We start from the raw sequence: 125,175 nt of genomic DNA on the forward strand, positions 1-125,175 counted from the left end.
TGAGGATTAGGCTCTATTAGTGCCCCTATAAGAAGAAACCAGAGAATTTTTTGTCTCTCTCCAACATGTGAGGACACAGTGAAAAGACAGTTGTCTGCAAGCCAGCAAGAGAGCCCTCACCAGGCACTGAATTGGCCAGCACCGTGATCTTAGACTTCCAAGCCTCTAGAACTGTGAGTTGTTAAAGTCACTAAGCCTATAGTATTATGTTATGGCAGCTTGAGCTATAAGAGTACTAAATGGAAGAGACATGGAGGAACCCTAAACGCATATTGCTAAATGAAAGATGCCAAACTGAAATGGATACATGCTGTATGATTTCAGCTATAGGACATCCTGGAAAACGGAGGGCACTTAAGCTATTCTGTATGACACTGTAATGGTCAATGCTTGTCATACATTCGTCAAAACCCATAGGATATACAACAGAGTAAACTGTAATGTAAACTATGGATATTAGTTAATAATAATGTATGAACATTGGCTCATCAATTGTAAAAAAATGCCCCACACTAATGCAAGACGTTAATAATAGGGGAAAGTGTGGTTTGGGGAATAGATGTGAGGGGGTGTATGGGAACTCAATACTCTGCTCAAAAATTCTCTTTAAACTTAAAACTACTGTAAATATAGTCTACCAATTTATTTAAACAAAATAAATCTAAGTTGCCTCATCATATTGTGAGGTTAGTAACCATCTTATAGTTTTTCTATATTCTATTTCTATTTCTAAAGACCTACTTCCTTAATGTTCATTTCTATCTTCTTTTATCCTTATAAAAAATATATCAAATGTTTTGTATTATTTCACCTCCCAGCCTATTATCTTTTTAGTTATATGTCTTTCACAAACATTCATTAGAAACTACATTAGATATCCTTGACTTATTACACTCTATGCCCATTACTATTTTCACCACCTCCCTCGTAATGCTTGAACCTTGGCTATGACCCATTGTCACCTCTGGACAAATAGTTTCTGCTCTATTTCCTGTCTTCTGTCCTTCTGGGCCACTTCTATCTACCATCATTACCCAAAGAACTAACTTTACAGATTCTATATGCCAGTGTGTAAGACTTGCAGTGTTTTAAGAAGTATCCCAACTTCATGATGGTGATTTGGGGTCATTACTAAAGCACTCGGGATCATACATATTCTTTTAAGGTAGTTTTACAGGACAACGCACATTGGTATTTTTCTCCTATTAACAGAGTAGGAAATTGTGGGTTGATGTGCAGTTATTTCGATTAAGAAAGCAAGATATGAACACTGCTTCTTTGCTGGGGTACTTGGCACTGCTCTTTCTCGTGCTGGGACATATTTTGCGCCTTTACAGCCTTGCATCTAGGCGTACTGATCAGACTAATGTTTGGCTTTATTGGATACGTTGACCAGTCTGATTGATATTCTGGTACATACAGGGTACTTGGTCATGGTTGCTCACCTCTGAACCTCAGCTTCATCACCTGCAAAGTTCAACTAATAGCATATCCGCTTTGTGGGGTTTTTAGGGATTTGGCAAGCGTCATAGTGCCTGGTACATGCTAGAGACTCAGGTGATGCAGTAATTACTCAAATGTGCATTTTCAGTGGATCCTTCCCACCTGGACAGGGTGACTTAGCCTTGGGAGAGTAAGAGCAGGACAAACAGCAAGGACAGCATGGGCCAAGGGAAGGAGGTGAAAACTGACATGCAGGGAGCCCTCTTGCTGGTATCACCAGAGGGCCCATAGTGAGCCAGGATGTGGGGAGAGACTGGCCGCTCAGTAAGACCAGGCCAAGAAAGGCCGTGTGAGGGGGCTTAGCTTTTACCTTGTGGTAGAGGCCATCCAAAGGAGAAAGTGGAAGATGGGTAGGTATAGACTTCTCCCTTAGGAATTGTCCTCAGGGTCTGTTTATCTCCTGGCAGGGTGCGTTCAACGAGTTGGCCACTCCAGCACATTCTAGAGAGGACTGGCCAGGTCTGACCTTCTGGAGATACAGCCCTGACCTCCTGGCCACCTCACTGAGGAGAGGGCTCATGGGGGAATCAGCTTCACTCTGCATCTGTCCACCAGTCCTGCACCCTGGACTCCAGGACCACTCACTTGCAAGAGGCACATCCAGCTGCCAGAGGAAGTGACATTTCCTGACTCATCTGGCTAAGAATGAGCAGAGTATCGCTGACCACTCCAGGAGAGTAGATGCCACAGAAGATCAGGATGCGGACAAGCCATAGAAGATCAGAAGGAACAAAGGTCAGTCCACGTGGGAGTTCACATGGGTGCCTCACAGTCCCCAACAGGCCCTCGAGTTTCCCTTCCAGCCCAACACACACTCCACCTGCCCACAGTCACCTGTGCCACCATCACAGAGCCCCACAGAGCTCCAAACATCCTCAAACACACAAACTCCTTACTTATAAGCAAATGCCTGACTGTGTGCCCAGAACCCTCCTGCTCCAATATACATGCACTACAAACCCCAATAAAACCACAGCCACAGTCTTGAATACAAAATCACACCCCCAACAGCCCCTGATAATCAAACACCTAAATCCTCATACCCCACAAAAATCCACCCAACCCCATATAACCCCTCAATACAAACACACAAACCCTTCAACAATAGCCAAATATATTCAAACCAAACTCACAGACTTCTTAATAGAAGACACAACCCCCCAAATCCAAGTAGAACACATACAGTCCGCACACAGCTGTCAACATCCACGTATGTACAATGCCTCAGAAGCTGAGACAAACACAAAATACCATCAGAGAGACACAATGTTTCCAACCTTCTCCTAAATACTCCCCCCGGAACACATCATGACCTCACACCCCCAATACAAACACACACCCATCTCCCTCTTGAGACACTATAAACCGCCTGTCACACCCCCTGATGATACACACACAGCTGGCGGCCCCAGTCTACACTGACAACCCCAATCTCTGCAAATTCCTCCACATCAAAAATACACTCCCTGGACTCTTACCCTACAGGATGAGCATGTGTATAACCCCTGCACTCTGAATACACACGGATCCAACACACAGAGCATTAAAATGCACACCCCTACCTCTTCTCAAATGCCTGCACACGTAGCCTCAAAACACCCAGAAGCAGCCCACCACCCAGCCACACCATGCTACACCAACCGTACACTCACAAAGGCACTCATGCCCCTCATCTCTCCCCAGATCACACATACACAGTCTCTACACAGCTTTACTATTACCCCAAACCATCCTATGCCCTAAACATACATCCAAGAGTTCCCCACACAGCCCTAACCGATGATAGAGGCAGCTGTACCAGGGGCATCACGGTACCCTGAACGGGCAAATGCCGCTGAGGTAAGTGCCTCCTATGTTGCTGCATTTCTTGCTGCTGTTGCAAGTCATCCCTTGACCCCACCCAGGCTGACTGGGACACCCTAAACAGGAAGTGGCAGCGTATGAGTCAGGAAGAGGAAACTCCATTCCAGGTGTTCCCTGTCACCATCCATTGCACCAAAACATCAGATGACCAGCATGAACAAGAAACAGAGACATGTAACTATACCATGGTTGAAAGGCAAATTTTTCTAGAAAACATTTGTCCAAGGGAAGGGGGAGAAGGGTGCTCCCCCTAATTGTAGAGCCACGCTGTTACGATTCAAAGAAACGTCAGATACAGTCCAACAGGCGTGGGACTGCATCCATGTTGTAGCTGGATACGAAAAAGATAAGTTTTCGGAAGCCCCAAATCTCGCTTGCCAGTAAAGGCACATGGGCCCCGCTGCCCCATTGGCCAGGAACCCAGCAGAGGACCCTTAAGGGATATAGGGACTTCTGGGACCCTTACTGAGCTCCACCAAGGGGTGGTGCCATCACACAGCTCCATCCTTCATGAGATGACTAACAGACCTCCCTGTATTGGCAGCTCTGGAGATGGGGGTCCCTAATGATGTCAACTTGAGACCGCCCAAGCACAAGTTAGAAATTTTTGCTCAGGCGCTGCAGACTCTTCCGGAGACTGGAGTGATGGGTAGCCGTCACCTCTCCGAATACTGTACCCTGACCTCTGCCAACGCCTCTGCCTTAGGGACCTGGCAGATCCCTGGAGCGTGGCCTTCCTCTGGGACACTTGCCCATATACTTCTCTAATTTTCCTTGGGACACACATAAACAAATTTTCTTATGGCTCTCATTGACAACGGGAGCTCAAATTACAGTGCCTCCTGGGAACCCCTCCAATTATAAGCAAGGGCCACACTTTAGATTACAAGGCATAGTAGTCAGGGGAGTAGAAAGCATTCAACTTCCATTGAATGTCACTATTGAAACAATCTTTATTAAAAATCTTTTAGTGGTGGTAGCCCCTTTGGCCCTACCCTTTCCCGTTACAGCTATGGATGCCTTGATGTACTGCAACGCCATTTGGAACAAACCCAAATTCCTGGCCTTCCTGGTGGAAGCTGAAACTGGGAGCCCATAAGACTGCCACCTAAGACAGTAAATATCCCCCAATAACATGTATGACAGGGGGCTGTGGGATTGCAGCCCATAATTCAGAATTTATGAAAAGAAGAAGTCATTAAACACACCATTTCTCCTTTTCAATTTCCCCATTTGGCTGCTATTAAAGCCTGCTATTAATGAGTGGTGACTTATAATCAACTACTGAAATAGAAGTGCTGCTCCCCACTATTAAGGCTCCCATTTCCAACATTGTCCAGTTCATTAAGGATATCCAAAGGGCTCCAGGGAATTACTTTGCTGTGACAATCTAGCTGTTATGTTCTATTCAGTACCAGTTATTAAGGAGTCCCAGCTGCAGTCTACTTTTACTTCAGAAGGCACCCAGTATGTTTTAACCTGTCTGCCTACTGGCTATCTTAACAGCCCAGTTATTGCCCACAGTCTTTGCTGGCAAGACCTGGGGTCCCCTTGCACCGTCTGGCACTATACTGAGGTTCTAATCCAGAGCCCCTCAGGAGACTGGTGCACAAGGCCCTAACATGGTTGGTGACCCATCTATAACATACAGGTGGGCTATTTATTGCCCCACATAAAATTCAAGGGCTGTCCACAACTATTAAATTTCTGGGCATTAACTGATCCTCTAAAAGCCAGAAAATTCCTTTTGCAGCTAAACCTCAGCTGTTAACTATTCAGCCCCCCAACACACTATAGCAAGCCCAACACATCTTACTTAGGTCTCTCCACACTTTGGAGGCAACGAATACCACACTTGTCTATCATTCTTAGACCCATTTATGCAGCCACGTACAAACCCTCCATAGTTTACTGGCCAAGAGCTAAACAATAAGCTTTATAGCAGGCACAAAGCTCAATTAGTCAAGCCCTCCCACTGGTTCCCCCTGGCTGCTCCTTCTGGGCTGAGAATGGACTATGTGTCCCGGACCCTTTGGACTAACACAGTTCCTCCTAGCTGCCTGTGGGCTTCTGCACCAGACGGCTGCTCTCTACACCACTACACCCCCTCAGAACCGATTTGGGAACTGGTTCCTTGGTTTTGGTCTTGGTTTTGTGTGCACTGATGCCAGAATTTGTTTGCGTCTTTTGCGTTTGGGTGTACAAAATGGGAAATACTCCATCAACCCTGAAGGAGAGCCCTTTGGGGCCTATAGTAGATAAATGGGTGTAACATAGCCCTGAGCCTATGACTAAGAAAGACATGTATACTATTGTAATAGGGTGTGGACCCAAAATATAGGATCACAAGGGCGGTAGCCCCTAAATGGCTCACTCAATTTTTATAGGATCTCGCAGTTAGAAGTGTTTTGCAAAACAGCAAGCTGCACCGGCAGTTGTTCCACCTGCCCACCCTCCCCCCATGCCGCCATCATATTCACCACCTCCTGTTTCCCCTACCCACGGGGATCAAATAGAAGTTTCTGTGTTAACCCCCAGAGGACAGGAGCCTGATTTAGTATCACCATCTAAGACTCCACAAGCCACCCAATTTGGACTGGGAGCCACATCCACAGCAGGGCAAGTTCCCTTGTGCGGACATCCTATAAGAGGCCAGGGGACTCCCTTGGCCTTGAGGCGTCCGATTCTAATTTCCCCACAGGAGCCCCAGGGAACTTTGACAGTGGGGAACGAGTTGATTGACTCTCCAATAGATACCACTCCCCAAACCCTCCCTGTTTATCTTAAGAGGCTTGTAAATATTAAACAAAGGGGAAACAAAGTCATCCTAGGAAAAACTTGCCTGTATCTTTGAGATGCAAATGTCCTTTCTGGTCTTCTCAGGAACTCTCATCTCTGCCATCTTTCTAAAATGCACCTTTTTGAAAGAGGGTAAAGTAATTTAGAAACTGACTTATCAAGGATAAATAAAAAACCTAAGTGTCTTTTCTGTAAAAATTCAGCCATATAGACAAGTGAGTTGGATTTGTTCCATCTGCCAGAAACCTAATTTGAATCCAACCTCTTTTTCTAAACTGATGGGCTTCACATGGCTGTACCTGACTCAGTGCTGAAATTCTGAAATGACAACCATGACGTCTCTGTATGTTTGTGTCCTTGTATGTGTCTTTGTCTTTGGATAACATTGCTGAGGTTGATTTGTGGATGAGCTCTATTTAATTGGCTTAAAGAAAAGTAAGCACTTACACACCAAACTATTCTAAATACAAGAGAAACTGAGCTAAATGAGCTTCAGGTTCATGTGAACTGGGAAATAGTCAGTATTAATTAAGACCTGGTATTAACGTTCGTTTGTTGATCTAATTAATATAGACATGCTGTTAGAGTCATCAACATTAAGTATAATACTTTTATTGTGCCTACGTTTAATATAAGCTAAATAAAATCTTGTTATATCTGTTGCAAATTTGTCAGCAAGGAAATAACTTGATGTGAAGAAACTTTTAAGGAAAGAAAAGGCAAATGAGGTAAGAGCTTTAGGTGAACTTTTTAAAATACTTATCTTTTTTTTTTTTTTTTTTTTTTAATTTTTTGCTTTATAACAAATTTAATCAGTTATACATATACATATGTTTCCATATCCCCTCCCTTTTGCGTCTCCCTCCCACCCTCCCTATCCCACCCCTCCAGGCGGTCACAAAGCACCGAGCTGATCTCCCTGTGCTATGCGGCTGCTTCCCACTAGCTATCTACCTTACGTTTGGTAGTGTATATATGTCCATGCCGCTCTTTCACTTTGTCACAGCTTACCCTTCCCCCTCCCCATATCCTCAAGTCCATTCTCTAGTAGGTCTGTGTCTTTACTCCTGTCTTACCCCTATGTTCTTCATGACATTTTTTTTCTTAAATTCCATATATATGTGTTAGCATACAGTATTTGTCTTTCTCTTGCTGACTTACTTCACTCTGTATGACAGACTCTAGGTCTATCCACCTCATTACAAATAGCTCAATTTCATTTCTTTTTATGGCTGAGTAATATTCCATTGTATATATGTGCCACATCTTCTTTATCCATTCATCCGATGATGGACACTTCGGTTGTTTCCAGCTCCGGGCTATTGTAAATAGGGCTGCTATGAACATTTTGGTACATGTCTCTTTTTGAATTATGGTTTTCTCAGGGTATATGCCCAGTAGTGGGATTGCTGGGTCATATGGTAGTTCTATTTGTAGTTTTTTAAGGAACCTCCATACCGTTCTCCATAGCGTCTGTACCAATTCACATTCCCACCAGCAGTGCAAGAGGGTTCCCTTTTTTCCACACCCTCTCCAGCATTTATTGTTTCTAGATTTTTTGATGATGGCCATTCTGACTGGTGTGAGATGATATCTCATTGTAGTTTTGATTTGCATTTCTCTAATGAGTAAAGATGTTGAGCATCCTTTCATGTGTTTGTTGGCAGTCTGTATATCTTCTGTGGAGAAATGTCTATGTAGGTCTTCTGCCCATTTTTGGATTGGGTTGTTTGGTTTTTTGTTATTGAGCTGCATGAGCTGCTTATAAATTTTGGAGATTAATCCTTTGTCAGTTGCTTCATTTGCAAATATTTTCTCCCATTCTGAGGGTTGTCTTTTGGTCTTGTTTATGGTTTCCTTTGCTGTGCAAAAGCTTTTAAGTCTCATTAGGTCCCATGTGTTTATTTTTGTCTTTATTTCCATTTCTCTAGGAGGTGGGTCAAAAAGGATCTTGCTGTGATTTATGTCATAGAGTGTTCTGCCTATGTTTTCCTCTAAGAGTTTGATAGTGTCTGGACTTACATTTAGGTCTTTAATCCATTTTGAGCTTATTTTTGTGTATGGTGTTAGGGAGTGATCTAATCTCATACTTTTACATGTCCCTATCCAGTTTTCCCAGCACCACTTATTGAAGAGACTGTCCTTTCTCCACTGTACATTCCTGCCTCCTTTATCAAAGATAAGGTGACCATATGTCCGTGGGTTTAACTCTGGGCTTTCTATCCTGTTCCATTGATCTATCTTTCTGTTTTTGTGCCAGTACCATACTGTCTTGATTACTGTAGCTTTGTAGTATAGTCTGAAGTCAGGGAGCCTGATTCCTCCAGCTCCGTTTTTCGTTCTCAAGATTGCTTTGGCTATTCGGGGTCTTTTGTGTTTCCATACAAATTGTGAAATTTTTTGTTCTAGTTCTGTGAAAAATGCCAGTGGTAGTTTGATAGGGATTGCATTGAATCTGTAGATTGCTTTGGGTAGTAGAGTCATTTTCACAATGTTGATTCTTCCAATCCAAGAACATGGTACATCTCTCCATCTATTTGTATCATCTTTAATTTCTTTCATCAGGGTCTTATAATTTTCTGCATACAGGTCTTTTGTCTCCTTAGGTAGGTTTATTCCTAGATATTTTATTCTTTTTGTTGCAATGGTAAATGGGAGTGTTTCCTTGATTTCACTTTCAGATTTTTCATCATTAGTATATAGGAATGCCAGAGATTTCTGTGCATTAATTTTGTATCCTGCAACTTTACCAAATTCATTGATTAGCTCTAGTAGTTTTCTGGTAGCGTCTTTAGGATTCTCTATGTATAGTATCATGTCATCTGCAAACAGTGACAGCTTTACTTCTTCTTTTCCAATTTGGATTCCTTTTATTTCCTTTTCTTCTCTGATTGCTGTGGCTAAAACTTCCAAAACTAGGTTGAATAAGAGTGGTGAGAGTGGGCAACCTTGTCTTGTTCCTGATCTTAGTGGAAATGGTTTCAGTTTTTCACCATTGAGGACGATGCTGGCTGTGGGTTTGTCATATATGGCCTTTATTATGTTGAGGAAAGTTCCCTCTATGCCTACTTTCTGCAGGGTTTTTATCATAAATGGGTGTTGAATTTTGTCGAAAGCTTTCTCTGCATCTATTGAGATGATCATATGGTTTTTCTCCTTCAATTTGTTAATATGGTGTATCACGTTGATTGATTTGCGTATATTGAAGAATCCTTGCATTCCTGGAATAAACCCCACTTGATCATGGTGTATGATCCTTTTAATGTGCTGTTGGATTCTGTTTGCTAGTATTTTGTTGAGGATTTTTGCATCTATGTTCATCAGTGATATTGGCCTGTAGTTTTCTTTCTTTGTGACATCCTTGTCTGGTTTTGGTATCAAGGTGATGGTGGCCTCGTAGAATGAGTTTGGGAGTGTTCCTCCCTGTGCTATACTTTGGAAGAGTTTCAGAAGGATAGGTGTTAGCTCTTCTCTAAATGCTTGATAGAATTTGCCTGTGAAGCCATCTGGTCCTGGGCTTTTGTTTGTTGGAAGATTTTTTATCACAGTTTCAATTTCAGTGCTTGTGATTGGTCTGTTCATATTTTCTATTTCTTCCTGGTTCAGTCTCGGCAGGTTGTGCATTTCTAAGAATTTGTCCATTTCTTCCAGGTTGTCCATTTTATTGGCATAGAGTTGCTTATAGTAATCTCTCATGATCTTTTGTATTTCTGCAGTGTCAGTTGTTACTTCTCCTTTTTCATTTCTAATTCTATTGATTTGAGTCTTCTCCCTTTTTTTCTTGATGAGTCTGGCTAATGGTTTATCAATTTTGTTTATCTTCTCAAAGAACCAGCTTTTAGTTTTATTGATCTTTGCTATCGTTTCCTTCATTTCTTTTTCATTTATTTCTGATCTGATTTTTATGATTTCTTTCCTTCTGCTAACTTTGGGATGTTTTTGTTCTTCTTTCTCTAATTGCTTTAGGTGCAAGGTTAGGTTGTTTATTCGAGATGTTTCCTGTTTCTTAAGGTGGGATTGTATTGCTATAAACTTCCCTCTTAGAACTGCTTTTGCTGCATCCCATAGGTTTTGGGTCGTCGTGTCTCCATTGTCATTTGTTTCTAGGTATTTTTTAATTTCCTCTTTGATTTCTTCAGTGATCACTTCGTTATTAAGTAGTGTATTGTTTAGCCTCCATGTGTTTGTATTTTTTACAGCTCTTTTCCTGTAATTGATATCTAGTCTCATAGCATTGTGGTCGGAAAAGATACTTGATACAATTTCAATTTTCTTAAATTTACCAAGGCTTGATTTGTGACCCAAGATATGATCTATCCTGGAGAATGTTCCATGAGCACTTGAGAAAAATGTGTATTCTGTTGTTTTTGGATGGAATGTCCTATAAATATCAATTAAGTCCATCTTGTTTAATGTATCATTTAAAGCTTGTGTTTCCTTATTTATTTTCATTTTGGATGATCTGTCCATTGGTGAAAGTGGGGTGTTAAAGTCCCCTACTATGATTGTGTTACTGTCGATTTCTCCTCTTATGGCTGTTAGTATTTGCCTTATGTATTGAGGTGCTCCTATGTTTGGTGCATAAATATTTATAATTGTTATATCTTCTTCTTGGATCGATCCCTTGATCATTAGGTAGTGTCCTTCTTTGTCTCTTCTAGTAGTCTTTATTTTAAAGTCTATTTTGTCTGATATGAGAATTGCTACTCCAGCTTTCTTTTGGTTTCCATTTGCATGGAATATCTTTTTCCATCCCCTTACTTTCAGTCTGTATGTGTCTCTAGGTCTGAAGTGGGTCTCTTGTAGACAGCATATATATGGGTCTTGTTTTTGTATCCATTCAGCCAATCTGTATCTTTTGGTGGGAGCATTTAGTCCATTTACATTTAAGGTCATTATCGATATGTATGTTCCTATTGCCATTTTCTTAATTGTTTTGGGTTCGTTATTGTAGGTCTTTTCCTTCTGTTGTGTTTCTTGCCTAGAGAAGTTCCTTTAGCATTTGTTGTAAAGCTGGTTTGGTGGTGCTGAACTCTCTCAGCTTTTGCTTGTCTGTAAACGTTTTAATTTCTCCATCAAATCTGAATGAGATCCTTGCTGGGTAGAGTAATCTTGGTTGCAGGTTTTTCTCCTTCATCACTTTAATTATGTCCTGCCACTCCCTTCTGGCTTGTAGAGTTTCTGCTGAGAGATCAGCTGTTATCCTGATGGGGATTCCCTTGTGTGTTATTTGTTGTTTTTCCCTTGCTGCTTTTAATATGATTTCTTTGTGTTTAATTTTTGACAGTTTGATTAATATGTGTCTTGGCGTATTTCTCCTTGGATTTATTCTGTATGGGACTCTCTGTGCCTCCTGGACTTGATTCACTATTTCCTTTCCCATATTAGGGAAGTTTTCAACTATAATCTCTTCAAATATTTTCTCAGTCCCTTTCTTTTTCTCTTCTTCTTCTGGAACCCCTATAATTCGAATGTTGGTGCGTTTAATGTTGTCCCAGAGGTCTCTGAGACTGTCCTCTGTTCTTTTCATTCTTTTTTCTTTATTTTGCTCTGCAGCAGTTATTTCCACTATTTTATCTTCCACCTCACTTATCCGTTCTTCTGCCTCAGTTATTCTGCTATTGATCCCATCTAGAGTATTTTTTATTTCATGTATTGTGTTTTTAATCGATGCTTGATTCATCTTTAGTTCTTCTAGATCCTTGTTAACTGTTTCTTGCATTTTGTCTATTTCCAAGATTTTGGATCTGGGAAATAGAATCTTGGATCATCTTTACCATCATTATTCTGAATTCTTTTTCAGGTAGACTGCCTATTACCTCTTCATTTGTTAGATCTGGTGGGTTTTTATCTTGCTCCTTCTCCTGCTGTGTGTTTTTCTGTCTTCTCATTTTGCTTATGTTACTGTGTTTGGGGTCTCCTTTTTGCAGGCTGCAGGTTCGTAGTTCCCGTTGTTTTTGGTGTCTGTCCCCAGTGGCTAAGGTTGGTTTAGTGGGTTGTGTAAGCTTCCTGGTGGAGGGGACTAGTGCCTGTGTTCTGGTGGATGAGGCTGGATCTTGTCTTTCTGGTGGGCAGGTCCACGTCTGGTGGTGTGTTTTGGGGTGTCTGCAGACTTTTTATGATTTTAGGCCACCTCTCTGCTAATGGGTGGCGTTGTGTTCCTGTCTTGCTAGTTGTTTGGCTTAGGGTGTCCAGCACTGTAGCTTGCTGGTCGTTGAGTGAAGCTGGGTGCTGGTGTTGAGATGGAGATCTCTGGAAGATTTTTGCCGTTTGATATTATGTGGAGCTGGGAGGTCTCTTGTGGACCAGTGTCCTGAAGTTGGCTCTCCCACCTCAGAGGCACAGCACTGACTCGGGGCTCCTCAATTTGGGATGATGTGTTGTCTATTCATGTATTCCACAGATGCAGGGTACATCAAGTTGATTGTGGAGCTTTAATCCGCTGCTTCTGAGGCTGCTGGGAGAGGTTTCCCTTTCTCTTCTTTGTTCTCACAGCTCCTGGGTCTCAGCTTTGGATTTGGCCCCGCCTCTGCGTGTAGGTCGCCGGAGGGCGTCTGTTCTTCGCTCAGACAGGACAAGGTTAAAGGAGCAGCCTCTTCGGGGACTATGGCTCACTCAGTCCGGGCGGGAGGAAGGGGCACGGAGTGCGGGGCGAGCCTGCAGTGGCAGAGGTCGGCGTGACGTTGCACCAGCCCGAGGCGCGCCGTGCGTTCTCCCAGGGAAGCCGCCCCTGGATCCCGGGACCCCGGCAGTGGTGGGCTGCACAGGCTCCTGGAAGGGCGGTGTGGACAGTGACCTGCGCTCGCACACAGGCTTCTTGGCGGCGGCAGCAGCAGCCCCAGCGTCCCACGCCCGTCACTGGGCTCCGCGCTTTCAGTCGCGACTCGCGCCCGTCTGTGGAGCCCCTTTAAGCAGCGCTCTTAATCCCCTCTCCTCGCGCACCAGGAAACCAAGAGGGAAGAAAAAGTCTCTTGCCTCTTCGGCAGCTCCAGAGTTTTCCCGGACTCCCTCCCGTCTAGCTGTGGCACATTAGCCCCCTTCAGGCTGAGTTCTCGCCGCCAGCCCCAGTCCTCTCCCTGCGCTCTGACCGAAGCCCGAGCCTCAGCTTCCAGTGCTGCGCGCCCCGGCAGGCGAGCAGACAAGCCTCTCGGGCTGGTGAGTGCCGCTCGGCACCGATCCTCTGTGTGGGGATCTCTCCGCTTTGCCCTACCCAGGTATGTGGGGGGTTTCTTGCCTTTTGGGAGGTCTGGGGTCTTCTGCCAGCGTTCAGTAGGTGTTCTGTAGGAGTTGTTCCACGTGTAGCTGTATAAAATACTTATCTTTTAGGAAGGTCTATCTAAAATTAATCTCTCCAGATATTTGACCACTTGAAAGTCAGAATTGTGCTAAAGTAAGTGACAGAAGGTTTATGGAAAGTGGACCCTGAAAAAAAGAGTTCTGTACGTGGTCAGGACTAAGTTTAAAATAAGTTTAATTGAGTAAATACGTTTTAAAAGTAAGCTGGTGCACAACTTGAATTTCGCTTTTCTCTCTGTTAAGAAGACAAGGTTTCTTAAGATTTTGGACTGCCTTTGATACCAGATTTTAAGTTTTTCTACCTTTTAAGAGATCTGTTCTGTACTTGCCTTTGAAATCTTTTATTGTTACTTTGGCTAAGTGAATAACTATTGTTTCACAGTGACATGGCATCCTATCTGTTTTAAACCCTTTTCTTATTTTTTTGACAAAACTTCCCAAATCAAATTATAATGAAGTTCCTTTGACCTCTAGCTAACTTTGGGGTGCTTCAAAGGGCCCCTGAAACACCCCAAAGAGAGATATTAACTAATTAGGTTGAATGACACAGGAAGTGTTGTCAAATAAGCAATAAATCTTCTTAGGTTCTATTGTATGCCAAATGACACAGGTATTCTACAGATTATAAGGAGTTCCTAAAATCTGGTATGTCCTGGTAAAATGTTACCAGTCAGAATTCTCTTTATTGTCTGAAAGTGTTGCATGTCACCGCAGTAACCACGTTACTTTCTCAATTGCACTGTAATCAGATTGAAACGTGCCTTCTTAAGTCTTTCACCATTGTACACAGTCATGGTTTCACTCTGATGCCTTTGCAAAAATGCTTCCTCTTCAAGAAGATTTATAGAAAGGACCTTTGCATAAATACAAGTTTCTGATTTTCAAACCATAAAGGTGAACTGGGTAAGAACTTGAAGAATTCTAATGGGAAACCTGATGGCTTCATAAAGCTGTTAACAAAAACGATTAGTTGCACATGCCTGGGTAAAAGGGTTATACTTATGGTTATAATTTTGGTTATAATTATGGTTATAATTTTTATGGTTTCTATCTGAAAAATGACTGTTTTAACTCTGTGTTTTCCAGGTGTAAGCAAAACGCTCCCCTTCAACTCATTATGATTTACAGTCATTTGTTAAATTATACCCTTGTAAGCAGAATTGAAACACTTATCTTTTTCTCTCTACCTGGGTGATCCTGCCAGTAGCATATGCTTGTCCCAAAGATTAAGCCATGCACGTCTAAGTACGCACTGCTGGTACACTGAAACAGCGGATGGCTCACTAAATCAGTTATGGTACCTCTGGTCGCTCACTATTGCAATTGGATTACAAGTAGTTATACTGATCATTGTTCTTTGTTTCCAGATTGTTTGCTCTTTGTGTCTCCCTGCTGTACTGTGTCTTTGTTAACGTTACTAGCTGCATTACTTATATCCTGTCTACTTTATAAGACTGGCGTCTCTTACAGTACCCAGTATGGAACCAGGCCTCCAACAATACTTCAATGGCTAAACATCTTGAGAAAATAGACCACATCTATAACATGAAATAATTGTAATAGTGTGATTCTAGGTACAGGAGGAAGCAACAAGGGAAAATGTCTCCTGGATCATAATTAGATAGAGGATCCAGAAGATCTTTAATTAGCAATAGGGCCTAATCCAAAAACTAGCACCTGGAGTGGCATATCAAGAATTCTCCCCTGACCTGGGATGAGCCTCCCAGCGCCGTGGGACAAAATTTGATCCTGAAACGTCTCCCAAATATGGGTCAAAATCCTGACCAAGAGGAGAGGATCTGAGAAATGGAATATTTCCTGACACATCAGTCATTAGCGACTGCAGCCTCCCAACGTGAGCCGGTGAGCCCTGACGAAACTCAGGATATGAGAATATAGGATACAGGCCCCGGATAGCTGAGGCACATATCAAATGACTGACTTCAGTGAGCCCAGACTCTGGCATCTTCCCGTCCATAGAAAAGTGCTGAATTCCTTAACTTGAGATGCTGCTTCCCAGGCTTGAAGCCCTCAAAATTCCCATCAAAGAGGTCGTAACTCTCAACTTTTAGGCTGAGAATATTTTTTTAAGGCTACAGGTGTAAAGGACACACTTTCCAGAGAGGAACAAAAAAAACAAAAACCCAACGTTTGGAACACTGGCACCAATAGTGGACACTCCCGGAAAGATCCATCTGATGAAGCAATTAGAAGGGCCGTCACCCCCTTTTATCCACAAGACTGTGGAATGGACATTGACAGTAGGGAATTGTAACAGGGAAGAGCCAAATCGGACTCCACATGGGATCTGTTCCTTTTACTTTAACCTTTGCTTTCTGCTGCTTTTGTTCACTAAAAGGATACTGTCTGTTCCTGTACATAATGGCCTGCCTCGGGGAACCCTGTCCCTCTGTCTGAATGTTAAGCCAAAGTGCCTTTGTTCAGGGAAACATATGGACTCCTTCCACCTGTGGAAGGCTACAATTAAGAAGAAATTAACACATCTCCTCCCCGAGGCTGGCCATTCCAGGGCTATTCGCACAACTTATGGCCTTCTTACTTTACCTCCTCATCTCCTCCCCATCTCTGTATTATAAAAGAAACTGGCACCCAAACCCCGATAAGATGGTTATTTTGAGACTTTACTCTGCCATCTTCTCGCTCTGCTGGCTTTCTGAATAAAGTCATATTCCTTGCCTCAACACCTCATCTCCGATTTATGGCCTGTCGTGCGGCAAGCAGAGCAAGCTTGGACTTGGTAACATCTTTACTCAGGACACGGTGACACAAAGTGGGACACTGTTTTCTGTTTGTTTTGTTTTTGTTTTGGGCCGCGCCATGTGGCTCGTGGGATCGTAGTTCCTCGACCAGAGATCCAACCCGCGCTCCCTGCAGTGGAAGCTCGGAGTCCTAACCAATGGACTCCCAGGGAATTCCCATGGGACACTGTTACCTGGCAGTCACGGCCCTCACCTTTGTGAGGCAGAGGTAGTAGTGTAGCAGGATTGAGAACGGTGTGACGTTTAAAGATTAGGTGGTGAAAGCAGGATTTCACAGGAAGTTAATCCAGTGATACTTGCGGAGAAATGTTGTCAATTCAGCGTTAAGAAGACTGGACAAGGTGTGGAGTTTGCAAATAAACTTCATTTTCTAGAGTCAAATCTGCCAAGGCTTCCACTAAATTTGCAGTTGTGGCTATAACCTTAAGACACCTGAGACAGGCAAAAGCAACTGAATCAAGTTGTATGCTGTAACAGGCAATAGGCCTGTGTTTACTACCATGCTCACAGAGTTCTGCGCGGCCTGATTATGCCTTTCATGCACAAATAAAGTAAAAGGTTTTGAATAACCTAAAGTTAATCTATTAAGTAGAGATCTCTTTTCGAACTTAAAAGGGCTAATATACTTTGCCTCCAGTGGAGATCTCACCTTAAAGTATCCGGATCGGGCTTCCCTGGTGGCGCAGTGGTTGACAGTTCACCTGCCGATGCAGGGGAAACGGGTTTGTGCCCCGATCCGGGAAGATCCCACATGCCGCAGAGCGGCTGGGCCCGTGAGCCATGGCCGCTGAGCCTGCGTGTCCGGAGCCTGTGCTCCGCAACGGGAGAGGCCACAACAGTGAGAGGCCCGCGTACCGCAAAAAAAAAAAAAAAAAAAAAGTTTACGGATCAACCTGAACCTGATCATTTGGGTAACCCTAAGGCAGGCAGCTCTTGCAGTGCTTGTTTTAGCCTTATAAAAACCTGCTTGTGTTTATCTTCCCAAGCAAAGGATTCAGGAACTAAATCTTTAATAAGTTCACAGAGTGGAAGAGGTAACAGAAAAATTTGGAACCTAGAGCTTGCAATAACCAGCTAAACCTAGAAATCCACAATGCTAGCACTTAGTTGTGAGTCTAGGAAGTTCCTGTATCAGCCTAATTCTCTCTGGAGATAGCTGAATTCCTTCAGTGCTTAGATTACGTCCTAGGTAATGAACAGCGTCTACGGATAATTATAATTTTTCCTTTGTTCTTTCTCAGCTAACTGTTGCAGCAAATAAATGGAATCTTTTATGAATGCCTTATGGAACCTTTACAGTAGCTGAGTACAGCAGGAGGTTATCTCCATATGGTAAAAAGACTGATTTCTCAGGGAACTAGAGGGTAGTTAAATCTTGGTGAAGTACTTGGGAGGAAAAAAGAAGGAGTCCCAGTGAACCCTTGAGGCATAAAAGTGCAGGTATATTGTTGATTGTTCCAAGTAAAGGCATGTAGATATTGGCTGTTGGGTCTCCGGGATGCTGAAGAAAGGTGAACAAAGGTCTCCAACTGTAAACCATTTCAAGTCAGTTCAAGCTTGTGACACAAGGGTGGCTAGGTTTGGAACAACAGGAAAACAGGGAAAAACTATTTTTATTAACAGCTCCCAAGTCCTGGACAAATCGCCATCCTGCCAGGTTTCCAACCAGGCAAGATTGGCATGCTGCAGGGACGAGTACACGAATGATTACCTCCTGGGCAATTAGGTCTTCTACAATAGCTATGGGACCTTGTATGACCGCAGGCTTTAATAGCTGTTGAGGAAACCTAGGGAGAGGTTTAGCTACATCTATCTGAATCTTTATAGGTTTGCATTTTTTTATTCTTCTGATGTTAACACTGTCAGAAGTAGCCCCCAAATTTGCAGGCATCCTGTCAGAAGTAGCCCCCAAATTTGCAGGCATCTCCATCCAATTAGGGAACTTTTGTTGAACTTCCGCTTTTAGGTCCAGGACAGATTGTAAGGAACATAACTGATCAGGTTCACGTTGATCAGGAAATTTTAAGGTGAGATCTCCACTGGAGGCAAAATGTACTGGCCCTTTGAAGTTAGAAAAGAGATCTCTACTGAATAGATGAACTGGGGCTATACTGCATAGCAGAAAGGAATCTTGGTTGAGATAAAAATTCTCTCTGAACTGTATTAGGTACTCCCACTATGGAAACATCCTCTTTACTCAGAGGGACCTGTTGTTCTTTGAGGGTGGGATTTAGAGTAGAAAGCACAGCTCTGGTTAGGGCTAGGGGTAGGGTGTTAAAGGGTTAGGTAATTATGTTTACAGTTAGGGTTAGAGTTTAATGTAGATTTCAAAGTAAAATATGAGAGTGGGGTTTCAAGTAGAAAGCATAGCTCCAGTATCAACTAAAATTTGGCCGTTTTTCATTATATTTTCCTCTGGGCTGTTTAAGGTCATTGCTGCTAATAGTTTACCAGAGAACCTCTGGAGTTCTGCCAACTAGGGGAGAGGGTCACGGGGGGCCATCCCTTTGAGACAGATACGAGAGCATTTGTGAAGAGTTTGCATAGGACTTTTGAGGACACCTCTTTTTCCAGTGTCCTCACTGATTACAAATGAAACATCAACTTTGGGTCATCAAATTGATCATGGACCCCTAGGAGGTTGTAATGGGGGAGGCCCAGGTGTCATTTTGTGTTCCTTGCCTTAGAGCTGTTGTAACTGTAAGGCTATGAGCTTGGTGGATTTCTGTTTGTGATCTTGCTCCAAGGTCCTTTCAAAATGTTCAGCTATAGTCACGAGTTCAGTCAGGCCTATAGCCTCCCACCCTCTTTTCTGCCCTTTTATCAATCCACTCATCTCAGAAGATAATCCACTTACAAAGAGGGCAGTTAAAGCAGGCTGAGTGGCCTTTTTATTCCTTGGAACACCAACTGCTGTAAAAAGAGAGCTTCCAAACTGGCTCTAAAGTCTTCCACAGATTCACCCCTCTTTTGTTTGTATGAGTGAATAATAGAGCAATCATTAGGCCAATTAATAATAGACCAAGTGTGAGCAGGGAAGATTTTAGGAATAGCTTATAAAAGGTTAGTTGTTATTCTGCAAGCCTTTTTAGGTTGAGGATCTTGAATATCATCCTAGGGATTATGTCATTTTGCTTCCCACATCCATTCTGGGGCTTCCCCCAGTCCTACCAACATGTGTACAAGTGGATAAAGATCTAGCAGTTTGGGGACATACGCCCTGACAGTGACTCTAAGTTCTTTAAAAAATGTTGGGGGTTCCTCCAAGGTTTAGAGAATTCTTTGACTACAGCTCTCAGTTCAGTCTTTGACCAAGGGGTAAAGGACACCTGAGGGGGCTCACCTGCAACCTCAGGTAGTTTTACTTTAAATGGCAATTGTTAAATATTCTCTTTGGAATAGAGAAGTATTTCAGACAGGAAATGAGTAACACAAGAGTCCTCGGGTGACAACGGAAAGGGGGGGACAGTAGGAGGTACGTCTGCAGTCACATCCGTCCTACGGTCTTTTGTCTCAGGTACCTTTTGTCTCTTTAATGTTTCATTAGCTTTTTGTTCTAAGTCTCTAAACGAAGCTATTTTGGAATCTTGAAACCGTCTGTAAACTTTTACATACCAAGTAAAGCAGGCATCTCATTCTCCCTGTGCAATCTGTGAACCCTTGCTCTCTAGTGTTTTCCTTAAATGTACAATCTTGTCTCACTGGAACATGCCCCACAATGACCACTGTAATTCTAGATCAATATTAGTATAATTTTTCCATCTTTCTAAATATCTACAACCTCCAGGACCATAGTTCTTAAATATAAAATAAGCAGGTGTGCCAGAAGCTGGCATTCTCAACTCTTGGGCGATAAAGGATCTCATTTCCTTAGCTAGCCTTTGTCAACCCAAAAGAACACACAAAAAACCTGCGCCTTAATATATCAGCAGTAACAAAGAGATGTTACTATGTCCTGGACAAAAGAAGGCCTGGTATGCACCACCACCGATTCCCAGGGATCCTTGGACTGAGGAAAAAGATCCAAACGGCAAATCCCAAGGAAGGGGGACTGCAAACTGATTCCAAACAAAATGGAGAACTATAGCCACCACCAACAGCTCCAAGCATGGAAACTGGGGGCTGATTCCAAACAGATGGGCAAGTGCAGACTACACTGTCAGCAGTGCCCAGTGTGGAATCCAGGGAACAAAATTAGGGGCTATGGTTTACCACTCAAAAAATATACTGGCAATAACCAAGAGATGTTACTGTGTCCTGGGAATTTCCATCTGAAAGGCTAGGGGTTTGGCCTCAAGGAGAATCCTCTACCAGCCAAACTGACCTGCCCTGTAAAGGAAAGCCAGTTAGATTGGGAGCACAAACGCAAAGAGAATGGAGCTCAAACCAAGAGGAGCTTACCAACAACCTTCAGGAATGGCAAGAAAGACAGTGAACTCAAAGGAGTTGTGGGCACCACACCTGTTCCTCCTTGTCCCAAATCTTATCAGAAATTTGCTTCAGATCCCATCACTGCCACCAATATATTTACCTTTTTCTTTTTAAAAAGATAAGCATTTAATCATAAAATCATCTTGTTAGCAGTAGCAATCATAAGAGTGGATTTTAGAAAAGTGCACATACATATTTTTATACAGAACATTTCTGGACGGATACATATTAAACTGTTAGTGGCCACCTCTGCATGCCCCCAATGTATTAAAAAACAAAATTTAACTGAGTAAATTGGAAGATTTACTTTGAATTTTGAATAAATTGGCCTTATTAAACGATTCATGAATCAGGCAGCATCTCATCTGATAGAAAGGGAGATACTCCAACGGGTTACACAACATGGAAGGCTTTCTTTTTTTTTGGCCATGCCACATGGCATGTGGAAATCTTAGTTCCCCGACCAGGGATCGAACCCATGCCCCGTGCATTGGAAGCGCGGAGTCTTGGCTGCTGGACCACCAGGGAAGTCCCAGAAGACTTGTATAGTAAGGAGGGTGGGACAAGGAAAGAAAGTCATCATCAAGGGAAAAAATGGAAGTTCACTGGAGGAAAGTAAAACTTCAGGTGACAACGGCGTCTCATTGGCTAAACTGCGGAATTTTCTATTAGCTATTTCTATTTTCTATTTCTTGTTGCTGGCCAGGAAGGAAGTCTTCCCTCCTCCAGCTGGGGTAGTAAAGTGGTTGCACTTCCTCTTTGGGGTCAGTAAATGACCTCTTCCTGTTGGGGTAATTGATGATGAGTGGCACGGCATGAGAGCTCCCTCTACGGGCCTTCCAGACTCCAATTCTAGTGCAGGTTTCCTTTTGTTAACATTCACAGCATGTTTTATTGGCAGGAGGAGTCACAATGAGGGAGAAAAGGCCACAAGACTCACCATAAAGAAGGCTCAGAAATGCTTGGGTGGGTCCAAGGCAGGCACAAGGTGGCTGTGGGGTCAGCTGGTGGCTACAACGATCACATGGTTCCCTCTGATGGGTTTGCAGCTCGATGTGGAAGAGTGAATAAAAGGGTCAGTTCATCCTATCAGAGAAACATGAAACTGAGATAAGCTTCCCACTGCTAGAAGCATCTTGAGCCTTCAGAAAAGAACAGAGAACATGTCTAAAGGGTTTGGGAACATCAGAGCCACATCTCCTCAGAGTGGGACTCCCCAGGCTCTCCAGGTCTCAGTCCCCAACTCTCCCTCAGTGACAAAGCCTCCCTACCTCTGCCCTTGTCAGCTCAGTGATCCCTAGAGGTCCTGCCTATCCGTGAGGACTTAGGTTTCCATGAGACAGGTTGGTTGAGACCTAGTGATACAGTTGACCAGCCTGATATGCAACAGTTCCCACCACCCTGGGGAAGTTGGGCTCAGGGACACATGGCTCTGGACCCCATGTGGAGGGTGTCCTTGCACGTCCGCTGTGCCACAGAAGAGCCAGGAACGCCTGTAGCTGTCCAACTGATTCTCAGGGGGTTTTCCTGGGAGAGCCCTTGGTCATCTGACCTCCTATCCAGGAAGCCCCATGACTTTCTGATTGCTGCCTGTCATGCCAACAACACACCTGTGAAGGTTCTGCTCTGCATGGCCATCTGTCCGCCAGGCGCCCCCTTCTAGGGACCCAGATGCTAGGACCACACAAATGCTGAAGAAGTGTCCACCTGCCTAAGGTACAGACACCCCTGTATCCATCTGCATGATTTCTACTGGGAATCAACAACATTTGTGGGGATTCTCTGGCCCTAAAGAACAGACCAACCTGATAGGAGCAATGCAATGATTCACAATTACCAGGGTCAATGCACATATACAAGGGCCCATAGCCCCAGATGCCCCACTCACAATTCACATGAGGGTCCCATACGTACCCACCGATGCCCAAATATTCTTGCTTCATACATACACAATCCAAACACGCACATCAGTGGTACGCTGCTAAGTGCTTGATAAAAAGCTCTCCGAGAAAGGCGGGAAAGACTTCACTTATGGTATCTACATGGTATAAATATTCCCAGCAGGACCAATTTCAAGCTACCCACCTGACATCACTAAACACACAGCTGGGAAGAGATATGCACCATTGACTCTCCCAAGACAGTATGAACCAGTTCCAGCACATCCCATAACTTTTCCTGTGAATATGTGCACAGAATCCACTTACACCCCAAGGAGAACTCTCAACTCCCACCACAGATATATAACCAAAAGGACACCACATACACATTTGTGTTTGTACATATATATATATGTATATATCTCCTGAACACACACCCTCACCCTGAATAAATACACAAACAGACCACCTCTTACTACCTAAATTTTTACAGATGAAACCTTACTCACCCTGAATATTCACATTCCACTCTCACAACTATATATACACACACAACATGGGCCTGAAAACAAACATGTGCAACCAATATGCCATCCAGATGTACACACTGAGTACCTAAGCACACAGGGTCACCAAGTACACAACTGTCTCATGTGCAACCCAAAAAAAGACCCATATGCAATCCCACGGCCCTAAAATACATAGACTGCAGGACTCCTGCACACACACAGAACCCACACAGCCTACTGGTTTCCAAACACACAAACTAAACTCCCACATCCCACAGAATACATACCCCAGAAGCCCCAGGAGCTCAAAAACACACACAGACACAAATAATCTATACTTATCAAATACAGCTGACCCTTGAACAGCTTGGGGGTTAGGGCGCCAACCCTCCATGCAGTGGCTCTGCATCCATGGATCCTGTAGTAGTCCTGTAGTAGTTACTGAAAAAGAAATCCACTATAAGTGGACCCGTGTGGCTCAAACCCATGTTGTTCAAGGGTCAACTGTCCATATAAGTCCACCTCACTAATACTGAGAACACACATACAAGCAACACCACTAAATTCTTCAGGCATTACATTTTGAAATAGACACATAGAGGACTCGAAGCCTCCTGCTACACTCACAAATCACAAATACACACATCCACAAACTACTCATGAGTATACACCCCAAATGCTCAGACACACTCAAAACAGAAAAACACTGACAACCTCTGCAGTCTTACTAATATACATACACAATTCTCACACACCTATGGACACACACATGCAAATATTCCTAACCCCTGAACATATGGATCCCCTCCCAAACACTATACATTATGCTACCTCTCCAGAATACAAGCTCCCCACCACTACTCCAACATACAAACTGTATATGTGTGTGTGTGTGTATATATACATTTCTACCCTCACCCTGAACATATAGACAGACCACCTCTTACTCCTACCAAACACATGTATAAACACCCTAGCGTTCTCCAAAGAAATACACTTTGAATACTCCTAACAACTCCATACCTTATGAACAAACTCTGATAATGCATGCACCTGATGATGGACACGCACACGGATTAGAATACACAAGTAAGATACATGGAAATATCTCCAGCAAACCATTTATGAAACAACTTCCATATATCAAATTATCCCTAGCTATCAGGAGCCAGCTCACACATATGCAAGTACTAACAAATACCCGTATCACATATTTCTAATACATACAAATGCAATTGTCCATCTTCCCTGTAGAAACATAGAACCCCACCTCTCTATCAGATACACATATACTCACTTCCCAAAATACAAAAGCCTAAGAGGCTCCTACTGAAAATTACAAATGCACAGCCTCAGCAAATATTCCTCCAAGTGGCCATGCCCCTTGAATACACACACAAACTCATTTAACACACAACTCTCCACAAGTCCCAAATAGAACCACGATTACCCAGTACACTACAAATAGACAATAATGTCACCCTATACGCCCTTTGTTCCAAATACACATACAGTACCACACTACTGGCGTATACATAACCCCATATTCCCAACCTCTCACACAGAATGAACTCTGCCATCTTGCAGAATACAGGATCATACAAACACAACATACCTACACATTCAACATCCACCAGCCCCATAAAATAGTCACAGACTTGCCCTCTACACATCCAAATATACATACACAGCTCCTGAAAATGCACACCCACAAACACCCCATAACCATATAACATGCCCTGAATACACAAATGATCAGCCTACATTCCCCAAATATACAAAATTAACAGACTGGACACCCAAAGTAATATACACCACTACTTTTCCTGACATTGCCCTTACGCATATGCAGATAATCCTTCCAAATCCACCATTACACACACACAAATCCCCAAATTCAGGGGTGAAAAAAACACATGTAAACATATTCCCCAAACACCAAATTACAAACACCTAACCACCAACTCCTTGAGTATGCCTGCGTCACATCTCAACACCCTCCAAATACAACGCTCACTCTTACACACTCTCACAAAAACACAGGCATGACCTCCCTTCAAACACAAATATCCACGGACAAAACCAACCCACACATTTGACTACCTATCAGATTCCCACCAACCAATTAAGTATGTACAGACCCCATCTATGCTTGCAAATCAATCATGATTTGACGCCAGACTACAAATACATGTTTATTACCACATTCAGCAAAGTTGCTCGCATCACCGACAAAAGAATGCAGTTTGAACCTAAGTGTTGACTGATGTTTTTATGATAAGAAGGAAGACACTAGTGAAACGATGAGTGTGTTCCTTCCATCTTCACTCATTTTCCAATCACCTGAGCTACACCTTCCGAACCAGATGAGGGTTTTCAACTCGCAAGAACTTCCCTCTAGCTTTTGTACTCTTCACAACGCGCAGACTAGAACGGCACCTGTTTAATAGCTCGCACACACTATTTAGCCCCCACTGTAGGCCCCGCAATCACTGAACCCTTCATGCAGCCGGCTCCCCAGTGGTGCCGATAATCCTGGGGTAAACATCTCAAGGGAATCGAGCTCTATGGGGGCGTGAATCCACATTGTGGGGAGTCTCCTTACATGGACAAGGGCACAAATAACCCACAGGGTGAACAACAGTGCAGAGCGGTGACACCTGAGGGGTGAAAAGTCCCCGTACCCCTTACCTCAGGGTTCCTAGAATTGACTCTACAGGCCGCCATGACAGGCCCCTCCCCCGCCGGACAGCCATTGGGGCCCCACCCTCCGCGCTCCCGCATGCGCTCCTGTCTTCCGGAGCAAACTGCCCCAGCAGACGCCGGGAGCTGTTGGAGGACGGCGGTCCGCCGTGCCCGAGAGACCCGCCCCAGTGGGCGTGCACAGGCGTGCGCGGGCGTGCAGGCGCGGGGTGCGCGGGCCTAGGAGGTCTCTGCAGGAGAGGACAGAAATGGAGGGTCGGGCAAGCTGCGGAACTTCTCTGGCGACGCTCCTCGCTGGGAACCTTCGTGACGGTCTCTTCTTAAAACCAGCTCTTGGGAAATGTGCACTCGTGAGTTTTATATTGCACTCGTGAAACCCATGCACTTAGCTACAAAGAGTTCTGGAGAGCTCCGCTGTAAGCACAGTAGCCTCAAATTGGGGCAAGTACTTTCATGCCCTTTGGACTGCCGTTCCTTGGTTCTTGTTAATGCCTTTCAAAAAACAGTAGGTCCTTTTTCCTAGCACACCTGAAGTTTCCGTTAAAGAACAATGCTAGCAAAGAATTTCAGACCTGGGAAACACTCTTAAGATACTGTCTCCTGACTCCGTTCCTAGAGTTTTTCCAACGCATTTACTCTACTAGAATATTTTTTCTCCGTGTTCACAGGTGTTTCCTTTGTACGGTTTTGGGGTTTTTTTTTTTTAATAATTTTGAGAAAGAGTTGACAATCTGGGCCAATTTCAACAGGTAGTATGGGAACAATTTTATTTTCCCTCCCTCCTTTTTTATAATATCTTGCAGAATTTCAGTTGACAATAAAACAACAACAACAAAAATAGTAGCGGCATCAACTTACTGACCTGACTTTGTAATACTTCCCAAAGAAACTTCAATCATCAGATCCGCTTTCTGGTCAAATGCAAGATTAGAGCATTTCTCACTCAACAGGATGCCTCTGAAGACCCCTCACATGTAACAGCACTAAGCGCCTCCAAGTGCAGACTTGAAAACTCCACAAGACACAAACATGGTATCTCTTCGTTTCTTTAATGTTTCGTGATTGAGTGGAAGATGAACTGTCTTCTGAGGCTTGTGATGCATGTCCAGAGATGTTTTTTCTCAGTAGTCAATGCCCGCCCCCACCTTCTGTGCAGGAATAGTCAGAGATCATGATCCAAAGGACTTTTAGATACTCCCTTCTGTGACTGTTCTTCCCAAGTTACATTTGGGCTAATTTGATTATCTCTGTCTGTGGGGTGTAGGATTTTGAAGTATTACAAAAGTGATTGCAGTATTGGGACTGGCTAATTTTTGCACAGTGCAATTTTTGTATCAGTGGCCTTGAGAAGAGTCCTTCAAATACTGTATCAGAATTATGAGTGAGAATCTTGTAAATAATTGGTTGAATGACTGAACAAAGGGAGGAAGCAACAAGGAAGCCTGCCTTTCTCGAGTGCCTGGGTACAATATTTTGCCTCACCATTCCTCTAGTATGAAGTTATTGGTTGCAAATCATATAAGTTTTCCTTCATTATAAAAGCTCCAGGGCTTCCCTGGTGGCGCAGTGGTTGAGAGTCCGCCTGCCGATGCAGGGGACACGGGTTCGTGCCCCGGTCTGGGAAGATCCCCCATGCCGCGGAGCAGCTGGGACCGTGAGCCATGGCCGCTGAGCCTGCGCGCCCGGAGCCTGTGCTCCGCAACGGGAGAGGACACAACAGTGAGAGGCCCGCGTACCGCAAAAAAAAAAAAAAAAAAAACAACCTAGGTTGATGGATAAAGACGTGAAAGGAAGGGACTGTCATGCTCAACCTCGGTGCCGTGAATCAAAACAACAGTTTATAAACTGCCTAAAGAGGCACACGCCAATTGTGTTGCCACTGTGGGAGGTGGAAGGAACTTCCGGTTCTTGCCTACCTGCCAGAGCCCTCGTGGAATGTCCCCCCAGCGCACGCCACCCCACCCACGTGCCCTCTGCCCCTCCCCCACCGCAGAACGGTTCAGCCCGCATTTTCCTGTTTACTTTCAAACGTGTCCCTCGTTGACTTGGATCCCGAGCGTTTGCTGAAGCAGGTCGCTCTCTGGCTCCTGGTCTTGACTTTTCTCATTGAGGCTACCAGGCAGCAGTAGTCCGTGCCCAAGCCTGAAGGATGGCTTCAATAGGAGGTAAGCCTATAGGCTGGGGGTGTGTTCTCAGAGACCCTGCCATCCTCACATCCTTCAGGTTCACATGTTACACTTAACTGTGGGCACCTAGTTGGACTGAAGTAGAGGGAGAAGAGAGCACTGGACGCACAAGGACATTTCACCTGGGGAGACTGGGGAGCCTGAAGAAACCCGAGACTGCCCTGGGGAGGAGGGGTCGTTGGAGGTGGATCCAGAGGAATTGCCCTGGCTATGGAGAAAGGATGGCAGCAGACAGTCTGATTCTTTCTAGAAGGGAGACAAGCCACTTTGAAACGTGTGTGTAAGGATGTGTGTGATGTCCTGGTGGTGACACAGGGAGGGTCATGAGGAAAGCCTAGAGCTGTATTGTGTTCCTCAGGCACCTGAAGCTTGCCTCACCACATCTTGCAAAGGGGTTTGAACAGGAGCATACTGTATCTCAGGGGGCCGTGGGGAGAGATGGTCTTGGTGAGAAAACTATTCAATGGGGCTGTGTGTGGCCACACCTGCAGTGAAGTGTCCTCTCCGAGAGCTAGGCAGGGGGTTACTCTAACTGCCGCAGCCCACACCTCATCCACTCCTCCCAGCCCAGAGCTCACTTGTCAGTTCAGGTAACTGTTGCCTTGGATTCAACAGGGGATGGGCAACCATTACGAGTAACTTCAGCCAAGAGAGGGCTCAGGTTCCTGAGTTGCTCTGAATTGTTCTTCCTTTTGTGGAATGGCAGTACTTCAGACCTACTTCATCTTGTCCAGTATCTCATGGTGGACCCTCAGGCTGCCTTGAGAGGAAGAGTTTGTTCCTATTTCAGGTCACTCCTTCATGGACAGGGAACAGATGTGGAGTGGGGTTGTTTCGGGTGGAATGTCTATGAAGCCTGCTTCCTCTTTTAAAGGGGGAAGGAGTGTAGCCCAGGATCAGGAAGATGATCTTCTGTGTTACTATTAAACGTCCTATGACATCTGTTCTGGTGAGTTAGGTGCACCGTGGTGTGTACCTTGTTCTCCTGAACAGGGATGTGTTTCAGACAACTTGATCGCCATGGCATCTGGCTTATGCCTGCATCTCAGATTGTCTCTCCGTTATTGGGAGCTGGAAGGGGAAGGACCACAGGCAGTCTATACTCCCACGACCAATGTAACATGACAATTCCCTGGCCCTTGTTTAATCCTCTGCAGCCATCACTGGCTGTGAAATGACAGAATCTAAGGGACACGCGCCTACTTCTCAGACCACCCCAAGCCCCTAGGAACAGAACTCCTGACTGATGACAGTGACTCTGGGCACTGGGGAAGGGGTGGCAGGACCTGGCCCATGTTACGTATCTGCTGTGGGTTGTTCGGAGATGCAGGTGCTTTCTGGGCCAGTGTCATGGGTTTGTATCAGGATTCCATTAGAGATATTTTCCAGCATTTTGTTTTGTTTTGTGAGGCTAGGAAACAAAGAGGGGATTTATACTGAGCATCAGGAAAAGGAGGACTGAGGAGGAGGTGGGGCCCTAATATTTTACACAGTGCCTGTCCACAAAGGGCCTTTGGGGGCCTAGAACTTACCTTGCAGAAGGCCCCACCTGCTAGTACGCCGGCTGAGGGGCATTTCTCACAGAGCAGATGTCCACACAGCTCCAGGTCTTGGGAGACAGCCTGTGAGGCTTAGGTGCCAGGGTGTGCCTTAGGGAGGCTCTCCAAGTGAGTGCTTGCTGAGGCAATTTCTTCTCGGCAGGCAGGGGTCAGGGAGCTTGGTGGATGGGCGTGGGGTCACCAGTGGAATAATTCTCAACTGGAGGTCAGGGCATGAAAATCACTTGAAGACATTTGCACGCTGCAGTTTCCCTTGTCCAAGAGTCTCTCATCTGTGGAGATTTACACTCTGATGCCGCAGAAAGCCTCAGTCCCACTTGCCCATTCTCCTCCTCCATTCACTCCTTTCCTTTGCCTCAACAGCATCTGCAGTGCTGGGAACGGATGTCACCATGAACCCCGGTGCCTCCTTGTCTACTTTCATGGCAGTGTCCTTTCCTCCACCCATTCCTGGCGCCCAGCACTGGCCACCCTGGGAGCAGCACCTGCCACCTCTCATCACCCCCGCATTCCCTCCTGGCAGCAGCCTGCGGCTGCCAGCTTTCCCCAGGATGCCTTTGGTGGCTAATGGTGGCTGTGGCCCCAGTGCCCCTGGGGCTTGCAACTTCACTGTACAAGTCAGGTCACAAGGGAGGCCAGTGCAGGCCCCCCAGACTCAGACCTTTATCGTTCCTCAGGGCCCCCTCAACTGGAGCGCTCCAGGGGCCCTCAGCGGGAGTGCTGCATGTCCTGCACCCATATTCTTAGCAACCCCTGCGATGGAGACCATTGTGACTGCTCCAGCTGTTGGAGTTACTCAGGCTGGCAAGGGAGGCTGGACCCCAGGCTATCCTCCTCAAGCTCCACCACCAGCTGCCCAGATGGCCCCTAACATTCGCCCAGTGAACTCTGGGCCATGGCCACGTGGCACTTCCAGGGAGGGCAGCCTGGACACCAACCAGCCCTATGCCTCGCAGGAGGACTGCTCTAACCACCAGAGCGTGTACAGTAACTTCCGACGGTGGCAGCGCCTCAAGCCACTGGCCCGGAGACACCTTCCCCAGAGTCCTGATGCAGAAGCTCTTTCCTGCTTTCTCATGTGAGTGAACGCTCAGGGCGTCATGAGCTTATCGGAGCTCTTAGATAAAGAGGAACTGGGGATGGACTCGCAGGTTAGGTTTCTAGGGATACTGGAAGCAAGGTGTGAAGGCGATGTCCACGCCACGAGAAGGCACACTGTCAGTCATACGGGCGAGCCTGCTAGTCCATGACATCATGACTGAAATGTGCCTTATCTCAACTGACCCCACCCCCCTGTGAGTCTAGCCAGCTTGCTCTTCCATGATTCTCCTGGTAATACGGCCTGAAGACTTGCAGTCAGAGAGGGTCGTGGTGTAAGTTGAGGAGCCAAGGAGTGGATGCCACACTCTCCTGTGCTGACGTCTCCTTTCATACAGCACTTGAGTGTACGTGGCCGGGGGAGGTCACTTCGGAGAAGGGGGAGGAGCGCGGGGCCCAGGAGAGCGCTTCATGCACGCCTCGACTTTGTTGATGTGGAGAATTCCACTAGGAACAGGGTGATGGTAGAGCTCTCCTAAGGGCATGGGCTCTCTCCCACTAGAGTTGTGAGCCTGGCAGGCATTTCCATCCTAAACCTGCGGTCCCTCGTAAAAAGGGACAATCACACTTCACCTTCAGAGGACCGTGCAGAAGACTCCTTGGGCTAATCTATGAAGTGTGAGCAGATTGCCTGGCACATGCCACGCCTCATTGATGATGGTGATTTTTATTATGAAAAGGCAGCCTTGAAGAGGAAAAGAGCTCCCCAAGGCACAGTGTCCCAGCTCTAGCCTGGGAGTGGATGGTCATCCTCGAGTGAGTGTGAGGCGGTGACAGCCGTAGCCGGGAAGGCTTGTCTCTGCTCTCCCAGACACCTGCCTCTCACTCTCCTGTTGCTCAGTCATGCTGTGTTGAGTGATGTGTGGTCCACATTGGTGGGTGGGGTCAGGCAGGTGGGGGCTGGGCTGGGCACAGAGACTGTCCCCGAGTGCTTACAGCCCAGCGCTTCGATCCCTGGCCCGCCTGAAGCCCACCATGACACTGGAGGAGGGACTGTGCAGGGCCGTGCAGGAATGGCAGCACATTAGCAACTCTGACCGGATGATCTACTACGAGATGGCGCAAAAGTGAGTCAGCGTCCTGGGCCCAGGGGCTGCGTGGAGGGTGAGGCGAGTGGGTGAGGGCAGGGTCTGGCCATGGGGGTGCTCATCAGAGAGGACAAAGGAGAAGGGCTGTCGCTCGGAACGGGGGGCCCGCAGCCCAGAGGCCCTACAGTCCTCCAGAAACCCCTCCCTCACCTTGAGAGTTTGGGTCTTCTGTCCTTCCTCCACCACGAGCTCTGCCCTCCCCTGAGTTTGACCTACCCTTGCCCTCACATGAAGGTCTCAGGACGGGGCAGGGTGAAGCTGTGAGTCCAGTAGGGGTCCAACTCCGGCCATATGGGCTGGGCTGGGGAAAGAGCTCCACCCGCCAGCCTGCTGCTTCCTTAGTGGTGGCTGGCTGGCGGCCACTGACATAGATTTGGGACCCCCTCTCCTCACGAAAAGTGGCCTGAGTGGGTACCCTGGCATCCCTCAAGAGGCTGGGGAAGCCAGCTGTCATCAGCGCAAGGGTCTCTGGCCCTTCCAGTGTTTGCTCCACGGTAATCCCCTTGGTTTAAGAAACAAAACCAAACAAACAAGCACCTCTCAGAGGAAAGGAAGGCCTGTCCTCTAAGCTCAGCATCCACATCGTCCAGCCTCTTCTGAGCCCTGTCTCCAGGTCTACGTTCCAGAACTCTCAGTCCCAACCCAGGGTCCTGGATTTGGGCAAGGACCCCTGTGGTGAACACATGCCTGTTCCAGCCTCTGGCTGTCAGCCCTTCATGTGGCTCTGGATGGGGGGCATGGGGAGGGTGCCCCCTGGGTCAGCCACGTGTCCCGTTGACCTGGTTCAATGCAGCGACCTGGCTCTATGCTGTTGAATGCTCTCCAGTGCTGGTGAGGCAGGAAGGGTCCCAGATCTTGTATCAGTTCCAGGAGCAGCTCTCTGCTGTGGACAGCACCTCACAGGGCCTTGACAGCCCCAAGGCACATCCTCTCCCAATCCCTCATTCTTGGCTGCCTTTGTTGGGCTCCAGAACCCAGGCCATTTTCTCAGGATGGCCTGTGCCTCCGTCACACCCCAGGTTCATGCAATTTGAGGCAGAGGAGGAGATGCAGATCCAGCAGTTGCGGTGGATGCAGTGCGCGCAGGGCCTGCCTCCTCCAGCCCCACCGAAGCTGGATCCTCGGGGGCCCCCAGCCCCGAAAGTGGGCCTTCAGCCGGCCACCCAGGTTCCCACTGGAGTTGAACGCACAGGTAACAGGGGCCCAGGGTTGGCCACTCTTCCCATGTGGATCATTTTCCTTCAAGACAGGGGCATTGGTCTTTCAAGCAAAACAGCCACCGAGGCGGGGGGTGGGGGGTGGGGTCTCAGATGCCCTTTGTTACTACGGGGTATTGACTTGGTCAATCTTGTAACTTCTCTCACGCCTCCCTGTCAAAGGACTGCACACAAAGTCTGCCTAAGAAGTGGGCTTGATGGGGACACCCCTGGAAAATTGGAGGTTCCCCACTTCCTTATATGTGACTCTCTTAGATGCCCCCTTACCTCCCCCCTCCAACTGTGCATGAAGCTCCAGGTGGTCCTGACCCCCCCACACCCACATCAATGTCCCCCAACAGTGCCCTCACCAGCGTGCGCTCAGTGGTCAGGAGGTAGACCGGGAGCCCCTCACCTTCCTTCCCTTCCTCCTGCTCTGCCGCAGCCTGTGCTCCCAGGATGTCTGGCCCCAGGGCCCAGCCCTCCCGCCCGAAGCCACACGGGTCCCAGCGACCCCCGGAGCCCAAGGCACCCGAGGACATTCCACCTGAGGCTGTGAGGGAGTATATGGACATCATGGAGGCGCTGGTGGGGCCCGTCCACTCAGCCACAGGCGACTCAGATGCAGAATGGGGAGAGGACGGAAATGAGCTGCAGCAGGAAGAGGACGGCACCTACTCGGACCCGGATCTCTTAAGCTATATCGACAAGCTGTGTTCCCAGGAGGACTTTGTCACCAAAGTAGGCTAGGCCTGGAGACTGGGGTCTGCAAGATGCCAGGGCATGGAACTCTCAGCACCCAAGATCTGGGTTCTGCTCAGGCCGTTGGGACTTAAGCTCAGCTCCTTGTTCCTGAGCCTGGTGTTAGGGGAGGTTTACGCAGATGTTTGTGTGTACATGTTTGTGTCTATCTGTGTGTATGCCTTTGTGTCTGTGTTTGTGCCTCTGTATATGTGCTCTTTTGTGTGTGACTGTGTATGTGCATGTTTGCGTGTGTGTGTGTGTGTGCGCGCTGACCATCCCCGCCTTGTGGAGGAGAGTGGGGTGGGTCTCTGCTTTTCACTTTCCCTCCTGGCCTTCTTGTCTCACAGGCCACTCCTGGCCAAGGATGCTCACAGCCTCTTCTTTCTGTTCTAGGTGGAGGCAGTCATTCACCCTGGATTCCTGGCAGATTTGCTTTCCCCAGACCCACAGCTGGATCTCTTGGCCCTAGAGAAGGAGCTGGAGCAGGAGGAAGGGCTCACCCCCGAAGAAGTGAGACAGGGGAGGGAGAGGGACACTCAGGGAGCCAGGGGACCCCACGGGAGGGGGACCCCAGGTGATCCAGGGGACAGGGGAACCCAGATGACCCAGGGGAGCCAGAGGAGGGAGGGATCCCCGGTAGAACAGGGGACACAAGGGACACTCAGGAAGACCAGGGCACAGAGGGACCCCAGTGAACAGGGGAGAGGTAGGGCCCCAGAACAGGAGGGCCACATAGCGCTGTCCATCCCTCCCCTGCCTGGGACTCCTGGCATGGGGAAGGGCCCGTTCTGGGGTGGGTGCAGTGCAGGGTGAAAGGAAGGAGAGGATGGGGAGCCGGGAGGGGAGGGAAGGTCACAAAGCTCGGAATCAGTTGCAGGAGGATGGCCGGACTGCCACAGTGTCTGTATTTGGATTCGAGTCCTGGGGTCGCCCGTCCCCTCCTCCCCCCCAGGGCCATTGTCCCACTGCCCAGTGCTCCTCCTCTCACACGTGTGTGTGGAGCCGTCACTGTCCTCCTCCCTCCTACCAGCTGGTGCAGAAACGACTCCTGGCCTTGAAAGAGGACGACAGTGTGCGGGCAGCCCCGAGTCACAGTGCACCGGAATGGCCTCAAGTCCTTCTGAGTCCGACGCCGGCCAAGGTGCCCAGAGGCACGACCAAGACCCCCATCTAGGGGTCAGTGATGAAGCCTGCCCACCAGAGATTGATTCTCAGGCTCTTCATAGGCTCATCCAAACAGACACTGCCCTGTGCAGGCCCAAAGTCTTTGTTCCCTCTGGAGGACGTCAGGAGTTCTCTATATTCCGGCCCGTACGGCTCTCCCCTCCCCAGGGTCAAAGGCGCACCGGCCCTCTACTGAGATCCAGGGATGCGTCTGTTCTCAGAAAGGCCTCTCCTCTTCGGGAGGCCCGAGTGCCCAGGGACAGGTCCAGTGAGAACGAGGAGGTGCTCCAAAGCGTCTTCATCGTAGACTCTCAGCATATACTGGTGCCTTTCGGGATGTCCCTCAGTCCTGCACATGTCTCAGCCCTGGCTTCCTCTGGAGATTGGGGGGCCCAGAGTGTTCCCCAGTCCCCCTCCTCTCAGAGAAGAGGCCTCAGCCCAGCTCCACCAGCCGCTCCCAAGTCGAGGAAGCGGGCTCTGTGTAGACGCCCAGCCGCTGCTGAGAAGCTGCCCATCCCCGGGGCTGGCCTCGGCGTCTCTGGGAGGCCAGCCTTGGCTCTGGGGCTGGCTCGCCCCTCACAGCTGAGAAAGAGAAAGCGTGACCCGTTTGACACAAAGAAGCGTGGGAAGAGGAGGAAGAAGCACTGCAGCCAGTAGGGAACAGCTGGGCCGGCCCTCCAGGGCGAGGCCCCAGGGCAGCCCCCTGGGGAGCCTAGGGGCTCCTCCTCCTCCCAGTGCTGATCCTGGATGATGTGGGGGGAAGGGAGGGGGGCAGGACCACCAGGGTTGGGAGGGGGAGCGGGATTGTGGGGGGGGGGTTAGGGAGGTTGGGGAGGTGGGTGTGGGAGGAGGACCTTTGGAGTGATGTATGTAAATTGTGAACAAAGATCGTTTTCGTGGGAAATGCTCTCAGGCCACTGTCATCTTGTTGGTGTTGAGCTGCTCCACAGAGAGCGATCCTGAGAGGAAGGAAGGATGAGGGAGGTCACAGGAGCTCTGGGTCTACAGGTGGCCACACCTTTCCTCCACATAGACAAGGACTCCTCAGGCTGCCCCTGGGAACGCACAGCTCTCACTTTCCCCAGGGACCCCCTCATCAGCCCCTTCTCTAACGCCTGCTCGGCTAGGGCCCTTCTGGGGCATCTGTACCGTCTTCTGCATCCCTGAACCTTCTGGGGAGGCAGAGCTGCTCTTGTGCTTTTCAGCCCTCTGGACACTCACCAGTTTCTAGGATGGAGCCTGGAGACGGCCCTTGTCATTATGGAGCTTCTCTCTGCTTTCCTCATGCGGCCAGACGACGGCGCTGGGATGACCCTCCGCTCATCCAGGGTTTCCTGTGTGGGTGGCCTGACCAGAGACGAAAAGTCTTGGCCATGGGGACGGGACTGTCTGCCTCATCGTAGCGGGAGCATCCTCTAGTTCCACTGGGATTATTGCAATGTGGAGAGTGGTGGAGGCAGCTACCTCTTCATCCCAATGAGGAGGCAACAAGGGGAATGGGTGTGGGGAGATTCATGGGGCCCCCGTTAAAGGTGTGTATAAGGGAAAGGACAGTCGGGCCCCTTTGTGGAACTTGTGGGATCTCTGTGCAGCAGCATCTCGTTCAACTGAGGGAGGAGGACCCATGTGGCTGTGGCCGTGGGGACTGGCGTCCGGGGCCTCCGGGTCTGCAAAGACACCCCAGAGCTACTGTCCCTTCCCTTTGCACCCATGGCTGGACGTGTGTGTGTACTGGTATCAACACTGGTTTGTATCCCCATAGGAAACAGGTCCTCCTAACAAACTATGACCACGTTTCACAAGAACAGCTTGCTCACAGGGGCGGCAGGGGGTGGGAGAGGTGTCTGTGGCCCCAGATCTGAGTGGGAGCTGGGATCCATGCTGAGGAGTGTGGAGGCCTCAGTCACCGTCCTGTGGGTGTCGGCAGAGGCTTCGAATCATCAGAGCAGGGGAAATGACCCCCTCATTAGAGTGAGATGAGCAAACAATGAGGGGCAGGGAGTAGACCCCCGCTGTCTCCCAGAAGTGCCTCCCCTCCCAGTCCGCTTAGCCTCTGTCACAGCCTGTGCTGGCCCACCTCTGAAGCCCCTTCCTCCTAAAGCACTGAGATGCTCTGATCTTTTATGGACCTGCCCTGGGCCTCACCCCCCCTTCCCTGCTGGCCAAAGGCTCTTCTCCTGCTTCTGACTTCTGATTCCTTCCCCAGGACCCAGGCAGGTGTTAGGACAACAGAGATTCCCTGAACATGACCCCTACACCACCAGCATGCAAAACTGGGGCCGCAGGCTTCCACAGGTGGCATGACTCTCTGCTGGACCCTGCAAAGAGCTTGGAGAAGAAAGGGGCTCATGTCTCTCCACCTCCACAGAATCTGTAGGTCAGCCTCACAGGTCCCCCTCTGTCCAGGTGGGCAGCACATATGTGCTCCCAGCCCTCCTTGACCCTTTGTGAAAGAAAGTTTTTGCAGCTTAGTAGTCTGATATTAGTCAAGGTGTCTCAGGGCTTGTTCCTTTTGAAGCCCTACAGGAGAATCTGTTTCCTTTCCCCTTCTGTCTTCTACAGGCTGCCTGCATTCCTTGGAATTAGTCCCTTCTTCCATCTTCAAAGTGCATCACTTTAATCTCTGCTTCCCTCATCACATGGTCTCTCCAACTCTGACTCTTCCTGTGTCCCTCCTACACAGCTCTTTGTGTTTATATATAGCCCACCCAGAAAATTTAGGATAATCTCTTCATCTCAAGATTTTTTACTTAGTCACAGCTGCAAAGTCCATTTTTCCATACAAGGTAACGTGCACATCTTGTCATAGGAGGGGTTAAACACGGGCGTTTTGGGGGAACCAGAATTTACCCTACTAGAAGGAATCCACAAGAATACCTACCATCAGCATCCACATGAATAACAGACTATGACCAAGTGGCGTTTATTCCAGGGATGCAAGCCTTGTTCAATGGTAAACACTCACCAGTGTAATCTACCAGATTGAGTCTAAAGAGGAAACACGTACTGTTACACCAGTTAACACAGAACAGGCACTGAACGAGAGTCAACGCCCCTTCATATTAAAAGTGCTCAGGAAACGAGGAATAGAAGGGCACTACCTCAACCGAATAAAGAACCTCTACAGAAAACCTACTTCTAACATCACATGAAATGGTGAAAGAATGAATGCTTTTCCCTGAGTTCAAAACAAGGTTAGAAGGTCCACTCTTATCTTAGTTTTCAACTTAGTACTTTAGATTCTAGTTAGTGTAGTACAGCAAGAAAAGGAAAAAAGAGGCATACATATTAGAAAAGAAGAAATATAACTGTCATTCTTTACAGATGACATAACTGTCTACATAGAAAATTCCAAGGAAGGTATAAGTAGACTCATAATAAATTATAATAGCTTGCTTTAGCAGGATCTCAGAATATAAAATCAATACATAAACATTAATACACAACATTGATCAGATTTCCATATACTAGTAACAAACTGAACGATTGAAAACCAAAATTTAAAACACATTAAATAGGTTCCAGTTCAAGATGGCAACATAGGAAGATCCTGAACCCACCTCCTCCCACAAACACACCAAAGCTACAGCTACATATGGAAAAATTTCCTCTGAAGAAAACTAAAAGATGGTGGAGCAACCCCTTCACATCAGGAAAACCAGAGGGAAACCACATCAAAACAGGTAGGAAAGGCTGAGACACAATTTTGCCATAAACCCCATCCTTGGTGTGGAGACACACAATTAGGAAGGAACTCAAAACCTGGAGCTTCTTCCTGAGAGGTGAACGGTATGGACCCCACATTGGGCACTCCAAATTTTAAGGCTGGCACCTGAGAGATAGACCCTCAAAACATCTGACTTTGAAGACCAACAAGGCACATCCCATGAGACCCACAGGGCTGTGGTGAACTGAAGAACAGCTCTTAAAGGGCCTGTGCACAGACTCACCTGTCCGAGGGCCAAGTGTAGAAGCAGCCCTTTGAAAAGCACTCTGACTTTTTGGGAAAGAGACTCACTTCCCAATTTTAAAGCATTAATCTGAGGAACAGGGGCCTGCTGGAATACTCCCCAGGGACAGAGGCTGGCGGGTGCCATCTTCCTGCTCTCTCTCTACCTTGATAAAACTGAAAGGTGCCATCCTTTTTCCCCTTTTTCCTTTCCTGCAGGTGACACCTTTGTGCTCCAGCCAGCTGGCTCCTTCTTCCCTGCTCTTCCTCTGTCTTGCTATATATATATATATATTTTTTTTTCTTCTTTTCTTTTTTTCTTTTCCCTCTTTCCCTTTATTCAAATGGTGTCATCTTTGCACTCTTCCCACCGCCTCACTCAGCCAGTAAGCATCATCTTCACACTTTCCTTCTGATGTGCTCCAGAGAGCCAGAATCTCCAAGACAGGAGATCCCATTTTTGTGGCCTCCACTCAGGGGATGCTCCTTGATCACCTGGCTCTGGAGGCCAGGAGGGATTTCTTTTCTGGGTCCCATGGGACTGTAACAATTGGAGAGACAGTTCTTGGCAGGATACCACCCCCAGGATGTACCACTACACATCAGACTGAGACACAGCCCCAGCCTTTACATGAAAAAGGCCTATTTGCTAGTAGGGACAAGACTTAAGAGCAGGCTTCAGGTTCAGCACACATCTAGAGGCTACGGATGTGCTCTCGGGGAAGGTAGGCTGGGGGTGCCATCTCTCCACCCTCACTCTGCCTTACTACAGTCCACTGGTATCTCCCAGAATGGAGCTTGTACACTTATCTGAAGCACTGTTTTCTTGTGACTGCTCCCCAGGGAACACCTTCAGATTGCTTGCTTCTGGGGCGCAGCAGGGCTTCCACTTGCAATCTCACAAGACTAAGTACATTTGCATTCTTTAAAAGCTGTTACCAAGTTTTCTGGCTTCCTATCAACCTGAATCTCGGTGCTGCCTGAGATCCTCCACTTTGGGTTGCTCATTTGTCTTGGCACACCCTCAACCGCTGGGATGGTGTGCCAGGTCTATTAAAAATAAACTGCTTAGACAATCACAAAGGTTTGAGAGGCGACCAAGAGTAGACAGGGTTAAATGACAAGGTTCATCTGTCACACAGCTCTTCAAGACTGGGAGATGTGGCTATTTCACTTAATGCATAGAAACCAACACAGAGAGTCAAGCAAAATGAAGAAAGGGAGGACTATACTCCAAAAAAAGAACAAAATAAAACCTCAGGAAAAAATCTTAATGAAATGAACGTAAGTAATTTACTTGATAAAGAGTTCAAAGTTATGGTCATAAAAATGCTCACTGAACTCAGAAGGAAAATGGATGAAAACAGTGAGAACTTCAACGAAGAAATAGAAGATATAAGAAAGTTCCAAATAGAAGTCACGGAACTGGAGAATGCAATAACTGAACTTAGAAATACAGTAGATGAAGCACAAGAAAGAATAGGTGAACTCAAAGACAGGTCAGAGGAACTCATCCAATCAGAGAATAAGGAAGAAAAAAGAATGAAAATAATGAATATAGCTTAAGGGATTTATGGCACATCAAATGGAATAATATTCACCTTATAGGAACTCCAGAAGGAGAAGAGAAAAGGGGGCAGAAAACATTTGTAGAAATAATATCTGAAAACTTTTCCTAACCTGGGGAAAGAAACAGACATCCAGATACAGGAAGCCCAGAGAGCTCCAAAGCAGATCAACCTAAAGAGATCCATACCAAGAAATATTAAAATTAAAATGTCAACGTTAAAGATAACAAGGGAATCTTAAAATCACCAAGAGAAATACAACTTGTTATATAACTTGTTATATACAACTTGTTATACAACTTGTTATATAACATCAACCTAAAAAGCTTCTACACAGAAAAATAAACAATCAACAAAATGAAAGGGCAAGCTACAGAATGGGAGAAAATATTTGCAAATCATGTACGTGATAAGGTGTTAATATCCAAAATATATAAGGAACTCATACAATGGCTATATCTATATCTATATCTATATATAGATATAGATAGATATAGATTTTCAAACAATTCAATTAAAATTTGGGCAGAAGAACTGAATAAAAAATTTCCCAATGAAGACATCCAGATCACCAACAGGTTCATGAAAAGATGCTCTACATCACTAACCACCAGGGAAATGCAAATCAAAACTACAACGAGATATCACCTCAAAGAGACTAAGAGGTAACAAATGTTGACAAGGATGCAGAAAAGGAAACCCTTGTGCACTGTTGGTGGGAATGTAAATTAGTACAGCCGCTATGGTAAACAATATGGAGTCTCCTCAAAAAATTAAAACTACCATACATTAGCAATCCTGCTTTGGGTATATATATATCCAAAGAAAATGAAATCACTATTTCAAAGAGATATCTGCACTCGCACGTTCATTGCAGCATTATTCACAATTGCCGAGAGATGGAAACAACCAAAGTGTCCATACATGGATAAATGGATATAGAAGATGTGGTAGGTAAATAGATGGAATATTATTCAGCCATGAAAAAGAAGAAAATCCTGCCACTTGCAACAACATTTATGGATCCTTGGGGCATTATGATGAGTGAAATAAGTCAGAGAAAAATAAATACTGTATGATGTAACTAAATTGTAGACTCTAAAACAGCCAAACCCAGAGAAACAGAGAATAGAATGGTTGTTGCTAGGGGTTGGGGTTGGGGGAAATGGGGAGATGTTGACCAAAGGGTAAAATATCCAGTTAGCACATGAATTTCTGGGAATCTAATCTACAGCATGGTGATTGCAGTTAACAGAACTGTATTATATACTTGAAAGTTGCTAAGAGAGATCTTAAATGTTCTCACCAAAAAAAATGCTATTTATGCGAGGTAACGGAGGTGTGTTAACTAGCTCCGCTGTGGTAATCATTTCACAACATGTAACATACCAACAGGTTGTACACCTTAAACTTACACAATGCTATATGTCAATTACATCTCAATAAAGTTAGAAAAAATACAGAAAACAGACTGTTGCATAACATTCAAGCAAAAATACTAGTTTGGGGCTGCTTTTTCTTGAATTTAGTCATTGTTCCTTCCTGAATCTGTTTTGTATCACATGATAGCAGACTCATACAGGCAGCTTACTTCTGATCAGGCGCAGCCAAAAAGAAGCAACTGATGGTATATGGAAGTTTAGGGATAAGCTATGAGATTTCTCCCTTTCTTCCTCTACTTTGTGAAGATTCTCCAGCAGCAACTGTGTAACTTCCACGGCTCCAACTCCAATGAGACAGAACTGGTATGGTCTGACATTGATGATCATTTAACCTGGCCCTGGACGCCTTTACAACCCTCTCCTTAACTTTGCCTTTCCAGCATAGGGGTACAAGTAAATTCCTATTCCTACTAATCACTCCATTATCTAGGTGGCCCTTCTTTACTTCTCAGAAGTTTCATCACTGGTGTTCTTAATACCCTGTATTAAATTTATTTGCAAAGACTTGAAACAATTTCTATTTTATTTGTTATGGGCAAATACAGTCTAATAAAATTTCCAAATATTAAAAAAATTAGAAGACACATGAAATCTCAAAATGGGGAAATGTTAGCCACGTTTAGGAAGAAAATGTACTAATATTATTGGAGGAGAGAATTCAGGAATTGGAAGATAACACTAATGAGTTTGGAAGGTATAAGACTGTGGAGAAGTTTGAATGGTGGGCTTCATGCCACAGGAAATAGGGAGTGATTCAAAGTTCTATAAAGATTGTGCTCACTTCAGCAGCATATATACAAAGTTTTATAAGATTAATCTGAAAGTGGTAGGCAGTTTGGAGTATGTGATGGAGTGATGTCAAAGAAAAATTGCACCAGATGGTTAAACAGGCAAGGAGTACTTTACTCAAGATGATTCTGTAATAGGGGAGAGACACTGAACTCCGTTCTGCTGAAACAAAAGGCATGGAAGTTTTTAGATGCCAGGATGAGCTGTAGGAAAAATAGTAGAGGATGCTGGGGAAGAGGTTGGTCAATATAATTAGACCATCTCTGTTTGCTTTGGCTCTTATCAAAGTTAGGCTCCTATACTCCCCACAGAGACTGGGAACTAGGGGCAATACCTTTCTTGAAGGTTATATTTCAAAGAGCTGACTCCCAGGTCCTTGAGAAAGACATTTCTGGGTTGGAAAATTATCAAGTGACTAGGAGAAAATTTACATCTCAAAGGGGCAGGGAAAGAATTTATAATTTCAAGCTTCTTAAAGTAAATGTTTTCAGAAAAGGGAGGTTAGGGGCCTATGGTAAAGAAAAATCCTGTCTGAAGTTTAGCCAAACTGAGGGACACATTAAGGCCATCTTGATCAGTAGTTAAAATTAGCATTACCTTCAGGAAGGTTATTTTATAAAGAAAAGCAATGCTTTAGGAACTTTCTCAGAAGAATCAAAAGTAACTGTCTGCTAGTTAGATACAGGTCAGGAATAATGAGAAAGGGCAGTTACAAAGTAAACTCAACTAATGTTCTCTGTGTTGTAGCTTTAATAAAGATGAAATAAGTAGAAAAAAAATAATCCATTGGTACACGGTGAGAGCCAATTGGATGGACTGCCCAATTAGAAATACTTCTTTATTTTCTAGTCATTATCAGTCAAGGATTAACAAACCTACTTTTATTAGATATACTTCTGTCTAGGGATTGAGAAATATCAATTATTTAAACTTAATCACTACTTTATTTCTGTGAGATTTTTAAAAATATACTTTGGGGAAAAGTAATGGAAGAGTGATATAGCACTAAAACATTGAAGTGAATGACATAATAAGATCCTATCTTTCTCAATTTAAGGAGAAAAAAAGGGAGGGCAAAAGAAATGGGCAGAAAGTAAGTTTACCAACCAGTCATAGTGTCAAGTGTTTTCATATATTTATCTAATTTAATACTCACAAAACAATGAGACATAAGGAAGATATTTATCCCATTCCATAGATGAAACTCTGTTTACAAAGTAATATATCAACCATTTGTAGAGCTGACCCTTGAATTTAAGGCCTTACGTCTGTGGAAATGCAAGAGCCAAACCCTGCTAATACAAGGTGCTTAGAAGAGGTAGACTTCAGTGAGCAGGAAAATCAGAGCATGCGTGAACTGATGACAAGTTTTGCTGATCTAGCAGCTTTGTGAGATTTGTCTAGATTCAAAGGCCCTTGCTCTACTAAACCATCAAATTAGAGGTGGTCTCCTTCTGAAACAACCAATATTTGCAGAGCTATTCAGACTTTGCGTCATGGTATTTTTTCAAGGATTAACTATTATCACTGGCTTTTCAAATTTTAACTTTAGAAAGTCCTTGCTTTTGTTGGAAGCAATGTTACATTTTGATGCAGTTGTTTGCAGGGATGAAACTTGGTCGCCCTCTGGAGGCTATTCTCAGGTCCGACTAGCATACCTTAATTGTGAGAAAGAAGTCAGGTCTTAACAATTTAACAAGTCATTTTAAATGTGTGGAAATTATGTATATACATTATACTTTTTTAGAAGTTACAAAACATTGAGTTCAAAATGCTCAAAATATTTTAAAATGCTGAATTAAACGATTTATGGCATAGCATGTTTTGAATTCCTGTTCTCCCTTTGGAAATGGAGATGGTCATCATTCTCCTTTTATCACGCAATATCTATACTGGGACTAAAACCGTTATTTTTTCCTCCCCTATTATAGGAACACATGGGCAATTAGTTCTATAAAATGAATAATAAAACATATGACACAATACTATACACTCAATTACTACCAAGATCTTCCATTTTAAGTTTAAAAAAAAAAATCTCTAAATTTCCAATTAAAAAAATTTTTTTTCTTTCTCTCAGAGACAAAACATCAGAGCTTACAAGAACCCTTAAAAACAGAATGGCTCAAAGGATAAAAATGTTTTGCTCCCTAGTTCATTCTTGTTCAGTTTTCTTGTAGAAGGTGTATTATACCAGTTAGTGTAAATTATACAAGCAAACTTCTTGCCATATATTGGTGACAGCTTTTCTACATAAAGTAAGCAGTTAAGGGGCTTCCCTGGTGGCGCAGTGGTTAAGAATCCACCTGCCAATGCAGGGGACACGGGTTCCAGCCCTGGTTCCCGAAGATCCCACATGCCGCGGAGCAGCTAAGCCCATGTGCTGCTACTGAGCCTGCGCTCTAGAGTCCGTGTGCCACAACTATTGAGCCTGCGCTCCAGAGCCCATGCGCCACCACTACTGAAGCCCGCACACCTAGAGCCCATGCTCCGCAACGAGAAGCCACCGTGATGAGAAGCCCGCACACTGCAACAAAGAGTAGCCCCCACTCTCCGCAACTAGAGAAAGCTCGCGTGCAGCAACGAAGACCCAACACAGAGCCAAAAATAATAAATAAATAAATTTTTTTAAAAAAAGTAAGCAGTTATGAGCTGCTATAAACCTACTGTTTCTTTACTTGATTTAAATGAATTTAATTCTTCAAATAACTGAGCAAGTAGAGAATTTAGACTCAGCCATTATTAGAGGTACCTTATACAACCAAAGTGGTATAAAAACCCTGTAACATGAAAGTGTTGTGGAGGTCCTTCTGGTCTTCTGAGACCGGGACACCTGTACCTTTATGTCCCATTTATAAATGCTCCTCTATAATGTTTGGGATGCTGAAATATTTGATGAGATAGATACCTCATGCCTATTACATGCCTTCCCTATATCTCTCTCAACTACATCCCTCTAATGAGTTGGTGCAGCTCCAAGGCTCTATCCAGTAACAAGGTAGTGCCAGCCAGTGCTTGTTGTACTCACTGGCTTTTAATCCTCCAACTGCCTTGTAATCTCCTCCTTCACACCTTGAGGCTTAGAAATGGCATATTTCCTGAGGAAGAGGTTTCTAGGGAGTCCTGTATACTTGCTTGAAATGGGGACAGAAGGATGGAGGAACAGAAGGGAAGATATACGGAAGATGAACGGATTTTTTTTAATATAAATTTTTCTGCCATAAAAACTATAGGTACCAAGCAAAGCAATCAGGGAAATATATATTCATGCATTAATTTACCACTTACAACGATGAGTAGATAGAGGACATTAGATAGATTAAGGAAGTATCTAGGAGGTAAAATGGATAAGACTGATAATGGATAGGATATAGTGGCTGATGCAAGAGGTTGAACTCAAGGATTATTGTTAGGTGCCTGGTTTATACAACTGGGTGAATGGTGTCACTACACACTAAGACAAATGAAAATGAAGGAGGAGAGATTCGGCAGTTTAGGGAGACCATGAGTATTTAGCTTTATGTATATTTTAAATGAACAGATTTAGATGTTAATTAGGCAACTGGATTTACAGAATTCAGATTAGAGGTCTCAGGTACACAAATGTCCAAACTTGATGGAGTTGGTAACTGAAGCTGTGTGTTTCTGTGAAATCATATTATGAGTTCCAGAGTGAGAGGACATAATGGCCTAAAACTGAATTTTGAAGAATTTCAACATTTAATGTCTGAGGAGAAGGATACGTACCTGCAAAGAAGATAGAGAATGAACTGCCGCAGAGATGAGAAGAAAACCAGAGGAGTTTTGGGGTCAAGGAAAATCAAGTCTCAAAGACAGAAGCAAATCCTACTTACAGGTCAAGTAACTAGGAGATAAAATTTTCACATCGCATCCATGGATTTGGAAATAGTTTATGAAGTACCTTTTTATTGGAGTAATAAAAGATGGATTCTATTGGGAGTGGGTTGAAGCATGAGAAGGAAGTCATAAAGTGAAGATATCAAATATAGATAAACATTTTTAAACAGCTTTATGGAGGTATAACTGATGCACAAAAAATGGCACATGCTTAATGTATACTATTTGATGACTTTGGACATATGCATAAACCCATGAGACAATTAACACAATCAAGGTAATAGACATATCTGTCCCCTCCAAAAGCTTCCTTGTGTCCCATTTTTTCTGTGTGTGGTAAGAACACTTCACATGAAATTGACCCTCTTAACTAATTTTAAGTGCTTAACACTATTGTTAACTATAGACACTATTTGTACAGCAGATTTCTCAAATTTATTCATCTTGTATAACAGAAAATTCATACCTGTTGAACAACAGCTCCCCATTTCTCCCTTTCCCCAGCCCCTGGCAACCAACATTCTATTCTCTGCTTCCATGAGTCTGATTATTTTAGATACCTCATATAAATGGAATTATGCAGTATTTGTCCTTCTGTGACTGGCTTATTTACTTAGCGTATTGTCCTCCAGGTTCATCCCTGTTGCCACAATGGTAGAACCCCCTTCTTCTTTTAAAGTTGAAAATATTCCATTGTAAATATATACTACATGCTTTGAACCATTCATCTGTTGATGAACATTTTGGGAAAAGCTTCTTGACACTGATCTTGGCAATGATTTATTGGCTATGACACCAAAAGCACAGACCACAGAAGCAAAAATAGACAAGTAGAACTACATCAAAATAAAAAGCTCCTGCACAGCAAAGGAAACAACCAACAGAATGGAAAGGTAACCAATGGAATGGGAGAAAATATTTGCAAATCATATATCTGGTAAGGGGTAAATATCCAAAATTTATAAGGAATTCCCACAACTAAGTAGCAAATAAACCAAATAACTCCATCAAGAAATGGGCAAAGAACTTGAATATACATTTTCCAAAGGACACATATGAACGGCCAAAATGTATATGAAAAGGTACTCAGCATCGCTAATCATCAGGGCAATGCAAATCAAAATCACAAAGAGATATCACCTCACACCTGTTAGGATGCTTAGTTTCAAAAATATAAAGGTAACAAGTACTGGGGAGAATATGGAGAAATTGGATCTCTTGTACACTGTTGGTGGGAATACAAAATGGTATATAGTCACTATGGAAAACGGTATGGAGGCTTCTCGAAAAATTAAAAATAGAACTATCATATGATTTAGCAATCCCACTTCTGAATGGATATATGTATATATATATATGTATATATATATGTGTGTGTGTGTGTATATATATGTATAAGAGAACTGAAATCAGGATCTCAAAAAGATTGCACTCTCATGTTCATTGAAGCATTATTCACAATTGCCAAGATATAGAAAAACATTTTCAAGAATTATTTTAAAAACTGTGCCTTTGAAGAAGAGATAGTGTGGTAATTAGTAACAGAAGTCAGGTGGAGAAAGGTGAGTTTGGTTTTGCTTTTCTTTTTTGCTTTACTCTTCTTTATTATTTTTCCCAATTTGGAAGATTTTAGAATGTTTAAAAAAGATAGTGGAAAAGATCCAGATTAGAGAAGGTATTGAACAAAATAAGGATCCTTAGAGAGTGCAAGGTGATGCAATCCAAATCAGGAGTAAGGGAATTGGGTTTAGTAGGAATAGAGCTTCTGTTCTGTTAAATTACCAAAGGAGATAAAGATGGCAGCAGATGTAGTAACTCTATTATGTTAATTAACAGGAAAGTTCTAATGTTTTTTCTTTTCTTTTCTGTGAATTAAGAGATTATCTCCTGATATTATAGCAAATGGTGGGGACATGCCATTTAAGAATAGTGCAATAGCTGAATCACTTTGTTATACAGCAGAAACTAACACAACATTGTAACGCAATTATACTCCAATAAAGATTTAAAAAAAAAAAGAATAGTGCAGAAAGAGAGAACAAAGTGTAAAGAGTGGGAAATGATGGGTCCAGATTAATGTAGCAGAATTAAAGGGCAATATTAAAGGACCTTTTAGGTTAGTGATCATGAGTTTATAAAGGAAACAATCTAAACTATTATACACTTTACTTGGGAAGACTTTGAAAGCTGGAGATCAAGAAAAGAGAAAGCAATGGTTTGGGTTGATCCAGCATAATTAAAAGACACTGGAACAGGGGTAGGGACAAACACACTAGTAGATAATGGACATTGGAATGTAAGAGAGTAAGGGGAGATACAAAGGCAGTATCAGGAGAAAGCAAGGGAGTAAACAGACTTGCGTCAAAGTACTATCATAGTGGTGGGGTATTTGAACAAGTGAACTGGAATGTGAGAAGTTATTGTAAAGGGATGGCATATTTGTGTGAATAATTTTTAAAGACTATTTCTCTTTTTCCAGCTCTGATTTTTATTTTAGAGGACTGACTCCTGAAAACTCGGTTTCCCAGGATTCACTGACAACTAGCTTCCAATTAATTTTGAGTAAAGGAAGGACTGGTGAGAGTTTGGAGGAAGGGGATAGGGGAGAACCCAGAATGCCCTCTTTCTTTGAGTTGTACATACAACTGAGGCTTCGTCTCCCTCATGCGTCCAATTCCTGCTCAAGGGCTTCTCCCTCCATGTTCCCAGCACCCACCAGCAGTCTCTACATTCATTCCAGTTCTGCTTAGGGGATTCAGTCTTTCCAAACTCTAGGTTGCCTTCCTATTTCATTTGACTCCAGCTTTTATAACTTTTGAAACAAGCTCCTTTTATTAAAATCTACTTTCTAAACTTCCTGAAGCAGATTTCCTGTCCTGCATGAGTAATCCCAGGAAAAAGATGCTCAAGATGGGACTCTGGAATAAGGTTTTGAGCTTGAATGCAGTAGTGACTCCATTGCCAATGCAAAGACAAGTGCTTCTTCCGAGTAGTGGAAGCAATAAATAAATTACCAGCAATATTTGCTTTGAACATATTGCCAGTTGAAGACAATACTTTTACATCTCAAGCGGCAGCGGATTTTGTCTATTACAGCAGTAATACCTACAAGCACCATGGGGACCATTAGCTGCTTCTTATAGCACCAGAGAGCTTACAAAATGAAAATGTTTACACTTAATGTTAAAAGGTGTTAGGTGTTTAAGCTCTCAGATCGAGGCACGGGAAGACACAGAGAGCCACACTGAGGGCCTTAAAATTTTCTCATGTCTTAGAGCCACACAGCAGACATGGCTGAGGATCAAGTTTCAAATCTAAAAGTGTGGGTTGCAGAATTAAAATGCAAGTTCAACGTACATCTGTGCTAAGCCTCACAGATTAATATCAGGACATTGATCAGGAAGAGTTGGGTATTAAGATAAGGATATATTCAGTATTTAGGATAAGTGCAGGTAGGCAGACTCAGATTCATATGAAATTTTTTTTTTTTTTTTTTTTGCGGTACACGGGCCTCTCACTGTTGTGGCCTCTCCCGTTGCGGAGCACAGGCTCCGGACGCGCAGGCTCAGCGGCCATGGCCCACGGGCCCAGCCGCTCCGCGGCATGTGGGACCCTCCCAGACCAGGGCACGAACCCATGTCCCCCGCATTGGCAGGCGGACTCTCAACCACTGCACCACCAGGGAAGCCCAATATGAAAATTTTTAACCCAAATCTTCCTGTGGTTTCCTCGCCAAAGGAAGCCACCCTTCTTCCTCCCCATTTGAGGAAACTAACTTTCCCTTACTTACTTAACATATCTCTAAAGACCTCATCTAAATAGGTTAGTTTTCAAGGAAATTTCTACTTTTCTCAAGACCCACCCACATCAGCACTTATTGCATCCTAATAACTACAGTCAGATTCTACCAGGCCCCAGTAGGCAAGTATAATGTCCACCCTGGTAGGAGTTAGCATATACATCAAAAGAAATGCTATATCCTGCTAATGTGTATCAGCAGAAACCTGTAGAATGTGTGTGTGGCATATGTTTTTTTGGGGGTTTTTTTTTGTTTGTTTTTTTGCGGTACGCGGGCCTCTCACTGTTGTGGCCTCTCCCGTTGTGGAGCACAGGCTCCGGACGCGCAGGCTCAGTGGCCATGGCTCACGGGCCCAGCCGCTCCGCGGCATGTGGGATCCTCCTGGACGGGGGCACGAATCCGTGTCCCCTGCATTGGCAGGTGGACTCTCAACCACTGTGCCACCAGGGAAGCCCTGGCATATATTTTATAAGTGTTAGACTGAGAAAGATCGAATATAAAGTTGCAAGGGGTTGAATTTATTATAAAGACGTTACCTGAGATTCAAAGTGTTAGCTCTAGCTGATAGAATTGGCTCTAATCGTTGGCTTGTTTGGCTGACTGAAACATAGATTCAATAGTCAGCAACATTCAAAGAGGGCAAGATGCCATAATTTATCTGACAGAATGTAGACAAAGGAATCCATGTACTTAAAATGAGAATGTTGGAGTGGATTAATTATGTAAAACCCACTCAACTATCCCATAGTTATGCCCCCTCAGAGGTCACCAATAACATTCTTCTTCAAGACATTAAGACATTCTTTGATGAGAGAAATACAAGCATCCTTTTAAACCTCTGTGGCATCTGTCTTCTGTGGGCTAAAGATGACAATGCGGGATAGCACCAATGAAATGGCCCCCGTGCTTTTTAACAGGAACATTGGGTTACAAAGTAGCAGAGGTTAAGTGGTAGAATTTAACATGAGAAACAAGGTGAGTGCAATTATCATAAAGGTCAGCAGGGCAGAGTGGCAGTATTTTGACCCAAAGTGACTTCCAGCAGTAACAGATTAATCACATTTACACTGGGAATTACATTGATGAGCAGGCTTGAACTGTATAAATGAAAATAAAATTCAAGCACAATGAGCAGAAACCTGCATTGATTTTCCAGGAATGAAAATTACAGCCTCGCCCAGACCTAAACCAGAGATCAGGTGGCTACAATAGCTTCAGGAACTTTGCTGCAACACTGTCAAAAGTATAGAGTGTGATTATTTTCTTCCTCCAGGTCTACCTCAAAGGGGTTTACAATTTTCCAGGGGGAATGTTTAGAAAGAAAAGTGGAAAACTCAGAATTTTTCAGAGATTATTAAGATAAATTTACACACCTGAGGTTCCAAAACATCACTGTGGTCTTCAGGTCATAATAGGGCTTATGGAAGCCATGTGATAATTGGAATTTTGACACAAGTTCACCTCACTAGAAATCTTGTGCAGTGACCTACACTATATTTCCCCATATCTGAATGTATTTTTGCAGTACACATACTTGGAAAATGACAGAACTCTCAACCAAGGTCAGTGCTATTAAGAACGGCTACTGCCTGACATCCATTAGGATAGCTATTATTAAAAACAATAATAAAGAACAAGTATTCGCATGGATGTGTAGAAATCTGAACCCTTCTACATTGCAGTTCCTCAAAAAATTAAACAGAACTACCATACGATCTAGCTATTCTACTTCAGAGTATATATCCAAAGGAATTAAAAGCAGGGACTTGAACAGATGTTTGTAATTTCACCTTCTTAGCAGCATTATTCACAACAGCCAAAAGATGGAAACAACCTAAATGTCCATCAACAGAGGAATGGATAAACAAAATGTGGTATATACATACAATGGAATATTAATGACCCTAAAAAGGTAAAAAATTCTGACACACACTACGATACAGATGAACTTTGAAGACATTATGCTAAATGAAATAAGCCAGAACCGAAAACACAAATACTGTGATTCCAGTCATATGAGGTACTAGAGTAGTCAAATTTATATAGACAGATAATAGAATGGTGATTGCCAGGGTCTGGGTGCAGTGATGAATGGAGAGGTGTTGTTTCATGGGTACAGAGTTTCAGTTTGGGAAGATGAAAAAAGTCCTGGAGATGAATGGTAATGATGGTTGCACAACAACATGAATGTACTTAATGCCACTAAGTGGTACACCTAAACATGGTTAAGATGGTCACTTTTATGTCATGCATATTTTGCCACAACTGGAAAAAAATACATAGGAAGGGCCAAGTGGAAGCTCCTGGAACTGTCCCTACATGAAAACGATACCCAAAAATAGCAATAGCACATATCTGGGGAATTGGCAGAGACTAAAATAACCATGCAGATGGGACTCTCCATCACCTGCCCCATTTAAATAATCTCTTTGGCCTGTAAAAAAGGCAAATAAGTCATGGACAATGATTGTTGATTATCATAAGATAATGAGGTACTAATTCTAATCAAAGCTGCTGGATTTTATGGGCCTTTTTTTCCTGGAACAAATCAAAACATCTCTAACTCCTGATACACAGCTATTGATCTGGCGAACAGCTGTCTCCACATCAAACAGCAAAGGTAATGGAGCAGTTCACTTCTATCTGACAGAGACAGAAGTACACTCAAACTTTGTCTTACTTGAGTGCTATGCCAAGTCTCCCGATGTCTATAATATTATAGTCCATAGGGAGATTAGTCATCTGGATATCACAAAAGCATTATGATAGTCCACTGTATTGATGAGTTTATGGTGATTGGACATGAGAAAAAGTAGGGAGTACTCAAGTTGTGTCAGTAAGATACATAGATGTCAAAGAGTGGGAAATAAACTCCATGAAAATTTAGGATGTCAAATACATCACAGCCTAAGTATGATAATGCACACAAACAGAAACCAACCTCCAGAAAGCACTGAAGGTCATGTTGATTTGTTTTAAAGATGCAGGCAGCACACAGCTAGGATTCCGAAAGATTTGTTACACACTCCCTTTCCTAAATCCCATTCCTGATAGTGACTGCTCTTTCCTACCTCTTCTCTCCTGTCCTCACCCTTCCTTTATTGTTCCCTATCCTTCTTACCCCTCTGCCCTCTTTCATTCTTCCTCATAGAGAATAGCCTGGGCTATTATTTGTATTCTTTACATTCTTTATATCTCTCTCCCGTCCACCCCCCACCTCAACAAAGGCCTTGTACCAATTAAGAAAGTAAACATTTCAAGTCTTCAGAGTATTGACAGGAGAAAGGTTATGGGGAAATAGCAAATCCTGATAATTTAAATATTCTCTATGTATCACATAAGTATATTTATTGTAAATAAATTCATACATGCAATAATAGTACAAATAGAAAATATTCACAAGCTACCAGACTGCCAAATTCTGCATGAGATACAAAATCACATACCTATACTATCTGCTTTTCAATTTATAATTAAAACCATGTTACCTCAGAATTTTAAAAATAGCATTTGGATAATTATAAAAAAATTATAACTACATTAAAATTTTAAATTTCTGCACTTTTAAAGACACCATTAGAAAATGAAAGGGCAAGCCACACAGACTGGAGAAAATATTCATGAGATATAGATATAGATATAGATATATACATAACATAGACTGGCATCCAGGATATGTAAGATGATCTTACAACTCCATAGTGAAGTAGTATTTGGGGGAAATACTACTTCAGAATTATAAGAAACAAATATTTGTGTTTAAGCCACCCAGCCTATAGTATTTTTTATTGAGATATAGTTGAAATGTAACATTATGTAAGTGCAAGGTGTACACTTGTCGGTTTGATACATTTGTATATTGCAGTATGATTACCACCAGTAGCATTAGCTAACACCTCTATCATGTCACACAATTATCATTTCTTTTTTTGTGGTGAGAATAATTATGATCTAGTCTCTTAGCAACTTTGAAGTTTATAGTACAGTATTGTTGACTGTAATCACTATGTTGTGCATTAAATCTCCACGGCTTATTTATCTATCAATACCAGTTGCAAGTTTATATCATTTGACCAACATTTTTCCAATTTCCCCACCCCCAGACCCTGGAAACCACCATTCTACTCTTTGCTTTTATGACTTTGGCTTTTTTAGATTCCATATATAAGTGATATAAGACAGAAAAAGACCGTCTATGGTATTTTTGTCATAGCAGACCAAACAAAGGAGTATTTGGGAGATGCCATATCATGTAAGCTTTTTAGTCAATGGTGAGAAATATTGATTTTATTCAATTACAATAGGATAGTGCAATGCAGAGTTGGGTTTGGAGGCTTAAACATGGGAGAAAAATGATCTAATTTAATTTTTAAAGATTATCTATGGGGGGAGGGCTTCCCTGGTGGCACAGTGGTTGAGAGTCCACCTGCCGATGCAGGGGACATGGGTTCGTGTCCCGGTCCGGGAAGATCCCACATGCCGCGGAGCGGCTGGGCCCGCGAGCCATGGCCGCTGAGCCTGCGCGTCCGGAGCCTGTGCTCCGCAATGGGAGAGGCCACAGCAGTGAGAGGCCCATGTACCACAAAAAAAAAAAAAAAAAAAAAAAAATTATCTATGGGGAGTTTCCTATAGACAAGTAAACAAGGATTCAAGAAGAAACTTTAGAAGGCCCTTTTTAAGAGTCCAGGTAACGGACAGCAGATTAAGGTGGTAAAAATAGAAAAACATTAACTAGCAATTAACTGAGAAATAGATTTTCAGGAACTAACCCCCACACATTTAGATAATTCATCTGAAATATGCTATTTGAAAATATAGCTTCTTAGGATGCATCATATCTCTGAAGGAAATGCTAAAATACCAATGGATTGATAGTCCAAGCAATGAAGATTTACTGAGTGTGTGTGTGTGTGTGTGTGTGTGTTCCTCAACTGTCCTAGGTTCAAGGAAAGGCAAATAGAAATAAAACCTTCATGTTGGAATACTGTCCCACAGTGAGTAAAGGTATCATGTACTTTTAAAATTATATTTATTTAAACAAAGCCTAATATAATGGGAAAAATAAACTAGACCTGGAATCAAAAGACCTGAGTTTGAATCGCAGCTTGATTAATTACCAGAATATTAAGTTCAGGCAAGTTGTCCACATTTGATCAATTTCAGGTTCCTTATTTACAAAATGGTAGGCTGGATGGAGTGATCACTAGGCTCCCTTCTTGCATGAGATTTTGTTATTCTACAACACCATATTGGTATTCTCATTAAAGTGAATTTCAAGTGTTTCGTCAAGAAGAGGCTCGGGCTTCCCTGGTGGTGCAATGGTTGAGAATCTGCCTACTAATGCAGGGGACACGGGTTTGAGCCCTGGTCTGGGAGGATCCCACATGCCGCGGAGCAACTAGGCCCGTGAGCCACAACTACTGAGCCTGCGCATCTGGAGCCTGTGCTCCGCAACGAGAGGCCGCGATAGTGAGAGGCCCGCGCACCGCGATGAAGAGTGGCCCCCGCTTGCCACAACTAGAGAAAGCCCTTGCACAGAAACGAAGACCTAACACAGCAAAAATAAATAAATAAATTACTAAACTCCTACCCCCAACATCTTAAAAAAAAGAAAAAAAAAAAAGAAGAGGCTCATTTACTTCTTTTATGTCAAATTTAATAATAATGTAAGCCCTCATCCCATCAGGCAAAGAAGAAACTCTACCATTTCTCATCATTCAAGAATCCATTTCTTTCGTTAGGTCACATGAACATTCTAGAGGCTTAAAATAACCCTAGAAAGTGTGGTAGAGGCTCTGTATTTGGGCCTTAAACAAAAGATACATCTTGTTGAACTTTCATGGTGGCTTTAAATCTGCTGACTCTACTGCTTCACTGATAAACTGGAATAACAGGAAAGTTGGTGCCTGAACCCATATTACTTGCATGAAGTGCATAACCACTGTTTCTGAAATCTTTCTGTATCTCTGGAGACATGCCCTATTTTCACATTGCCATAGTGAATGTTTAAGTTTTCTGCTACATGAAGATATGTCCCTCTCTCCAGCCTCGGGGACATCTATCCCTCTTCCTTTGGAGTCTCAATGGCTCTCCTCTGTTTCCTCTCTCTCTCTCTCACCTAACATTATTCTTTCAAAGTATTTGTGCTTTTCAAAGAACAAAGGAAAATCGGTCAATTCCAGGAAACACCAGCTTTTCACCCTAACACAAATCTCCCCTGAAGTAATTAACAGCAAATGTTGACTACCATCTTGAAGTGGTGGTAATAGTTATTGGGGAAAACAAACACAAATTAAAGCTTCAATAAATTATACTGCCATAACTACAAATAATTAGCTCTTCAAGAAAACAGATTTATATATCGACAAAATCCTTGTTTTGGAGCCTCCTCACCAAATAGCCTTAGTCTTTAGGGGAACAATCAATGATCTGAAATCTATCCCTCACCAAGCATACTTTGAAAACTTCATTCTACTATACAGCTCATTAGATCGAACTTGCAATAAATCTTAACAGACTCAGAGAAGAAAATGTTTACTTAAAGTGGTAAATTTTTCAAAACTTCACGTGGAGCCTGACGGGTATTTCCAAAGATCTGATTCCTGCATTTCGCTTCAGATCATCCCCAATCATTAGAGAGATCTCTATCCAAAAGGTATGTGAATCTTCTATGTTCATGTTGCCATATCTGACTACATATATGTTCTTATTTAACACACACACAAACTCATGCACACACTGTCTCTCGCTCTCTCTCTCTCACATACACAAACACACACACACCCATCCCTTCAGTTCATATATTTGTAAACCTACATACTCTTTTTGTAACTGCAATTTATTTTTTAAATTCACATTATGTTATTACGATCCACCCATGTTAATACACACAAAAACATTTCATTCAATTTACCTATTGTATAATATTACTTCTGAGAACAAACCATAATTTATTTATCAATTACCTTTAAGAAGGGAATTTAGGTAACATCCACCTTATTTTTTTTTTTTTTTTTTCTTTCTTTTTGCGGTATGCGGGCCTCTCACTGTTGTGGCCTCTCCCATTGCGGAGCACAGGCTCCGGATGCGCAGGCCCAGCGGCCATGGCTCACGGGCCCAGCCGCTCCGCGGCATATGGGATCCTCCCAGACCGGGGCACGAACCCGCATCCCCTGCATCGGCAGGCGGACTCTCAACCACTGCGCCACCAGGGAGGCCCAACATCCACCTTATTATAAACAGCACTACATTAAGATTCCAATGCACATAGCTTCTAATGTAGATAAATAAGAATTTCCTTAATGATAGAGAGGCTGACCTTTCTTTTATAAGTTTCGTGGCCACCCAGATTTATTCTTTTCTGTTTTTATTTGTCCATTTGTCTATACTGCTGTGGAAATGTTTCAATATGAATGTCATATAATCTGTTCAGCTTTTCTTCATACTTTGTGATTCTTTAAATGTTGTGTTTAAGAAACCTTTCCCTAACCTGATTTCATAAAGCTATATCCATATTTTGCTCCTAAAGTATTCATGTTTTTTCTTTCATATTTAATTTTTGATTTGAACTGGAATTTATTTTCTCATTTCTTTAAGATAGGGGTCTAATCCTTTGTCCATATGAATTTCCAATCATCTCAACACCATTTATTAAAAGGTTCATCCTTTCTCCACAAATCTGTAATGTTACCACATTAGTCTCTTTTTTAATCTATCTATGTTCCTGGGCCCTATATTCTGTTCAATTTTGTTTGTCTATACCTTTGCTGTGCCAGTACCACACTGTTTTAATTAATATGACTTTAAATGTTTATATCAGGTAGCACAGGTTGCCCTTTCTTCATGTTTCTTAATGTTTTCATATCTTCTTCAAAATTTTTGGGCTACTTTCAACTCCCTACTTATACGTAATGGTCACCTTGGCTAAGACACGGTAACCAGACATTTGGTCAAACATTATTCATGATATTTGTGTGAAGAATTTTTTTAGATGAGATTAACATTTCACCCAATCAGTTGAAAGTCTTAATAGAAAAAAGACTGACGTCCCCTCAAAAAGAGGGAATTCTGCCAGCAGACTGCCTTTGGACTCACACTGCAATATCAGCTCTTCCCTGGGTCTCCAGCCTGTTGCCCTGCCCTGCAGATTTTTTGCACATACACATCTCCTATTGGCTCTGCTTCTGGTTCTCTGGAGAACTCTGCCTAATACACTTCTCTCCCATATAAACTTTAGATTTAGCTTGTCATGGCTTATGAAAATATCTATTGCAATTTTCATTGTGATAGCAATGCATACACAAGTTAGTGGCATGGTCAATTATAAGATATTGATTCATTTTTACAAAGAATATTATAAAGTGTTCCATTTAATTTTTTAAATCCTTTAAGAAAGCATCATTTTCTCCAGGAATATTTGACTCACGTTATGATATTTATTCTCAAATACCTGATATTTATTATTTTATTGTGAATGATATTTTTACTTAATAGTAAAAGTATTAATGGAATAGTATTTACTAATAGTAGTACATTTTCTTACTGGTTGTTGCTAATATTTTAAATTCTTATTGGTTTTTGTATGTCAGTCTTGTATCCAGCAAGTTCAGAGATTACAGATTTTCTTGTATTTTGTATGCAGACATTTTCCACCTCTTTTTTTGTTTTCAAATATATTTTCCACTGGCTTTTGCATCTGTACATATAAATTAATCTTGTGTTAATATTTTATTTGGAATAGTTTTATTGATCTCTATAAATGGATGTGTTGTATATTTTATTTATTTATTTATTTTGGTTTGGCTATTGTATATTGAAAAAGTGAGTATACCCTCTTGTTTCACTCTCTGAAAAATTTTATATAAGATAAAAGTTAATTTGATCCCTGAAGGATTTGCAAAGCACTTTTAAAATGTCTGGTCCTGGTGTTTTTGTTTGCTGATTTCTAGACATTTGACCAGACTAGCCTATTCATGTAAAAGTTGTTAGTATACTATGTTTCTCTATTTCCTCTTAAGACAATTTTGCTAATTTTATTTTTTAATTCAAGTTTTTATAAATTTTCATATTAATGGCATGATACTCTTTACTTTATTCCTATAATTAGTAAAACTCCAAATATATGTAAGTAAAACCCCTATTCTTTCATAGTTTTGTTTGTGCCTTCCTCTTCTATGAACATAAAAAAATACCATTCTTTATATTTTCAAAGAAACAAAATTGAAGTTTACTGATCCTCTCTATTGTCAATTTAGATCCCATTTTTTACTGACATATAATTCACATACCATAGAATTCACCTATTTATATATTTCAGTGATTTTGAGTATATTCACATATAAGTGCAACCATCATTACAGTCAATTTCAAACATTTTTATCACTTCAAAAAACAAATCTAATATTCTTTAGGCATCACCTCCCTATATTCCCACCCTACTTCCCACAAGCTCTAAGCAACCACTAATCTAATCTATCTTCTGTCCCTGTAGATTTCACTATTCTGGACATTCATAGAAAGAGAATCATACAATATAAGGTCTTTTGTGACTGACTTTTTTACTTAGCATAATATTTTGAAGGTTCATCTAGGTGATAGCATGCATCAGTATTTCATTCCTTTTTATAACCAAGTAATATTTCATTGTATGGACATACCAATTCTGTTCATCCATTTATCAGCTGATGGACATTTTGGCGGTTTCCACTTGTTTGCTACTATGAAAAATGTTGCTATAAACAATCTTGTTCAATTGGTGTGAACATATGTTTTCATTTCTCTTGGGTATACATCTAGGAGTAGAATTGCTGGGTCATATGTAATTTCATGTTTAATTGTTGGAGGAACTGCTTAGATGGTTTTCAATTGAGTGACGCCATTTTACTGTCCTACCACTATTGTTTTAAATAGTGTGAAGTGTGAGTCCTCCTACAAGTTGGAGATTATTGATACCCTCTATAGTTTGTTTTCTGTTTCTCCTACTTGTTTCATTAATTATCTCTTCTTCTATGGCACAATCTATTTAATTCTTATGTTGCAAACTTAGCTAATTAATTTCTAATAAGTTTCCTATCAAATGTGTGTGTGTGTGTGTGTGACACAGATTACAAGTATTGATTTACAGGTTCCCAGCAAGGGTTTTTTTTTTCAGCTCTAAATATTTAGTAAATTCTGACAGAAATTGTCATTAAATAATAAAATAGAGCTTACAGTTTCAAACTTAATAGAGTCAAAGTAGACTGCTATAAATATTTCACGATTCCAGAAAGAAAAGAAAAATATGAAAGAATTTAGACAAGTAGGAAAAAAAGGAAGATTTAAACCAAATTAGTAACTACATTTAATGCAAATGGATTGGCTGCTCCAAATGAAAAGAAAATAAGTGTCAGATTGTATAAAATTACATGTAACTATGTGCTATCTTCAAGAGACATACCCAAAGAAAGTGGAAGAAGTAAATAATAAATGCAAGAGCAGAAATTAATGACATAGAAAATAAACAATACAAATTCAAAAGCTAACATTTGGCTCTTTGAAAATACTAATAAAAATGGCTATCTACTTGAGAGTCTTCTCAAGACCAAAAAAGAAAAAAAAAGATAGAAAGGACAAGAAGCCAGTATCAGAAAGGTAAAAGGGTCATATATCACATACATGTTACAGACTTTACAAAGGAAAAAATGAACAAAGTGTTTTCAAATAAATTTTAAATTTTATAAAAATCACAGTCCTCTAGAAAAATATAATATCAAAATAGATTCAAACAGAAATAGAAATTTATACATACATTTATACATTACAGACACTGAATCAGCACTCACTATTCTCACCATGAAGAAAGCTGAAATCCAAGATTTTTCACTAGTGTGTTCTAAAGAAAGGAAGAATTCCAGTAGTACACAAACTCTTTGAGAATAGAAAGAGGGAACACTATTCAACTACTTTTTAATATTTTCTTCATTTCAAGACAGGAAAGGACAGTATAAGAAAGGATAATTAGAGGTGACCTTACCCAGGAAAACAGATGGTAAATATAATATAAGCAAACTGAGTCCAACATAAAAAGCTAATTTCATGACAGACAACCAAAATTATTTTACATAACAAAATTAATAAAATTAAAGATACAAAAAATTAAATCCAAAGTTTCTTATAATTTCAGCAGTCATGTATGATTTTACAAAAACCTGCAGCTAATCTTATCAAACTAGAAACAGAAACTTTCTTAAATGAAAATTAGCTATCTACCATAGAGTAACATTATAGATACAGGTGAGATGATTAAAGATTTAAAGATCAGGAAGAAGACAAGGATGCCCCCTGTCACCACTCTATTCAGTATTGTACTTGAGAGTTTAGCCAGTGGAGAAAGTCAAGAAAAAGAACTAAAATGTCTAAGGATTAGAAAAGAAAACACACAACTTGTTCTATTTAGATATGATATTGTTGTGTACAGAGAAAATACAAAATAATGTACAGGAAATTGCTAGGATTTGTAAGAGAGCTTCTTAAGATTTCTAGATAAAAATCAATAAAAATAAATTGTGTTTTTATATAATAGCATCAAACAGAAAGTGATAGTAAAAAGAAAGAAATCCTTTTAGATAGCACCAAAAAGCTGAAGTAGCAATAAATCCAATAAGATATACAAAGCCTTTACAGACAACATTATAATAGTTTTTCAAAGACCTTGAGGAAATCAGAAATGAAGAGATATATTTTGTGTTTATAAGTTGGATATCTTAATAGTGAAAAGATGTTAAGTCTCTAAAAATTAAGTTATAGGGTAAGAAAAATCTAAGTGAAAATGCCAAAGATTTTGTTTTGGACCTGAAAAACTTCTTTAAAAATTTATACGGATTACAAAAGCCCACCACACACTTGAAGAATAATATAAATGTGGGAAAACTTGTTCTACTGAATATTTAGTGTTCTTATAAAGCTCTAGTAACAAAGAGGGTGCAGAGTTTTGATATAGAGACAAACAAATGAACCAAAAGAAGACTTAATAGAGACACAGAAAAACAAACCAAAACATATATTGTTAAAACAAAATCATATGTATATATATGTACACACACACACACACACATACATATGGCACCTCTGTATAACAGAGGTATCACAGCACCTCAACAAAGACATAACAAACTTTTCGATTAAAAAATGCTGAGCACTAGGGTATCCATAAAGAAAAAATAATTAAAATTGTATCATATTGTAAACAAAATTATTTCCAGATGGATTAATGACCTACATGTGAAATGGTACCAAATATATTTTAAAAGACAATATAGGAGGCTATCTTTAAGCCACAAAGTAGAAAGATGGAAAAAAGTATAAGCTTTAAAGGAAAAGATTGATGTATTTACCCACATTAAATTAAGAAATATTTTCCAACAAAAGAAAACACAAAGATAGTTAAAAGAGAGCTCATGCCACAGACCTGAAAAGATCATTGCAACATATAAAACCAATAGAGAGACTACTATTCAAAATATGAAAAGAACTTAAAAAGAATAAAGCTGGAGGTATCTCACGCCCTGACTTCAGACTATAGTACAGACCTACAGTAAACAAAACAGTATGGTACTGACACCAAAACAGCCGTATGGAACAGAATAGAGAGACCAGAAATAAACCTATATACACTTATGGTCAATTAATCTAAGACAAAGGAGGCAAGAATGTTCAATAGGAAAAAGGTCTCTTCAATAAGTGGTGCTGGGAAAACTGGACAGCTACTTGTGAAACAATTAAATTAGAACACTTTCTCACATCATATACAAAAATAAATTCAAAATGGATTAAACACCTAAATACAAGATCAGAAACCATAAAACTCCTTGAAGAAAACATAGGCAAAACACTCTGACATAAATAATAGCAATATTATTTTGGATCTGTCTCCTAAGACAAAGGAAACCAAAGAAAAAATAAACAAATGGGACCTAAATCAACTTTAAAGCTTTTGCACTGAAAAGGAAACCACTGACAACATGAAAAGACAACCTACTAAATGGCAGAAAATATTTGCAAATGATATGACCTATAAGAGGTTAATATCTAAAATACATGAACATCGCATAAAACTCAATATTAAAAAAACAATTAAAAATGGGCAGAAGACCTGAATAGACATGTTTCCAAAGAATACATACAGGTGGCCAATAGGCACATGAAAAGATGCACATCACTAATCAACAAAAAAATACAAATCAAAACCACAATGAGGTATCACTTCATACCTGTCAGAATGGCTATCATCAAAAAGACTACAAACAACAAATGTTGGCAAGGATGTGGAGAAAAGGGAACCCTAGTACACTGTTGGTAGGAATATGAATTGGTGCAGCCACTATGGAAAACAGTATGAAGGTTTCTCAAAAACTAAAATCAGAACTACCACAAGATCCAGCAATTCCACTCCTGGGTATATATCCAAAGAAAACAAAAATACTAATCCAAAAAGATGAATGCACCCAATGTTCACAGCAGCATTATGTACGTTATTTACAATAGCCAAGATATGGAAGAAACCTAAGTGCCTGCTAACAGCCAAATGAATAAATAACATGTGGTATGATACACACACACGCACGCACACACACACACACACAGAGAGAGAAATATTACTCAGCCATGAAAAAGAAAGAAATCCTGCCATTTGCAACAACATGGATGGACATGGAGGGTATTATGATTAGTGAAATAAGTCAGACAGAGAAAGACAAATACTGTATGTTATCATTTATATGTGGAATCTAAAAAATAAAATGAATGACTATAACAAAACTGAAATAGACTCACAGTTATAGAGAACAGACTAGTGGTTACCAGTGGGGAAAGAGAAGGAGGAAGGGGCAAGATAGGGGTAGGGGATAAAGAGGTATAAAATGTGTAAAATAAATCAGCTACAAAGATATATTTACAGTTCAGGAAATATGGCCAATATTTTATAATAACTTTAAATGGAGTATAATCTATAAAAATATTGAATCACTATGTTCTACATCTGAAAGTAATATAATATTGTAAATCAACTATACTTCAACTAAAAAATGAAATAAACTCTTAAAAGCAAGAATAAAAAGGCAAATAACCCAATAGAAAAGTAGGCCAAAAATTCAATAGACCCTTCAAAAAACAGCAAATCCCAAAAGCCAATAACTATATTTAAAACTGTAAAATATTTATATTTTCAATAGTAATCATGAAAACTAAAATTCACACCATAATGAGGTACCACTACACACAGATTAGATAGGAAATATTAAAATAAATGATAACAACTAATGTCAAGGAATTTAAATGAGTCACCACCACTGTTGGAAGTGTAAGTTGATTGGACCACTTGTCATTATCTTGTGGTTTAAGGACATATTTTCTCTGTGACTCAGCATCTCATTCCTGAAACTTCCCTGTAACCCAGTAGTTCACTCCCTAGAGAAACGTGTTCTCCTGTCTACTAGGATACATATATAAACATGTATCTTGTTCAGCATTGTTCATGACAGCCATAAATAGAAAACAACACAAATATCTATCAACAGTATTACAGGAATGTGCACATAAGTAATAAATCTACAAAGAAAAACAATGAATGGGTTAACATAAAAGTTAGGTAAGTGGTTATTGTTTGTGCTATGGGAGGGTTTTGTGATGATGCAAGGCATGGAGGGGATTCTTGGTTGTTGCCAATGTTCCATTTCTTGACCCGTGTGATTGTAACAATTGTTACTGTTTCATAATTTTCATTAAATGTACATAGAGTCTATAGATTTTCCATCTAAACTCACAAAGAGAAACAGCTATTGTGCTTACTACCTAGGGAGTTAAGTACACAGGAATGATGCTACAGGTGAATACTTATGTCTCCACAGCGATGCTTGCTGGCCACAAAAGCTAAAGCACCAGGATAACTGCCTTTCCTTATTTTCAAATTCCAAGTCTCACATAAATGCACTGAGTTTGTGGAATTTCTTTTACATAAAGATCCCAAGCTGAAAGAGGGTTTGGGATTTTTTTTTCTTAACTTCTAACCTCTGCCTTAGGAAGGTATACTAGAAAATGCAGTAGCCCCCTTATCCTCAGGGTATACATTCCAAGACGCCAGTGGTTGCATGAAACAGCAGATAGCACCGAATCCTATATATACTGTGTTTTTTTCCTATACTTACATACCTATGATAAAATTTATAAGATAGGCACAGTAAGAGGTTAACAATAACTAATAATAAAATGTAAAAATTATAGCAATATACTATAATAAAAGTTATCTGAATGTGGTCCCTTCCTCTCTCAAAATATCTTATTGTACAAATTTCATGCCTTTTCCATCTTAACTAAGCACTTATCATGCACTGTGGCCATAAATTTTGCAATTTGAGGTGTGACCGCAAAACTAGCATGAATTTATTTTTCCTTCTTCACAATTTCACATACAGAAGATTCATTCTTACCATAGATCTTAGCAACCTCAGCAAATGATTTTTTCTTTCCTTATTAAACCAAGAACTTTCACCTTTTCACCTAAAGACACTACTTTACAGCTTCTCTTCGGCATATCCAAATTGCCAGCATCACTCCTCTTTTGCTTTGGGGCCATTATTAAGTAAAATAAGGGTGACTTGGACACAAGCACTGTGATACTGAGAGTCAGTTCTATAACCAAGATGGCTACTAAGTAACTAAGGGGTGAGATATGCCAGACAAAGGGATGGGCCATATCCCGGTGGGTGGATGGATGATACAAGATTTCATCACGCTACTCAGAAATTTATGAATTGTTTATTTCTGGAAGTTTCTACTTAATATTTTTGGACTTCGGTTGACCGTGGGTAACTGAAACAGTAGAAAATGAAACCTCGAATAAAGGGAAATGACTATAGATCAAATAGATGCTGAATGCCAATCCACTTATTTCACTCTAGGAGTAATCTTGGATGAATCAATTATAATACCATCTGAACTCTCCAAATATCTTTAGTTCTTTCAGATTGGTAAGAAGTGGTCTTGTTAATGACATAGTAATTCTTTTTCCCCTTGTCAATGAACAACATGGTGCACATATTCACTGAAGTGTGTCAAAACTCACACCTGTTAAATGACATTTTCAAATTAACTTCCTTAAGGTGATCCTGCCCTTAGAGAAGTAACTTTTCTTGCTTTTTCAGAGTCCTTAACTCCAAGAATCAAGTTTATTATTTAACTAGACCTACACTTCCAAATACTCTCACCAATAGCCACTGTCCCCAAAGAGTTTAGACTCTAGTGTTACCCTGAAGCATTTTTTCAAAGGAAAAAAAATCTCCCTAGAAAAAAGTATTTATATTCTCTTTAGGTTTAGTCTTCCTATGGGTATCAAACAATATTCACTCCTTCCTTAAATCTAACACAGACAAAAAAATTCCTGAATCTATACCATGCCAACTTCTGAATTCTGAATTTGGGATACAGTAAATTAATGATTAATAGTTTCTTCTTCAACTTCCTTTAGTACAAACACACACACATCCTAATTTTCTTAGTCTTTTAAAATACCATCACAATTGAATAAGATCACTAACTTCGATACTACGATATCATAATATAGGATTTCCTACTATGGTACCATAAAACATTGATCTCTGATGGCTCAATCACACTGAAAAGCTCTACAAACTCTAGGGTTCTACAGCTGTAGTTCTCCTTTTGCACTGCTTATTGAGAGGAAAAATTTGTATTCATACCTTATAACTTCTCTTTAAACTTGCCTTCCATTCTTAGGTTACTTAAGATTTTGTATATTCAAATCTGTCCATAAATTGGAGTCAAATATTACTCTGATATTTGATTAGGTGCTAAAATCAGTGGAAAATATTGTTTAAGGGAGTAAAGTCAAAATTACCCTTGAAAATCTCTTAAATCAACCATAACATACACTGTCCACTAAATAATTTTTATCAGTTTCTCTAAAGCTTAATCAATTTCCCTTACCCATCCTCTCAATTAATTATTCAATGAATTATTTGAGAATGGCAGAGAATCATGAATTCCTAAATAATGCATTCTTCTTCTCACGTACCTACTGGCTGTCTTTTCACTAGTTTCAAGCCCTCTTTCAAATGTAGCTGGAGCCAAATACTGTATCAACTGCATTGCCCCCATCAATATTGCCATATCATTCAGGGACTTTTCCTCCGCCTTCATAAACAATCTAATTTCCCTTCTATCAGCCATTTTGGATGATGCAGACACACATATGACCTTCCCCAGACTTCTTCCCTCTCTTCATAGCCTGATAACAGCTTGTGAAATTTTCCTATGGGAAACTAATAAACTCACAAGAAAGCATTAACCTAGGCATTCATGTTAAACCATGCATTCTCTCGGCCAGTGCTTCCAGGCCAAGATTACTACTTTTCTCAAGTTACTCCCCTGCTGAAAGAGTATTCATTACATCAATTTACAAAAGCTGTGAGCACTCCCCTTCCTCAGCAACAATCTGGTAGTTTAGATAAACGGTGGAGTATTTCTTGGCTCATTTCTATGGTAGTCTTAGATGGAGGCACAGCCATATGTTATGTCACAGTACAGTAATCTCAGACAAGACCACAAGTATATAAATCCTTATTTATGTAGACTTGAATATCTGGAAGAGCATGAAAGTGGGTCTGTTACTAGAAGAAAAGCCTACTTTACAATACAAAACACATAGAGAACAGTGGAGAGCACGGATAGTGTTTTCCTCTTTTCCATTTAAAGTCTATACCGGTTTCAGCTTAAAGCTGCATCTCTGTAGGTTCTCCCTAACTTTTCTCCTCTTCACCATGACCTTGGTTTTTTCAGCTTTCTTCTTACTCTGCAAGGCTTGATTAGCAGTCAATAGGCTCCTTTCATCTTCTCAGCAAGATACGCTGTGGGAGAGGTCAGGTACCTTGAAGGTCCTACGGAAATATGTTTTAATCTTTCAGTTAAACATCTACAATCAAAATTTCCCTTGCAAATGTTGATAGCCTTTATTTGGTGTTATGATAATAGAAACTTTCTTTTCTCATCTAAGCTAAGGCTCTCTTCTAGGAGGGGGAAATGACCAAAAAAAGGGAGGGGGGACTTGGAGAAAACAAATCTTGTCTTACTGCAGAACACTGAAGACAGAGAACAGAATTATATGGCACTTTTTCTTGAGGAGATGATGACATTGCACTGTGGTATTCTTTTTTCTTCTTTAATTAATTAATTTTTATTTATTTTTGGCTGCGTTGGGTCTTCATTGCTGCGCGTGGGCTTTCTCTAGTGGCGGCGAGTGGGGGTTACTCTTCATTGCGGTGTCTTCGCTTGTTGTGGAGCACGGGCTCTAGACACGTGGGCTTCAGTAGTTGTGCCATGCAGGCTCAGTAGTTATGGCACACTGGCTTAGTTGCTCTGGGCATGTGGGATCTTCCTGGACCAGGGCTCGCACCCATGTCCCCTGCCTTGGCAGGCGGATTCTTAACCACTGCGCCACCACGGAAGTTCTGCACTGTGGTATTCTAATGAGAGAAGTGGAATTTTTTTAAATTGTTTTGCATAGAGGGAATTTACCACCATAGTGGTGATATCTGACTTCTCTTGTGTCTTAACTTCTGAGACCTAAAGCCATTCAGCAGTGTTTTCTTGGTAGCTCTTGAAATACCAGACTGTAGTAGAAGAAATTACAGACCTTTGTCCAATGTCTAAAGCCAGTTTATTAACCAGAAGCACAATTTAAGGACTCTGTACTTCAAATAAATCAAATCCTTATAGTCTCTAATTTATACATAATCTTTCAGTTCCATTATTTTTCATTTCCAAAGATAATTTTTTTTAAATCCACTAGGCTATATTTTCTACCTAAACTATATGTTCCATTAAAATAAAAGTATGGGGGTTGCTAAATGGGCCAAGATCCTCTCATGTTCTATCATGTATGTCATTAAAAATAATTTAGAAAGCAATGCCATGTTTATTATCAGATTATGTGTCTGTTATAAAAGATACATTGGAAAACCAGGTTAATCATATGTGGTTTGATTGAGAAATTCAATCTTGATGAAGTAAAGAAATTTAAATGTTTAATTTTTTTTCAGTAACTGCTACAAGGGAAATTTAATGCTTTTGCAGTCTAGACCAAAAACTACATCTAATTTTAAAGAATTCATTTAAGTAAATATATGGACATTTCATGTACTACTATTATTATGTTATTATTTTTATTGGGGGGATATTTGTTCAAAGCAACAACTCCAAATAGCCAAAAAGCTTCCCACATGCTCTTCTCTAAATTCCTGTTTTGTTTAATTATAACCCTGAGTTTAGAATTAAAAAGAAAAAGGGGAAAAGAGGGAGACCCTCCTCTGACTACAAGCACAATTAGCTGCCCATTAGCAGTTATGATCCTGGTCTTCTGCCTCTGCTATCAGTGGCCTCTAATAACATGGGATGGGTTCACTCTGTGGCTTCAGCATGGGAAGAGTTTATGGTTCATCCTCATTCTTGCCTCTTTTACAACAGAAGACACCCCAAAGTGGAAGCCGTGTCTTACTTTTGTCACTTCCAGCAATAACCCCCTCCAACTTATTCTCTGGGCTACTGTTCGACCACACTGAGTTCTCTTTTAAGCTCTCTGAGAGTGACAGTGAACTAACTGGAGGACTGGTATTTTTATCATCTCTTACCCAGAAACACTGTTTCTTCTACCAGGTCTAACTGGTAGAACAAATGAAACAAATTTTCAAACAACAAAGTTTCAAACACACAAAACCTATCAAATGATTTGTTTGCTTTGTTTTGATCTCAATAACTGTAGCTTTCATCTCTAGAAGTTAAATTGGGTTCTTTTTTATATCTTCTATATTTCGACATAACTTTTTTTAACATGGGTGGTACAATTATAAAAGCTTTTTTTTTTTTTTTTTTGCGGTACGCGGGCCTCTCACTGTTGTGCCCTCTCCCGTTGCGGAGCGCAGGCTCCGGATGCGCAGGCTCAGCAGCCATGGCTCACGGGCCCAGCCGCTCCGTGGCATGTGGGATCTTCCCAGACCGGGGCACGAACCCGTATCCCCTGCATCGGCAGGTGGACTCTCAACCACTGCGCCACCAGGGAAGCCCTTATAAAAGCTATTTTGACTTCCTTATCTTCTCATTCTAACATCTGTGCCAGTTTTGGGTCACTCTCAAGTGATTATTCTTATTATAGTTCATCTTTCCCTGACCCTTTGTATGCCTGGTAATCTTTGGTTGGATGCCATAACTTATTAATTTTGCCTTGTAGTAGTGATGAATATTTTTGTATTTCTATAAATATTATTGAGTTTTGCTCTGGAACATAGTCAAGTTACTTGGAAAGGTTTTCACCTTTTTGTGTCTTGCCTTGAAGATTTGTTCTGCTCTCAAAAACTTCATTAGTTAAATGTTTTATATCTATTGTTTAGATGATGAAAATGAAATTCCTAGAGAAAATGTAAAAGCCATGTACCTGGCTGTGGTAGGATCTCAAAAATTATCATTGAATAATTGGAATTCATACCCCTCTGATTCTAAAAACACCATGGTGTCACTCTTCACAACGTTCCTCTGTTTTTAATTAACTCACTTACTAGCTAGATGAAAAGTCCCTCAAAAGTTTCTTAAATATAAAATTTAAATACTGTGCTAAAAATATATATAATAATTTTCTTACCACTGGCTCTAACAATTTACTCATCTAATTCAGGCTTTTCACTTAACAGTAATTACATATGGTTCTAATATGTGAGAATGTGCAACGAGAACTTACGTTGGAAAAATATCTGTTCTTACATTTCATATTATAAAAATGTTTTCACTGTACAGGAAAAGCCAGACATATTCTAAAATATTTATTTGCAGTAATGTCTTGGATATATATTTTCCTTTAATAATTAATAAAACTAAGAACTGACAATAACATTGATTGAGAAGGAGTATAATTTTGAGGTTCCTGCCTCAGAGACGATGTTAATCTTCATGTTCACACTTCATGTAGTTTAGTTCAGAAAAAAGTTTTCATTTTCCTCTTTGTAACTAAAAGAATCCCCATTCTGCATTCAGAACAGTCACAGTAAAAAACAAAGGCCTACTTTATATAAAGTCAGAATTTATAAACACACACACCCATATATACATATATGTGTATGTGTGTGTGTGTGTGTGTATATGTGTGTGTGTATATATATATATATATATATAAAACTTCCTTATTCTTGTTTCCAAAATATTATTGTAAAGAAAATTATGACTTATGTTGTATTTATTCATGAATAAACCCTAATGGAGAGTTCTACTCTTCGTTTTTGTCCAGTGTATGAACCCATATATAAGTTATGGAAATCCCCATCTTATGAGGAAGAATCTGTCTCTCGTTATTGAGATTGAAAATGCCAGCTACTTAATCTCTGAGTAACCTTTAAAGCCATAGGCTAGCATATGACCTTAGCTCTGACAATCAGTTATATCCATTCTGGAGACTGGACTAGAAGCTACTGACAAGAAGAAAAGACTGCTTAGAATATATTCTGGAAGTGGAAAGCACACACAGTTTTCAGTATCCAGAACAAATGTATCAGTGATTCATATTACTGTATTTAGCATCCCCTATCATTGATATTTGTAGTTCTAGCTGAAGTGTCTCTGCCCAGTGACTCTTGCACTAGGTTGTTCCCTGGACCAATTCTACAGCATGATTCCTAGGCATAAGTTTAAACTTCCAAACACCAATGCTGGTTCTTGAATCTTTTATTTAGAGATTCCATAAACTGTCCAATATCTTTTTAGTAGTTTATTTTCTACTTAATTAACCCAGAGTAAGTCATCTATTGCTCTAACATAAAAATTGATACCAGGAGAGATCAGAGACAACAGATCATTGAGGATATAGGGGAAACTGCCATCAGTTATCTAGCCTGGTTGGCACTGAAGACAGTAAATCCCTAGTTGGCAATAAGAAACAAATTGAGAAAAATTAACCTTCGAGTCTCCTGGAACTTAAAGCCTACTAGTGACCTGACTAGGGAAAACCAAGTAGTAACTCACATGTAAAAGGATGAAGGTCCTGGGACTTCCCTGGTGGTGCAGTGGTTAGGAATCCACCTGACAGTGCAAGGCACACGGGTTCGAGCCCTGGTCCGGGAAGCAACTAAGCCCACGAGCCACAACTACTGAGCCTGTGTGCCACAACTACTGAAGCCTATGAGCCTAGAGCCTGTGCTCTGCAACAAGAGAAGCCACCGCAATGAGAAGCCCGCACACTGCAATGAAGAGTAGCCCTCACTCACCACAACTAGAGAAAGCCCGTGCACAGCAACGAAGACACCATGGAGCCAAAAATAAATAAATAAATTTATCTTTTAAAAAAGTATGGAGGCCCTGAATATTCCAAATCTGTAGGGTGTCATGGTTACTTCTAAGGGCACTGGGAGAGCATCCTTTCCCAATTGTATTCTTAGCTCCTTTGTCAAAGATCAGTTGGCTGTATATGCATATGTTTATTTCTAGTCTCTCTATTCTGTTCCATTCATCTGTCTTTTTGCCAGTACCATGCTGTTTTGAGTACTGTAGGTTTGTAATATATTTTTTGAAATCAGAAACTCTTATGCCTCCAACTTTGTTCTTTCTCAGAACTGACAAATGGTGTTGGTGAAATTGGATATCCACATGCAAAAGAATGAAACTGGACTCTTGTATCATACACAAAAATCAACTCTAAATGGATTAAAGACTTAAACATAAGATCTGAAACTGTAAAACTCCTAGAAGAAAACATAGGGGAAAAGATCCTTGACACTAATTTTGGCAATGATGTCCTAACTATATGACACCAAAAGCACAGGCAACAAAGCAAAAATGGGCAAGTAGAACTACATCAAACTAAAAACCTTCTGAACAGCAAAGGAAACAATCAACAAAATGAAAAGGCAGCCTATGGAAGAGAAGAAAATACTTGCAAACCCTGTATCAGATAAGGGCTTAATATTCAAAATTTATAAGAAACTCCTATGACTTAATAGCAAAAAACCCCCCAAATAACCCAATTTAAAAATGGGCAATGATGGGCTTGAAGAGACATTTTTCCAAAGAAGATATATAAATGGTCAACAGATATATGAAAAGGTGCTCAACATCACTAACCATCAGGAAAATGTAAATCAAAACCACAATGAGGGAATTCCCTGGTGGTCCAGTGGTTAAGACTCTGTGCTTTCACTGCTGAGGGTGCAGGTTCAATCCCTGGTCAGGGAACTAAGATCCCACATGCCGCACAGCACAGACCAAAACAACCCCCAAAAAACAACAAAAGAAAACACACAATGAGGTATCATCCTGAACCTGTTAGGATGGCTATTATAAAAATAAATAAAGTAAAGTATTGGTAAGGATGTGGAGAAATTGGAACTACTGGGTACTGTTGGTAAGAATGTAAAATGGTACAGTTGCTATGAAATAGTATGGAGGGTCTTAAAAACCTTAAAAATAGAATTATCACGTGACCCAGCAATGCCACTTCTCTGTAGATAGTCTAAAGATTTGAAATCAAGATCTAAAAGATATTTCTGCACTACCATGCTCACTGTAGCATTATTCATGATAGCCAAGATATGGACAAAACGTACATATCCATTGATGGATGAATACATTTTTAAAATGTGATATATACATACAATAGAATATTGTCCAGCCTTAAAAAAGAAGGAAAATCTGCCATGTGCAGTAACATAGATATATCTGAAGATGTTATGCTAAGTGAAATATGCCAGTCACAGAAGAACAAATACTGCATGATTCCACTTACATGAGATATCTAAAATAGTCAAACTCGCAGAAACAAAGAATAGAATGATAGTTGCCAGGGGCTGTATTATACACTTAAAATGTGAGAGTAGATCACATATTGTTTTCTTACCACAATAAAATTTCTTTTCATAAATTAATAAAATAAATTAAAAATAAAGACAACAGGATAAACCAATGTAATAAGAATGTAATATTCCAGTCTTAAATTCCCAGCTCAAGATAAGGCCAAATATCATTAACTTTCTGTGAATGTGATAAAAGTCTTACTTCTTGCATCCACAGGTTGAGATAGAATAACACTAAACATTTAATTCTGATGACTGCTTTATTATGAGAGTTTAATTGGCATCTTGGAATGGGGCACTGACTGAAAAAGAACTGGACTTCTTTGTAGTGGGATGAGGATATAATGGTAGATTCCAATAAAGAAAGGACTCTCCAACCCTCACTTGCCATCTTTCTAAAGAGAAGTCAATTTTACGATATATAGTAACATTTTTTTCGCCATGATTGGAGACTTAGCCAAGAAGAGTTACCTAGAAAATGGAAGTCAATTTTTCCCATCCCAACCTCTTTACCCTTCCCTGTATTGATTCTTGGTACCTTCGATACCACTATTCTCCACTAGTCAGGGTGGAGACATGAAGATGAAATGATAAATGGCAGTTTGACTTAAGTCTGCCTCCCAGTAGGACTACTAGGATGCCCCAAAATTCCATAAATATTTCACTAGTTTCTTAGTATATCATTAAAGTAGTACACTCAGCCACAAGCAGAATCACCATCTTGGCTGCATGTCTCAGGGAATAATATTTTTATTAGGAAGAGCTCAATAAAAGCCCCAAGAGCTTCCTCTATTTATTATAATAATATGTCAAAAGCATGATTAAATCCCTAAGAGAATCACAGTGATTAGTTTCACTACTGAAGATTTTACAAATTCAGGGTTGGTGATTTCTATCATATTCCCTTTTAAAATTTCAATTTGTCTAGTGTAGAAGTCAGAGTATTCAGGAGTAAAACAGAAGATTGTTATAAATTTGATCAGCTAGAGACAGCAAATTGAGGCCGTTGTTCTATATGTGGTCTCTTCACTAGAACAAATCAGTAAGGTTCTAAGGGACCTGCTTTGCTTTCTAAGTAATCAATAGTTATTGATTAGGCACATGCTTTTATTCCTTTACTCTAAAAAGCTGAGAACATCAGAACAATTTGCTTGCAAATCACAAGGCAGCAATATTAATTTCACTGTATTGTCTCAACTTTTTCATTCTACATCACAGCTTAGTTCATAGAGACCTTGACCTTCTGACATCACACTTATCCTCTATTTTAATGACATCATGCTCAGAGAACCTACAGATCAGTAAATAGACTATCCAAAGTGTCTTGGCAAGACCCATGTCTGCCTGAAAGTCATAGATAAATTGCATGAACCTTGTCCATTCCCTATGATTTAGGAATCTCCCCCTTTATGAGGCAAATCCACCTTTCACCATAGAAGCTAAACATCTCAAGTACTTGTTTTCTCAGCCTCCTTTGAAACTAGGGCATTAGCACAAAAACGGAATTCTATCAGTTGGATGCATATGCCCCAGATTTGCAATTAAAAGCTGCCAGTGAGTGAGTGGAAAACAGTAATTGTAGAGTCTATACTGGTCACACAAAAGAACCCTAGTGGAAGCAATACCCTCTTTCCAGCAGCATCTAAATTCTGTGTTTGTGAGCTCAGCATTACAATCTGCAGAGTAATCAAGTAATCCAGCAGTAGCGGCAATCTCGTCTTCACCACATCAGACCATGAAATAAGTTTAGACATTTCTCCTGGCTGATAGTTTAGACCCACGGTTCTCTGACTCTCCAAACCATTCTGTGAGCTACTCTGTATCACTGTAATAAATTCATTTTCTTAAAGTTATCTAAGTCATATCATGTTGCTTAAAACCAAGAGTTCTGCCGATACACCCAATTAGCATTTAGTAAGCATCTTCAACTGGCCTTATCAGACCCTAAAGGAAACTAGATAGATAGGATACAAACTCTGTTAGTGCATATGCTTGTGGGGGAAACTGTGATGGTGTTAGAGTACACACATATGTAATAAACCATGGGAGTATAGCTAAAATTTTGCTTTTCTTATGCTAATTGTGATTTCTTCTTTGTGGATTATTAAAGTAAAATGCTTAATTCCTGAACATTTGGATCTATTTTAAAATAATTTTTGTTACTGATTTCTAACTCAACATCTCAATGGTCAGAAAGCATATTTTATTGTATTTCAGTCTTTGAAATATGCTGAGACTTGCTTTATGTACAACCATATAAGTAATTTTGTAATATAGTCTATATATACTTGTGAAAAGTGTGATTTCCATCATTGTTGCATAGAGCGTTTTATATATTTCAAATTGATCAAGTTTGATATTTGTGTTAAAAATCTTCCATGGACTTTTGGCTGGTTGTTCTACCTACTACTGAGGGAGTTGTGTTAAAATCTCCCACGATGATTGTGGATTTACATATTTATTCTTCTTTTCCTGTCAAGTTTTGCTGTATGAATTTTTAAAAACATTACTGTTTGTAGGAAATCTTAGATTTATTACATTGTTTTAGAGAATTGATCTTTTAATCCTTATGGTATTTGAAACAAATTCTACAGGTAAGCCATTTGAATAAGATAATTTAACAAGGTTGCTGAATCCAAGGTCAATATTTTAAAAAATCAATTGTATTTGTACAGACCAACAGCAAATAGGATATTCAGAAAACGATGCTCTTGATGGTAATATCTAAAAAGTGAAACACATAAAAATAAATCTAATGAGAGATATGAAGACTTCTATATGCAAAATTATGAAGCAGTACTGAGATAAATTAAAGAATACCTAGATAAAGGGATATACCATGTTCATGGACTGAGGGACTCAACTTATTAGAGAAATCAATACTCCATATATTAATCTCAGTTTCAACATAGTCAAGTCCCATTAATTTGGAGTTTTTTATTTTTGTTTTTGTGTTTGGCTGTTATATTTGTTGCATATTTGTTTGTCTGTTTGGTTTTTATTTCTTTGGGGAGATTAACAATGGTTTTAAAATCACTGGGAAGTGTGTCCTCCTACAATTTAAAACTGCTATTCTCTTCCTCATTGATGCTTAAAATTTCATATTTAGATATACATTCTATAACTTTACCTTTCTTTGCCCCTCTTAAATCTCACTCCTCACACTTCCCTGGGAGAGGCAGCACCTTAAGGCTTGTAAGCCATTTACATTTCAGTACAAGTTTGATACAAGTTTCCTGGAAGTTTTGGTAGGAGAAGGAGAGAACAGAGATAAGAGGCACCAAAAAGGGCAAGGAAAAAAGAAAATGAGTTCAATAAAGACAACCACAGATTGGAGAAAGACCAGCCTTTTGCTATTTCTCAATCCTTCTTAGAACAACTCTGTTGATTGACATTCAGAAAAACAGATGACTGCAGTATTTCTGCTTATTGATTTACTTTATATTCCAGTATAAGCCACTACCAATCAAGCAGTCATCATCTGCTTAATCCAAAGTTTTACTTTACAATTGTTTTTTATGTTGCTTTTTAAGTTGATATGACATCTGGATTCTAAAACATGACATTCTGTTCTCTTTTGGATACAGGAAAAAATATTTTGATGTTTGAGACTGTATGATTAATTTTCCAAATGGTGGAAAGAGTACTGGATTGAGAACAGAGATTTTAATACTTCTTAATATTTAATATGCAATCATCTATCTTTGGTAAATTCCTTAGCTAAGCAGGCTCATATTTTTCTCATTTGTAAAATGAAGGGACTCAAATATCTCATGAACCTGTTCTCAACCCCTTTAAGAGTACATGACTCTTAGTCAGATGTTCATTGGATCACTCAGCAAATTCTTGCTAAAAATAAGACAGTATAATTTTAGATGACACCTTTCTTTTAATAACATCAATTAATTTTTTCTCAAAAATTTCCAGTTAAGCAGTAGAGATAAATATCTTTTAGATATGGGGATATCAATAAAGACTGAAGTTTTACTAAGCTTACAGAGTTGAAAGTAAAAGGATAAGTATTGTTAATATCAATAGTATCATTTAGAAAATGCTTTTTACATCTTTTAGGTTTAGTTCAGAAACAAATAATGTTTTAAGTCATCTCCAAATGCTCAAAGGGCAAATAATTTATTCTATATATGACAATTATAATAACACAACACTTTGATTCCTTAAGTATGATTTGTAATTCAAACTTACCCCTCATTTATTATAAAAAAAAGTTTATTCCTTTGAGCTAAATTTACTAAAATAGATATAAATTGTCTGTGTTACATAATATTTTCAAATGTAACTTCCTTGTCTTACAATACCCTCACTTGAGACAGGCAATATAATAGATGTATTATTAAAATGCCTGCTCTTTCTACAATCTAATGGTTTTCAACATGACTTAGTCAATCAGTAAATACTTACATCAAAAGTTGCTGAGACCAGGGACTTCTCTGGTGGTCCAGTGGGTAAGACCCTGTGCTCCCAATGCAGGGGGCCCGGGTTTGGTCCCTGGTCAGGGAACTAGATCCCGCATGCATGCTGCAACTAAGAGTCCACATTCTGCAACTAAGATTCCGCATGCCACAACTAAGAAGTCTGCATGCCACAACTAAGACCCAGTGCAGCCAAAAAAATAAATATTAAAAAAAAAGAAAACAAGTTACTGAGACCAGGGGTTTTTAAATTGTAGTTCTTGGAGTTTGGGGATTTTGTCAAGGACATTTATGAGTTTATGAAAGAGCGGAGGGTACAAATAATCAAAGCCACACTTATTTTGTATTTCATAAAGTTATTGGGATTACATGTAAAATTTTGTTTGAAAGATGGGATATGTTCTATTAAACATCTGGATATCACTGACTGTACAGACGCTTTTCAAATGTAGAGGTTTATAATAATAATAATAATAATAATGCATATTGAGCATTCATTAAATACCAGGCACTGTTTGAGTGCTTAAGACACACTAACTTATTTCATCCTAACATCAATCCAGTGATCATTATCTCAATTTTAAAGACGTAGAAACCGAGGCACAGAAAAATTAAATACCTGTCCCAGTTAGTAAATGAAAGAACAATAATCAAACTCAGGCTGTTTAACTCCAGTACGTTCACTCTTACCCACAACATTAATTCACTTTCTTAGGACCTCCTTAGAATAGAAAAATGGACAATCTTAAAAGTCAGAAAAAAAGAGACAAAATAGACTCAATGAAGTTTCTGATCAGAAAAGCAGCAATACAAAAGTGGTATTAAAAATATTCATCTGGTAATTAATGTAAAATAAATAATAGGAGAACCTAACTTTGGGTATTTGGGCTCATTCATTTATTAATGAATATTAATTGAGCTAGTTATCATCCTTTGTGATTAGGCTACATTAATGAACAAAGCATAAAGAAAATTCTGCCCCTTTGGACTTTCTAATGGATCCAGAGACTAGTTACCTTGGCCCAAAGACCTGGCCTAGGAGGATAGCAAGGAGCCTACAGAGTGTTAGTCGAAAAAACAGTCAAATTTTTTTCTATCTAAAGGCTATGGCAGAGATAGAAGAATGAGAAAATCAGAAAGAGGGACTAGGTTTGGAGAGAAAAATGATTTTGAATAGCTATCCTTCAAGGAACAGCAAGACATCCATTTGTGAATATTTAGAAGGCAATTAGCAATACAAAGTTGGGGCTTTAGTGAGAGTACATTACATGGATACCATAGCCATTTCCCACTGAGGTAATAGCCAATCCAATGGCAGGTTTTAGCTGGAAACATAAAATTCAATCAATAGTCTGATAGAGGAGAACCAGCACACAAAATACAGAAGTATGGTGAATTCCCAAAATAATGGAATGGGAAAAATCAAAAAGAAGCACTCAAAGTAACAAACTGATTGGCTAAATATGTGAAAAGAGTAACAGGTAGTACATAGTCAACACAATTACAGCAAAAAGATAAGAGTCATCTGTGAGGAGCAAAAAATCAAAGGCAATTGAGATTTTAAGGTAAATGAGACAGAAGAAAAACCTTTGAATTTGGAAATTATAAAGCCATTACTGATGTGGAAAATGAAATCTTGGTGCAATGTGGAATGAAAGCAGGGTGAAAAGAGAACATAAAGAGTTCGTATATGTCATTTGTTTTGCACATATAGTACAAGGAAGGGGAGGAGTAGACCATTAGGAAGAAGGGCATGCTTCATTTTGGTGGTAACTGCATCAAGAACACTACAGGATTTTGAAACCACAAATTAGCTGATGATTAGAGAAAACTTTACTTAGCTTTGGAAAAGCTGTGCTTCAAATAGCTTACGGATAGCCCAACTAATTCCTTAGTCTTTCCACTACTATATGCTCCTTCCAATAGAGTAATACAAACCTGTCACTTGTTTTTAATAATGCTTGCTCATTTCCCCAGCAGTTTTCTCTTAATCTACTATCTTTGACTTCCTTGCCTTAGCTTACAGTAACATTTTAATCCAGGGACTATAACAATAATGCTGGACTCATTTATAATTCTATCTCTTCAAACACACTTTCTCACATGAAATGTTGTCAGGATTAATTAAAAAGAAAGTAAAGTGACAAATAAGAAAACCCTCTTTCAAAAAGATTTTTTAAAAGACCTTTGCTCTGAAAGGCAGATATGAATCACTGACAGCACACAGGTGGGTATTAGCTGGGTGTAATCAAGTTCTCACACTCTTTCACGCAAGCTTTGTTTCAGTCCAACTGTGCCCTCTACAGTCTTATCAAGTGAATGAAGGTGACTTTAGCTTGAAAGGAATCTGATAAGTCTCTGATACTCAGTCCACACTTTTCAGACAGGAAAGCAATATTTGATTCTTTATAAAAATTTCCGACCTATTTAATTTGGGGGAACTCTCTAAGATAAAAGGTAATTAAATTTAACAAGTGGATACATTTGCTTGGCTGTGTGATGACCACTGGAAAAGAAAATAAAGTTTTATATAGTCTAATTGTGTCCTTCGATACTGAAAACTATTATTAGTGACAATGTGGAATTTTACCTGAGCCCTCGAATCCTGGAAAACAGCAAAAGTTAAGATATCCCTCTGCCCTTTGTGTTGTGGAAAACAGCTTATTCCTAAGAACCACCACAGATGCCTCCTCTTGTTTACCTATGGCAATGCCAGACAAAGATATTCCAAATTGCCATTTTTTTGTCTCATAAATTATCATCTGAAGTGTTTATTCCTACTAATCAATTGGAACAAACTGCTTATTAATCAAACTGTAAAGTTTCACTCCTTCCTCCAGGCTCCAGAACTCGGACTCACTGTCAGACTGAGTCAACAGATAATCTCTCCTAAGAACAGGCTGACCTCAGGGTAAAATATTCTCTGATCTACCATCCACTCAAGCTACTCTTTTATCCCATTTGCCCACACCCTACCCTTAATACCCTTGTTACTTCCTCTCAAGAGAAGAAAAACCCCTTTTGATTAACCACTGAGAGGCTTGCAGATCTTAGGGTCACAGCATTCTCCCTAATGCGATAGTTCTCCTCCCCCAATTGCAATAGGCCCCTCCTCGCACTTACCCTTTTGAGTAAAGTTTCTCCTTACTATGCTGCTATTGTTTGGGTTTTTTTAGTTGACATTGGCAACTGATAGAAGAAGTAAATATCGCTGCATCTGGATATATGTGATAATGGGAGATTGAAAACTCTAAAATTTTTATTTGATTTTTATTGGAGTATAGTTCTTTTACAATGTTGTGTTAGTTTCTTGCTGTACAGCAAAGTGAATCAGTCATACATATACATATATCTGCTCTTTTTTAGATTTCCTTCCCATTTAGGTCACCACAGAGCACTGAGTAGAGTTCCCTGTGATATACAGTAGGTTCTCATTAGTTACCTATTTTATACATAGTAGTTATATATGTCAGTCCCAATCTCCCAATTCATCCCACCCACCCCTTCCCCCCTTGGTAACTGTAAGGTTGTTCTCTACATCTGTGACTCTATTTCTGCTTTGCAAATAAGTTCATCTCTACCATTTTTCTAGATTCCACACATAAATGGTACTGTACAATATTTGTCTTTCTCTGTCTGACTTACTTCACTCTGTATGACAATCTCTAGCTCCAACCCCATCTCTGCAAATGGCACTATTTCATTCCTTTTTATGGCTGAGGAATATTCCATTGTATATATGTACCACATCTTCTTTATCCATTCTTCTGTTGATGGACATTTAGGTTCCTTCCACGTGCTGGCTATTATAAATAGTGCTGCAGTGAACATTGGGGTGCATTCATCCTTTCGAATTATGGTTTTCTTTGGATATATGCCTAGGAGTGGGATTGCTAGGTCATATGGTAGGTCTATCTTTAGTTTTTTAAGGAATCTCCATACTGTTCTCCATAGTGGCTGTACCAATTTACAGTTCCACCAACAGTGTTGGAGGGTACCCTTTTCTCCACACCCTCTCCAGCATTTATTGTCTGTAGATTTTTTGATGATGGCCATTCTGACTGGTATGAGGTGATACTTCACTGTCATTTTGATTTGCATTTCTCTAATGATTAGTGATGTTGAGCATCTTTTCATGTGTTTCTTGGCCACCTGTATGTCTTCTTTGGAGAAATGTCTATTTAGGTCTTCCACCCATTTTTTGATTGGGTTGTTTGTCTTTTTGATATTGAGCTGAATGAGCTGTTTGTGTATTTTGGAGATTAATCCCTTGTCAGTTGCTTTGTTTGAAAATATTTTCTCCCATTCTGAGGGTTGTCTTTTCAGTTTGTTTATGGTTTCCTTTGCTGTGCAAAAGCTTCTAAGTTTCATTAGGTCCCATTTATTTATTTTTGTTTTTATTTTCATTACTCTAGGCGGTGGGTCGAAAAAGATCTTGCTGTGGAAAACTGTAAATATTAAATGATTTGGTTCATTCAGTGAATTATGAGTGTTAATGAATACATTAAACAGTCCACAAAGAGAGAGTCCTTTAAGCATCTGCTGTGTGCTAGGGTTTCCTCTACTAGGCCACAATTAGAAAAATCTGTTTGCTCAAAAAGCACATAGGTCAGTACAGAAGACTAACATAAAAAAACATCATGAGATGCATTGATAGAAATGTACACAAAGTGCTATGTTTACATTTGATAAAGTCATTTACTATGAGTGCCTAGGGTCTATGGCAGGAAAATGATGTGACCAGAAAAGTTTGAGAGTAAAGGTGATATCTGAGAAGACCATCAAAGAATAAACACGACTCTGTCAGATGAACAAACTGTGAAGAATCTGTATTTGGCATTGGGAACAAAGTGATCACAAAAACCCCAAGTAATACCACGGTTCCTCTGGAGAGCAAAAGTAGTTGGAACTGACTCAACTGTAGCTCACATATGTAAGACAACTGAAGGGGAGCTGGAAAGATGAGCAGATACAAAGCAGCACAGCCTTTTACAACTATGAAACTTGGGGACTGCACAACTCCAGTGGGTACCATTCATAATAATGTCAATGTGAATGACACAAGCTGGAGTTGTGTACAGCCCTGAGCAAGACCTCTGAGCAGGTACCAAATTAGTAGAGTATTTTTATGACAAGTGTATAAGTTAGGATGCTTTTGGTAGCAAAAAAATGGAAACCCAATCTCTCTGTCTTCAACTTCAAGAGGATTTTGGAAAGAACATCAGGGCTCATATAACAGAGAAGGACCCTATGGGGCCTTCCTAGGATAGACCCCTCCCCCATATCCTCTACTTTAGCTCCTCTCTGAAGTACATAGATAACAGTATTTGATGCACATTTCCTGCTTTACAGATGCTAAAACTCCCACCAAATGGAAGGTTAACTACTTAATGACCATGAGCACATAGCCCCCAGGCCTACTGGAGCCAAAGAATTGATGACGTTAACCCCTGTGACACTGTCCTGAAACCTCACCATCAACCAAACAGAGAACTGTGCACAAGCTGATCACATACCCTGGGACTCCCCTCCCTCACCTTGCCTTTAAAAACACTTTGCTGAAACCCATCAGGAAAATGAGGCTTTTTGAGTACTAGCTGTCCGGACTCTTTGTATGGTGCCTTACAATAAAACACGGCACTTTAGTTCACCACAACCCAGTGTCAGTAGATTGGGTTTATTGCACGTGGATAAGTGGACCCAAGTCTGCTTCAGTGACACTCACAATACTGCTATGGGGCTTTTGCACAGCAATGGAAACCATAAACAAGACGAAAAAACAACCCTCAGAATGGGAGAAAATATGTGCAAAAGAAGCAACTGACAAAGGATTAATCTCTAAAAGTTGCAAGCAGCTCACACAGCTCAATATCAAAAAAACAAACAAACTAATCCAAAAATGGGCGTAAGGCCTAAATAGACATTTCTCCAAAGAAGACATACAGATTGCCAACAAACACATGAAACGATGCTCAGCATCACTAATCATTAGAGAAATGCAAATCAAAGCTACAATGAGGTATCACCTCACACCGGTCAGAATGGCCATCATCAAAAAATCTACAGACAATAAATGCTGGAGAGGGTGTGGAGAAAAGGGAACCCTCCTACACTGTTGGTGGGACTGTAAATTGGTATAGCCACTATGGAGAACAGTATGGAGGTTCCTTAAAAAACTAAAAAAGAGAACTACCATACGACCCAGCAATCTCACTACTGGGCATATACACTGAGAAAGCCATAATTCAAAAAGAGTCATGGACCACAATGTTCATTGCAGCTGTATTTACAATAGCCAGGACATGGAAGCAACCTAAGTGTCCATCAACAGATGAATGGATAAAGAAGGTGTGGCACATATATACAATGGAATATTACTCAGCCATAGAAAGAAACGAAATTGAGTTATTTGTAGTGAGGTGGATGGACCTAGAGTCTGTCATACAGAGTGAAGGAAGTCAGAAAGAGAAAAACAAATACTGTATGCTAACACATATATATGGAATCTAAAAAAAAAGAGAAAGGTTCCGATAAACCAAGGAGCAGGACAGGAATAAACACACAGATGTAGAGAATGGACTTGAAGACACAAGGAAGGGGGAAGGTTAGGCTGGGACGCTGTGAGAGAGTAGCATGGACATACATACACTACCAAATACAGAGTAATAGAGAGCTAGTGGGAAGCGGCCGCATAGCACAGGGAGATCAGCTCGGTGCCTGGTGACAGCCTGGAGGGGTGGGATAGGGAGGGAGGGAGGGAGACGCAAGAGGGAGGGGATATGGGGATATATGTATACATATAGCTGATTCACTCTGTTATACAGCAGAAACTAACACACCATTGTAAAGCAATTATACTCCAAAAAAGATATTTAAAAAAAAGAAAAAGAAAATAATGGAGGGTTTGTAAAGAAAAGGGAAAAGCCAAAAAGTGCTGGATATAATTGAGGATTTCTGCATTAGGAATTCTGCAGCACTGTGAACTACAAGAAAATTGAGTAGGGGGATGAAGATTTAAGAATGTTCAACTTTTTATGAATTTAATTCCTTTTTTCACCTTTTTTTATGAGTAATGGTTAAAATTTGAATTCCTTTATAAATTACTTTTAGGTGATTAACTGTGTTTTTTAAAATGCATCTCTGTACAAAGACTCTCTCAAATTTATTATGGTGGCCTAAATAAATTAATACATCTTGAAGGTCTTAGTGGTAAATCACCATGTTTAATTCCAAGAGAATTTAAAAGGTAAAGAAAAATTAGTTTCAAAAATATTTTCAACAAGTTGACATTTATGAAAAATTTTGAAAGATGAGCAGCTATGGGCATACCACCTTATTTTAGCTGATGAACTAATGAATATAGACTTCACACATTTTCAAAGTACTGAACTGCCTTTTCTTCTATAGCAATCCGCAACATATACCAGGTTAAAAAAAACCAATAATCTTTGGGCTTCCCTGGTGGCGCAGTGGTTGAGAGTCCGCCTGCCGATGCAGGGGACACGGGTTCGTGCCCCGGTCTGGGAGGATCCCACATGCCGCAGAGCGGCTGGGCCCGTGAGCCATGGCTGCTGAGCCTGCGCGTCCGGAGCCTGTGCTCTGCAGGGGGAGAGGCCACAGCAGTGAGAGGCCCGCCTACCGCAGAAGGAAAAGAGAAAAAAAAAAAAAAAAAAAAAAACCAATAATCTTAAATCATGATTTCTTCCCTAAAATCCCCTTTCTACTCATTTATAAATCCTCCTTAATATTAATTTTTTCCTATCATATTTCTCAGCCTTGATTATTTCATGTATTTGATGTACAAATGTATTGAACACTTACAATATGTACAAGATACTTTTTTTAAAAAGCTACATGTTAGTTGACTCTTTTGTGCTTGGCACTGGAAGATACACCGTTGGAAGATTCAGCCCCTGCACTCAATTTTCTCACAGGTTAAAGAAGATTCAGACAAGTAAATCCACAATTCAATACTCTACTATAAAAGGTATGAGAAAGGGTTGCCCAGGGGGTTTTGATTGTAAAGAGCAGGAGAAACTATCTTTTCCTGGGTATGGGAGGATTCCTAGAGATGTTACCTGAGAAAAGGAAGATGAGAAGAAATTGCTAGGTGAATAAGGGATACTTTTTAGCTTTTATTTCTATTCAATTCTCACAAAAAAAGAAAAAGTCAAAAAAAATAAATGAAGGTATGTGACTCTCAGAGCTCCTTAGGCTCTTTGGTATCTATATTTGTAGCTGGAGATACATGTGCCACAGTTATGTTCTAAGTTAAGGGAGTCTGCGTGTGTCATGCATCAAGCATGTAGCACAAGCTCATGTTAATAAAAATAGCCATTCAGGCATAATCAAGGTAGAAGAGCAACAACTCACTACATATTTACCGATACCTTTCCTCTAGTCTCCTCTCCTGTGTTCCTTTCACCCACCCAAATGTTTTGGTGTGTAAACTTTCCTCTCAAGACAATGGAGTCCACAGCATGGCCATCACAAGTTTGAGTGTTGAACAATAGGTGAGATCCCTAGTGAATAATTACACCCAGTTGGAGAAGACTAAACAGTGCTTGGAGCCAGGTGAGAGAAATAGCGTTTGGCTTATCTGCTCTGAAATAATATCTGAAAGACTCAATCCATAAAGTTTCCATATGGTTGAAAGCAAGTTGAAGAGTGAACACTGGGTCTTAACATTGTGTGTGTGTGTGTGTGTGTGTGTGTGTGTGTATGTTTTGATTCATCAAATGTTAGGGAGAAACATTTTATGACAGAAAGAGCACTGGCCCCAGAGGCATGGGTTTAAAGTTCTGTATCTGTCACTCTCTTGACAGGCTTTTTAAAAAGCTCTTGTAATGACTCACTTAATGCTTTTTTACATATGAAAAAGAATGAGCCTTTTTCAAACTTAAAAGTTTGATGATTTCATGGTCACTTTTAGTCGCAGCTTTTTAAGATTCCCCATCTAAATAAACTCTTAGGCTCCATGACGTGTGCCCAACCTAGACATGCCGAAGGGGCTTTGAAATCCTGGCCTGCTTTCAGCCAACTTTATGCATTTATATCAGCTGATTTGTTACTTGATAAAAATGTTCAGGATAATGCAGTCACTTTTTTCAATGTTGTAGAAAAGACCACTTCAGAAACAGATTACAACAGCCATGATAATGGACCGGAGTCCTGAGGCATGGAGCTGAGAATTCCATCTCCCCCTGCATGAGAGAGGCAGGTTGTTACCCTCTACAGAATCTAAGTTGGGGATTTGCTCCCTAACCCCCTAACTCTGGCTAACAGCTTCCCATCAGCCTACCATCTGTGAATGAATCTGGACCTGCAGATTTATAGTCTCAGTTGGTACCGTGTCTTAGGATGTGGAGGACAGCTCGCTTATTATTCCCTAATGCTGCTGCTTCTCAATCTTAAGAGCTAACTCAAGATTTAGTGAATAATCTATACACACGTTACATGAGCTACTCAGATTCCCTCCCACATCGTGTCTTCCAGACTGAGGAGTTCTTCCAACTGCCTATTCTCAAACCCCCAACCTCACCCACACCTTCAGCTGAGGAGCTGCTTCCTCAGCTGCAATGGAAGGGGGAGGCTTCTGGAAGCCTTCCAGTGCCAAACGATGCAGGGGACACGGGTTCGTGCCCCGGACCGGGAGGATCCCACATGCCGCGGATCGGCTGGGCCCTTGAGCCATGGCTGCTGAGCCTGCACGTCCGGAGCCTGAGCTCCGAAGCAGGAGAGGAGACAACAGTGAGAGGCGCGCGCACAGAAAAAAAAAAAAAAACACAGGAAAGCATTGGGGCAGTAAGACGGGCAGTGGACATGAACAGGCCCTTCATACAAAAACAGAAAGACACCAGTCTGAAAAGACCACAGAATGAAGGACTCCAACTACGTGACATTCTCGAAAGGGCAAAAATACACAGACAGTAACAAGACCAGCAGCTGTCGGGGGCTTGGGGGCACTGGGCGGGTGAACAGGTGGCCCCCAGGGATGTTTCGGGCAGTGAAATGGTTCTGGGTGGCACTGCAGTGGTGGCTGCAGGTCATCACACCTGTCCAAACCTGAACAGTAGGACACAGAGAGTGAGCCTTAATATAAACTACAGACTCCAGGGGAGAATTAGGTGTCAATGCCGATCCATCACTGAGATGACGCGCCACACAGGCCAGAGACGTTACCAAGGGAGGGAACCCAGAGGAACGGGTATAGGAAAGCGCTGTCTGCTCGATTCTGATTCTCCTATAACCCTAAAGCTGCGCTAAAGACTGTCCACCAATTAAAAAGAAGAAACGGCTTCTAAGCACGTGACAATACTCTCAACCTCATTCACGATTCAGAAAAACCCCGAGGGAACGTCCATACTGCTTACCGGGGCCTAGGATGAGCGGGAACACGCCGCGGCCTCGCCCCTTCCTGTCGGGCATCGCGCTGGAGCCCAGAGTCCCCCTGACTTGACCCACCGCACCCCACCCCGCGTTTCATGCCGTCCACAGTCTCTACACATGACATCTTTTGATCAGATGACTCACTGTCCCAATTACAAGGTTTCAGTTTCTCCACAGAAAGAAACCAAAACCAGCACAGAGGGGAGGCTCTTCAGTCAAACTCAGGGTCTGCCTGCCTTCACGTCCCGCTCTTCCTGACGGGAGGCCCACATCCTAAGGAGGGAGGTCCTTACCAGCACCTCAGGAGCCTCATCCAGTCCACCTCACGCTGCTCTGAGAGCCTCGCCAACCTCTGCAGCTACCCAAGTCCTGGGCACTTGAGGGCCGTCCCCCTTCCCCGAGTCACTGAGCCACGTGCTCTGACAATGCATTTAAAACCAGGCTCTCGGACTTCCCTGGTCGCACACTGGTTAACAATCCGCCTGCCAATGGTGGGCACACGGGTTCGAACACTGGTCCGGGAAGATGCCACATGCTGCGGAGCAACTAAGCCCGTGCACCACAACTACTGAGCCTGCGCTCTAGAGCCTGCGTGCCACAACTACTGAGCCCACGACCCGCAACTACTGAGGCCCGCATGCCTAGAAGCTGTGCTCCACAATAAGAGAAGCCACCGCAATGAGAAGCCCGTGCACTGCCACGAAGAGTAGCCCCCGCTCGCCGCAACTAGAGAACAAAGCCCGCGCGCAGCAACAGAGACCCAACGCAGCTGAAACTGAATAAGTTAAATAGTAAACAAATAAAAAATTTAAATGACTAAATAAATAAATAAATAAAAGCAGGCTCTGCTTTGTCAGCACTCTGGAGTTCCCTATGTATCGACAGGCAGGATTCCCTTCCTCTCTTGTAATTACGTCTGTGAAGTGCCTTTCCCGAGAAGCACAGAAGCTCCTGGAAGCAGAGAATTGCTTCTTAAGATCACATGCAGAAACTGAAGACATTTGATGCTTATGTCAAAGATAAAAGACACAACACTAGACGGCGTGAAGGGTCCTCGAGGCCAAGAGCCAGGCAAGCAGGACACTTCCTCTGGGGACCCTTCCATCAGCAGAGAAGAAAATGTCCGTGGCCAGAACTGGCACTCAATTCGCTTTGAGCTGAGCAGCACCCGTGTAATTACACAGGCTCCCCAAAGAGTAATTACTCCCACATTTAAGAAAGGAGATGGCTTTTCAGGCAGGGAAGGCAAGTACAGTCTTCCCAGCTGGATGCACTGTGTGTGCTGATGGTCACGATGGAGCTGGGCCCCAGAGCTCTGCTCTCCCCTCAACCCCCCAACCTCACCCTCACCCTCAGCTGAGGAGCTGCTTCCCTGAGAACACAGAAGCCATCGGAGGGCTTCCCCACCTGCAACCCAGCTCTGCCATCCCCTCCCCACTCCAGGACCACGGGCAGCAGCTCTCCCCTCCCCCACACGCATCTACTGGATCATTCCCACTGTTATTTCTCCCATCACATCACAACACAACACAACACAACACAACATCCTCCCCGGACCTCAGCTCCTACCCCAGCTACTGTCCAGTTTCTATTTTCCCCGTCACAGCAAAATGTCTTGAAAAAGTTGGGACCAGAACAAACCCAGTTCTCCCACACCTCTCTCCTAAGCCTCTCCGATCAGGATTTTACCCCACAGATCCATCCAAATGCATCATCGGCGAGTTAGGACCTCCCCCCAGTGCTGGGCTCGATGGTTATTGGCTCCGCGGAACGGCAACCTCGTTTGTCCAGTCACCCAGGGAACCTCTAAAGTGCTTCCCACATGCAGACAAAACGCTGTGATTAATATTTTAGGAGAAATACTCAGCGTGGAGAATACACTTGAGCTGCTGGAGGAAAGAGGTAGCGGCACAGAAAAGAAGTTTCTGTAACTACAGAAATGAACAGATAAGCTGTTTTAATGGTAGCAAGTATGGGATGAAGGAGAACGAATAAAAACCATTCAGAATACGACATTAACAAGCCTCACACTACAACGTGGTAACAGAGGATGGAGAAGGACTTTAGAATGAACTCATTTGTCTGGGCAGGTGACAGGCTGGATGATGCAACGATGAGCCGCCAGAGACAACAGGACAAGGCAAGGGGCAGGGGAGCTGTAAATAATCATTTCTGGATCTACTGGATCTAGTCATCCGAGGTGCCCTTTGGACAAACGCCATAGAGATGCTGGCAAGTGGCTGGACAGAGGCATCTGTCTGGTCCAGGTGGGAGAACTGACAGAGCTGGAGGTGAAAAGCACCAGAGGGTGAGATCAGACGGGGTGGAGAGTCATGGACCAAGGGTGAAACGACAACACACACAGAGGGCGGAAGACAGAGTCAGTCAGGAAGACAGCAAGGAGAGATCTGTCACAGAAACCAACAGAGCAGACTCTGCGGATGGCAAGGCGACAGTGGTCTGAGGTGACGACTGGCAAATCTCCACTGCTTTGTATGCTGGATGCCAGGTCACCTCAACCGGATCAGGTTCCGTGGAGGGGCAGAACCAAGACCGCAGGCTGCACGATACAATTCAGCTGGGAAACAAGAATCTTTGCCAGAGACCTCACTGCATGGTGTGTAGCGCGACCCTCTGAGATTGTAAGAGACAAAGAGCGCAATTTACTGGAAGGGTGACAAGGCTGTTCTTCCAGATGATCCTCATTGCATCCCTCGACTGAGCACTGAAAACAATGTACCTATGTGACAACGGTGTTCTACTGAACAGACAACTTATATGCACTGAGTGCTCCCTGGACAGCACGCTCTCGGCTTACAGGAAGCACAAGGAAGGCACCAATGTCAACACGTTAGGGGCTGTTGCTCAGGAAGGCTCACGGCCTACAGCGGGATCCTCAAGGAAACCTTTTAACGCTCGAGAACAAAAGTGATTTGGCAGGACCATATAAGTCAAGCAAGGGATGGTGTTCTGCCACAAATGTCAAGAACACGAGGCTTGTACTGTGGCTCTAAGAGGATCCTGGGATCTACACGCAGAACTTGCCAGAAACACTTGGTGCTGACCTGCTCCTCTACACTTTGTCTAACCACATCTTTTACCGACTCCTACTTTCCCATTTTAACTTTTGAACTATTCGCCTCCCAAGGTGTTATCACAAAAGAACAGCAGCAGGTAAATACGTAAACAGCAAAACTCACCAGAGGCTGACTCATTTTCCGCTGCTCTTGGAACAACGTGCAGGACTGTGACAGTGGAGGCGGACCTGGAGAAGGAAAACGCAGGCAGTGAAGCTACGACTGAAGCGGCTCGGGGTGCACGAGCACCCGCCCCGCGCTCCACAAGAGACACCTGTGGGAGACCCGTCCTTTCACCTTCAGAACGGCCTGTGAGAATAAGGAGGGAGCAACCACCCTCAGGTCTGTAACTCCCACGTGACTCTGGTACCTGAGGGGATACTTTATTTTTCCGTAGCGAGTGTACATTGAATCCTATTAAAATAAACCTCCGTCATTAAATATGAAATTAAAAAACGCTTATAGTTTATCTCTTCTCAGTCTGTTAACAACTTAGATCACAACATCCACAGGATACCCAGAATAAAGGGACACACTCAGGTGCGTTTCAGTCTTGCAATGATTTGTACAAACTTTACAAACTTAAGTGCGACGCTCGAAAACATCTTTTATTAAAGCTGACTTTAAGTGGACAGAACACCTGCCCTAGGAGTTTGGAGTCCTGTGAGCGACCCCACGTGCACACCCGGTGAGGGTCTAGGACAAGTCATCTCCCTTCTCAGGCCCCATCGCTTCCTTCCTCACCCGAGGCAGCAGGACAGAAGCCCTGCAGACTCATCCTGCACCGATTACACTGTGCGACTCCACAGGGCACAACCCAGGGGGGCGGCGGACGCTTACATTACACAACCAAGGTGCTGACGCGCCTTGAGACATACGTGCGAGATGCCGAGACGGCGACAGGAGGGGGAGGACGAGGAGGAGGGGGAGGACGAGGAGGAGGGGGAGGATCGGGGTTGGACGGAGGGGAAGACGCGGCACGTCCCGGCCGAGCCTGTGGACCCTGCTCCCCCAGGACACCCGGAGCTCACAAGTCCCAGGGGAGCCCCATCTGGAGCAGCCAGCCCTGTCCTCCAGCCCGGCCCCTCCACCTCCGGGAAGCGGTCAAACCCTCCAGGTGGCTCTACCGCGGGGCCCGGGGCGGGCTACCCCAAGCCCTGCTCTTCAAGGGCCGCAGGCTCCACAACCAACTACAGGCCTGCAGACGCAACACCTACCCCGTCGGGACTCGCTCACCGGCCCCGGGCTCCCGAGGCTCCGGTCCGGGGGCTGCTCCTCGGGCGCGCTCCTCTCTCGGGGTCCCTCCGCTCCGCCTCCCGAGACCACTGGGCCAGAGGAGCCGGCTCTGGGCCCACGTCCCTCCCGGGACCTCGCTTGGCCCCGCGCTGCACATGGTCGGGCACTGCACCGCTGCCGGCCGCCCGGCCACTCCGGCCCAAACGCGGGCTCCGCAGCTCGAGCTCGGAGGTCACAGTTCCAGCCTCCGCACGGCCCACGCGAACCCTCGCCCGCACAGCCCGCTCCCGCGGGCTGCCGGCCGGCCCGGACAGCGTACCGCCCCGCAGGCCCCGAAATGCTCGCCCGCAAGAGGCCAAGACGGGGGAACGACGGCCAGCGACGACCTGGGCACGCACAGGAAGCGGGGGCGGGGCGGCGACGGTGCGCGTGCGCCAACACGCACAAATCATGAGGCGCACCTGCGCAGGCGGACGCCCGAAGTCCGCCTGCCAAAGCCCGCCAGGAGCACGGGACAAGTACCCGGACTCCAGAAGCCTCCCAGAAGTCTCCGTGCCGTCAAGATAGTGAGCGTATGAAATGTCTCCTTCTCATCTGGCGCTCAAGTGCTGCTGTGCTGCGAGGGTGTGCCGCCTGGACCAGGGACTCCATTGCCCATTTGTCTTCACTCCTGTTAGGGATCAAGGAAAGGTGTGGCCTCAAGAGGGGGCTGTGTGATGGTCTCCAGGCTCCCTGGTCCTTTCCCGGCCCTGGGACATTTCGGGTTACATCTGAGATTCCCCCACCACCAGGAGAGGGGAAGGAGGGTATCATGTTCGCTTAACTGAAACGCTACAACTTTCATTCAAATCCTAGAATACAATAAATGCCCAGCCATGACACAAACTAATATTGCCCACGGAAGGAAAAGAAAATAGAAACTGTAGCTGTTTAGATTACACAACCAACGCATTAAAAACTGTACGAAAATCAGAACGTACACACAAACCGAAAACAGAAAACAGATACCTGGGATCTTACCTCTTAAAGAGGATACTGTTTATGTTAGGTAAAAATATCATTTTTCAAAAATGGAATCAGAAGGGTAATGATTTATCACTATTTATCACTGGGGGTGAAATAATATAACTGTGTTCTTGGCCAACTGTTCCTTAAAAGCTGCTAGGGGAAAAGGTAAAAATAAAATCTCCAGGGACTTCCCTGGTGGTCCAGTGGTGAAGACTCCTAGTTTCCACTGCAGGGGGCACGTGTTTGATTCCTGGTTGGGGAACTAAGATCCCGCATGCTGTGCAGCACAGTCTCATTAATTAATTAATTAACGAACACACAAAATAAAAATAAAAAATCTCTCGCCAACCGAGAAAATCCTCTCCACAAATGTAGAGAGAAAGAAAACGGTTTTACTGTTGAATAACCATTAAACCAGACTGTGCTGTGCACCCACAGGTGAACCACTAATGTTTGTGCAAATGAAATCAACCTCACCTTTTTTTTTTTATAGCTCAGCAGATAAAATCTGTTGCATACAGGTTCTCAAGATAAACGGGAACTTGCCTCATGGGAATAGACTTGACACCACCATAAAAATGGCATACATTCTTTCAGAGTACATCCTAAATTCACCTGGTCATCTCGGTGGTTGTCCATGCTAGTTAATACCCTTTATCCAAAGGAGAAAGACAACTTCTCCTATCTCTAGGACAAGCACGTACTTATAGCTCAGAGGAAAGTGCCTAACACCTAGCCTAAACTCCCCTGGTGACAGAGAGATAAAGAAGATAGCTCTCAGGTCCTTAACATAAACATTCCTGGGTTGTAATGCTGGCAAGAGACTGATTTAGCTTTTAAAAAGATTTAGATACTTACGAAAGGGACAGAGGAAGTATTTCTATTACAAGCGTCTTGAGGAAATCCTCTAAAAACGGAAATAAGAAGTGATGATTCATGCAAATGAATAAGCACCTAACCCATTCCTGATTTCCCCAGCTGAACTGCCACATTAAATGAATCCTGCACAAAATGTGTGCTTCTCCAAAACTGCTCTTGGAAGTGGCTGCTTAGAGCCACGAATGGTCTTTTCCAGTTCTTGCTGCTGCTGACTGTGGCCTCTGCCTGAATTCTCACCGATGAAATGCTGCTTGTGTGGGAATGACAGCGACCACACCTCCTCTGAGCCTGAGCCTGGCAAACCTCCAGGGCGCATTTCTCGCATTTTCCAAGTTCACCACGTAAGGACATCAGCTACACAGAGTACCTTGCTGGGAAGCGCCTTGGAAGGGCAGTGCGCCCATGAGCACGCCACCAGGCCTCCAGTTCTCACCTCACCCACGTGCACTGACCGTGTCTCAGCAGAAGACTGGGGTGGCCTGTGAACCTCAGCTGCTGTGCCCACCTCCACACCTCACTCTATCCCTTCAGCCCAGAGACATGCTGGGCTCCCCAGCCCCCTGCCCTGGACACTCTCTGGAAGTCTTTCTATTACAAGTTGTCATGAGGAAATGCTCTAAAAAAGGGAATAATAAGTACGGAGTCATCCCAATGAACAGGATGTCCAGCAGTGAGCTGATGTCTCTCACGACTCACCCCTCTCTCCAAAAGGCGAAAAACTGTCATTTCATACATTTCCCCCTTTTTAAAGTTGTTGAAGCTAGGAGGGTAAACCTGGACCCTGCGATTTCACCTTGACCAGAAGCAGCAATGGCCACCTTTTAGTTTGCTTTCATTAAGATCTCTTCATATATATGGAGATTTACAATATAAAGCTTTCTCTTTTTGTATCTGCATTTCTATTAAATACAGATATTTTCCCTACTTTGTCACTTATCTATTTTTATTGAAGTATACTTCGTTTGCAATATTTCAGGTGTACAGCAAAGTGACTCAGTTACATGTATTTATGTAAGAATATATGTATTCTTTTTCAGGTTCTTTTTTCCATTATGGGTTATTACAAGATATTGAACATAGTTCCCTGGGCTATACAGTAGGTCCTTACTGTTTATCTATTTTACATATAAAAGTGTGTATCTGTCAATCCCTGTTCTTTCTCTTTTTAACTTAATTTTTTACTCTCACATTCTGTTATACAGACACTTAAAAAGATATTTTGTGTTCAAATCTTTCACTTTCACTTCATACTTTTCATCAGCTTGGACACTGTACTTGAAGAAGCCTTTCCCATCCTGCATTTCCTAAGTAGTTGCCTGTGTTTTCTCCTGTTTATTTTGGGTCTCTTAACATACCAATTTTATCAAGATAACTGGCACCCATCTTCAGGATTTGTAAAATCATTTTCCTCTTAAAGTCTCTCAACCATTTTTTTCAACACTAACACATCTACCACAACCAGGAAACGCACTGTTTAAGAAGAAAACTCAAGTTTGTAATCTAACAGAAAAGGACAGGCTCTTCTTTGAAGCTCAGCGACACGTCTTAATTTAAAGGCAGGGGAGGGACTTCCCTGGTGTTCCAGTGGTAAAGAATCCGCCTTCTAATACAGGGTACGTGGGTTCAAAGCCTGGGAACGCTGGTCCGGGAGCTAAGATCCCACACGCCACGGGGCAATTAAGCCCGCGTGCTGCAATTAGACACGATGCAGCCTAAGAGAGATAAATAATTTTTTACAAATAAAAATAAAAAAATAAAGGCAGGGGAAGCAGGAAAGTGACCGCCTCATGTGAATTCCTTCTTATTCAAAATACAGGTCGTAGCAGTTTACTTGGGCTGCGTCACAAAATACGACACACTGGCGGGCTTAAGCAACACAAATGCACTGTCCGACATTTACGCAGGCTGCAAGTCTGAGATCAAGGTGTCAGCAGGGTTGGTCCCCTCTGAGGGCTGTACGGGAGGATGTGCTCCAGGCTTCCTGGTGGAGAGGGCGGTTTCCTCACAAGCACATGCACTATGTGTGTAGCAGGTAGGTGCCTGGGCTGAACTCCGATCCCAGGGCTGCTCATCCGCAGCAGCACCAGGCCGCTGGAGGGCTTGTCACGGACCCGTTGGCAGGAGGACTGCAGGCTGACACAGACGTCTGCTCAGCTGTGGACCCATGGCCCGGCCACAGCCCTGCCAGAGGCTGCCTGGTTGAAATCCAGGTCACGGCTCACCTCCCTCCTGCTTATTGCATTCAACGATGCCTTGAAGACCCCCTACTGCACCAGCCTGGGTGGCACATCCCACCCAGTCATTTCCACATCAGAAGCATGTCAATTGAGAAGGTTAAAATTAGGCCCTGGCTCAGTGCTGTGGAATTAGAATCTGTGAGGCTGGGTCCAGGCATCTGTGTTGGAATATTTTCTCCACGGGACTCTCATGCCCAAAGGACTGTATTGACAAAGCCCTTCTGCTTCACCCCACTGATATTTCTGCACTAGAGCTACAGCCGTTGTTGTATTAAACTGCATCCGCAGGAGGAAGAGAGAGGAGGAGAGGTGACAGTTCTGCTGATCTCCAAACACGCTGTTACGGAACCACACTTGGGTCCACTCGCCCGCACGCACTAAAGCCCATCTACGGACACGGGTCACGTGAAGGAAAGTGCCGCGTTTACGGCAGGTCAACAAGCAAGGGGTCCAGGTATCTAGGGCTCAAAAGGCCCCCACTCCCCCGTGGCTTTCAGGGAAAGGTGTTTACAGATGGGGTGAGGCTGTTGGTGGGAATGTACACTGGTGCTGCCGCTATGCAGAACAGTGTGGAGGCTCCTCAAAACACTAAAGCTAGAGCTACCGTAGGACCCAGCAATCCCACTCCTGGGCATATACCCAGAGAAAACCATAATTCAAGAAGACACACGCACCCCAATATGTATAGCAGTACGATTTACAATAGCCAAGACATGGAAGCAACTTAAATGTCCATCGACAGAGGAATGGATAGGGAAGATGTGGTACATATGTGTGATGGAATACTACTCAGCCATAAAAAAGAATGAGATTATGCCATGTGCAGCAACATGGATGGACCTAGAGATTATCAGACTAAGTGAAGGATGTCAGACAAAGACAAATACCATATGCTACCACTCCTGTGTGGAATCTAAAACAGTGATACGAATGAACTTCTGAACAGAACGGAAACAGACTCACAGACATAGAAAAAAAACTTATGTTTACCAAAGGGAAAAGGTGGGGGAGAGGGATAGATCAGGAGGTTGGGGCTAACATATGCACACAACTATATATAAAACAGGAAATCAACAAGGACCTCCTGTAGAGCACAGGGATCTCTACTCAATATTCTGTAGTAACCTAGGGAGTTCCCTGGTGGCCCAGAGGTTAGGATTCTGGTCTTTCACGGCCGTGGCCCGGGTTCAGTCCCTGGTCAGAGAACTGAGATCCTACAAGCCACACAGCACCATGAAAAAAAAGCAAAATTCGGTAATAACCTAAATGGGAAAACAATCTGAAAAAGAATAGATATCTGTGTCCATATAACTGAATCACTTTGCTGTACACCGGAAACTAACACAACACTGTAAATCAACTATACTCCCAATATAAAATTTAAAAAATGTTTAAAGTGAATTACAAACGAGTGGGGTGAGGGAGAGGAGGTTGAGGGGTGTGTGGTCAGCTTGTGGACATTCTTCCGATTGGTTGGTGGTGAGGTAATCTGAGGTCAACATCATCAACCGGCTGGTTCCAGCTGGTCTGGGGTCTACGTGCTTGTGGGCAGCATGCAGTTACCTTCCTCCCCCCTGCTGGGGGCTTCAGTCTCTGCAAAACAGCTCCAAGGAGGTGGCTCAGAACAGTATCTACAGCCCTTGAGGAGGAACTAAAGGTCCTTGACCTTGTTCAACGGCTACACTAGTATTATTTGGTCTTTTGGGACTCTTTTCCTTTCTTTTGGCACTTTCTCCCTTCTCTGATTAAATTGTTTGTTTCCAACTCATGGAAGGCTAGGAGGCTAAAATTTTCTAAAGACAAGAAGCAGGCAGAAGACATGGGGAGAATCCGTCCCAGGAAGGCCCCACAAGGTCCTGCTCACTTACAACATCACATTCAATCTGGGCTGTTTACGCCATTTTCGGACAACATACCAACACATCTTAAGATGGGTCCCACCCGACTGTTGCACATTTGGACAAGGTGCGGTGGGGTGGGATTATGCAAATCCAGATCTGAAGACTAGATAAAGCAATCAGGGTATTTCACAGTATACAAGAGAAATTTTCATGGGGACAGAATACCAACCTTCTAATATTTGAAAGCCTGTTAGCCAAGAGGGAGAGTGAACTTCTGTTTTGTTATACAAGGACCCAATCAGCTGTGATGGTTGAAAGCATGATGAACGCAAATCTGAATTCATTTGCCTCCTAACAATGCAACGTCTACAGCAGAGGGACACAGGTCCTCAAGCAGCAGTGCTTTTCCCAGCAGTGCAGACCCTGAGGAGAGCCAGGCTGTGGCAGCTCTGGAGGACCTCAGACACTCTTTGCACGGCCTCTGAGACCTAGAACATCTCAGAAAGTCCACGAGTGCAAACCAAAGAGACACTCAGTCCCTGCACCTTGGATGAACTGATTTGACTCTACGTATGCATTGCTTGGGCTAATTAGAAATATGGAAGTGATCAGAAGACAGAATAAACCTCTGGGCACATCCTGAACAACAGAGATACTTCTCATCAAAGTCCAAACAATAATTCAAAAGCAAGATTCAGAGCCAAAATGTGGAAACAAACCAAGTGTTCACTGACAGATGAATGGATCAAGAAAATGTAGTGTGTATATTCACACAACAGATATTATTCACCCACAAACAGGAAGGAAAGTTTCTAATTGATACAAAGACCATTTATGTATTTTTCAAAGATTGACATTTCTTTGTATGAACAGTGAAAATTTAACAATTCCACTTTTAAGAGGAAAGGTTAGCGTTTCTTTGTAGAAACAATTAAGTCTCAGCAGTAGAGGCATAAGCACACACGTGCACACAGAGTAAACAGAATAGCGCCCCGCTACCTCCCCGCAATCTGATCCCCCGATGAGCCCTGCTGATTCTCCCTCCAAATATAGAGAACCTGTTTACTTCTCTCCATCTTCTCAGACATCGTCTTCCTGGACTACCACGCCAAATTCCTAACCTTATCTGGGTCTCCCGACTTCCACTCTTACTGAATCCCCACCCCATCCATTTATGCAGCAGCCAAAATCAATTGTTCCTCTTTCAGTGCAAACTGGATCAGGACACCTCTCATTCACTGCTTTCCCACTGCACTTGGCAAACATCTGAACTTCTTCAGACCCACGGTTTTATTTCCTTCTCACTCACTGTGTACTGTCCACACTGGCTTTGGGGTCTAGGAAGGAAATTTTGACACAGGCTACCACACAGATGACACGCGAAGACATTAAGCTAAGTGGATAAGTCAGATACAAATGGACAAATGTTACATGATTCCACTTCTGTGAGGTCCCCAGATGGGTCAAATTCATAGAGACAGAAAGTGGAGTGGTGGGTGTCAGGGGCTGGGAGGGGGGTGGGGAGTCAGTGTTTAATGGGGACAGAGTTTCACTTGGACAGGATGAAAACATTCTGGAGATGGATGGTCGGGATGGTTGCACAACAATGAGAATTCTTGTTTTCCTTCCTTAAGATTTTTGTTTTACTTATTTTCGGCTGCGTTGGGTCTTTGTTGCTGGGCGCAGGCTTTCTCTAGTCGCGGCGAGCGGGGGCTACTCTTCGGTGCAGTGTGCAGGCTTCTCGTTGAGGTGGCTTCTCTTTGCGGCAGAGCATGGGCCCTAGGCGCGTGGGCTCAGTAGTTGTGGCTCGCGGGCTGAGGAGTTATGGCTTGCAGGCTCAGTAGTTGTGGCGCACGGGCGTTAGGTGCTCCGCGGTATGTGGGATCTTCCCGGACCAGGGCTCGAACCTGTGTCCCCTGCATCGGCAGGCGGATTCTTGACCACTGTGCCACCAGGGAAACCCAAGAAAAAAAGCAAGACTCAGACCCCAAGGGGAGGAGTGGAAGTACGAGTTGGGAGGTTCAGAAGAAGCTTCCAGTGACACTGCATGACCCTGAGTTGGCTATTTTCTTCTCTGCATCTCGGCTACCATATACTTCCTACCCTCATAGAAAAATAACCTGTCTGGAATTGGAAATTTTTCCATTTAGTCTTTTTGTGCATGTGACATTTTTATTCAGAAAAATAATCTGTGTTGAACTGGAGTTTTTTCCATTTAGTATTTTGTACATGTGACATTTTTATTCAGGTAGTGAAATCTCTGGGTCAACAGTGATACCACATTCTCAAGATTTTGATAAGTAGACTAGAACTTCTTAACTGGAATCAAGGGGCAGGCTTTGGATAATCCATGGACTTTGTGACATCCAAAGGTGCCCTTTGTGTGTGTGTGTGTGTGTGTGTGTGTGTGTTTGTAGACACCCTTTGAAGGGTGCGTGAGCACCTGTAGTTTTCTATGATTTTAGCTTCTCCAAATGGCTCTTGGACTCAAAGGTGCCTGAGGGGAGCGGACGTGTACTCCCCCAGTACAGAATTCTGAACGCAGTGTCAGTAAACATTCAGCCAAAGAGCTTTGCCAAATTGCGTGTTTTAACGTAACTTTTTAATCCACTGAGTCGATGTACCTGGGATCTTTTTTTACATACTTATCTCACTCTTTATTTATTTTTTTTGGGGGGGGTACGCGGGCCTCTCATGGTTGTGGCCTCTCCCGTTGCGGAGCACAGGCTCCGGACGCGCAGGCTCAGCGGCCATGGCTCATGGGCCCAGCCACTCCGCGGCATGTGGGATCTTCCCGAACCGGGGTACCAACCCGTGTCCCCTGCATCGGCAGGTGGACTCTCAACCACTGCACCACCACGGAAGCCATTATCTCACTCTTATAAGGCTGAAACGTTGCTGCTTCCCCTAAGTTTCCTTGTCCCTCTCCCCACTCTCCCACCAGGCCGTGGAAGAGGAATGGGAGGGAGAGGGAGAGTCCAGCAGGGAGAGGACAGTGCACCTGCTGGGAAGCGGTAAAGAGGGGTCCAGGGTGGGAGGGAGGGAGACACAAGAGGGAGGGGATATGGGAACAGGTGTATATGTATAACTGATTCGCTTTGTTATAAAGCAGAAACTAATACGCCATTGTGAATCAACTGTACCCCAATAAACTTGTAAAAAAAATTAGAACTACCATATGACACAGCATTTTCATTCCTGGATATATATCGAAAAAAATAAAACCAAAAAACATTAATTTGAAAAGATATATGCACCCTAATGTTCATGGCAGCATTATTTACAATTGACAACATATGGAAGCAAGCTAAGTGTTTATTAAGAGATGAATGGGTAAGGAAGATGTGATATATATATATATATACAATGGAATACTACTTAGCTAAAAAAAAATTTTGTTTGAATTGAAATTGTATCAAGTATCTTTTCCGACCACAATGCTATGAGACTAGACATCAATTACAGGAAAAGAGCTGTAAAAAAATACAAACACATGGAGGCTAAAGAATACACTACTCAATAACGAAGTGATCACTGAAGAAATCAAAGAGGAAATTAAAAAATACCTAGAAACAAATGACAATGGAGACACGACGACCCAAAACCTATGGGATGCAGCAAAAGCAGTTCTAAGAGGGAAGTTTATAGCAATACAATCCCACCTTAAGAAACAGGAAACATCTCGAATAAATAACCTAATCTTGCACCTCAAGCAATTAGAGAAAGAAGAACAAAAACATCCCAAAGTTAACAGAAGGAAAGAAATCATAAAAATCAGATCAGAAATAAATGAAAAAGAAATGAAGGAAATGATAGCAAAGATCAATAAAACTAAAAGCTGGTTCTTTGAGAAGATAAACAAAATTGATAAACCATTAGCCAGACTCATCAAGAAAAAAAGGGAGAAGACTCAAATCAATAGAATTAGAAATGAAAAAGGAGAAGTAACAACTGACACTGCAGAAATACAAAAGATCATGAGAGATTACTACAAGCAACTCTATGACAATAAAATGGACAACCTGGAAGAAATGGACAAATTCTTAGAAATGCACAACCTGCCAAGACTGAATCAGGAAGAAATAGAAAATATGAACAGACCAATCACAAGCACTGAAATTGAAACTGTGATAAAAAATCTTCCAACAAACAAAAGCCCAGGACCAGATGGCTTCACAGGCGAATTCTATCAAGCATTTAGAGAAGAGCTAACACCTATCCTTCTGAAACTCTTCCAAAATATAGCAGAGGGAGGAACACTCCCAAACTCATTCTACGAGGCCACCATCACCTTGATACCAAAACCAGACAAGGATGTCACAAAGAAAGAAAACTACAGGCCAATATCACTGATGAACATAGATGCAAAAATCCTCAACAAAATACTAGCAAACAGAATCCAACAGCACATTAAAAGGATCTTACACCATGATCAAGTGGGGTTTATTCCAGGAATGCAAGGATTCTTCAATATACGCAAATCAATCAACGTGATACACCATATTAAAAAATGGAAGGAGAAAAACCATATGATCATCTCAATAGATGCAGAGAAAGCTTTCAACAAAATTCAACACCCATTTATGATAAAAACCCTGCAGAAAGTAGGCATAGAGGGAACTTTCCTCAACATAATAAAGGCCATATATGACAAACCCACAGCCAGCATCGTCCTCAATGGTGAAAAACTGAAACCATTTCCACTAAGATCAGGAACAAGACAAGGTTGCGCACTCTCACCACTCTTATTCAACATAGTTTTGGAAGTTATAGCCACAGCAATCAGAGAAGAAAAGGAAATAAAAGGAATCCAAATCGGAAAAGAAGAAGTAAAGCTGTCACTGTTTGCAGATGACATGATACTATACATAGAGAATCCTAAAGATGCTACCAGAAAACTACTAGAGCTAATCAATGAATTTGGTAAAGTTGCAGGATACAAAATTAATGCAAAGAAATCTCTGGCATCCCCATATACTAATGATGAAAAATCTGAAAGTGAAATCAAGGAAACACTCCCATTTACCATTGCAACAAAAAGAATAAAATATCTAGGAATAAACCTACCTAAGGAGACAAAAGACCTGTATGCAGAAAATTATAAGACACTGATGAAAGAAATTAAAGATGATACAAATAGATGGAGAGATGTACCACGTTCTTGGATTGGAAGAATCAACATTGTGAAAATGACTCTACTACCCAAAGCAATCTACAGATTCAATGCAATCCCTATCAAACTACCACTGACATTTTTCACAGAACTAGAACAAAAAATTTCACAATTTGTATGGAAACACAAAAGACCCCGAATAGCCAAAGCAATCTTGAGGACGAAAAATGGAGCTGGAGGAATCAGGCTCCCTGACTTCAGACTATACTACAAAGCTACAGTAATCAAGACAGCATGGTACTGGCACAAAAACAGAAAGATAGATCAATGGAACAGGATAGAAAGCCCAGAGATAAACCCACGCACATATGGTCACCTTATCTTTGATAAAGGAGGCAGGAATGTACAGTGGAGAAAGGACAGTCTCTTCAATAAGTGGTGCTGGGAAAACTGGATAGGGACATGTAAAAGTATGAGATTCGATCACTCCCTAACACCATACACAAAAATAAGCTCAAAATGGATTAAAGACCTAAATGTAAGGCCAGAAACTATCAAATTCTTAGAGGAAAACATAGGCAGAACACTCTATGACATAAATCACAGCAAGATCCTTTTTGACCCACCTCCTAGAGAAATGGAAATCAAAACAAAAATAAACAAATGGGACCTAATGAAACTTAAAAGCTTTTGCACAGCAAAGGAAACCATAAACAAGACCAAAAGACAACCCTCAGAATGGGAGAAAATATTTGCAAATGAAGCAACTGACAAAGGATTAATCTCCAAAATTTATAAGCAGCTCATGCAGCTCAATAACAAAAAAACAAATAACCCAATCCAAAAATGGGCAGAAGACCTAAATAGACATTTCTCCACAGAAGATATATAGACTGCCAACAAACACATGAAAGGATGCTCAACATCTTTACTCAGTAGAGAAATGCAAATCAAAACTACAATGAGATATCATCTCACACCAGTCAGAATGGCCATCATCAAAAAATCTAGAAACAATAAATGCTGGAGAGGGTGTGGAAAAAAGGGAACACTCTTGCACTGCTGGTGGGAATGTGAATTGGTACAGCCACTATGGAGAACGGTATGGAGGTTCGTTAAAAAACTACAAATAGAACTACCATATGACCCAGCAATCCCACTACTGGGCATATACCCTGAGAAAACCATAATTCAAAAAGAGACATGTACTGAAATGTTCATAGCAGCCCTATTTACAATAGCCCGGAGATGGAAACAACCTAAGTGTCCATCATCGGATGAATGGGTAAAGAAGATGTGGCACATATATACAATGGAATATTACTCAGCCATAAAAAGAAACGAAATTGAGCTATTTGTAATGAGGTGGATGGACCTAGAGCCTGTCATACAGAGTGAAGTAAGTCAGAAAGAGAAAGACAAATACTGTATGCTGACACATATATATGGAATTTAAGAAAAAAAAATGTCATGAAGAACATAGGGGTAAGACAGGAATAAAGACACAGACCTACTAGAGAATGGACTTGAAGATATGGGGAGGTGGAAGCGTAAGCTGTGACAAAGTGAAAGAGCGGCATGGACATATATACACTACCAAACGTAAGGTAGATAGCTAGTGGGAAGCAGCCGCATAGCACAGGGAGATCAGATCGGTGCTTTGTGACCGCCTGGAGGGGTGGGATAGGGAGGGTGGGAAGGAGACGCAAGAGGGAAGAGATATGGGAACATATGTATATGTATAACTGATTCACTTTGTTATAAAACAGAAACTAACACACCATTGTGAAGAAATTATACTCCAATAAAGTTGTAAAAAATAATAATAAAGTTAAAAATTTTTAAAAAAGAAGAATAAAACCCCCAAGCAAACTAGGAATAGAAAAGGAACATACTGAAACTCATCAAGAGGGTCTACAAACAACCTATACCGACATTATATTTAACTGTGAAAGACTGAATGCTTTCTCTGTAAGATCAGAAACAAGGCACCGATATCTGCCCTCACCACTTTTATTAAATATATTAATGGAGGTTCTAGTAAGAAAGTAAAGCAAAAATAAATAAATACATAAATTTAAAAGTTAAAATTTTAAAACATTTATTTAAAAGATAAAAGGACTATTCCTACTACGTTGAATAGGAAGGAATATATCCTACTGAATGTTGAACAGTAATATATACTATTATATTAAATAAGGAAAAGTAAAACGGTATCTGAAGAGGAGATGATAATCTAAATGGAGAAAATACCAAGGAATCCACAAAAAGCTTGAGAAATAATATTAGTTTGTAAATGTTTTAGAGTACAAATCAACACAGTTTTATCAAATTATATATTAATAACAAATGTGTAGAAGCTTAAATAAAAATATGTGATGCCATTTACAACTGACCTAAATAAATACTTAAATATAAGCCCAATAAGACATTTATAGGTCCTCTATACTGAAAATTACAAAATGCTGATGAAGAAAAATGTAAAAGTCCCAAACAAATAGTGAGACATACCTTGTTCATGGATTAGAAAACACAACATAATAAAGATGTCAATTCTCCCCAAGTTAAGAGGCTTAACAGAGTTACTCTTAAAAGGCCCTCAAGGTTTTTGTGGATATAGACAAGCTTATTCTAAGATTTATATAGTAAGAAGAGGCTGAAGAATAGCTAAAACAATTTGTAAAGGAAGATTAAAATGGGAGGAATTCACCTACCCAATTTCAAGATTTTGCAGTAATGATGGAGGTTAGATACACAGATCAATGGAATGGAATAGAGAACCCAGAAATAGACTGACATAAATACATTTAACTTGTTCTTGACAGCAGTGTGAAAGCTATCAAGGAAGAATAGACTTTTCAAAAAATGGTACTGAAACAGTTGGACATCCCTCGACAAAAACAAACAAACAAAAAATGAACCTTAACCTAAACCTCCACACCTTACACAAAAATTAAATCAAAGTGGATCATAATCTTCAATGTAAAAGCAGGACACTTTGAGAAAAAAAAATAGGAGAAAATCTTTGGCATCTAGAACTACGTGAATAATTCTTAGACTTGACACGGAAAGTATGATCAATAAAAGCAAACATTGATAAATTGGATCTCATCAAAATGAGTTAAAAATGCTTCATAGAAGATCATTTTAAGTGGATGAAAACTCAAATTACACAGTGGGAAAACATATTGGAAAATCCCACATGAGACAAATGACTTGTATCTATAATATACAAAGAACTCTCCAAACAACTTAAAAAAACCCAACTAGAAAATAGGCAGAAGACAGGAACAGACATTTCATGGAAGAGAATATACACATGGCAAAGAAGCACATGAAAAGATGCTCAACATCATTAGCCATTAGGGAAATGCAAATTCAGACCATAATGAGATATCAGAGAATAACGAAAATTAAAGTATAGTGACAACATCAAATGCTGGTGAGTACATAGAAAAATGATCTCACATCACTGGTGGGAAAATAAAATGGTTTAGCCACTCTGAGAAACAGCTTGACAGTCTCTTTTAATCCTAAAAGTAGATTCACCCTACAACACAGTAATTGTACTCTTGAGCATTTATCCAAAAGAAACAAAAACTTCATTAAGTTCCCACAGAAACTTACACATAAATGTTCATAGCAGTTTTATTTATAACAGCCCAAAACTGGCCACTACCCAAATGTCTTTCAATGGATGAATGTTGAAACAAATTGTGATAAAATCTTATGATAGAATACTACCGAGCAACAAAAAGGAACAAATTATTAATATATGCAAAAATTGAAATGAACTTCAAGGGAATGATGCCGAGGGAAAAATTTTAAAAAGCCAATCTCCGAAGATGAAGTAATTCATGATGATATTTACATATTATTCTTAAAATAACAAAACTGTGGAGATGGAGAACAGATTAGAAGTTGCCAAGGGTTAGACATGGGGGTAGAAAGTACAGCGGGGGATCTTTGTGAGGTTTTTGTGGTCCCAGTACAAATAATACAGCAATCTTGGTTTTAACCCCGAAAGATGTTTAAAAGCAATTCCTAATAAGAGGTGTCCAGATATTTAGCAATGGCAGCAGATTAGAGGTATAGCTACCCAACATGACAGCTTCAAAACAGATGGTACTAATTCAATGCATATGTTCATTTTTAAAAGGCCAATCACAACACTTAAATGGTATATATCTTAACGATATTATTCTAAGGATCCAGCTATACCAGATGGACTAGCAGGATTTTCTGTACATTCAATCTTATTTTAGACAGTAAATCTTATAATAAGACAGTTAAAAAAAGAAAAAGAAAAAAAAACAAACCAACTACAGTTGGATATTCTCATAGGAAGATGAGGTGAAAATATGTAGCAGCGGTTCAAAAGCTTAAGCAGTGGCACCTAAATTTGGCTGCACATTAGAATCATCTGAAGCACTTTTTAAAAACCCTCACACCAACAGTTGGTCATCCTAAACCAATAAAATCATTTTAAATCTCCTCAGACGATGCCATTGTCTAGCCAGAAGTGAGAACCAGCGGACTAAGCAGAAGGGGATGTTTCTACAAAGATTTCTTAACAATAAGTTCTTTCACCCAATCAGATTTACCTTCCTGCAAAGGGGTAAAGAAGGCTAGATGTTGTCCATACTTGCTTAGCTTTAATTAGCACTTGTGACTTGCCCAAAACCTAGATCATGTTTCCCCTAAATTTCATGTGATTTCCTAAGTTCTTCAAATCCAGGGCTAAGGGGTTTGCCAGGATGAGATTTTAAGTGCTCACACAGGGGAAGTCCCTGGCAAACCAGGACAGAGGTCACTCTACATTGAAATGTAAAGCATCCTAAATAACCCTGCCACTGCCCCCAGATACTTGTCTGTGCCAACCAGTGGAGAAAAGGCATTCTCCATTACTACCACGGCAAATGCTGCTCTACTTGCCTTGGCTACTCCCTATCTTTTCCAGGCGTCTCTCCCCTTCACCTGCTGGTGGACGCTTTGGCAGCTGACAATGCAGATATTTTCAAACTTTAAGGTGAATAAAAATCATCTGGGGCCTCCCTGGTGGCGCAGTGGTTGGGAGTCCGCCTGCCGATGCAGGGGATACGGGTTCGTGCCCCGGTCTGGGAGGATCCCATATGCCGCTGAGCGGCTGGGCCTGCGCGTCCGGAGCCTGTGCTCCGCAGCGGGAGAGGACACAACGGTGAGAGGCCCGCGTACCGCAAAAAAAAAAAGAAAAAAAAATCATCTGGAGGGCCAGTTATAACAGAGATCACTGAGCCCCACTAGAGTTGCTCATTCCATAGGGCTGGGACAGGGCCCTAAAACTTGAATATCTGACACATTATCAGGGGACGCTGGTAAAGCTGGTCAGGTTGTTACCGAATGCACGTTCGTGTGTCTGAAGCACAGTGAGGCCAAACAAACCGAAAGGTTGGAGTCTGGGGCAGAGAAAGGTTTATTGCAGGATCGAGCAAGGAGAGGGGTGGCCCGTGTTCCAAAAACCCTGAAATCTCCAAAGGATTTCAGCAAAGCATTTTTAAAGGCCACGTGAGGGAGGGACGTCCCAGGGAATGTGATCAGCTCGTGCACAATCATCTGACTGGCTGATGTTGAGGCCACAGGGCAGGTAACATTATCCATCCTTAGGTGCCAGAAGGTCTGGGGGCTGTGTGCTCATGATCATCGAAGAGTTAACTTCTTCCATTGGGTGGTGGTTTTTAGCATCTGAAAACTCAAGAAATATGTCTGAGATACTATTATCTGAGGACTTCAGAGAGGAACTACAGCAGAGGCTATGGAGGATGGGTCTGTCCTAGGAAGGCCCCATAGGGTACTGCTTGGTTACAAGGTGACCATACTTTGAGAACCACTGCTCTAGTGGCTTGGAATGTTAAAGTAATGGAAGAAGCCCTTCCCAGATCTAGATTCTAGTATCACCAGCTATTTTGGTGGGGGGAAGGGTAAGTTTTGTCCTTGCTTGGACTTCTTGTTCATTTATATCAAAGCCTATTTGAGGCAGTGCACTCGGCAGTCCTGCAGATCTGTCTTTGGCTTCAACAGTGTTTGGAATGAACAGACCCAGGGACGCTCCTTGCTCCAGCCCCCGACCACACTCCAACATTTCTTCCTGTCGCAACCTTTGGAATCAGCCACTCAGCTATCCTCAGCCTCCAGGACAGGCCAACACCGTTTTTGGAGCTTAGCTCCTTATCACTGATCAACCACGAGTTCCCAGGTTCGTCAGAATTATTCCATCGAGGTGGAGGCCGCCATCCACCGCCTGTTCAACATGCATCTGTGGACACTTACCTCTCTCTAAGCTTCTATTTCCGCAGCAACAGTGGGACTCTGGACAATGGGGGCCACATTTTTCGCCAACTGGCTGAAGAGAAGTGTGAGGGCGCCCAGCGACTCTTGAAAATGCAAAACAAGTGCTGCGGCCGCGCCCTCTTCCAGGATGCGCGGAAGCCTTCTCAAGATGAGTGGGGTAAAACCCAGGACACTGTGCAAGCCGCCATTCTTAGGGAGAAGAACCTGAACCAGGCACTATCGGATCTGCGCGCCCTGGGTCCTGCCCGCGCAGACTCTCACCTCTGTGACTTCCTGGAGAGCCGCTTCCTGGAGGAGCAGCTGAAACTCATCAAGAAGATGGGCAACCACCTGACCAACCTCCGCAGGCTGGCTTGTCCGCAGGCTGTGCTGGGCGAGTATCTTTTCCTGGAGAGCCGCTTCCTGGAGGAGCAGCTGAAACTCATCAAGAAGGTGGGCAACCACCTGACCAACCTCCGCAGGCTGGCTGGTCCGCAGGCTGTGCTGGGCGAGTATCTTTTCGAAAGGCTCACGCTCGAGCACAAACAGGAGTCTCTGAAGTCCAGCGGCCTCTGAGGAGCCCCTCTGGCGTCAGAGCTTCTGCCCGAAGCCCAGCTCTGCAGCCACTAGGCAGCTTTGTAACCGCCCTGGAGCACTCTCCCAAGCCTTGGACCAAATGGAAACAATAACGCTTTTTGCAGAAGGAAAAAAAAAGCCTATTTGAAACACAAACAGAATAAAGAGAAAAAAAGAAAAAATATATATATATATATATTCATGTTCTTTTAACATATGAATTGCCCCACTTTATCTGTGTGAAATATGTTTGTTCCCGTTATTGGGCTGGTTCTCAAGCTTTGCTGCTCGTATGAATTACCTAAAGAGCTCTTTTTTTTTTTAGTATTAAATATTTTTTTAATTAGTTTCTGCTTTATAACAAACTGAATCAGTTATACATATACATCTGTTCCCATATCCCTTTCCCTAAAGAGCTTTTAAGAGAAACTTTGGTGTCTGGGTCCCAGCCCCAGAGATTTTGATTCAGTAGGTCTAGGGAGGAGCCTGGGCACGGGGAGGTCTCAGAGTTCCCCAGGTGATTCTAATATGCAGCAACTTTGTGAACCACCTCTTGGCTTCAATCCAGCTAGTGATCAGATATTAAATCTAAGACACATGGGCTAGTGCGTGAGCTCTGCTGCTAGGCGTGTTCCATTTTCTTCCTCCTGGAAGATTCGTGCCAGGGAAAATGATTGATAGTTGTGTTACTTCTCTGAAATGGATAGAAATTTCCAATTAGCGTGAACAGGGGAGGGTGAATGGGTGAATGCAATAAGGTGTATCATTTATGTATTTCCCTATGTGTATGGCTAGAAGCTTTTGCAACTGACGTCTGCCCTACTTTTCATGCGAATGGTAGTGCTTGTCCTCCTAATGCAGCTGTAAACTTTATAAGCCCATAGGTAGACAGCATCACAAAATATTTACCCCTCCCCACTGGCCCACTCTCAAGCTTCACTCCCCTTCCCCAATACACAAATGTACATCAGTGTGCTTGAGACCATCAACATACTGACCATCAATTCTTCTACTTTGCAGCTTCCCTCTTATCAGGAGGTGTCAGCATTTAGTGCCCAGAGGAGGCATTTCCAGTCATCTCAGCTTAGAGGTCAAATATCCAAATATCCAAAGTAAAAAAGGTTAAAGAAAAGAAGAAGAAGAAGAAAGCAAGGAAGAAAAGAAGGAAACAATTTTCTTATCTCATAGTAATAAGGCAGTTTTCCTTAAAAAAAAATAAAGACTTAAGCCTTAAATTCTCTTTCCTAATCAAAATGTGCTTTTCCGTCTTTAGACTATTCCTCTTATATCCTGTATTATTCATGATGTTTAATTCTTGAAATAGCACATGGCTGAAAACAGAAGCTAACCTCTTGTCCACTATGAATTAAATCTTCTTTTCCTAGGACCCGTCTACAATGTAGTTTGGGGTTTGCCAACATAATTATTTTCTCTGAAATAAGGTACAGCATTTTGCCTTTTCAATATATAGTTATACAATACATTGTTAACACAACATAGTTAATATAGTCAATACAACTATAACACACATGATATGATGCCACTTTGGTGATTTTCTTCATCCATGTAATTCTGAAATTTGACAGTATAGTTTTCATATTCTAATGAGCTGAGTATTACCTTTGCAAGGCTAGAAAAATAAAATAAATTCATAATATTCTTGTGTGGTTTGCCCCTGGGGTGGATTACCATAATGGGGGCATATTTGAGCCTTTCTCCAAGTCATTAAAAAACCTCCAGCGAGTAGCCCCTTGTCCTCTCCAGGAAACTGCGGGAAGGTATCTTTAATCACAATAATCCTGGGGGGAGAAATCTCGGAAATAAGACATCTGCTTCTGTGCCTTGTTGTTTTGCAGAATAGCAATGATTGCTTTAGCAGCTTCTATTGCCATATGTGTATAGTAAGTAAATGAACATAAAATTGAATGAACGCATAAAAGAAGGATAAACCCACCCAGTTTAACAAATCCACTCTCTCACCTGCTGTGCCCTGAAACGTGAAAGAAAGAATCACGGGATCATAAGGATTCATAAAGTAACAGTCTCTGTTAACAATATTGACAGGAGGTATAAGGATGATTTGTCTGATGTGGGACCAACAGCTTAACTGCTTAATTCTTTTTTTTAAGGGCAAATCATTCATTTATTGTTTAAAGATTGCAAGACAACATCTGAATTTTTGTAGCACAATTTAAATGTTTTACTTTTTTGATAAAGCAGAGTATAATAGAAAAACAATTAGTTTCCAGTAATATCTATATTTCTATTCAGAATTAAGTCTTCCACAGACGTGTAACCTGGAAACAAAAGCCTGTTCCAATAAGCAAAGCTTCAACAGAGCGGCTACTTTTCGGGCCAGGGAAAGGTTCATCCCTATAGGATGATGATGTGCTGTGTAAAATGGCTGCAAGGTCACAGCCTTGAGGGCGTTGGAAGTCTGTTATCCTATTCCACATTAAGTAGTTTGGTGAACTTCAAACGACCATTCGTCTGCAACCAAGCTGCCAACCTTTAACTGATATTTCAAACAGGTAAAAAATAAATGAAAAGAAATCCTTACACTGATGTTCCTCGATTTACACTGTTAAATGGTTCATTAACATGTAATTCTGGCTAAGAATTACATTTGAGACTCCTTGCTCAGATTTTGGTTAACAGTACTAATCTTTAGAAATTCAAGTTCTTATTAATCAATAATTTGTCAGCTAGGATACATTCAGGCATCAGCTGCAACTACAGAATAGGTGCACTGCCTCAGCGCTTTGGAAAGACATAATCTACAACACTACTAGCAGACAAAATATCTGTTACTAGACAGCATATGTGCAGTACAGCAAGACAAAAACGTATATTCATATGTGCCGCGGACCAGCCGGAGAAAGAGGATTTCTCCGCCCAGGGTCAGAAGGGACGGGATAAGGAACTGAAGTAGCACCGACGAATGGGGTCAGAAGGACCAAGACAACTGATGGTTGCAAGGCAAGTTTTATTATGCTACGGTTGCAGATTATATAGACTAGAAATGGAAGGTTGCCAGATGGTGGTTTACATTATCTATAGACTGTCTTGGCTCAAGGTTAACTTCCCTGGGAGAAAACCCATAAGCCCAGAATCATCCAAAATAACCTGCATGTGCAAGGGGGAGACAGCTTTGCTTGTCTCATTTTACATTCTTTCTGATTTCTGGGCCCTGGTGATTTATCTCCCATGGAATGGAACAAGGAAGGGAACAAGTAGGGACAGTCCCTTCGAGCAGCGGCGGCATGCCTGGCATGTCCATAGCCTGATCTCAAGGCTGACTGTTTCCCTCAGTTCCCCCTTTTTTATTTTTTAATTTTTGCTGCAAAATAATTCCATGAAGCGTAGTGCCGAGAGTAGTATATTGTTGCATGAGGATACGAAACAGACATGAGAAGATTATTATCAAAAATAGGCAAATTATGGCCAGGGTAATAAATCCTGACAACCCTCCAGTAATCCACGACTGAGGGTTTAACCACTTTAAATGGTCCAGTAAAGTTTTAATTACATCTTCTTGCCAAATATCATCAAGATGTGCATTTTGCATATCCTGAATTTCAGCATTTAATTTCTTAAGGTCAAGACTAATATTATTATCTGACCAAACACTCAGCAGATGCATTTTTACTTTTTCCCATTCCCAAATACAGTCATTGTACTTGTAAGGAGTAACACAAATCCATGTATACTTTTCATGACAAGCTAAACGCATCCTCAATTTTAATGCTGCCATCTGATCTCCAATCCCCCAAATTGCGTTTTTAAATTCATCTAACTTGTTATTCATCTGTAAATCTATGTGACTTTGTAAAGATAAAGCAAGACTGGTATTTTGAGATAATTGATTAGCAAAGTGAGCATGATTAATACTCTGTGAAAGAGCAAGACAGGCAGTAGCCGCGGTAGCAGACAGAGCAGCCAAGGCAAGTAAACTTACTATTAGCCACCCAATAAAGCGTCTCCTTCTCTGCAAGGCTTTAGAGAGTTCCACCCATGCCTGTACTCCAGTATCTTCCTACCAAGGTTCTCTCAGATGTACAGGCACCATAACATATATGGGTTACTTTAGCATAAGCACAGATTGTGTTCCTGCAGAAGGGAACATACAACTGTAAAAATACAATGAACACAGCTAATATTATATCCTCCTTTGGAAGAATTACCAATGCTAATAGAACCAATCAAAAGTGTATATGGAGGAGCAACACAAGTTATAATAGGTGTATTGGAATAAGTTAGAGCTAGTTTCCATATACCCCAGTTCTTTTGAAATGCGATAAACCTATCTATGACGGGAAACAAGAGATAAGAATTTACCCCTTGGTATAATCTATAGTACACCATATTTGGTTATTATTCCAAGATGCATTGCAACATTCAAAATTGGATCCAGGAAAGTTAATGGTCATAAAAGGAGGAAATTGATTTTTTGATTTTCTCTTTTTTTTTTTTTTTTTTTTTTTTTGCGGTAGGCGGGCCTCTCACCGTTGTGGCCTCTCCCCTTGCGGAGCACAGGCTCCGGAAGCGCAGGCTCAGCGGCCATGGCTCACGGGCCCAGCCGCTCCGCGGCACGCGGGATCCCCCCAGACCGGGGCACGAACCCGTGTCCCCTGCACCGGCAGGCGGACCCCCAACGACTGCGCCACCAGGGAAGCCCTGATTTTCTTTTAAAAATAGTAACCATATGTCCAGCCATAAGTATCCCTTGTCCTCCAAGTAAACGCTTCATACACAAATAATTTCCTGAATCTTCACCTGTAACCTTGGCTATAGTAATAGCGGAATCCCTAAGTGGTGAGGCGTATGAGATTTGACCTCTAATATTAATAGGTTGCCCATTTTTATAGCAAATGATGGTATCCTTAAGATCCTCTCGTCGGCTGGTAGCCGGGCATGTAAGAGTAATGTTGGTTCCTGTAAAACGAAGGATGCCTGGAGAGCCTGACAAACTAATTGATTGATCCGTTCCCTCATAAACATCTGTATGCTCATAACTAATAGCCTTTACACATCCAGTTTCCAGATTCAATGGGCTAAGACAGACAGGATAGGTACTAAACCAGTTAGTATAATTTACAGACATATTGATTTGTTTCATATTCCCAATAAGAGGCCCATAAACAGTATCATTGTAAAATACAGGAAACTCTGCTTCAGACCAAGATATGGGTTTTAATAGTGGAGGATCAGGTACATAGGCCCAGTAAGTTGCTGCATTAACAGAGGGAACACATGAAATGGTTGCCAACATAGCCAAAAATAAAGTCACAGGTGTAACAGGATTATTCTGTTGTTTCACTAACTCTAGAGCTCGTGAAAGCAATTGTTTAATTTGTCCCCAAGTTGGAACATCACTCCTTTGAGTCGTCCTGGCAAGTGGTCTCCTCTTCTTCTTCTTTTGCTGAATCAACACTGTCAAATTTTCGGGAGAGATGCAGAGCTTCTTCATCTTCTGAACTAGTTGTGAGCTGTGGCGAGCCATCTATTTGCTTGACTAAGCAAGCGCTCAGGAAGCCAGAGAGGTCCAGGAGCTGATCTGGGAAATATACACACGTGACCACGTCCCCAAATCAACACAGGATCAGGACCACGCCAAGTGCTGGTTAGCGGATCTTTCCCGAGGACCTCCAGAGACTGAAAGGCCAATCTTGGCTCAGCCACCAACCTTTCCCCTGTCAACAGTGAGAAAATTTAAAATAAACAGAGCATGATTTATAAGGTTATGTAGTGTTGTTCTATATAATTCCCCCATTTTTATTTTTTCAATAGTTAGCTTTAAAGATCTATTTGCACGTTGTATAATACCTTGTCCTTGAGGGTTACGTGGAATGCCTGTAATATTGGTAATTTGTAATGAATTACAAAATGTTGCAAAGCAACACTAGTGTAAGTGCGCCCATTGTCTGTTTTAATAATTTTGGGAAGGTTCATGAAAGCAAAACAGTGTAATAAATGAGTGATGACATGTTTAGTAGCTTCTCGGGTCTGTGCTGTAGCACAGAGGAAACCAGAATAAGTATCAATAGTGACATGAACAAACTGTAATTTCCCAAAAGACGGGATATGAGTAACATCCATTTGCCATAAATGACTAGGTAATAATCCACGAGGATTAACACCATAATGTGGAACAGGAAGGTGAGGTAAGCACTGTGGGCATTGCTTAACAATTTGTCAGGGCAGCTTCACGAGTAAGGGAAAATTGTTTGCGTAATGTAGCTGCCGACTGATGGTGTAAAGCATGCGATTGTTGTGCTGCTTGTGAAGCAGTTTGATCATAACTTACCATAATATGAGGGTGTCCAGGACATGGACCATGAGTATCAACAGTATGAAGATAATGAATGCAATACCTTAGCCATTCTTGACAGCATGACGAACGGAAAGGAGGAGGACGGTAAATTGGGATATGTCCTGCTTTAGGGAAAAGAGATTGAGGAGGAAGAGTAACTTTAACTTTATTTTTGGGAGGAAAATGCACAGGATAAAGATCACGTTTAGATCGAGTTAAAACATCTGCAGTCCCATTCATTTTAGACAATGGACCAGACAAGTTAGAATGAGCACGGATATGCAGAGCTGCAACAGGACCATCGTGGGAACGAATAAGCTGTTGAAGCAAACGAAAAGACAATGATAATTCAGGGTCATTAGTATATCCTCTGGTCGCAGTCTCCAGAAGAAATAATAAGCTAATAAGATATTTACTATCAGAAAACAAATGAAAAGATATAGAAGGCAAATGTTTAAAAGCCATAATGACAGCAAACAGTTCAACACGTTGAGCTGAAGTCAAGGAAGTTTGTTTAATGAGTTTTGTTCCATCGTCAATGATTACAGTAGCCACTCCTGAAGAAGAACCGTCTGTAAAAAACCAAAGGTACATGAGGAATAGGCTGTTGCGTAATTATAGAAGGAAAGATATAAGAGTTAAGTTTGCTGAATTGGATCAATTTATCAGCAGGCTAATGGCATTCCAAGGTACCTGAAAATCCTGCAAGAACAAGACCCCATTCATTACTATGTTGAAAAAGCCAATTTTGTTGACTAACTGAATAAGGGATAATAATTTGAGAAGGTTCTAGACCTATAAGTTGTAAGCATCTAGTTCTACCTTGCATTATTAACTTAATAATAAGTTCATAATAAGGGTTAATAACTTTAGAGGATGGAGTTTTCATATGAATCCATTCAATAATTCCACCAGTTTGCCATAAGATGGCAGTAGGCACATGAGGTGTTGGACAAACAACTAAAGACATGGGCAGGTGAGTATGTATTCGAGTTAACTGTGCAGAGCTGATAGCTCTATTAACTATTTGGGAAGCTTGGAATCCTCTGGAGTCATAGAGCGTGAAGTAGAAGGATCTGAGTCACCTTTAAGAATATCAAGTAAAGGCTCTAACTGAGCAGTAGGAAGTTCTAAGGAAGGCCTTAGCCAATTAATATCTCCAAGTAATTTTTGAAAATCATTTCATGTTTTTAAATTATCAACTCGAATTTGCAGTTTTTGAGGCCTAATGGTAGAGTTATCAATATATTTTCCCAAATAGAAAAATGGAGATTGTCTTTGAATTTTTTCTGAGGCAATGACCAAGCCAAATGATTGTAAGGATTGTTGTAAAAATTGAGAAGCAGTCTCTAATCAAGAAATATTGTCAGTGGCTAAAAGTATGTCATCCATATAATGTATGAGATATAACGTTGGAAACCTTTTTCTCACAGGAGTTAAGTCCTGAGCCACATATATTTGGCATAATGTAGGACTATTTGCCATGCCCTGAGGCAATACTTTCCATTGACATCTCCTCATGGGTTCCTTAAAGTTTAAGGAAGGCAAGCTAAAAGCAAAATGTTTTCTATCTTCAGGAAACAAAGGAATAGTGAAAAAACAATCTTTAAATCTATAACTAAAAGATGATAACTGTGTGGTATGGCTGTTGGAGAGGGTAGGCCTAGTTGAAGAGCTCCCATTATTAGCATAGTTTTATTAACAGCTCTTAGACCCTGTAATAACCTCTATTTTCCAGACTTTTTCTTGATAATAAAAATAGGAGTATTCCAAGGACTATTGGAAATTTCTAAATGCCCAAATTGTTCCAGTACTAATTGTTCTGCAGCTTCTAATTTCTCCTTTGTGAGGGGCCATTGGTCCACCCATACAGGGTCATCACTCAGCCAAGTAATTGGACGAGCAGTGAGTGGAGGAGAATCCAAGGCCCCTAAGAAAAACCCAAACCTTGTCTATCACTTTTTATTTTCACATCAATAGGATAGACAGTTCCTTTTTGATTTGTTCCCAGCCCTTTTGTGGGAAGAAATCCTTGATCCAACACCATATTAGAGACGTGAGAATTTGGACTATAAAGTAATACTCCCATTTCTTTTCATATATCTTGGCCCAAGAGGTTTAAAGGCAGCCCAGGCAAAACATAAGGCTGGAAGTATCCTGAATGGCCCTCACTATCTTGCCATAATAATAACTGACTACCTTGCATAGGAGAACTCTGTCCTATTCCTTGAAGTTCTGTAATAATAGGACTAACGGGCCAATGTTTAGGCCAGTGCATCTGCGTCATAACAGAGACATCAGCTCCAGTGTCTAACAAACCTGAACAAACCTTTCCATTCATGGTTCATTTCATTTCTGGACGTTCTTTCCCTATCTTCTGAATCCAGTAGGCAGCACTAGATGATCCAAAAGCCTTTGTTTCTCTCTTTTGATGTTGTAAAATTTGTCCATGAGGTACAAAGGGCAAAAGTAGCAATTGTGGAATTTTATCACGAGGAGAAATCGTTATTATATTTTTAATAGTTTGTGCCATGATTTTTATTTCTCCTTCGTACTCAGAGTCTATGAGTCCTGGCATAATAGTTAAACCCTTCATGGCGACACTACTTCTTCCCAATAACAGTCCAATCAAACCCTTGGGTAAAGGTCCATAGATGCCCATAGAGAGGGCCTGAGGACCCATTGCAGGAGTTAATACATATCGGGCGGAGGTACTGAGGTCCAGGCCTGTGCTTCCTGCTGTTGCTCTGGAGAGCGAAGATATTGTATGTTTTTGTTTTTGGTTAATGTCTGATTGATAGTTTGAGGAGGATACGCAGACGTTGCCCCTATTATTTGTTGGGGCCGGGGAAGGCCCCGGGAGGAGTTTCCCGACAGTGGTGTCCCATCCCTGTGGGCCACTGAGTGACAATCTCGTGCCCAACGTTTTCCCCTATTGCATTTAGGGCATAAACCAGGGATTTTCGGACCATCTGGAGGTTTTTGAGTAGGGAAGGAAGGAGCAGGGTTACAATGAAAAAATCCACATTCTCCAGCAAAATGACCTGCCTTTCCACATTGAAAACTAGTCTTTGTTCTCTTTTGATTGTTTTTAAACCCCACTTTAGTTAATGCTGCAGCCATAGCAGCACCCTGTATATAAGCAGGCCCAATGTCTGCACAAAGGCGAATATAATCCTCCAGTGTTCCCCGTTTTCTCCAAGGTCGAATCGCAGCCTGACCTGCATTATTAGCATTTTCAAAAGCAAGTTGCTTAACTACAATTGTACCAGTGAGTCCATCCACAATGAGTCTCCCCACCGCCTGTAACAATCTATCTACAAAATCAGCATATGGTTCATCAGGTCCCTGTCTCATTTTTGAAAGATCCTCAGTTTTGTGTGTAGAAGGTAATTTCCTCCAGGCTTGTAATGCCAAATGATTTATTTGAGGATAAGCAACAAAGGTATAAGTTAATTGATCTTGTAAAGAAATATATGGTCCTTCCCCAATCAGCATATGATAATCCACTGGAATATCATGGGTAGCATTCTTTTCTGCTTGTTCAACAGCCCGTTCATAAAAATCAAACTTCCATATTAAATAATCTCCACCATTTAAACAAGCTCGTGCAATAGACTTCCAATCAGCGGGGGAAAGAGCTTCTCCTGCAATAGTGTCAACCATAGCAGTAGTAAAAGGAGCAGTGAGTGGGCCCATATTGAGCACAAGCAGATTTTAAATCTTTCAAAACTTTAAAAGGAAGAGCCTGATGCTCCCTAATAGCCTGTTGAGGATGATTAGGATCAGGTCTTTCTATGACAGGACAACAGAAAATAGGATCTTCTCCTCGTTTTATTGCTGCTTATACAGCACGTTGCAAGAGACTGAGCATTTTTACAGATGTAGATTTTTGAGGAAGACAGTCCTTACTAATTTGCAGCTTTTTCACTGACTTATCTGTCATAGCCATTAGAAAATCATCCTCAGGATGATTCTCTCTTTTATGTTTTTTTTTCTCTCTCTTTTATGTTTAAAAGCCTCATCGGTTAAGTTAAAATGTTCCTCTTCATCTGAAATATTTAAATTAATTAGCTCTTTCGGTTTAGGAAGTGGCGACACAGTAGCTGATAACACAGTCTTGTCTTCTGTCAGAGGCTTATGTTTTTCTGACTTTACATTCAAATCAACACTATCATGAGAAGAACCTAAACATATTTTTATCAGATTCCACAAACTAAATGTAACAACAGCAGTATGAGTAGGCCCTCGAGACTCATAATAATTTTTTAAATCTTCTCCAACTTTCTGCCAGATTTCTATGTCACAGAGCCGCCATCAGGAAACCAGGGAGATACATCATGGATATGCTGCAAAAATTCAGTCAACTGTGAGGTAGAAACTTTATTACCCCGAGCTATAAGCATCGAAAGTAAAACCTGAGCAAATAATTCACGCTCCTTTGAGCCCTTTTGCCCCATCTTATTTTACTTCTGACTGTTGCCTTATGCCTCTATTAGTTTCACTTTTACTCGTGGCCACACATATTTTGCATAAGGGTTCTCTTACCTGCACTTTCTTTTCCTTTTAATTGCCTTCATGCTTCAGGTCCCTGTTCGGGCACCACTTGCCATGGACCAGCCTCAGAAAGAGGATTTCACCACCCAGGGTCAGAAGGGACGGGGTAAGGAACTGAAGTAGCACCGACGAATGGGGTCAGAAGGAACAAGACAACTGATGGTTGCAAGGTAAGTTTTATTATGCTACAGGTGCAGATTATATAGACTAGAAAAGGGAAGGTTGCCAGACGGTGGTTTACATTATCTAATGACTGTCTCGGCTCAAGGTTAACTTCCCTGGGAGAAAACCCATAAACCCAGAATCATCCAAAATAACCTGCATGTGCAGGGAGGAGACAGCTTTGCTTGTCTCATTTTACTTTCTTTCTGATTTCTGGGCCCTGGTGATTTATCTCCCATGGAATGGAACAAGGAGGGGAACAAGTAGGGACAGTCCCTTCGAGCAGCAGCGGCATGCCTGGCATGTCCGAAGGTGCTCTCAAGGCTGACTGCTTCCCACACATATGTTGGCTTGTTTAAGCCTCAAGCCCTCGATCCTTTGTTGAAATACAATAATTTCATTCCTATGGTTTTCAATACCAAAAACTCAACCTCCAGGAGGGTTAAAGTCTAATTTGTACTCCAAACCAAGTAGCAGTGCAGTTCGCTACTACTGAGGCTGAATCCATAAAGACTTCAAGACCACGACCAGAAGACAAGTTATTATATATAATACCCTAGAAGGCCTGAAACATAATTATCATATACATAGCTGGTCCTTCAGAACTTTTTACCTATAACATGTTTTTGGATGAAAGTTATTTAATGTACTGGAGATAACTGTGAATTACTGATCAAATATTTGAATACTTATACTTACCTGGAATTTCATTTCTGCTGAAAGAAAAAGGAAGAACAGGACTCACCTAAAAAAAAACAAACTTTAGAAATGAAAGTAAACATCTTATCACACACTATCACTTTTGGAAGCAGCATAGAGGGGCAGTCAACAGTAAAACACTGGTGAAATAGGACAAAACTCTAGGCCAAAAATCCATTATTATTATCATCAGTGACAGTACCACAACTGTGCCCTTCATAATTAATAAGCACTCCTAAGAGTCTTCATTTGGCACCAGATGATGTGTTTAAGAGAAACACTCTGGGAGGTTTTGAATCAGACTTGGTTTTTTGTTAGCCAAGTTACAGGAGAATTTTTAAAGTGGGGGGAAGGGAAGAAGGAAACGGACCAGAAAAAGAATTGAGGCCATCATCTACAAACCAACAAAGCACTGAGAGTTCCAAACGTTATGTCAGACACTAAAATGACTGATACAGGCTCAAACGGTTTATAAAACCTAGAAAAAGACTACACCAGCAAAGTCCCCATTTATCTGTAGAGTTCAGAAACTAAAACAAGGAATATTTCAGCTTAACACCTTATCTCAAGAGAATCATATACACTTCACATGAATAAAAATACCTGAAACCAAACATTTTTAAAAGCTCCAATACCCAAAATAGAAAGAAAAAAATTAATTCAGAAGACTCAATCCAGCCATGATAATCACAAAATGGCTGGGCAATCTCTATCTCCCTTCCACACTAACCATCCATCCCCTGGAAGACCAAGGGAGATCAGACCTTCCAGACTTACTTTCCAGACCTTCCAGACACCTGGCTGCGGCAAAATTCGATGGAATCCCCTTGTGGAACAGCAGTTTCCCATCTCTTGTGTCTCTCCCTGTCATGATCATGCAGGAAGCGAGTCTGGCTGTGCTATTTCTTATCATTGTGTGTCACCCATCTGCAACATGATATTGAAAAAGTAGTTCCCTTTCCCCCAGAAGGTTGAGGCTCAGCTACAGGGGTAATTCTCCTGGGCACACAGTCATTATTTAGGCTGACTCAGTGACTTCAACAGGCTTAATCATGTGATCAGGTTTGTTGCCAGCTGCATAATGCTCCCACATCTGTAGATAGAGCCGCTCTAGTTCCATCGTGTATTGTCTGGTGTTGAACAGAGGGCTAGATGTTCTCTGCTTCCAGACTTTGCCACGAATTTTCTTCAGGTATTCGAGATCAGTTCCCAGTTTCACAGCTATCTCTTCATATTCTTGTCTATTTTGAGCAATCAGCTCAAGACAGCCTAAACAAGTGAGCTGGGAAGCTGCAACTCGGGAAGCAAGAGTCTCTCCTGGCATAGTCACCATGGGGGTCCCTGCCCAAAGGACGTCCATCCCTGTGGTGTGTCCATTACAGAGTGGAGTGTCCAAGCAGACATCAGCCAGCTGGCCTCTCCGAACATGTTCCTCTTTAGGAGCAACAGGGGAAAAAATGATACGGCTCGGGGGAAGGCCCATATTTTGTGCGTACTGTTGAATATTAGCTTCTCCTGCTGCTGGAAAACGCAACAGCCACAGTACACTATCGGGAACACGCTTCAGAATATTTGCCCACATCTGCAAAGTAGATGGGTCAAGTTTGTATAACTGATTAAAGTTACAGTACACAATGGCATCTTCCGGTAACCCGTACTGAGAACGTGTGGTTACAATAATGGTACGGGGAACCTCCTCTCCAGTGGCAGCCTTATTGTTGATCAGGGTAGTTGCCAGTCCATTGCTAATACTGAATCCATTAATTGTAATCTGAATTTGTCCTCTGTTAATCATTTCAATAACTGCTTCTGCAACAGTATTCATAGGAATGACAGGCATATTAAGAGTTGTATTACTGCTGTCTGCGTTGTCTTCTCCATCAGGACATTTCATCTTGACTATTTGCACATCTGATAGACTATCAAGAAATGCTTGGAGGTCGATGCCATTCAGCACAATCCGATTGTCATAAATGTGCCCATTGGACTTAAAATCGATGACGGCTTTTTTCTTCAGGTGAGGAAACATATTAGCATGATCACCAATAAAGAAAGTATGGGGCATATAAGCCAGTTTCTCAGAATACTGCTCAGCAACTTCAGCAGGTGAAGTTTCCTGATCAGTGATGATATAATCCATGAAAAGCGCGCCACTAGTCCCAGGGTACCCCAGCCACATTGCCTGAATAGGAGCTGGCCTGAGAGCAAAGAGTTCATTTCGAGCACCCCTGGTATAACCATTCAGATTTACGAGGATGTGTATACCATCTTGATG

General features: G+C 41.9%; 1 protein-coding gene, 1 long non-coding RNA gene and 1 pseudogene across 4 annotated transcripts in view; 1 reads left to right on the top strand and 2 right to left on the bottom strand.

Annotated features, from left to right (window-relative positions):
* Nucleotides 1–6,128: 6,128 nt before the first annotated feature.
* Nucleotides 6,129–92,163, bottom strand: LOC308610933. 2 transcript variants are annotated; one of them, XR_014014709.1, is made up of 4 exons: nt 92,097–92,163; nt 21,613–21,758; nt 16,435–16,536; nt 6,129–6,283 (listed from the first exon to the last, which is right to left on the bottom strand). It is a non-coding gene; the product is annotated as an uncharacterized lncRNA (long non-coding RNA). The 2 variants fall into 2 exon arrangements; XR_014014710.1 differs by lacking the exons at nt 21,613–21,758; nt 92,097–92,163 and adding an exon at nt 27,787–27,902.
* A 16,228-nt stretch (nt 92,164–108,391) lies between these two features.
* LOC308610913 (ferritin light chain-like) lies at nt 108,392–112,036 on the top strand (annotated as a pseudogene). Its single transcript has 3 exons — nt 108,392–108,412; nt 110,520–111,046; nt 112,031–112,036. The product of its transcript is annotated as a ferritin light chain-like (transcript).
* An 11,882-nt stretch (nt 112,037–123,918) lies between these two features.
* Nucleotides 123,919–125,175, bottom strand: part of LOC308610921 (UDP-N-acetylglucosamine--peptide N-acetylglucosaminyltransferase 110 kDa subunit-like) — a gene marked incomplete at its 3' end in the record, with an annotated part of 3,246 nt that continues 1,989 nt past the window's right edge. The window contains exon 1 of the mRNA XM_081259903.1: nt 123,919–125,175. This exon is cut by the window's right edge and continues 1,989 nt beyond it. Coding sequence (XP_081116029.1) covers nt 123,919–125,175 — 1,257 coding nt within the window.

This window comes from Mesoplodon bidens (genome assembly GCF_964165515.1).
Source record: "Mesoplodon bidens genome assembly, contig: HAP1_SCAFFOLD_96, whole genome shotgun sequence".
NCBI classification, from domain to species: Eukaryota; Metazoa; Chordata; class Mammalia; order Artiodactyla; family Ziphiidae; genus Mesoplodon; species Mesoplodon bidens.